This window comes from Pholcus phalangioides, unplaced genomic scaffold (assembly GCF_987345545.1).
Source record: "Pholcus phalangioides strain wild (caught in Gottingen) unplaced genomic scaffold, Ppha-v1.0 ptg000024l_1, whole genome shotgun sequence".
Classification (NCBI taxonomy): domain Eukaryota; kingdom Metazoa; phylum Arthropoda; class Arachnida; order Araneae; family Pholcidae; genus Pholcus; species Pholcus phalangioides.
Genome location: NW_028301616.1, coordinates 28,969,019 through 29,097,254, shown reverse-complemented (window position 1 = coordinate 29,097,254; position 128,236 = coordinate 28,969,019). Strand labels below are relative to the sequence as shown.

At 35.9% G+C, this 128,236-nt stretch overlaps 1 protein-coding gene across 4 annotated transcripts; it reads left to right on the top strand.

Moving 5' to 3' along the window:
- The first annotated feature begins 8,785 nt into the window (after positions 1-8,785).
- On the top strand, positions 8,786-117,723 carry Mctp (multiple C2 domain and transmembrane region protein). Of its 4 annotated transcripts, none has more exons than XM_089251265.1 (21): positions 8,786-8,901; positions 88,054-88,348; positions 89,304-89,646; positions 93,989-94,097; positions 95,310-95,532; positions 98,092-98,212; positions 99,639-99,836; positions 101,465-101,595; positions 102,224-102,410; positions 102,507-102,561; positions 102,672-102,813; positions 103,446-103,548; positions 105,414-105,515; positions 106,668-106,742; positions 107,336-107,455; positions 109,426-109,554; positions 110,908-110,958; positions 111,563-111,669; positions 111,875-111,984; positions 113,546-113,643; positions 116,764-116,967. In XM_089251265.1, exons 1-21 carry the CDS (start codon positions 8,886-8,888, stop codon positions 116,839-116,841), a joined length of 2,793 nt encoding a protein of 930 aa, XP_089107391.1. In that variant the 5' UTR covers positions 8,786-8,885; the 3' UTR covers positions 116,842-116,967. The 4 variants fall into 4 exon arrangements, with proteins under 4 accessions (XP_089107391.1, XP_089107389.1, XP_089107388.1 ...); XM_089251263.1 differs by lacking the exon at positions 8,786-8,901 and adding an exon at positions 27,878-27,953; XM_089251262.1 differs by lacking the exon at positions 8,786-8,901 and adding an exon at positions 29,881-29,961.
- Positions 117,724-128,236: the final 10,513 nt, after the last annotated feature.

The following is a 128,236-nucleotide window of genomic DNA, read 5'->3' as shown; positions in this document are numbered from 1 at the left end:
GAGAAGATAGAACAATAAATTTTTTACTCATCTGTAAATAAACCCACGAGTTAGTTTCTACTTATGATCGCCGGCCCTTGTATAACATTATCACTAAACTCTATATTACCTCTCTCCAGAGTTGGTTAAAGAGTTGGTTTACTGATGATAGGTGATTTTTTAGTTTTTTCTCAGCCTAATGTATGAAGGAAAGACATTTTTTGAATATCATGCCGAGGTGAACTATTTTAGAGAAAATTCGACTAGTTTTTCCGCTGGGAAACCCAATTTTCTTGTAAAGCGGCCAGTGCAACCTAAAGTGCTGCCACCTGTCTTCCGAATTTGGAGGTAAACAACTCGGCAGGTTATTCTTGCGTGCTGTGTCAACATCTGCAGCAGAAAATCTCCGCGCGGAGCTTTGACGTCACTGAAGTCGTTCACTTCACTTGTAACCATTGGATATAGCGATCGGACGTATGCGCAATCTTTTACCATTTCTTGCACCCGTTTGCATGTGCAATATTGCGGTAGCATTGGGAGTTCTAGCACCCGCTTGACAACCATTTTTCCTTCGTTAGGAAAGAAATGGAGAGCCGTCATTGGTGAAAATTCTTGAAGCGTGTTTTAAACTTTTTTTCTATCTCCCATGTAAACGGGGCTTTAGAGGCACAATGCAAGTCTCTTTGATGTGCCAACAGCGATTCGATCCACCCAAGTTGGACATTTGTTTAGCGCACGTTGCTAGCAATGAAATTTTTCGTGACATCCATCCATCCATACACATTGACTTGAAATATAAGCAAACCACAACGCATAGCACGCGGGCTTTTAATAAATGTGATAATCAAGTCTGATGGGACACTTACGCGAGAGCTTCGCAAATCTCAACCCAAGCACATGTAGATCTGCTAATACAGCTTCAGGCATGACGATTCAACGCTTAAGTGCAAGTCTTCTTACCAAGTCAGTGATCAAGATATCTTCCAGGAACGACTACACCAAACACAACTGTGGCCCTATCGCTTGCAATTTACTGCCATTAATGAGATAGAATGAAGGTGCCATCTATCGGTGGTAATCTCAAGCTCGTTAGGGGAAAATATCTATATCCTCCCTCGGGTTTGAACCTGGGACCGTGAGAGCATCTTACCACCACACCACTCGGGCGCGTCTTCCAGGAACTGGAATGGGACTGCTAGTATTCATATAAGATTATCAATTTTTTTATTCCGAACATCTTGGAGGAGAGGAGACACGAATTTCGATCTGTGGCTTACAACCAGTACCTATTCCAGAGCAGTGGTTACCAAACTGTACTCCGCTAGAGATTTTTTTGATGCACCATGAGATATTGGTGCTTGAACAGGAGAACTTTTCATTTAAACTTCAATATGTTCGAATGAAGCCCAGAGCAAATACAAAATAAATTTATTCCCGTAAAACACTTGTTTTCTTTTCTCCGAACACACAGACTACCTTTAATTTCTCCCCTTTTAATTTTTGTGTATGCCTTCAGAGAAATTCGACATTTTTTAAAAGTATTTCATTCTACAAGCATCAATGCTTTGCATTTATTCCCAACCACTTCCTGCAAGCATTTTGGAGTTCTTCAACTGAAATATACTGTTTGAAATGTCATTTAGCCCACGAGCCGCTGTTTTTTCGTCTCCAAATCCTGAACTGATGATTTAGATTTTGCAAAAAGAAAAATTTTTAGGGGATTATGAAGGCCTGCTTTTGACAAAAAAAACAACCTTACGAGTTTGAATGTCGTGGAATCAGTGCCCCAACTACGGGATATGGTCTAGTGTCCCGAGCGCTGGATTTTTGGAAGGCTAGATTGAATTTAAAGTTTTTATGTTTAAAACTACGAAGAGAGGAGTGCCAAAATGGACACTGCCCCCGGGCGACAGAGTAAATTTCCATTTGTTGTTGCAGCCCTGTACGGGATCGTCGTACGTCATTTGCTTTGCAACTTTTTGTTTTTTTTTGGCAGGAGATAGTTGATTTCCATGGACTCCTCTCACTCCGCAGAGAGCAGGCAGACCTGCAATATGATACTGCACTTACATAGCAACAACTACAAAACCCCAATGACTCGGAATAAACAGCAAAATACCGATTATTGATCGCGCCCTACTTTTTTCAATGTCTTCATATACATTATTCATAAACAAGTATGCTTGTGATTAAGTAAATGCGTTTCTTCAACCCATTTGTTGAAATTATTTTTGTCTATCTTGCTTAGATTTGAAGATAACGTAAAAAGTTCATAAATTTTTCACCAGGTGGCGTTCTAACCTTACCTATCATTTGACACTTACTCGTATTGATATACCACTATGTTACTTTCATGATTCTATCTGTCACATTCACACACATCACTGAGCTATTCAAGATTATGTGGAAATTTCCCATGTTCCTTATTTCTCTTGCACATTTATCCTTTTTTTGCTCCCGGGCATCCCGAAATGATTCTTAGGGGAAGAAAATGTCTGCGTACGAGATCTTCAAGTGGTCATAAGTTTTGAATGGATAAAGATAGAACGATGGAAAAAGTGTCTAGGTATACTAAATTGGACATGCGCTACACGATAATTACAACCAAAACGCCACCTGGTGGAAAATTCTTGAACTTTTTCATTTTATTTTGACAAGTCAACAGGCTTTGAACAAAATTACAACTCAAAATTGTGAAATTATATTTTCTACATGATAGTATATAGAGCTTACTTAGAACGTGTATACTGACTGCGGAAATTTTTAACGTTCAAAACCATCTACTAAAACTGTAACTGTACTTTCAACCATCGATGTCTTGTAAAATTTTCTTCAGATGTCACGGGGGAGAATTCCTTTCGGTATAAAATTGAGAGTTGCAAACTCAACCGATTTTCATCCTTTGATTGTAAATCGCATAAAATCTTTGATTTTCACTTTTCTTCAAATTTTAATTTTAAAAGGGAAATACTATTAGAACTGAATCAAAGCTGATAATTTTCCATATGTAAGTTCAACTCTGAAAGGAACCATTGAATTTTATTAATTTTGGCCATTCTTTTAACCTCTTCCCCTAAGAGCAAGGTGGCTCAGTCTATTGTAGATGGCAGAAATATATATTTTATCTCCCTTTCTGTTCTCTCTCTCATCGATCGAGACGCTTTATTACTAATTCTGTGTAAATGGGAATTTAATTTCTTTTCTTTACCTCATTCTTTTCTCCTTTGCTTCGGTTTGACGTGTTAAAAAAAAATCTATAGTACAGTCCAAGCTGGCTCAGTGGGATCACATCGGGATTCAGGATTTCTGATAACCATATCCAAAAAGTCCCGTTTGCAAGTATGGTGACCATACATCCCGTTTGGTGGAGTGGTAACAGTATCTGGGATGCATGGTAAACGGGGTTCGGTAAACGGGACAACTGTTTTTCTTTCCCAAAAATAATTGGTTGCAAAATGTTAAATCGTTCCATTTTTTCTTTTCAGAATTCTATCCTAAAATGGAGCTTTCTTCTCTTCTGAGCTTAAAGTCCTGCATTTTTGTTGTACAGCCATTGTGAGGCGTTAGAATGGATCTGTCTAATGTATGTCACGAATTACGATATTTTGTGCAAACGTTTCATAATCTCTTGAGAAAGTCTCTCGGGAAAAGAAATTTGAATCTCGTCAACTAAAGAAACTGATCAGGAACTGAAGAAAAGGACTTTTTTACCCCATCTCTACATTTACCTTCACTACTACATTAAGTACAGAAATGTTTGTCAACAAGTGGGGGGAGGGGGGGACAACTTCTAGCTTCCTGCATAGTTTCGCAACCTGACAATGATAACTTACTGGGAAAAAATAATTTTGGTTGAACCTTTAGTTTCAAAATACGATACGCAAAACAAATTTCAACGGAAAAAAAAATCGATAACATTATCCGAAGTCCCGATAACTGTAAACGAATTTTTTCCCATGTTATGATATCGGTCCGTGTTTTTTGAAAAAATTATAACAATACCCAAATGTATGTACCCAATACCATTATCCGTGCTTCTAATAAGTGGTGTCGACTGTATTACATATAATAGGAGAAGGATGGCTGGGGAAGACAATGGAAAAAAATCTGCACTTATTTTTTTTCCCACTTGATTTCCTAAATGTAAAATAAAAAGAAATTTATCACTGATACTCCAACTATATGACATTCAAATTTGTTACAAAAACCTTGCATGTGAATGGTTTTGACATATTCACAGACGCAGGTGAGTAGTACCACAAGGTATGCATTTTCTTGTGTATCTGTAATTCTGTGGCACTTTATCAAGATTGTTTAAATGTTCTCAAAATTAGTGCTCCTTGACGTAAAAAATTTTTGAACCGTTGTTTTACAGAATTTTCTCTAATTTCTATTCATACTGTAGTTACAATAATAACGAAAATTTAGAAAACTAAGAACAGTCTATTCTTTTCGAGTTTCACCGATTGGAATATTCATATTTTTAGTTAATTAATTTTCGTTTTGAGGTCGAGAGTCATTACTTGCGGCTGTTCGGGTTATGGATTGAGCATGTATCTTGTATAGCAAGTAGGGCGATCGGGTATCAATTGTTAATCGCAGTTAAAAATTTTAGTTGAGTTAAAATTCGATTACAATTTTTATTAAAAGTTTGTGAATTAACTTGATTTGTTTGAAAAAAAAAATCGATTAGATGCCTTATAAATCATGGTCTACATAGAACATTTTGGATAAGTGACCATATTAAAAAAATATTTGAATCGACATTTTTATCAAATTCGATTCAACGAAAACTGATGATTTCAATTTCAAATTGGAGTTTGATTGGAGTTTTAGAAGACAATACCAAAATTTATTATGTCCATTATGATCAGTTTTTCGTATTGTTGGAAGCATCAGCTCATCTCCTCATAAGTACCATTCAAGAGGAGTTTCTAAAAAAACAAGCTACAGTATAATAGAAAATAGTTTCGAAATTAGTGAATAATAACCAAAAATAATCGATTAGAAAAAATGACAAGATCCAAGTGAAGAAATTACAGGTTTTGGCAATTATGTTCAGCATATTAAATTTCTTGAAGCAGGCAGCCTTAATTTTTTAACCTATTCCTATATTCGTTTACATCTACCGAATAGGTAAACGAAATGAATAAATTATATTTTTAAAGCACCTACTAATGGTACTATATGGTCACAAAAAATATTCGATTAATCGATTAAGAATTCTTGATTAACCAGTTAAAAAGTTTAATCGATTTCCAGCCCTATTAGCAAGTATTTCTCCCGCTGGGACATAGCCAAGTACTGGGCTCTGTTCTGATATTATTTGGCCCGGGGGCCTCAAGAGAATGCGGGCCTCACAAAAATGAGAACCAGTTAAAATTTTCGAGAATTTGTCCGGTGGGATCTCAGAGAAATCACTTGGCCCGGGAGGCCCGCCCATGATGCTATAAAGACGGCCCTGGCTGAGAAACTAATTTCCTTTGGGCATTGCATACATTATTTTGGCAGTGCCCACAAATCTGATATTTAATTAAATAATCTTTCAGATTATTTTTTAGTTTAGATACTAAATGATCAGCGGGAATGGAAATCCTCCCTCGATGGGCCTCAACAAAACATTGAATCTCTAGAAATATTAAATGATCAGGCAGATAGATCTTTCTTTAGTTAGTTCGAACTCCCAAATAGAATCACAGGTTGATTTTTAGCTCCTGTTATTTCGTAAGATCTATTCAGAAGTTTATTCACAGAGAAAGGAAAAATAAACTATTTTATACTGTATGAGCATGAGAGTGTAAAAATGCTCAGAGCTATTGCGTGATTCAACCTTGGCGTCAAGAAGCTAATGGCGATCAGATGGCTCGAATGAACCCGTCTCTCCTTGATTTTTTTTTTCTTCTTCCTTCGATGTTTTATATTGTGAAATGGTATATGGTGGTAAATAATTGATAGTTTTGTGGCCTCCATTAATTTTGAGGATTGACGACCTCGAATGGAAGAAACTGTTCATAGAAAAGAAGAAAGCGTCGATACATAATTTTGTTTCAACAATCTTTAGCACTTCATATTTTTGTGTTTTATCTTTCAGTCTGTTTTAGAATTTTCATATTTTTCCGTTTTTCTTCTTTCAAATTTTCAGAATTTTTTGGTTTTTTTCCCACTTTTAGTTTTTCAGAATTTTTTGGTTTTTTTCCCACTTTTAGTTTTTCAGAATTTTGTTTTTCCAATTTTTCAGAATTTTTTTTTTTTTGTTAAAAAAAATTTTTTTTTTTGTTTTTCAGAATTTTTCTGCTTTTCAGCACTTTTCTTTTTCTTCTTCAATTTTTTGGAATTTCTTTTTCTTTCAATTTTACGGGATTTTTATCCCTTGAATTTTACGGAATTTTTTTCCTTTCAATAGAATTTTTCTGGTTTTTTTCCAATTTTTCAGTTTTTTTTTCTTTTAGTTGCTTCCATTTTGGTTCCAAGATGGTTTTTAAATTTTCAAATCTTATTTCATGTTTGCCCCTTCGCTTATTTTGGTTGTTTCAATTCTGTTTTAAATTAATTTAAACTCTAAAAAATATTTTCACTCATTTTTTATTTTTAGTTTCTATTTAATTTTTTCCCCCATCTGGAATTAAATTATTATTATAAAATTTTTTGAATTTTTAAATTTAAATTTAATTTTAAATGAGATTAAGCGAATGAAATTTCAATCTTTTGCTTCATTTCACGAACTGAACTGTTTTCTTTATTTTGAAATAATTTTTATTCAATTATATTGATTTCGTGCAATTTTATCATGTGCGCAAGCTATTTTTAAGGGGTTTTTTATGAAAATTTTCAAAATATTAAGTATTAGAGAAATGTGAAACTTTACACTGGCATAGAAGAGTGCATGCAATCGAAAATATTGTGTAAAATGTTTTAAAGAAATCAGTGGTTACGTAGTATTTTTAATGATATTTCTACTAGAGCATAGCTTTTTACGTGTTAAACGGTATGAGACTCCTTAAGTGATATCCAAAATTTAAATTTAAAAAAATCTAGTTTTAATATGATAATAGTATTTGGCTTTCGAGAGAAATCGGAATAATGGCATTTGATATCTCCTCATTGAGTTAGAATTGTTCCAATAGTTATGATTGTTCACTACGGAATGGACAGAAGGAAGTTGTCATACGTTATACTCACACAATCATGATCACATCCACAGATTTTTATGGCCTCTGATGTTCGGATGAACACATGGGGGCGAAGACACGTGGGGAAGGGGGTATTCTCAAAATCTATCTGCACTTATGGATAGATACTAATAATTTGGAAATACGGTCATGATCATTCATTGATAGAAGAAATCAGTGATCGTTGTTGTATGAAGAATGTTAATTTCATAACATCGAAGTTACGATGAACTGGATGATATGGTGATCTTCATCACCATATGCAGAGCATAAAAGATGGTGCTTCCCCATTAAGAGTGCCATGGAAAATAGAGCTCACAGTATTGGACATAATCAGGGTCAGACCTAGTCATTTAGTGGCCCGGGGCGAAAGCAGTTTTGCGGCCCTCTGTAATATTTGGGTGCGGTAGGGGTTAGGCCCAGAGGTTAACTCATTTTTGCTCGGGCTGTCACATATCCACTGAAATTCAATTTGAGATTGGAATTCATATCCGTCAAAAAAAAGAAACACCACCTTTCCCAGGAGGTTCCAAAAAGCAAAGCAAAGCCGTCTTAGTACATGGGCATACTGGGTAGTACAGGCGGTTAAGGAGCTTCGCGTTAACGAGACACGCAAAGCAAAATATATAATGTATAATAAATGAAATAAGATTTTGAATCGTGTCGACTGACACTCAAGTCTGATGGATGACGGGCAGAGAAAATCTCTTTTCACGGTGTTGTGGAGACTACTGTGCCCTCTTAAATTTTCTTGAAAAATCAATATAAGGAAACAACTATTAATTTCAGTCTGGGACTCTGTCAAAAATCAAAGCCTCCAATCATGAATATGAGGGGTCACGGATCCACTATCATATGTGTGCCTGTTACATCGACGCATTTTTCATTTATATAGGACAAGAGAATTTCATTTTCCGACTTTTCAAAGCGGTTATAGTAAAATAACATACTCAGTCAATGCAATAAAATCCAGTTTTACGGCCTGGTGCGGTTGCACCCTTCGCATCTTCTCAAGTCCGGCCCTGGACAAGATGATCAATACTAAACCGATGTTTGTTTGTTGACATGTAGAGGGGAAATGTCGAAGTTTACTTCTCAAATGATTCCTTAATTGTGCAATGATACCTCCCTAAGAGGGTGTGTGCGTAAATTATCGGTTAGTGCATCAAAACAGCAATAAACATCACCAGCAAATGATTTCTTTTCACACACATACTTAAACGGTACTAACCCCGAAAAACCGATTCCATCTTTTTCCCTACGGGGGGGAAAAAAAAAATGTCGAATCGACATCATTATCAATGAGATCGATTAGAATATAGTACGTACTATGTAATAAAAATGTTATCGAAGTGTGTAACGGTCATTTTTCTTCTTAATTTTTTAAATAATTGGTGGGGAGCCTCGTGCAACTTTCTGTAACCAATCCGATGGCGCCTTCCCGCAGTGACGTCATATTTCTTGCACTCGGAGCATGCGCCGTAATGACGTTCTTGAATCGATAGGCACACGGCGATCCAAAAAGAAGAAATCCTCCTCCCCCCCTAACCGATATAGTGTTTGTTAGCAGACGATATCCCGGACCGGACGACGGCACTACGTTTTTCGGGGTTTCTACGCCTAAGAAGGCTCTTCTGCCATCTCCTGTCTTCTGTGCCCGGTGTGTGTGTGTGTTTGTGTGCGTGCTCGTGTTTATATTGATAAATATTATATTTAGAGAACACTATTCATTCGCTCATGGATGCCGATGGAGGTGAGTCCACCGGAAAAATTTTCCTTTACATTCATTTTCATTTTATACAAATGGAAGCGGTCAAATACATATTTTTTACGTGCGTAGTATGATTTTATTTTTTTTTCAGTCGGTCACGCGATCTCTCTTTCTTCCAGGTTTTGTTCAGGAAATGAACAAAAGTGTGTTAGTGTTCTCTTTTTTTTTTATTCTCTCCCGTTAAATAGTGTTTTCTTTCACTGCAGCAGTAATTCGGGCGCCACATCTAACACCCGCAATGGTGGGTAACCATGGCAACGGCATTGTACTATAAACAACTTTTATTTATTAATTCTGTTTTCATCATGAATTCTGTAGTAACATTATCTCCGAAACATTTTCACATTCGTACTCTAAAAATGTTTACAACAATGACCTCTAGCGATGTGAGTCTTTTATGACTCCTCCCGACTCGGAAATTGTTATAGTGTTTTGAGGAATGTGGAATATATCGGAATGGAATTCGATGGGGGAATTTATTTTTTCATGTCTTTATAGGAATTTCTCCCCTTTATTTATCAGTTTTTTAACATAGTAAGAGATAGAGATGATGGTGATAATAACTTTCTTATTAAAAGAAGAATCTTTCTATCTTTTCTGTACAAGTTGAAGGAATTTTACTTTTCATTGTAATTGAATTTTCTCTAGGTATTTTCAATTTACGAACTGTTAATTTTTATTGAAAAACAGTTATTGAAATATTTTCTACTTCAGATGAAGTTACAAATTATTAATCGAACTCTCTCTAAAATTATTTTGGAACTAACGCACAAAAGAATTTAAAATCAAAAATAAATTTTAATTAAAAATTTTTTCTGAAAGATTGATATTCTAAATTGATATTAATAATAATAAATAAATTGAAAACGAAACCGAATTTCAACATTTCCTAAGTTGTTTTTTGAATTGCATAAAATTTGAAACGATCAAAAATATTAATTTACAATTTTTTTTAAAATTTCATTCAACAATTAAAACTTTTTTTTCGGGTAGAAGGAATTGAACAAATTGTACGTTTCTTTATGATTGAATTTTCTCTAGGTATTTCCAATTTACGAGTCAGAACTTTCAATTTCCATTGAAAGTTATTGAAATATTTTTATATTTTTCGTATACTAGTGTGTGTGTGTATGATTAAAAATTATTTTTGAAATATATGAGAAAAGAAAAGTTTAAAATTTTAAATCAATGAAACTGAGTTAGATGTAATTTTTTTGAAAAATTGATTTTCTTTAATTGATTTGATTAATTTTCTTGATTAATGATGAATAAATTGAAGACTAGAATATTTTTAAATCATATAAAATTCCTTCGGATAAACGCTCAAAAGTATTTAATTTGTAATTATTTGTCTCTATTTTCATTCAATAATTGAAAATTCCTTTTTTTCGTTAGAAGGAATTAAACGGATTTTATGTTTCTTTATAATTGCATTTTTTCTAGGTAGTTTCAGTTTACGAATTTTTAATTTTTATCGAAAATTATTGAACCTGCTACCTATAATACTCGGCTCTGCCCGGGCTCTCTCCATATGCTGGGAGCATAAGAGAAATGAAAAACAATTCCAAAGAGAATAAACATGTTTGAGATGCATTGTTAGGAAATCACGGTAATCAAACATTCCGAAAGTCATTGTAGAGCCCATTGTTGAACGATAGTTTTTCACCCAAGTGTTCGGGCATTTGCCCTGTTCTGATAAACTTTTAAAGTAGCCTATCGTTTAGTTCTGTTTCGTATAAATGCAAAATTTGGTGACGATCGGTGTAGATTTGTTAGAGAACATGCACAAACACAGACAGGAAGTAATTTTATATAGTTAAATAAATTGTTTAACAATTAACTAATTAACTAGCTCAATTAATTGAGATAAGTAATTGATTAATTGACCAATTAATTGCTTCAATAGTTCGGTAATTTTTGATGAAAATTCAAAATTTATTTTATACTTTGTGTTGTTTATATTGGGTTGCTGTATTTTGGTTATATATACATTTTTTTTTCCTTCCTCATGTCATCTTTTTTCAACCACCTCGTTGGACGATTCGCCTGTTGTGCTTGTATATGCTCAAAAGTAAAATCTCGAACCAAACAACAGAAGAATAGTTTTAAATCGATATAAATCAAGTTTCAGATTTCATTCAATTATTTTAAAAACCGAAGGAAACGAAACCAAATTTCAACAACATTGTTTGAGTATTTTTAAATTAGATAAAATTCAAAACACTAAAAAATGTTAATTTGTATATAACTGTATTTTAAAATTTCTAATTAAAAATTTTTTTTCGTTAAGAATCTTCAGTAAATTGAAAATTAAGTCAAATTTAATTAAATTCCTTGCGTATTTTTAAAGTATAAGAAATTTAAAGCCCTCAAACAATGTTAATTTATAATTGCTGTTATTTTAATTAGAAAATATTCTCGTCACAAAAAAAAGTGCATTTAATGACGAGTTCTTATTTGAAAAATAACGCTATTGTACGCGTGCGTTTCTTTAAAAACTCTATTGTTGAAAAGTGTTTTTTTTTTTGGGGAAAAACAAAAACGCAAAAGTGTTAGTCTTTTTTTCTCGTTCTTTCTCTTCTGTTAAAGTGTTTTTTTTTTCACTGCAACAAATATTCGGATGCCACAACTATCTAACAACCGCAATTCTGTGTCGATTCTGTTGACGGCACAACCATCTTTACAGCATCACGGGCTGGCTCCCTTGAGCCAACTAATTTACAGAAGCCCCCATAAATGTCTGATACAATTGATGTTAATTGCTGTGCCAGGTCATAAGAGCCCATTGTACCAAGAAGCTTCTGGTCAGCCTGCATATGAGTTAAGAATTGCGAATAATCGCTTAATAAAAAAGAACGCTATTGTAGATGGTCGAGAAAAATGCCTCTGTTGAAGTATTTTCTTAAAATAACGTAATTATTGATGGCTTTTCTTCCCTTGGGGGAAAGAAAGGCTGACGTGTTGACAAAATATTTGTGTGAAGAAATGTAGACCGCATTTAAAAATATGTGAATCAAAATAATTTGATCGAATTTTTCGGCAGGGCAAAGTACAAGTCTATCCAACGAAACTGACGATGAGTCAGTTCCAAATTCAGTTCGTCAGAAGTTTTAGAATACGAGACCAAAATTTATTGTTTCTACTGTGTGTGAATAATTTTTTTCATACACAGGGATCATCAGCCCTCCTCCTTCTCCAAGAAACCATTTTGGAGCAAAACCATTTCTTAGATAAGTTCTCAAGTTCTCAGTTTCTAAAAAAAAAAAAAAAAAAAAAAAAACACACACAACAACAGTATGGAGATCTAAAGTAGCTTCGAAATCAATGAACCGCCTGAAATAACTGATTTCTAAAAAAAACAGCAAAATCCAAGTAAAGAAATTCCAGTTGAGTCGGGGCAAGCAACTCAAATTTTTTCTATAGATATTAATACATCTGTTACTACATCCTACTCCAATAATGTAATGCTTAATTTTATTTTTTCGGAGAGAATAAATGCTCCCTTCGGGGAAACCCGTATGATGAATCATATTCGGCAGGTCGGAGAAAGTAACTCATACTTTTTCTATAGGGTCAATGAATATTGTATAGTTACCAATACTAGAGCTTGACAAATCGAAAAAAATATATAGATTCCAGCTCAATTTCATGGGAGCCAAGCATCGTATTTTGCTAAAAAAAACCGTTTTTTTAAAAAATGTTTTCTTTTCCCCATGTTAAAAGATGTAGCGCAATGAAATCACAAAACTATATATATATGTGTCACCTTTATACTACAATTCAGCAACTACATTTAGAAAATTTGAGGAGCCAATACCGATTTCCTAGTCAACATGGCGTCCTAGCGTCTGGGGTTTGTCCAGCTCTAACTAATACGACGTTTGTTATACATGGTTGGCACATTTGCAGATATCCGGTTAAAATTCCAGTAATCAGTCGATTAATCGATTAAAAAAAATTGATTAAACATTTAGATTCAGGGCTCCCATTTGTCCTATTTTCGTACTTTTTGGTAAAATGTCCTACTTTCTAGTTTTTTTTCCCTACTTTTTCTACTTTTATTTAAGTAGTCCTATCAATAAGATTTGTGTAACTGAACCATCGATATATTGCCAAATAATACAAATGGGCGTGTATATGAGCTATTTGGTTTATTAGTTTTTCTTTTGCTTAGTTAAAGGGTTCAAAAACTTATTTTGTATCAATGTTTTGGTTAGTCATCAAAAACTTCTGTCTGGATGGAAAAAAAATAATTTTCCATTTACTACTGCATGGTCTTGGACAGTAACTAACATTCATCATTAAAAATTATGGTGCACATTTTGTGTATAGGTGAAACAGCAGTTTGCATAATAAAGCAGTTGGATATATAGGCCTTTTCTAGGTTTGGTGATTCTGATGCTACCCAATAGCATTCAATTGTCATCTGTATTTTTAGGACATGCGGAGACATAAAAAATGTTTACAATGCTCAGAAAACAACTAGGAACGAAAGTTCTTCATTTGTCAAAAACGGTGACGATAGCGTCGAACGGTAAAATGTATACAAATCCCTTTAAGAAAAGGATGCACAACGCAGTAAAACCATCCTGCTCACTTTGACTTTACATTGGACCTTATAATTTACACATTTTGCACTGTGAAAGTGGTCTTGAAAGAATGTCATTCTTGAAAAACTTGCACGCCTTCATAATTTTACTGTGTGCATTATCGAAGAGAGTTGACAGATTGGACTGTGGAAGATACCAAAAAAGAATATAATTTATATTGTGAGAGAGACAGAAAAGAATTATCTGTGGTTGTTTGTACACTGTTTTGGTCAAAATAAGTTTTGTTACTAAATCATTTATGTTCCTTTACTTTCGCTCGAGTCAATCTTATAGGGTACTGATATAGTACTATGGAAAAAAAATAATAATTATCAAAATTTTCAAAAATAAAGAAAAATTTATTTTAAGGTATTTTTTAATTATGCTATCATTATGTTGTCTAAGGGGGGGTCACCCTTCACCACCCTACTTTTTCTAATCACTGATTAGTGATAAATGAAATCAGCATTCCACTATCTGAAACTGTGATCGTAATTCTAATTTTGAACACTATTTCTAATCGTGCGAACAGTTGGTATATCTATACAAAAATCAGATCTTGTGTGACCAGAATTCTTACTGACCAGTTCCAACTTTAAATCAATAAGGAAATAATATTTAAAAATTTTCTGAATTTCATCAGAAAATTTTTTATCAATAGTGGTGGAGGGGTTGGAATAAATTTTCCAGCTTTTTTAAAAAAAGAGAATCATTAATACATTATTATTTAAGAGTAGTTTCATTTTTTCGATATTTTTTCGATATTTTTTCTTACGTGGTTTTAATAATTATTTTAAAATTTATCTATGGGTAATTTTCGAATAAACTCGATTGGAAAATTTATGCACTCAGGATATGGTCAGATTTTAAATGCGTAATTACATAAATTATCGGATACTGCGTCTTCCCGTATTTTTTTAATATACAACTTTCCTCATTCAGTAAGTAAGTTTCCTAATTTCAGTTAGCGAAATATGACTCTTCTAAATCAAAAATCGCGAAAGACAACCCTACACATTTCTCTGTAGATTATTTGTTTTTCTAATGCCAGATGCAATCTCATCGGCACATCAATGTCGAAGCGTGGCTATAACTCTATTTAGGTCATTTGACGCTCGTCAAGGTCCAACTAACGATCTTCTCACCGTTTAGTTAGTCTTAAGAGAGGTCAAGGCCTCTTTGATTTAGGTTTCCCTCTCGTGTATCTTGACCATTACTTATATAGAACATTAAACAAAAAAGAGAGTCATGTTTACGTGTGGTCGGTAATTTACTTTCCCTTGCGCGCAAATCTTAATGAGACGGTCATGAAATTTCATGTTTATCCGATTCGAATGTTATGAAGGATATAATGAATTTCGCATTCTTCATGACCCTGAAGTTTTTCCACTGGATGAACATCATGAAATTTTTTTTTTTTTTTTTAAATCATATTGTTTTCGTTATGTTGGAACCTTGAGACACGTTATTTTGGAGTCCCTTTTTTTTCAAAGTGGAAGATTATAAAAGGAAAACTTTTATGAGATTAATAAGCTCATTTATAAAAAGTTCTCCTTGAAGCGTATGAATAACCTACAAGGACTATTAGTTGGTTATTTTTTTTGTTTGTGACTGTTAGGCATGCGAAAGTGTTGTGTTTCTTCGGAGCTCCTGGATGTACAATAATTGGGATATGGAAGATTGTTACGATTGTTACTGCACGGATTCGGGGAGAAAGGGGAGGGGGTATGATGGGGGCAGATCTTTCCTCTCAGAGTAAAATTAATATGGGGAAAATAATGGTTTTGCCCCGTACTTACGAATACTGTCGGTCCGTGAAACATTTCGCTGAATTCTTAAAGACATCAAATAATTTGGGAGCTGCATCACGGGATGAGAAGGGCGCTTTTGAAATTCCAATTTATGCGGAAAAATATTCTGCAGCCGCGTGTCAGTAATGAAAACCAAACAGAGATATCGAATGGAAGTGAATGCACCCAGGGCCGTCTTAAGAGCATCATGGGCCCACGGACCAAGTGATTTTTCTGAGGCCCTACCTGACAAATTCTAGACAATTTCAACCAGATTTCATTTTTGTGAGGCCTTTCTGCTCTTGAGGCCCCCGGGGCGTGCCCGGGTTGGTTCATGTGTTAAGATGGCACTGAATGCACCCGTTCATATCCCAGAAACAATTTCTTAGCCATGCATAATATTTTTGTAACAAAAAAATACTGAATGTCCAAAGTACTAAATAATTGTAATTCGGTATACCACCAAGTAATTTCTGGTAATTGCGGTGGATATAAAAACGTAGCAATCGGTATATTATGATGCATGAAATTTACTCCGGTGTGCAGCATAAAAATAAATACTTTTTGGTGTCATAATAATGTATCTATTTTTATGCTGCACACCGGTTTAAAACCAAAATTGTTTTATTTGATAGATGGCAGCATAGGTCCTAGCTGAACGTGGTTTTATTGCAGGTATAATAGCAGAGCATAAATTTTCGAACGATAAATATAATAGTTAAAATTCTACTGCGACTTAAACACATTTCAACCGGTAAAAAGTTATACCGGTGTGTAGCATTGAAACAAAAAAAATGTCTGATATCATACCATATGTTGTCCACTTTGACGCTGCCCGCCGATTTAAACCAAAACTCTTTTTAATCTCAGAATTATAATAGATAGTTCTGTTTTTGCTCGATAGGTGACAGCAGGTTTCTCTGTGCATGTTATTTTTCCTATTTGATGCCATTATTTTTCGCACGTATGATAGGGGAAAATGAATATGAAATATCAAAAAGTTAGAAAATTTTCCTCCACTGTGTGTGTGGTTTGCATATTATTTTTCAAATTAATGCCGGTCTGCGAAATCGTTCACCTAATTCAGGGGGGGTTCTTGACCTATGGGTCACGACCTGTAATTGATTCGCAGGGTCTTCTTAGATGAGTCGTACACTTACAGTCCTGTTATGAATGCACTTATTGTATTTACTGGTTCCACTAATTTCGAAGAACAAATAGTTTCATGGGGCGCAAAGCCGACCTTATTGTTGATTTTTAGTCGCGACTGAAAAAAAGCAGGTTAAGAACCCCTGATATAATTTCACCGGTCCGCAAAGCATTAAAACGCTGAAGAACACTGAGATGAAACATTCAAGAGGGGATATTAGGATTTCGGTTCCAACGATATCCAATTAAACAGGTTCGATTGTATTCAGTGATGGTCGAGTGTTTGTCTGTTCATACACATATAAATCTGAATATCCTTTCGATTATCATCATATTGTTATTAAATCTTCATATATTCGAATCTTCATGTATTCAAATCAATTATGATTTGAATTTTGGTTTGGAAACATGGAAAATATTCTTGTTTTTCGAGAAACGGCTCAACGAATAACTAATTCGGCGAAAGTAAAAAGAGTTAAATCAATTACTAACTCATCTTGTATTCAATTTAAACGGAGGCTTCGAGCTATCCTAATTAGGAACTGCAATGAAATTTAGTATGCAAATTTAGTATGTAAATGCGCAGATTCAGAAATTGTTATGCTTAAAAATCGATAAACGAGCTAATTACATGGAATCTGCTTCAACCATTGGGACTCAAACCCAAGAACAGCGAGAGAAAAACTCTCAGACGAAAAAAAAATTATATATATGTACACACACACATATATATAGATTTTTATGAATGCGAGTAGATACAGGGTGCTCACTGTTATCGTTATAGAGCTAGTAGCCAATTACTGAACCGTTGTTCTTAGAAGTACAATTTCAAATCTCTACAAATGTGACCGTTGTCACACGTCATCTTAGAACCAACAGTTGCAAAATTTAATTTCTTCAATGGTTCTGGGGTACCATAAATTATACTTTGTAAAAAAAAACTACATGAACTGGACATGTATGAAAAAACTTTATCTGAAACAACACCATTCCGGTTAAGCTTTAAGAAGTGGCCATTGCTAAGTAAATAATAAATTTATTACAATAAGTAAAATTAGAAAAAAAAAAGATAAATTTTCTTTAGTTTTCAATGAATAGCTTAACATAAGAATGTACAAGGTACCCTATCAATTCATAAATAGTTTGAAAATTCATAAAAATTGAAGGAATTAATGTATTTGAATTCGGTTTACGAAAAAATTATTCTTACGAAGGGGGATTTTCTTTCTTTAAAGAAAAAAAAATTCAAATTTTTTTCGATAGAGGTCGCTGCACAAAATTCCGACAAGAGTGATTGGATCCGAAACACTCTTCAACCTCTTTTGTGTCCGAAATATTTGTAAGGCATTAGCCACTGATTCATGGCTGAGGTAAAACAAGTTTGCCAATAGTGCTTTATCTACCAATGCCAACATCACAGTGAAAACCTTATACAAATACAAATACAACGCCACAACAGGCAAATTGCCCAACGAGGTGGCTGACTTAAGAACATCATGGATCCCCGAGCCATTTTTTGGAGGCCCTACCTACTACTGCTACACCACACATGCACCCCCCCCGCGGAACCCCCAACGAATCGGTACATGCGGGAATGTGCGTGGACGTGTAGTGCAACCTGACGTAAAGTTTGTTTCTGTGTAATGCTTGTTATGTGTAGTACTGTCATCTGCCCCCAGTTTTTCTAACTATGAGTGAAGTGTTATGGTTGAATGATTTACCGTTGTAGGACTGTTGCTCTCTGTGGCGAGACTTTTTAATGGGGAGATCGGCTCGCATTTGCGCCTTGAAGTTGGGAACCACAGAAAACCAACTTCAGCCGACCACCACTGTGGGGTTCGAACCCGGATCCTCGCATCACGAGTCCGGCACTATAACTTATGTAAGCACTAGTAACAGGAAAATTGAAAAAACTGGGCTGTTAATCGTACACCTTGCATTTTATAGATCTCCCCATTGCCCCCACATCCTGGAGCGGGGCCGCTAGGCTAGGATCTTTTGCGGGCCCCCGGTTAGACTTTTCAAGGGGCCCCTTCTGTGGTTAATTTATAGCTTGAAAAAGCAAAAAATGATGAGAACTGTCCCGGGCCCCAGGGCTAGAGCCCTGTCAGCCCCCTTTGTGGGGGGGGCCATGGATCTCCCCTTTAAAGTTTCGTCACAGAGAGCAACAAGCCTACAATCGTACAATTATTCAATTATTACACTTTACTCATAGTTAGAAAAATGTATGGCAAATAAATGGCAGCACTACACATAACAAGCATTACACAGAAATAAACTTCACGTTATAGGTTCACAACACGTACACGCGCATTCCGGTATGTACAATTCGTTAGAAATTACGTAGAGGAATGTGTACGAGTTAACTAGTTAGAAAGGGTGTATGTGACGTGATATGCCAGTATTGTGTTGAGTGTGTATGTCTGCTCTGTGCGGAGAGACTTTTTCAAATGGGAGATCAGCTCGCGCACTCTTGAAGTTGAAATAGCACAGAAAACCAACTTCAGTCGACCACCTCAGTGCGGATTTGGATCTGGTTCTTTGCGACCGCATTATTTTTTGATTCGAATACGAATCATTCCCCCTCCCCCCCGTTTTAATCATGGCCACCCCGTAAATCACGAAAACAAAGAACCATCAGTTAGTGGCGAAATTCACATATAAATACAAAATAGGTTAGACTTTTCACGGACAAAATGACCACAACGGACAAAATGTCCGAAAAAAAGATGCACATAAAAAATATGGATGTCGAATGTATTTCTCTAAACTATATCAAAATACAGCAATCCAATAAGTGCAATAAAAAACCAATAATTACGATAACACATAAATATACTGTCCATAAAAAATTGTGGTTGTCTCATCGAAGCTTCGTGATTTATCCCAATATGTTTATTTTATTTCTTCTTAAACGTGTTAGAATTCACAACCCCCCCGGAGGTAAGCTGTTGCATTTATCCACAACCCTATTAAAGGGAAAAACTGCCTGCGACACCGCAACCTAAAATTGTCCCTTACCAATCGATACTAGTGTTCCCTTGTAGAAGCAGTTGACCGACGATGTATTAATGGATGGGTCCATTTTATCCAAGGGCGTAGCGAGGAGGGGGGACTTGGGGGGTCTGGTCCCCCCCCCCCCCCCGAAATGTGAGAAAATGACTCAAAAAAGGGGAAAAAGATGGCCAAATCCATTGTTCTGTCACTTTGGTCCCCCCCCCCCCCGAAATGAAAGTGGTCCCCCCCCGAACGAAATTTCTGGCTACGCCCCTGATTTTATCTATCCAGTTGAAAATTTTAAACACTTCAATCATATCCTCCCGCCATCTGCGCTCTTCCAATGCAAGCATTTTCGGAAAATCAGGTCTCTCCCTTTATAGCTTAAGCCCCGTGTACCACCAAGAGCACGCGTGTCTCTTCTCTCTCCCCCCTCGACCAAGTCTATGTCTCTCTGTAGGCATGGTTTCCAAAGACCTTTCTGAGAATGAAACCAAGCATTCTATTCGGTTTTTTGACCAACGCTGAACAATGTTCAGGAAACCTAAGCCGCTCATAAGTAAGAATACCTAGATCGGTGATCCTAGTGAATATCCAGAATATAATAACACCATTCAACTCGTAAGTGAAACGTGGGTTGTTCGAACCAAAATAAGAGACAATGTACTTGTAGACGCTAAAAGACATCATGCTCCATTCATTTGCCTACGCTGTAGTCCTGATTAAGTTGGTCTGGAGCAACTCCCTATTGCTTTGATTCCCTACAACTATAGTTCCTAATTTGATTACTATAATTCTTAGAATTTCTTTAAAAAGCGCAAACTTTTAAAACTCTACAATATCTTTTCTCAAGTAATAAAGGACTTTAAATGAATCATTTGTTGCAACATCGATGGTAAGTCCTTTGAGAAAGATGAGAGAATTCCGCCTTTTTCTTTCGTTCTCACGGTTCCCGTTGTGTTATCGTCCGATATAAACAATAACCTAATTATCTCTAAGAAAAGCGACTAATTAAGGAAGTGTAATTATAATGAACGACGTCGAGGAGAGAAAAAAAAACGATTGTCGAATGAGAATTAGTCATTTGTTAAGTGATTTGTTTCAATGTTTCTTTTTTCATTTGTGGCATCACAAGTTTCGAATTTCTCCTTTTTGCGCATTAATTATGTATGTATATTTATTTATTTATTAAATAATTATCAGAATAACTATGATGATAACTGCATCAACTAGTATTTCGTGGAACCTCTACCGCCCATGGTACAGAGAGATACTTTCCCATTTTCCGTAGTATCAAAAGCATGGAATTTTTCATTGATATTGCAATTAGAATATCCATGCAGTGGCGTATTTGTAAGGGGACTTAGCGGGCTATAGCTCAGGGCAGCGAATTTTAGGAATGAGTGACCAAGAAAATTAATAGCATGGCAGAAAAGGGGGTGGTGCAAATTGAACATCCACCATACTCGCCAGATCTCAATCCTCCAGACTTCTTCCTATTCCCACGACTCAAACTCGCTTTAAAAGGAAAGAGATTTGACGATATTCCTGACATCCAACGAAACGTGACGACGCTTTTGAACTCCATCCCAAAAGAAGACTTCTTGCAAAGTTTCCAGGACATGTATAGGAGATCTCAGCGGTGCATAGTAATGGGAGGTGACTATTTCGAAGGACAGTAAGGTAACTTTCGTTAACATTTCCTCTACGTTAATGTTACAGGGCGGCAAAGTTTGTCAACCCTAAATAAATCTGCCTCTGCCGAGATAGTAAGGGACTAGGTCAATGAGAGACCTAGAGAGTTTGTGAGCACATGAGTGAGTAAAAGCGTTTCACCGGCAGGAATATTCACTGACAACAATTCACTGCCATGCAATTCACCGACAACAATTCACTGCCATGCAATTCACTGACAACAATTCACTGCCATGCAATTCACCGACAACAATTCACTGCCATGCAATTCACCGACCAACAATTCACCGAATGGAAAAATTCATCGCTGGGAAAATTCACCGAAAACAGTTCGACATGAGTGAATGACCGAGTGAACGAATGATCGAGTGAGTGAATGAATGAGCAAAATCGGCCTGTCATTAGAGTTAGCTTGCTCTCGCTCACTCACTCAGCAGGTCACTCAGTCAATCACTAGATAGCTCATTCTATCACTCACTCACTAGGTCCCTCCCTCTGTCACTCATTCTCCAGGTTGCACATTATGTCACTCATTCTCCAGGTTGTTCATTATGTCACTCCTCACCAGGTCACTCAGTCAATCACTAGATAGCTCATTCTATCACTCACTCACTTTCCACCAATTTTTGAATTGAATTTTCCGCCAATGAATTGTTGGTCGGCGAATTTTCGTAGCGATGAATTGCATGGTGGGAAATTGTTGGCGGTGAATTTTCCGTAAAGCGATAGACCAGGAAAGCGGGCAGTCAGTAAAAAGGCTGAAAGTTATGTTTTTTTATTTCTAAAATCTTCATTCCATAACAAAAACCGAGTTTCCTTTGCTTAAGCTAATCTCTTGAAAGAATCCAATTTGGTTTGAAGGCTCACAGTCGCATCGTAATATGTTTAGATTAATTGACCTACTTATGTATGTGTAAATAATCATCCACAACCTGTATCTATCGCCACTATCATTTCATACCCGAAAGAAAATGACGCACATTACCTTAACTCATGATCTGAAATATAATCAGTTGAATGCTTAAAAAACGAAGAATTTCTTTCCAGTAATCATATCCCAATGGGTTTAAAATACCGATGGAAATGGGATGTACGATCGCCATCGACTACACGATAGGTGGTGCCCGGACATCATGAGGTACACCGAGAATTACACGGAGGATAATGATAGAGGAGGAGGAGAGACATCAACTGGGCAGGTCCAGTCAGGATAGACCACGAAATGCGGCTTAAGTAAGGAGAGCCAAATCTGATGTACTTAAATTCGCATTTACATTGTTTCCTTTATTGAATTGACATACCATATTCGGATATTTATGTTGAACAACACAACTGGTGTTTCACGGAGAGTATCCGAGAGGAATAAAAAAAATTCTATGGTTGATTGTAAAATAGGAGGAAAAATATGAAAACAATATCAGCTGGAAGATGAGAATCGAGCTTTCACTTTGTCGTAATGATTTGTCGACAATGATGGGGAGAATGTATAAAAAAATTAATTTATATAGGCTATCCCTAAATGTTTGCACAGCAGATATCTCTGCGACTATTGACTTTATTAACATACTTTCAATTGTAAAAAGTTTTTGAATGACTCAAAAAATGTCTTAAATTTCCAAACGAGCGTCATATACATAAAACTGAAAATTTGACTTTTTATGTAGACCCTGTATGCTAAAACTTCCAGTTGGTAAAATATAAATGCAGCTTTAAGAAGTCATTTACAAAAAGTTGCGTATTTTTAAATGCAACATTAACGGAGATATTTGACTCTGAAGTTTTTGGAATTTATCGCCGATGATTGATGGTGTGGTTCACCAATTGCGAAACGTAAATTAAATTCAAAGTTGTGAAATTCCTTTTTTGTGATTGTCAAAAAATCTAATTTATAGTGAATAAATAAATAAAATAATTTTTTCCTGTTTGTGTAAGTCCCTAAAAATGACATCTTTAGAGCCAATGAGATCTTGCCAAAGCAGTAATACGAAGTGATTTTATACATTCAACATCTCGATAGATATTGCATTTAAAAATACGAAATTTTCTGTAAATGACTTTTCAGAGCGGGAACTATATTTTAATGATTGAGGTAAATCGGGGGGGGTGATTGGGGTAAATCGAGAAGCTATCCATACTTAGAATAAGACAACCATAAGTACTCTTTATGGGTATTGTATAATATTTATCATGTGTATATATTGTTTATAATTTTTGTTAATTGCATTTTTAATTGGGTTGCTGTTTTTTTGAAATATATGACATCCATATTTTTATGGGCGTCTTTTTCTCAGCCGCCTCGTTGGGCGTTTTGCTTGTTGTGGCGTTGTATTTGTATTTGAAAGTTTTAGCGCTCGTGGACTGCACAAAAAGTTAATTTCGTATTAAGAATGGAAGTAAAATGGTTGGAAGCAAAATATACGGGTGAGTAGCAAACAAGGGGTATGGCATTTTACTAACGAACCGTTGATCTTGGAGGTATACTTCTAATTAGGAAAAAGTTTCCAAATAACTGTTTCTCCTAATGCCAACAAAAAAAAAAAAAATTATGCGTTTCTATGTGCATCTTTTCCTTACTTTTCTCTGTTTTTTGGAATTCAAATATCTCAATGAATATTACACATATAAACGTAGAATTTTTTTTGTTGCCATTAGGAGAGACAGGACAACAACCTTTCAATTGGGTTTTGAGGCACACGGAGACTTTAAAAAAAGTGTTTTTTTTATTTAAATAACTATACAACCTCTTGCAGTATTAATGACATATCTGAGCTCTACACGTTATTTGGAAACTTTTTTTAATTGGAAGTATATCTCCAGGTTCAGCGGTTCGCCAGTAAAATGTCATACCGCCCTGTTTGCTATGCACCCTACTACTACTAAACCACACATGTACTTCGTCCATATTCCTCTGCGGAACTTCTAACGAATTGGTACATGTTGGAATGTGCGTGTCCGTGTTGTGAACCTAACTGGGAGCTTGTTTCTGTGTAATGCTTGTTATAGTGCTGTACCACATATTTTTTGAACTACGAGCGAAGTGTAATGTTTGAAGATTTTACCGTTTTAGGCGTGTTACTCTCTGCGGCGAGACTTATTAATGGAAAGAGATCGGCTTGCATTCGCGCCTCGAAGTTGGGAACCGCGGAAAACCAACTTCAGCCGACCACCACTGCAGCGACGGTGGGGTTCGAACCCGGGACCTCGCGATGCGAGTCCGTCACTATCACCACTCGACCACCACAGCGGCTGCGATGCGCCCTGTATGTTACTGCCAATGCCCGAAATTCCAAGTGGCCATTGATCTCTGGTCAAAGTCCGATAACAAAAGACTGGATTCGGGATCATCGTCCAGTTGGCGTATTTTTTCGTGGTTATTATGTCCACGTTAGTTATGGCAACCCATCATATCCAGTCAGTCACGATGCGGTAATCATTATTTTCCTTTAAAATTTGGCAGAAAAACTAATATATATATATATATATATATATATATATATGTTTATATAATTATTTTTATATATAGTTTTTTCTTTCAATTTCACTTTTTTCTCTCTCACCACAGGGAGCTAAAATTTAATACAGCTGCTGTATATAGACATGTATCATATGTTGGCGATACAAAAAAAAACTATATATTTGGCTTGCATCGTTACATCGTAGTTATTATATATAAATTAACTAATAACATAACTAATAATATAAATTAACTAAATAAATAGTTGAAGAGTAAAATAAACAATTTAACTACACTAGACAATTTGGACAATTTACTATATACACTAGACAATCTATAACACACTTGTGTCCACCAAACAAATGCTTCCCCATTACTACGGTCTGGAGGAGTTCATAAATTCAGTAGAGGTGGAGAAGGTAAATGTGTTTCTCTCTTTACACTTTAACGGGTTGTAAATCATTATTCTATGAGGCAACTAATTCAGTGTCCCCAAAGTGTGGGTCCACTGAAATAATGATCTCAGGGGGGTCGTGAGAGATTTTCCAAAAAATGAAAATGACCGTATAAGATATTTATTTTCCCAACGCGTAAGTAAAAATATATCAAACTAAAAAATGTCTCAATTCACAGCGCTGAGCAGCTACTTACAATACGTGTATCATATAATGTCGTTTTATCAGATTCCACAATAATGTACAATAATCAATCAAGTTAATACTTTCACTGGGTGATTCAGAAAGAATCTTCTGATTTCAAAAATATATATTTTTAAGAATTATAAACGCAGAATGTGATAAGTAAGGTTAGGATTTCTATGACTTTTGCATATTTTTTTATGCATTTTGCATATTTCGCTATTTTTACGTGATAAAGCGTGTTCATGATTTTCAGTAATCTTAAGGCATTTTTTCATTATTTTCAGTAACCTTAAGGCATTTTTTCAGGATTTTTAGTAATTCTGTGGCATTTTTCATGATCTTCAGAATTTGAGGCATATTTTCATATTTTGAAGCATTATTTTGCATATTTCAGTCTAACAATATAAAGAGGGATTCCCCCCCAAGCTCTCTCTTCTCTAGCTTCATTTCCCGCAATTGGCAATTTTTAGCAATAATTGGCAATTTTACTTACTTTTAACATTGTTGGCAATGATTGACAATTTTTTTCAGTAACATTAGCAACTATTGGCGATTTTATTTGTGTACCTTTGGCATCATTTTCGACAATGATTAGATATTTCCTGTAATTTCCTGCATTTTTCTAGACGAAAATGGTCAGCCTATTTTATAAAAGCATATTTTTATGTTTTTATGGCATATTTTTATGTTTTTATGGCATATTTTTATGTTTTTATGGCATATTTTTATGTTTTTATGGCATATTTTTATGTTTTTATGGCATATTTTTATGTTTTTATGGCATATTTTCAGTTTTGTTTATTGCATAAATGGATTTTTTATGGGGCATGTTCTATCGGTTTTTAGGTCACAAAGATCCTAACCCTAGTGATAAGTAATGTGCGAAAATAAAAGTAAAATAACTACGTTTAAGATTATGATCAATAAATTAATGAGGCTAATTTGTCGTTTATGACTCGCTTTTTTGGTGAACAAATGAAATGACGTCTAGTTAGTAGAAAGCTTTCTGCGTTCTTTCGTTTTCATGATGCAATGACCGTTCACAGTGTTCCTGTACCTCCACTGTCTAGCGTGTATTGAGTAAACAAATGTATTACAAGCTTAGTGAGAATGCAAATGAAATTCCGTCCACAAGATTCAAAACATTAGGGAAGTTTAAAAAATTTCATAGTAAAACAATTCTATCGACTAAATACTGAAAAATAATATGATTTCGTTTATGATTGATCATTTGAATAAAAATCCAGATGAACAGGCGTTTCGGAAAGTGCTTCCATGACAGCACATTCATTAGCTGATTATAAATGTAGGAAAATGTGTGTGCGCGCGTCCCTATGCCCCGTCCGGGACATATGGTCACCCTATGCAGACAGATCACCGATAAAATTCTTGTGATAAGAGGGCGCCGCTTCAAAAGTTTGGAAGCCACTGAACCAGTAAAACCATAGAATACAAATGAGTTTTACGCTTTAACTTGACTTGATCAATTATTTCACTCGAAATAACTAGCTGATCAATGAAATATGTATTTCACATACTTCAACGATAACATATCTATACTTAATAGTTTTTTTTTCAAAACAGATACAGACTTCTGGATCACCCTGTATTTTTATCCCGATTTCTCAGAAGAAAAAAAGAGCTGCAGATAATGCGTAGCTTTATATAACACACACACACACTGATGAAATTCCGATGTTTATTTATTCTTTTATTTTTTTCTTTTCAACATGCGAATTAACCGGAAAAAATTCGGTAATTCGTGTTGCCTTAACGAGGTTCGACTCTTATCTCCGACAAGGCAACGTCGGGAAAAGTGAGGAAAAACTCTCTCAGAGGACGGGAAAAGGGGTCACAGAACTCTTCCGAATATATTACGTGAAACAAAAGGAATCTCGTAAACGTTTCCGAACATTTGCAAAATGTTTAAGAAGGAGTTTGTTTATTGTGTTTTTACGGGACACACGGGAAAAAATAAAAGTGTTTTTTATTTTTTTTTTTTCTATGTTCCGCGGGCAAGAGGTGGCGCGATTTTCGGATGGTGTTCTTTACTTTAGTTTGTTGGTTTTTCTGCGACGGGCCAAGGTCACACTCACACACGGCGGACAGAGAGAGAGAGAGAAGAGATCAATCCCTAGAACGGTATCCGCAAAAACACGCACACACCGGCGCTAGCTGTCAGGGACGCAGTGGAAACGTGGCCCTTCGGATCTTCGGCATCCATCCATCCCCACTTTTTCCTACATCTTACGGTAGTTCGCACTACACCTTCAAGATGCCTCTTCTTCTTCTTCGGTGGTAGGTAGCAGTATAACATTTCCCACCACCACCACCAAGGCTACAAACGTCAAAAGTTTCTTTTTTTTTTTATTTGACGCACATGTTTCCTCTCGCTTTGTTTTTTTTTTTTTGCGCGACGTGTACTTTGTTCGACTGATATATGTCATGTCATTCATTCGCTGGGAAAAAAAGAAACAAGAGAAAGTAATCTGAATATATCAAGTCTCTTCTTGTGAGAGTTGTGTGTGTCTTTCGTTTTTATATTTATATCTGTATACATATAAATATATATATTCAAAGATCTCTCTCCCAACTTCTCGTCCCGTACGCGCTGGATGACGGCTTGCGGTGGATCCAAACTCGTCACGTTCTTACTGGATGGCTTCCAGAAACGTTCTTTCAGTTTTCAGGCGTAAGAAGGGTGCCAAAAAGAATGCTTGTAAGTGTTTTTTTTCCCACCCCCTCTATTTCTCTCTGTATACATCTTTATTATATAATTGTCAACTTTTCGGAAACTTTCACGAAGAAGTCTCACAGTTTCGTGGCGTAAGCGCTGCTTTGGGAGAAAAATATATTCAACTGCTTTTCAAGGATAAACTTTAACGTAGTTAGTATTTTTCCTTGTACACTAAAAACAAATATTTGCCAGAAAATATTCAAAGAATTCCGAATAATTAAAATAGAGTTTAATAAGAGTCAATAATACACGCGAGATAATGTTTATTTTCCCTTTCTTTGAGATATTTCTTTTTTTTGAGGTATCCGACTACCTTTATTGTCACTTTTCTATAAAATGGGACTTGAGGGAAATTTATTAACATTTTGAGATAGAGTGTGTCTCAAAATAGTAAAAAAAAGAATTTTGGACTACTTATGTGTGTTACCTGCTTATATCTCTTCGTTGAGACAGAGCTGCGGGCCATGCTCTGGTTAGGAGGAGAAGGACTACTTATGTCATTTTCCATGAAAAAAGTAATTTTTATGTCAAATTTTAAGCAAAATCCATGTAATGTTTGAAGCATGATTGAAAAAAGTTCTGTGAATGAAATGCTTTGTTATTTTCATAGTTCATTCAACTAGTGATAATGCAGGTTACGAACCAAAATTCAAAGGATTGTATAGTATGCTGATAAGTTACACCCAAATATGTGTTGATGACGTCTGAATTTTTGAAATTTCCATTTAAAATATCGTGTGCAAAACACTGTATTCGGACAAATGCATGTGATAGATCATAGATTTTGGTTTATTATCTTAACAATATATGACAAAATATCATATTAAAATTTTGTAATATGATGAAATCAATAGATCCCCCCCCCCCCACCTACATCTTACGGTTTGTACTACGGCATTAAGATGCTTCTTCGGTGGTAGGTAGCAGTATAGCATTTCTTACTACCATCGCTACAAACGCCAAAAGTTTCTTTTCTCATTTGATGCACATGTGTTTTCTCGCTTTGTTTTTTACGTGACGTGTACTTTGTTCAACGGATGTATCACATCAAACTGAGAATAAGAAGAAAGTAGGGCGAGAAAGTATTCTGAATATATCAAGTCTTTTCTGATGAGAGTTGTTTTTCGTTTTCATATTTATATCTGTACACATACAGGGTGTCCTATAAGTGCTAATGCGGCCTTTATATAATTATCTTATTAACGAGAGTCATAGAGGTGTAGTTTCAATTTAAAAAAACGCTCAGCAGGTGTTCAAAAATTACGCTGTACAAGTTTTGAGAGTGAAAATACAGTGTATAAAAAAAATAAAAAAAATCTAAATTTTATAAGGTTCCCGTGCCCTCTAACTTCCAATTAGAAAGTTGTTGCCTTGTCTCTCCTGATGCCAACCAAAACATTTCAATTTTTTAAGTGCATCATACATATTTCACTGAGATGATGTGTGGAATTTAAAGATCAGAGAAAAGTTGGGATAGGACAGCATCAGTGAGGGAAAGGAGCGTTGTCCGTTAGCTTTTGCTGTTCTTTCATAACTTTTCTCCGATTTCTGAATTCAAATGTATTAGCGAATATTGCACTTAGAAACATGAAATTTTTTTCCTGTTGGCTGAGGAGATACAGGGTAATAACGTTTTAACTGGAAGTTAGAGAACAAGGGGATCATATAAAAATTTAGATTTTTTATTTTGTGACACTGTATTTTCACTCTCAAAACTGGTACAGGGTAATTTCTGAAAGCCTTTTGAGCATTTTTTAAATTGAAACTATATCTCTACGAGCTGACGGTTGATGAGATAAAGGGGCAGCATTAGCAATTATAGGACAGCCTGCATGTAAATATATTTTCAAAGATCTCTCTCCCGACTTCTGACCCATAAGCGCTGGATGACGGTTTGCGGTGGATCCAAACTCGTCACGTTCTTACTGGATGGCTTCCAGAAACGTTTTTTCAGTTTTTAGGCGTAAGAAGGGTGCCAAAAAGAATGCTTGTAAGTGTGTGTGTGTGTTTCTCACCCCTCTCTTTCTCTCTGTATACATCTTTATTAAATAATTGTCAACTTTTCGAAAACTTTCTCACACAGTTTCTTAAGCACCGCATTGAGGAAGAAACAACAACAATAAAATTTTCAATGTAAGCACCGGCACTTTCAAGAATAAAGTTTAATGTAATTAGTTTGTTTTCTTTGTATTCTAAAAGAAAGTATTTGTCATAAAATATTGAAACCAATTCCGAATAATTGTAATGCAGTTCAGTAAGATTGAATGCTATACGATAAAACACATTGTTGAAAACAGATTTGGCTGAAAATGGTTGATTTGAAATTTATTATTGGAATCAATTTGTTTAGAGTGCATTATTGAAAATAATTGAAGACGTTGGGTGCAAGAACAAGATAGCTCCACTTTTCTAAGTTTTTCAGGATGGATAAAAAATACTTAAAGTTTTCCAAAATTTATCAATTTCGGGGTAAATTATTATTAATACCTTCCTCTATCACAGACCGGTTTTACTTTTCTACCATTTTGCCTGTTTTTTTTATTGAGAAAAATGGAATCGAGCTGTCTGGTTTTCTCCTCCCAAAACTGGAATTTTGTGGCCAGTAAAATCTTAGTAGATACCCAAAAACTTCTTATTAACACATTGAAACAAACTGTATGGTTACAATAAGTAACTTGTAATGAGTTTGGAGGGGAAAAAATCTAGAGAAAGATTTTAAAATAACCATGAAATTTCGACCATTTATTTAAAAGTACTTTACTCAAAATCACTTAAAAAACAACAGTTATTATTACACTGTTCATTGACTCACTCGAGCTGTCTTGTTTCTCACACCGTACGAGACACCAGTACAGTCCCTTTTCCTTTATATGCCTCTAGCTATTACTTGGATCTGTTTGTTTCTTGCACCCACGTCTTGAATTGCTGGTTTACAATTCACTGTTTGTAAAAGCTAGTTGGAAAGACACTATTTGCAGTTGAAAAAAATGTTATCTTAAAAAAAAAGTTGAAAAGAAGTCCTTGTATATGTTCGCACACATATAAGGAAACAATTATATTAAACAAGATTTGTATATACGTAAACTATTCTCACCATACAACGTTAAGAAAAACTGTTTCGAAAAAAAATATTAATAACAGAGAATACGGAAACACATTGTTAATAGAAGCTGTCTTAAAAGCTTCATTCCTAATATTTTTGTTGGAAACTTGTTTAAAAAGCACTGTTGTGTACAAATACAAAATCTAAAGAAACACCTGGAGAATTGCTCAACCATGTACTAGCTGAAAAAAAGATACAAAAATATATACGATATATACGATATATACGTATATACAGGGGGAGCCTATGTGTGTGAATAATAAGTATGGATCTTTGTGACTATATAAAAAAGAAGTAAAGAATCTTTGTGACGTGAACATTTTAATATAATTTGGAATTAGTGTAATTTTTTTTTGTTCAAAAAGAATGGTTTCGGGTGCTTTGTTTTTAAAGCACCGTTGAAGTGCTTAATTCAAAAGCATTGTTGAGATACTTGTTTAAGAAACCCTGTTGGGGATACTTTGTTTTAAATCCATGGGGGGTTTGGGGCACTTATTTAAAAAATCCCTGTTAAGGATACTTTGTTTGAAAAGCACTGTTGTGGATACGTTGTTTGAAAAGCACTGTTGGGGATACTTTGTTTGAAAAGCACTGTTGTGGATACTTTGTTCGAAAAGCACTGTTGTGGATACTATGTTTGAAAAGTACTGTTGTGTATACGTTGTTTGAAAAGCACTGTTGGGATACTTTGTTTCAAAAGCACTGTTGAGTATAGCCTGTTTAAAAAATGTTGAATGTAGCCTGTTTAAAAAGTGTTGAATGTAGTCCGTTCAAAAAAATGTTGAATGTAGTCAGTTCAACAGCCACTATTGAATATACGCCGTTCGAAAAGGCACTGTTGAATATACTCCATTCGAAAAGGCACTGTTGAATATAGACTGTTAGGAAAGCACTGTTGGAGAGTTTGTCTAAGAAAACTCTATAAACGCTTGTTTAAACGATGTTTTAAAACATTGTTGAAAATAGTTTGTTTAGAATGTTATCTTCGGAACACCCTTTTGGCACACCTTTCAGCTTGATTTTAACACAGTACTTATAAACGCTTTTTTTTATAGCAATTGCTAATGAAAACAACATTTTCAAAACATTGTTGATAAAAACTGTCTCAAAAAATTGTTGATAAAAACTGTCTCAAAAAATTGTTGATAAAAACTGTCTCAAAACATAATGAAAAAAAAAATTCTAAAAAAATTGTTAGCAAAAACTGTCTTGTCAACATTGCTTAAAATAATTTTATCGTTGAAAACAGATCGCTTCAAAAGTACCGTGGAAAATAGTCTGATTGAAAAGCACTGTTGAGTAAGATGATTGGCTGCAAAACCACGTATATACAAATCCAATTGAAAAAAATGAGAATATAGGGAGAAATGTATGTTTGATGTATTAAAATAAATGATACCTTGAAAAATAAACAGTGTAAATGAATAAAAGAAAGATATCTGTGATCTGAAGACTTGGAAATATATATTATTCACACCTTTACTCAAAATCAATATAGGATATTTAAAAAAAATATGTTGTAATCATTCACAAAATTAGAATAATCTGGATAGGCAAATAAAACTTTCAAAATATTAGAATATTTGTGAATATTTCATTTTGGTTGACGCTGAGGGTAAAATTAGCATAAACTTTTTTATTGCGCATGTGCTACTACTATAAATACCTGCTAGCAAGCAGGTTTTAGTTAGTTATACGTTGAAAATGGGCAGAAAGAAAGGCGTTCTGATTTCTACCAAACTTCTCTTAGTGAGGTTACGGGAAGAAGGCCTAGCTCAACAGGAAATTGCCCGAAAAGCAAGATGTTCTCAAGCAAGTGTAAGTAAAATTTTAAACAACAGTTGTTTTCAGAATAATCGTGGTAATAGTGCTCTTAAGTCAGCGACTACAAATTGTCAAGATAGACTGTTAAAGAAAATCGTGCAGAAAAACCACTTCAGAAGTTTGCGATTTTTTCACAGAAAGTGGAAAGAAATAGGAGTGACTGCATCATCCTCCACCGCACTCAGACGAATGCATAAATTTGACTTTAAATCGCGTGTGCCTAAGCAAAAGCCACTTCTCACTCCCAAGCGTAAACCTGCTAGAGTTCGATAGTTATAAAATAATGTTTATAAACACTTGTATAACATTGTTTATAAAAACTTGTACAACATTGTTTATAAAAGCTTGTCCTGACTCAGCCGAATATTTAACACACCATATATTTATTGAACATCGTGTTGGTGGTAGCAGGGAAACAAAGGAGCAAAATGGTCAAAATAATATGCACATATTTATGATATTACACACATGGTCACAATACACACGACCATTTTTCTACACGTCTGACGATATAAAAAAAAATGAAACAGATCGGAATAATAATAATTTCCAACAATCGAATGCATAGTAGTTGTTAGATTGTGGCCATAAGCGTAATTATCTAAAGCTAAATTGTTATAGCAACTAATTAACTTCGTGAACACGACATGCCAGCTTTACTATCGTGCTTATCAAGAATTTTGTATTCTGTAGCACGAGTCAGCTATTTGCGCGTTTATTTTTACATTCATACGGATAATGAATATTTATTAGCTCGGCAAAGAATCGCTCTTATTATTCAGGGAAACGACTTCCCTCGTTATTATAACATATTTTCGTTTGTTTGAATGAAATGTTTCGAATATGGCGTCGAGTTGTTTTCTTTTCTACTTTACATGATCCTGTTCCAAGAAACATTGAAATTCAAATGAAGGAACAAGTGAAGGTGGGTGTGGGTGTATTTTTCTTCGTTTTTTACAAATTCGTGTGGAAAATTTGGTCGTTTTTGCATATCGAAATCCGAACGGTATTTCTTTTTTTTAGGATTTTATCTTCTCTTTCGTATCTGAATAGGATTCTATCTTCTTTTTTTTCTTTCATTTCCGATAACAGAAGACAGGAAATAATTCTCTACAGTATCGATATCGATCCAATTCATAGTATATTGGTTCTTTCTGTATCGTTTTGGATTTCGTAAAAAGTTAGTTTTATTTCCGGCTTCTCTTATTTTTATGGTCAGAACTTGAAATTGAGGTAGGAGAAGAATAAAGTCATTTATTTTAAAGATCTCCATGCATATTTTTCTGTTACTTGATATTACTTTTCCGATACGAGAAATATTTTTTTACTTCATAGGAACGAAAAATTTGAATAATGTTCGATGGGATAACTTGACATATTTCGTTGTTGGTGTTTCTACCAATCTAAATGACATTACCAGGAAATATCACGGGAATTGACTGCTTCCTGTCGTGAGTCGGTGACTATGAAAATTGGGAAATGGGAGGATAAATTTTCATGATATTTTTATTGGGAGTACCAAGAACTACGGGTGCGTGTGTGTTTAAAGCCCTTAAAAACTTTAAAAATGATAAAAATGCAATTTCCTGATATAAATTGCCATCTTGTTTTTTTTTTCTTTGTTCATGATGCAGAAAAGCATAATTACAAAAATTGCATATTGGTTGCCCCCACCACTACCAACAAATACTCTCAAAGTACTCTGTAGAAATAATATTATTATAAAAGACTAAATGTGCTATAAATTCTCCAAATGAATGACTCATCTGAAACGTGTCCCATAAAATTGGGGAATTTGGATACTGTGTTTGCCAAGAAGTTAATCTTACGAAGGAGAAATGTTTTTGGTGCTGAAAAAAATTAGTTCACATTTTGTCGACAGAGGGTGCTGCATGATAGCAAATCGTAAAATTCCATTCCCTCAATCACTTCTGCATCCGAAACGCTCGTAAAGCTTCAGCCGGTGGTTCGTGGCCGAGGTAAAACAACTCACCAATAGTGCTTCATCCACCAACGTCAACATCGCAATGAAAACCTTATGTAAGCGCCAATGACAAGAAAATTCAGAAATGAACTGTGGATTGTACACTTGGCATTTTATAGGACTCTGATGTATGCTTATTTTTCCAGTGACTTGCTTTCATGCAGCACCCTCTGTTTCTATTTACGAAAATTGCAATTAATTTTTTCCCTTCACTAAAAAAATTCCCCTTGAGAATAACTTTTTCGCAAACGGCATTCAAAAATACCATTTCTTTCAATTTTTATGGATTTTTAAACTGTTGACTAATTTATGGGCCACTCTGTATGTGAATGATGTGGTTAATTAAACGAAGTCTTATTTTCCAAAGAAAATTTTGTTGCTGAAACTGTTTTAAAGAAATAACAGATTAGCATCGGAAGTCTTACGAGAATTCAATTCATTGGAAATCTCTAAACCTGTGCAGGTTTGCTAAAGATCGTGACGTGATTTCAATAAGCACCGATGTTTTAACACAGTCCCGTGCTAGGACAATACCTTCTAGATAGCTTCCTACATGCAATAGGACAGGAGGTTCTTGATCTTTTCTTAGCCGCGATCTAAAATAAATAACATGATCCACTTGGCGACCCACATGGGTTTTTTAAATTTAAAAATACTTATTAAATATTCCTAAATAATAAAATTCGACATCGATCCCATTGTTGCACCTTTGTTGAAGCTGTTTTACAGAAACAACCAGTTAGCATTATTAACAGATCCACCAAAATTCGATGCATTAGAAATCTTGAAGCACGAAAAAAGTTTCTCCACAGGTTATTGCATAGTTCCCAAACTTTCCATTCCATCGTGCAATCCTTCAGAAATTTTTTCATCTCATCGCCCCCCCCCCTCCCAACTCAAGTGAACCCATAGGATCCTATGTTAAATCCTTAATTTCTATTGCTTCCCCCCCCCCCCCGGACCATTCCATCGCCCACCGGGGGGGGGGGCGATATTTCCAACTTTGGGAAACACTAGGTTATTGGCTACAACTGGATATTTTCCGCATTTTCTCGTATTTGGGATCCTAATTTCCCCGTATTTTTCTCGCGGAAAAAAATATAGTCTGTCCAGTTTTTTTTTAAACACGAGGAGCTGCAATGCAATCTCACATGAACAGTTTCTTACTGTAATCGAAATATTCATACTTTATCTTTTAAACTAGTTGACACCCATCACTTATAAAAATCACGGATAATGTTATCATATGGCTATTGTTATCACTTTTCCGAAAAACGGCCAAATGTCATAATGGAAAAATTCGTAGTTATCGGGTCATCGAAAAATGGTTTTGCAATTTCTTTTTTTTAACCAAACTTGATTTTGTTCACTGTAAGTTACCGTTGTCAGGCGGCAAGACTATATAGGAGACTAGAAAGTGTTTTCTTCTCCCTCCATTACTGACAAACATTTCTGTACTTAATGTCGTAATCTGTCCGTAGTGTTCACTCTGACCCATGTACGTGTGGAGATGTTTTTGTAATGACCTTATAGTGAAGGCAAATGCATGACAGAAAAAAAAGTTGACCAGATTCAAATTTCTTTTTCCGAGAGACTTATTGGAAAAAGTCTCTTGGGGATCAAGGGAATCTATGTCTCAAGGGATCTATGAAACATATTGTACATAAAAAACATCACGATTCGTAGTATACATTAGACAGTTTTATTCTAACACCTCACGATAGCTGAATAACACAAATGCAGGATTTCAGCTTACTGGGGGTGGGGGGGGGGAAGTAGTTCCGTTTTAGTATAAAAAAAAAAAGAAGTATATTGAACATTTTGCAACCAAGTTATGTAGGAAAAAAAACCAATTGTCTAGTTTTACCAACATTCATTTACCATACGTTCCATTCGACCAAACGGGATCTACGGTAATCGTACTTGCAAACGGGATTTATTTCTGGTATAGTTATCATTTGGCTATTGTTATCGAAAACCCCGAGTCCCAGTGTGATCACATTAAGCGGCGTGTATTTTTAGAGATACCTCGCTGCGAGTTTTGCCTATGGTGGCTTCGTGGTATTTTTTGTCACATGTGAATGAAAATATGTGCATATTGAGTTGGGAATCCCGATTTCGAGTCCATAGAATTCGGAAGCGAAAATATTATAGGAAGAACCTGGTTATATTTTATATACGATTTGTGATCTCACATCAACGGATTACCTTAGGATTACCTTAGGGATGAATTATAAGCCAATGTGTGCCGATAAACTGGAGCTGAAAATCCGGTGATCGGATCAGTATGCGTAGCAGTTTTCTCCTAACGTGATTTTTTTTTATGCTATGTTCCCAGATGCATCTTTATTTACTCTGCGGGTGAATAATTTCCATAGAAATTGTCCGAAAACATTTGCTGGTGACGTGAAGATTTATACGGAAAGCTTTGAATTTTCTTATTTGAATTGCAAAGTTTCTCATATCTTATTCGACAACATGTACAGGGTTGGGGAAAAGTAAGTAAACACAAAACACGTTGATGTTGAAATGTAAATGGGCTAGAGAGCGTGCATAAGAATAATACCATGTCTAAACATCAACTGATGAATTTCATTAGTTTCCAAATTTTTTTCTGAAATGCAATAAACAAATAAAAATACTAAATAAATAAATACAAGTACAAATACAATGCTGCAACAGGCAAAATGCTAAACGAGGTGGCTGAGAAAAAGATGCCCATAATAAATATGGATGTCTTATATTTTTTAAAAATACAGCAACCCAATTAAAAATGCAATTGCAAACAATATATATACATGATGAAATATTATACTATGATAAAAATTATACAATGCCCATAAATAATACTTATGGTTGTCTTATTCTAAGTATGGATAGCTTCTCGATTTACCCCAACATGTTTACCGTATTTCTTTTTGAACGTGTCAATTGTGTTATAATTTACTACTTCCGGGGGTAAGCTATTCCATTTATTAACAACCCTATTAGAGAAAATTCCCCGCGACACCATAACCTCGCATTGTCCCTTACCAATCGATACTGGTGTCCCCTTGTAAAAGCAGTCGATTGACGGTGTACTAAAAGTTCATGGTCCATCCTAACCAACCCTCTGAAAATTTTGAGCACTTCGATCATGTCTCTCCAATACCTGCGTTCATCCAATGTAAACATATTCAAAAAATGAAGTCTCTCTTCATAACTCAAGCTCCATATGCCAATACGGACACGCGTAGCTCTTCTCTGCACCCCTTCAACGAAGTCAATGTCTCTCTGTGGGTATGGTCTCCAAAATCTCACAGCATACTCCAGCTAGGACGAACTAAGCGGAAGAATGACTCTAGGAGAACGCGAAAAGACCTTTTTAAAAATGAGACCGAAGCATTCTATTCGATTTTTTGCTCACCGCTGAGCAATGTTTAGAAAACCTAAGCCGCTCGTCCATGAGAATTCCCAAATCGGTGGACCTAGTTGCATCCAGGATAGTGACACCATTCAACTCGTAAGAGAACCGTGGGTTGTTTGAACCAAAATGAGCGACCATGCACTTGTCAACGATAAACGTCATGCTCAGCCACAAATTTGAACGTCAGTCAGTAATTTTACTTCATGATTTAAAGATTCACTAAGAAGGAGTTTTTCAAAATTCGACCCCTAAGGGGGGGGGGGGTTATAGGGCGTTCAAAGATTTTATAGAGAAACCATGCCGCGCCGAAACAGCTGAAGCTATAAATGTGAAATTCGGTCAGTATTATATTTTATAATATAGAGACTCGCTGAGACGGGATTCCTCAAAACTCATCCATCAAGGTTCGTTATGAGGGGTTCGACTGTTATATGGGGGAATCATCGCCAAGCAATTTTCAGATTACTAAATCCACGAGGGCTGGATATCACCGATTTGGGAATTCTCATGGACGAGGGGCTTAGGTTTTCTAAACATAGTTCAGCGGTGGCCGAAAAAACGAATAGAGTGTTAGGTCTCATTTTCAAAAAGGTCTCTTCGCGTTCTCCTAAAGTCATTCTTCCGCTTTTCCGAGGTTAGTTCGTCTTGGACTGGAATATGCTGTGAGGTTTTGGAGACCATACCTATAGAGGGACATAGACTTGGTTGAAGGGGTGCAGAGAAGAGCTACGCGTGTCCTTATTGGCACAAGGTTATGGCTTGAGTTACGAAGAGAGACTTCATTTTTTGAATATGTTTACATTGGGTGAACGCAGGTGTCGGGGAGACATGATCGAAGTGTTCAAAATTTTCAGAGGGTTGGATAGGATGTACCATGAATTATTAGTACACCGTCAGCCACGGATAACAGCTACATAAATGAAAATAAAATAAATAAATTTAAAAAAATTGAAAAATTTCTAGAAATTCTGAAAACCTATGACTTGTTGGAGCTTTTAATGCAATTCGCCATTTTTTGGCTTAACATAATAAAATAATTACTAAGGTGAAACTCTGTCTTAACGACATCGAATATTCCACGAAATTTTGACGTTATAACCAAAGTTGATGTTTTCAAGACCTTTTTTTGAACGAAAAATCAGAGGCAAGCAAATACTTTGCGCAAAGTTTTTATTTCTTTATGATTAGGGGTGACCAATTTGAACGAGAAAAATACTGGAAATACGGATTATTGACATGGGACATCACTGGTTCTCGCCCAAACATGTTACCAAATGTCGACGAAATTACTAAATACAGTATTGTTTATAAATTATCCTTGGCGAGAAAAAAATGCTACAGTAAGTCTGCTAAAATGTATTTCACGCAAAAGAAACTTGACAAATATGTAAGATTAATATTTTCAGTCATATTAGTTGACACAATTATCATGTAATTTGTAATTATAAATTTTCGTTCCTCATTTTAGTAAAGATCGGGAATTAAAAGAAGATTCATCAAAAAAACTGGTCATCTTTTTAATAAAAAAAATAGTGGGGAAGGGCAAAATATATGGAATGTTCCATATAGTAATCTTGTCAATGAGCAAATCGTAACATTAAACATGGAACAAATCTTTTTTTAGATATCAGTTTATCGAGATCAGCTATACATTTTCGGAATTTCTTCGTTGAAACGGAAACAAAAGTGACAAAAAATTTGTCTTCATATCCAAGGTGGTTGCTTTTCATCAACATTATAAGCAAGGTTCATTAAGATTATTCTCTGTGGGAATCAGTCCGGGCCGCCACTTATTTAAGTTACAGCAGAGGTGTCGTTACAACTGAGTTTGACTGGATTTTCTGTGCAAATACAACAAGAAATTTAAAAAAAAAATCAAATTGCCTTGCGGTGTGCACTAAAATTCCTATCATGAATATACAAGAGAATTGGACTAAAATTCCATTTACATATTAAAAATGAATGAAAACTCAACCAATCAACATCAAAAGTGCGTTTTGCACTTATGTCGTAGAGCTCTTATTTTGATAAATTAACTGAATAGTTTTATAAATCTCATTCACAGATGGTGCTATATCAGGAAAAACTCGACATAACGCATAAAATATGATGGAAATAGTCTAGATGGTGCAACAGATCAATCAGGTAATTCCTGGTCGATGTATTTGTACGAGATGGACCCCTGTTATGGCTATCTCGGTCTCCAGATTAACCCCCTCTCCCCCGTGATATATTCTTATGGGATATGTCAAAAACAAGGTTTGTTACACCCGATGTGTAACGAACATCAAGGAACTGAAGACAAGAATCACTGAAGTGATCGAGACTCTTCCGTGATCGATGATAGCAGATACGTGGGTAGAAATTGAGTATCGATGTACCTGAAGATTCAATGGGTGCTCCTATTGAAATGTGATAGTTTTATGTGACGTAAATTCGAGACAAACGTTAACCCATTTATGTGCCAAAACGCTATTATTTAACTTAAAAAAAAACAATTGCATAAAAATGATAACATGAGTAAAATATGGAAGAAAAAATTATTTTGGAAAATTTTTTATTAAATTATTAATTATTAGTTAATTGGTCACTATTTATTAAAATTTTAAGGTATTTTTATTGAGTTTTTTGGAATATTTTATAGCAGTCTGTTCAAAATTTAAGTACAACAATTGAAACCGAAAATTCTACTGCTTAATTAGAAATCAAAACAAGCGTCTCAATAGTAACATGGGACAATTATAAATTATGGTATAATTATGTGTCGTATTTTATGTGTTATGGATAGTTTTTGCGTGATACAGTGACACCTGCGAGTGAAATTTTGAATTTTTAAAAAAAAAATTTATCAACGAAAGCTTCTTACCATGATACGTACAGGGTGTCCCATCAATTCGTAAATAGTAAATTTCATAAAAATAGAAGGAATTGCTGTATTCGAATGCGTTTTGCGGAAATGTTATTCTCACGAAGTGGACTTATTTTTGGTGCAGGAAGCAAACAAAACAAAAAAAAAAAAAAAGATTAGTTCAAATTTTTGTTGATAGAGGGAGGGGGAAACTAGTCCGCGGCAGGAGTAATTCGTTCGAATTTTTTTTCAGTGTCCTAAACGTTCACAAATCTTCAGCCAACGATTTTTGGCTGAGAGTTCACCAATGTCAATATCACAATAAACACCTTATGGTAGCGCCAACAACAGGAAAATTCACAAATTATCTGTTAATCGTACACCCTGCATTTTATAGGACTCAGATTTCTATATTTCCAGTGATTTACTTCTGCGTAGCATGCTCTATCGACAAAAAATTTTAACTAATTTCTTTACCGTACGAGGAGAAAAAAAAATCCCACTTCGTGAAAACAACTTCGCAAATTCGTATTCAAATATACCAACTCCTTCAATTTTTATGAATTTTTGTACCATTTACAAATTTCAGTTCAAACCGAAATTATAAAAAAATTATAAAAATTAATAAAAAAAATCATCCAGTTGACATTTTGCCACATCATATGGTCAATTGGATGATTATTTTATTAATTTTTAAATTGCGTCATGAACTTTTCACCTATCCCGTGTGCATATATTTTTGTATTTACATATCACTCCGATATTTCAACAGAACTTCAATATAAAAAAAAACAACAACCAGGAGTCAGCAGTAAGAAATTTCATTACAATCCAGAAACCAGACATTCGAAGTAATTTGAACTTATATACCAGACATTTTAAATAACATTTGAGCGGGGAAAAATCCGATTCATAATGGGTAATTGCAAAATTAATCGAAAAACCGATTTCCCGATAGCAGTTACTCAGGAGAAATAATTCCCAACCGTAACTCACCTATTGAGATATCGTAAATGGTAACAAATTGTAAGAAAGACGACAGTTAAATGAAATCGATTTCCGTCTGTGAAAACAAGGAAAAAAAAAAAAAGATTGGTGGACACATATTTCGGTTCCGCTGCCAATAACGGTACCAGAAGAACCCGTTCTTAGCCTTAATAGTTTTTGTAACAATATAATTGAAGCTATTTCTTTCTTTTCGGAAAAAATGAGGTTTCAGAATACGATTTTTAGTTTCGTGACTAAAGACTTTCTTCCAATCAAGTCTGTAAATGTGGTTTCACTGCACGCTTATCTTCCTTGTCGTGAAGCAAACTTCACGTCATCTGTCACGAAATTTGTCGAAGATGTTTGTGATGCCGTGTTCCCTCAAAACTTCTTTCAGCCATGCAAATTTTTTCCTTGGGAAAATGTAGGATACGGAACAGTTATATTCACAGTTTACAATCAGTATATCTTTTTTTTTTTTTTTCAAAAATTTTGAAGGGGAAAAAACTGGAGAAGGCTGTGTCATAAACACGGCCGCAAGTTCTGACGTAAATACTTTTTTTTTTGTGTCTTGAATCTCATTTTAGGCATTACCATCGGCTTTGTCTTTGGAATAACTAACAAACGACACCAATGTCATCTATTTTCGTTGTGAACCGCTCAAGATATAGTTTTGTTACGAATCATAAAAATTTGTAACGAAACCGACCAGCGGGTCTGGTACCCAGACGGGAAGAGATGATACCATCTTTTTGACGTGCGTTTCGTATTTTTTGAGATATAGTGGAAAACAATTTTTTACGAATCAAGGCCGTGTGCCTGGTGACCAGACGGGAAGAGATATTGATACTGGAGTAATATCATAGGGTGCACCTTTGCTATGTGAATTCTGACGATACCATTGCTTTTGACTTGCGTTGCGTACTTTTTGAGATAAAAGCGTTTAAAGAATTTCGTCACGCAAGTTTTTGCAAATGCATATATAGAGAGACATATTCTCTCTCGTCAAAAAAAAAAAAAATCCGGAAAATGTCTCGTGAACCAGTATCAGAAACACTTCTCTTATGCAATGTTAATAAAAACTGTCAAAAAACATTGTTGAATTTGTCTGAAAGAGAGCTGGTGATAGATGGTTGTTTCAAAAGCACCAAATAACATGAACATATACTTGAAAATAGTCTGTTCAAAAAGAAATGTTTAAAATAGTCATAATCAGTATAAACAACACTACTGAAAATAGTCTGTTTAAAAAAAAACTGTTGAAAATAGTTCGTTTGCAAAAACGCTATTGATAATTGTCTGTTTGAAAAACACTTGAAAATTCAACAAACTGATAGTCCCAAATCACTTCGTTGAGTTGCCTGCGACCTATTTTCAAACCAACGAAGTGGCCTGTACTCTTCTAAAGGTTGAGCACCCTTGCCGTATACAGTCCTAATCGTGTTGAGAATAATTACTTGAAACGCTAACAGGAGGTCCTCGATTGTTTCTAGTATTATCAGCGGGATTTGATTACTCGAATTATCATTAATCCGTAAACGGTCGGTTCGAACGTGACGTTGGCCAACGCCGCAGAGATTACATCATTATGAATGGTTTACGCGGATAAATGGGATGTTTGCCAAACGAACTTTCACTAATTTCCACAAAACAAGTCGTGGGAAAGTCGATTTGTTACTTCCCGATGCGATGTGCTTTTCATCCTCTCTTCTCATTGTTAAAGAGAAGTCGATTTCTTTTTTATCCTGAAAAATCCCATTCATCAAAACCTTGGGCAAAATACCGCATGAGCACATGCCTCATTCTATCTCTTCTTAATCAGAAAAGTTTGAAATACTGATGGAAAGGTTTTGAAATATTTTCCTCGTGGAATGTCTCGGGCGAAAATTCCTTCGCATTAGTCAATAGTTCTAACCAAGTGTGGGAAAATAGTCTTTTAAATGAGTTTTCGCTCTGAAATATCGGAGAGTTTCATAAAACGTTTTTAATTACTTGAAGCTGTGCAAAAAGTCCTCGCTTTTATGCGAAAGGGAATTGCGTAAAAAATATCTGGTCTTAGAGGGAATGATGACGTTTTAAAAGCAAGGGTGGTGTTCAACCTTTAGGTGAGGGCTGGCCTCTTAATTAAAGCGCCGCGTATTATTTGAGTGATACGAAAATGTACCGAAGGTCACTTGAATGATCTAGAACTGTGGTGCTTAATTGATCTGTAAATGCGCCACGTGTTGCTTAAGTGCTCTGGAACTGTACTGCGGTGATCTGAAAATATGCTGCGGGTCACTAAAGTGGCATGTTATTGTGCCACGGGATACTTAAGGGGACTTGATACCTTCAACATGGTGAAACACTATGCCCAAGCTATATTTAATGTATTTTTTGGAAAATTTGCAAAAAATATAGGTACATAAGATATGTAAAACTTTTTACCAGCATAGGATAGTACATACAATCAAGAACATGCGTAAAAAATTTGATATAAATCAATAGTTTAATACTATTTTTAACGATATTTCTATTAGAGCATGGTGTGTTTCACCATGTTAAAGGTATCAAGTCCCCTTAAGTAATCTGAAACTGTGCCGCGATCCACTTAAGTGCTCTGGAACTCTACCACAGGTCACTTAAGTGCTCTGGAACTCTACCACAGGTCACTTAAGTGCTCTGGAACTCTACCACAGGTCACTTAAGTGCTCTGGAACTCTACCACAGGTCACTTAAGTGCTCTGGAACTCTACCACAGGTCACTTAAGTGCTCTGGAACTCTACCACAGGTCACTTAAGTGCTCTGGAACTCTACCACAGGTCACTTAAGTGCTCTGGAACTCTACCACAGGTCATTCAAGTGACAATGTCATTCTGACAATGAGCAGCGAGCCATTTAGGCCACCCCTCACCTTGAAGCGGGTATGTAGTAAAAATCAGCTTTTATATCATCAAACGTTCTTCGTATATAGAGGTATGTGTCTAATTTAAAAACATGCTCAAAATATGTTCAAATCACTATGCACCAGTTCCAAGAGTGAAAATACAGGGTGCCAAAAAATAAAAATAAAAACTAAATTTTTTTTATAAGGTCCCTTTGTTGTCCAACTTCCAATTAGAAAGTTATTGCCCTTGAGGCCAACAAAAAAATTTCCATGTCTCTAAGTGCAATATTCACTGAGATATGTTTTGGAATCAAAATCGGAGAAATGTTTGAAAAGAACAGCTCAAATGAGGAAAAGAAGCGTTGTCCGTTAGTGTATGCTGTTCTTTCCCAAATTTACTCCAGTTTTTTAGTTGAAATATCTCAGCAGATATCGCATTTAGAAACGTGGAATTTTTTTTTTATGTTCTCAGAAAAGACTGAGCAACAACTTCCTATTTGGAAGTTAGGGGACAGAAGGTCCGTATAAAAATCTGAAGTTTTAATTTTGTGGCACTATATTTTTACCTTCAAAACTGGTACTGCAGGGAGATTTCTGAACATATTGTTCCAGGTAATGTCCCTCACAGGCATTCGAGATGACAAAGCATGAAGCGATTAGAAGACAACACAGATTTATTTCACAGAACAGCTATTTATACGTGTTCGCAAGCAGAGATTTTGACGTAACACTCTCTAAAAACAGAGAGCGACTTCTCTAACCTAAAGGAGATCTCTCTTGACAAAACTCAACAAAGCTTGTCCTAGTTCTCTTCTGGGAAAAAAGAAATCTTCCACGATTCTCGCGATATCGTTACACTTCTCTTGGCGCTATGACATTGCCAAATCATCGGAGCTGTCACCAGTTTGTTGCCAACTTGGCGATATTTACAGAGAAATGCCTAATTTTCATTTTTACATAAGATAATGACTATTTACAGATGAGAATGACATAATAAATGATAAATAAGGCCTATTTACATAATTTTCGTCATAATATATTGCGCATTTTTTTAAATCAGCATCAGTTTATGTCTCTGGACTTCTTTCTGTGAAATAAAACTTCAAAAATGTTATTTTTTCCCTGCTTTTAAATATCTAAAAAATTAGAAACATGTTAATATTGAACTCATTAATGTTATCGAGATCGATATCAATTTCTAATTAGCATAAACATTTTTCTCGCTTGGATAGATCTCTCTGTCGCTCGCTCTTCCGCAACATTTGACATGATTGAAATCTTTTCCGCTTCCCGGTTGATCGATTTTTCCCATTTCTTTCTCCTATAAATTATTAACTAGAGAGATGTCCAATTTTTCTTCTGTAACAAGTTTATATATTTAGTGTCTTTATACACTTTTGATGTTTTTGTTATATCACGAAATATTTCTCGGAGAGATAAAAAGATCTACCGTGTGTTGGACTTGCTTTAATTAATCAGAATATCAGATCACACTAGGAGCGATTCTTGAAGTTGAGAAACCACGGAACACTAACGGCAGTTTTAGTTTCCATCTCCTTTGAAAGCAAAATAAAAATGATTTTTAGTGATGGTTTAAAGATTGTTTCCTCAATGACTCTGAAGTCATTGAGGAAATAATCACAATTAGTGTAGATACACTAAAAGAACAGCTACGTACGGTTGTAAACAAGTCCTGTTTTTCCAATGCTAATAAACCTTCTTGAAATGTGACACTATTTCCTTCATTTCAATATAAGTAGTGTTCGCAAAGTTTGTTTTATCGCTTTCTGCATTGAAAATCACAATTATTTCCGAACTTGAGGTATCCGACTACGTTTAAAACATTTTTTAAATTGAAAATATATTTTTTTTAAATTTTCATTTTTTATGAAATCCCCATTTTTTGTGATTCCTAAACAGGCCTTGTTATGTTTATATGCTACTTAAAACCAAAGTTATGCAAACTGTAGTGTTGAGTTTTTGTATCAAGTAATATTTGAATAAAAACTTTAAACACGTTTTACAAAGAATGTTACTTTTGACATTTTACTGAGTTTAAAACATTTCTAAAAATTTGTCGATAATATCATTAAAGAATTTTAGCATAATATTTGCGCCATATTGTTAAGGTTATGATAAAAATCTGATAAAGTCTAGCACATGTATTTTTCTAATTATACTTTTTTATAAACGATATGCTAAAGGAAATTAAAAAAAAGAAAGAAAAAGAATCAGACGCACATCAACAAATTTAGGTGTAACTTATGAGCTTACCATACAATACTATATATATATAGTCTAAAATTTATTATCACTTTCGTTATTTTTGAGACACTTTCTATCAAAAAATGTTGTTAAAGTTCACTCCAGCACCATTTTATAGAAAAGTGTTAAGGAAGAAAGTCCGTTGCCCCTTAAGAGTACGCACCTAGTGAATTTTCGATTACAAAAACGAAACCCGAAGAGAAAAAAAAAATTCCCAGAAATTCTACAAAACGCAGTTTGTTAAATCAAATCAGAAATAATTGGCGTATATTCGAAAAATAATTCAGAGTACAAGAAATGAAAGCAAACACACACAGTAGCTTTCAAAACAAAAATGAGTTATAATTTTTTACAAAAAAAATGGCAAATGCGTAATATTTGTTATATATTACACAATGCGTTATATAACACATTGTGTGATGCAAAGAGTACGACGCACCTAGAGATTTAATTCATAGTATTGTAGTCCCAAACAAATGCACCTCGTACCTTCTTAACTAGACCGTCCCTCATGCCACCATTCCTTATTATATATTCCACACTCTTCGTCGTAGGATTGTTCACAGGCTGGGCAGATGAACCTCTTATACACTATATAGTCAAATTTGTTGAAAGAATTGGTTTTTTAATCGAGTTCCGAAAGCTTTTCCCAGTGATTTCAAGTTTTTTTAAATGCAATTACCCTTTTGCTGCCTTTTATGGGTTTGATCCTCCTTGGCTTTCCTCACTTCTAGATTTCACTCCTTTTTAAGAGAGAAAACTAGCTCCACAGTTATGTATTGTTTTTTTAAATCACTCATAGATAGCAACGCGCCCTAATATAGAGTTGAAATCTAACGTCACCATATTGTCCGGCAGAGACTGTTCTTCATAATAACTTAAACCTTAAAAGCTTTTTCATCTCAATCCTTTATCTACAAAAATAATTAAGATTTCTTCTCAAAAAAATTACATACTATTATGACTGGAGCCCAGAAGTTGAGGCACTAAAAACGGTTAAAATAGACAGGCTAAAAGGCACTAAAAATGCCTAAAATAGGCATTTTTAATTATTTAAAAAAAAAAAAGCAAAAATATAAACGCTGCAATATTAAGGGTCCGAAAACTTGCTAAAAATTGGCCGCACTCACTGAATATGTTTCAATAATAGCACACTTTTTAATTGTTATGGCACATTAAGGCAGAAGAAACATCGTATTAACCGATATCTCACCGTATCCGACTTTTTATAAGTCGGCACAACTAGCCGAAATAATCACACATTGAGAAGAAATTATAAGCTACTATATACAAATATATTTTATCACATATATATATATCTATATATATATAAAATTGATTTTCTGTGTGTCTGTGTGTGTGTGTATGTTCTCTATACAAATCTACAATTTTAGATCGATCATCGCCAAATTTTGCATATATACCAAATGGGACCCGACTTGAACGATAGGCTACTTTAAAATTTCGTCAGACCAGGGCAAATGCCCCAAATGGGCAAAAAACTGTCCGGCAACAATGGTTTTTGGGCCTCAACAATCACTTTCCGAACGTTTACTTTGGTTACCGTGGTTCCCTAGCGATGAGTTTCAGACGTGTTTATGTCTTTACAATGGTTTGTCACTTCTTTAATGCCGCCAGTTATGTATAATAGTTTATGCCTTTATAATGGTTTGCCACATTTTCAATACTCTCAGTAATGAGGCTTTTTGAATAGACGTCATAATCATCACCATCATCGCTTTGAGGGTCAGGAAAAGGGTGATCCTCATAGAAATCACTATTAAAATTGCCGATTTAACTGCATAAATACGGAAATTTAGTGGGGGGGGGGGGGTTCCCTGCCACATCAATAATTTTAAAAATTAAATTGAATTCTCGATTTTTGAAATATGGAATTCACTTGGAGATACGAAGCCCAGAAAATTAAAAATATGAATAATTTGCCGGATCTACTTTTGAGTTTGATATCCATGTAATAACATTGATTTCAACTTTTTATTTATATCTTCTCAAGCATGAAAATTAAGTTCTCCGTATTGTCTTTTGATATTTATTTGCATAAATTCATATAGTTTAGGATGTTTTTAAAATTAATTATGGGCCCCGTAAAGTGCATCGAAAAAATTCCACAGCTTTAATTAAGCATTTTTGGAAGCTCAAACAGACAGAAATAGATAACATGAAGTTCAGGGGGAGGGAATCGAAATACCTAACACCCATAAAAAAAAGGGGGGGGGACTATTCATTTCTACGTTTCTTTAAATTTAGATTTATTTCTTTCATGAGTCGCGCAGGACATCGCCATATTGGTTAACTTAGACACGGTTTGCATGTCCCTCAAAGAAAGAGGGAGATATCGCATGATCCAAAAAGCCTCATTGAAGAAAACCCGGGCAGCGCCGGGTATTGTAGCTAGTAATCTATATATATAAATACAAGATATACAGAAGACTGGATGTTGTGAAGATATTTATTATTTGAGATGTTAATTTTTTAAGGAAGGAAAAAACTCATCTCTGCCTCTACCGGGAGTCGAACCCGGGTCCCTCGATTGCCGGACGAGTGGATTTCGATTTTTGAAATATTCAGTTCGCTTAGAGATATACGAAGCCCAGGAGATTAAATATGAAGTAATTAGCCAAACCTATACTTTTGAGTTGGATATTCGAGCAATATCATTGATTTCATTTATATCTTCTCAAGTATGAAAATTAATGTCTCCATATTGTCTCTTTTGATATTTATTTGCATAAATTCATGTGGGTTAGGATATTTTAAAATTAGTTATGAGCCCGTGAAAAGTGCATCGAAAAAATTCCACAGCTTTAACTAAGGATTTTTGGAAGCTGGAACAGACAGATGGATAACTTGAAGTTCAGGGGGGGGGGGGGGAGGCGGGGATCGAAATACCTAGCGCCCCTTAAAAAAAGAAAAAAAAATCATTTCTACGTAAATCTAGATTTGTTTATTTCATGAATCGCGCAGGTCGCCATATTGGTTAACTTGGACACGGTTTGTATGTCCCTCAAGAAAAAGAGAGGGAGATATCACGTGATCCAAAAAAAGCCTCATTGAAGAAAACTCGGCAGCGCCGGGTATTATAGCTAGTATTATATATAATTAAATATAAGCTCTATTTTTCCTCTAAGAAAATGATCAGTTATTTTGTAAACCATTAAGAAATTGATTTTCCGGATAAAAAAACATTCGAAAATGAAAAAAATATGACTAAAATTTAGGTGTAAAATTAGAAAATAATATTTCAAATCAAAGATAGATGACGCTAAGAAACAAAACTGATTTATTTTGACAGATAGAAAATCGAACTATTTTGAATCGAAATCAAAATCGAAACTTTTTTGAAAAATAACATTTGTCCGCCACAACAAAATAAGATGAAAATAAGCTAACCGATACTTGACAGAATAAAATTTCGCTATGATTAAAATTTTCTTAAATAAATTTCATCAATATATATAATAATTTACAGCATAAGTTTTCCTAAAAAGTTAGATATAAATATTCCTATAATATGTATCAATTCAAAAATTTGTGCTTTAAGTCATCAACAGAGGGCGTTAGTAAAAACATTACTTCTCGTTCACGCATCCATCACATCGATCGCTCTTCCCGATTTCCTAGACACAAATTACGCATAATTTTTACATATGAGTAGTTTCGAATTCCCCTAATCACCTACAATGATGAAAATAAGACAGTAATCGCAATCGGCCTGTCGGCGGGAACACGAAAATTCAAATCCTTCCAGTTTGATGGCAACCGACCGAGCATCCCTCAATTAATTCGTCATAAGAGTTGAAGATGTTATACATAAAAGTTCTTTTGAAGTTCTCAATATATATACTAAAAATATCTAAATTCTACAGAATAAGACCTCTTAAAAAATCCAGGAATAAACATGAAACAATATCGAAATAGACATTTACGGCAGGAGAAATTCAGAAAAAAGTTTGAAAAAATAGGGAAAAAGTGCATTTATGACATTTTGCCTGAACTTCCGTGCTCTAATTATGACAAAATCCCATTTTACATAATAAATTGAGAAAATTAATGCTGTTGTAAGTAATGGTAGTTTCTTTAGACGGTTCAGAACACACCTGTTAACTGGGTCATAGTCACTTTTACTTACCCTGTGGCCAAAAGAGAAGAAAAAAAAAGTTCATGCTTATTCTCACTCCCACCTGTTAGTGCCCCTTAACTATTTTCATGAGCATATCAATATTAATTAATTTCAATTTTTCGGAGGTGATTAAACTTTCCCCCTCAAAGAAATTGGAGTAAATGAAAACATTGGCTGAGTACGAGATTAGGTTATTAAGATTACAGATTTGTGTAAAAGTCGTATTTTAATTTATAGTAGGATATCAAGAGAATATCATTTGACCATTTTTGTCGCACCACGGTCATTTTCTGCACACGAGGACTAATTAGACCAGGACCAACAATTTATTGCCGATTCCGAACGGAAACCGCATTTTTTTAATACTCATCGAGAGGTTGGTGCACTAACCCCTCGGTGTGGGATTCCCTGTGGTAGCAATATTTTTCTGCGGTTATGTCGCCGTTTCTGATGTACCCTTGCGTCAGGAAAATTTCTTACAAAGGACGAACCGGGTATCGAACTCGCAACACCACTACACATCCTTTGGTACTTAAGGCGAGTATCTTATCAACCTAGGCTACCACTCTCTATCACGAGAATAGGTCGATTTTTTAGTAGTGGCAACCAATCATTTTCTAGCATTGTTGCATCATTATTATTATAGCATTGTTGCCACTAAAAAAAAATCAACCCATGCATTTGGTGTTGACACATAATTTAACTTAGTTATGGATGCTAACTGACGATGGCTGGCTCTATGTCCAATTTTTGTCTCTTGCATGTGCCATACTGCAATCTGAAATTATTGTCTTGGTGAATTCAAATCTACTTTTTGTATTCCCTTTTATGATATTTGGCAGCAGTTTTCTTCATGTCTGATTAGCCGAATTGATGCAATTAATAAAAAAACCATTAAGTGTAATGATTCTAGTTCGTGCCCACAGTTTGCGTTCTAACCCCCCTCTATTGTTAGTATAGGGTCATAAGTATCCTTGGACTGTAATGTTAAAGAAGAATACACATTTGTTCGTTTTTATGGTTCCCTTCTGAAAGAAACCACCAAAAAGAATTATTTTTCTATTTCGGCGTCAGAAATCTTTTCTTTTTTTGGCTTTTTGACAAGATCGCCATCATCAACGGAGGTCAGTGGTTTCATTGATGTGCTGCCACCATCTGCGAAAGAAGCTGTTGTGAAAGGGAAAATCTCTGGCACGCGCATCCGATCCAATACTACACTTCCTCTTCCGTTTCTACTGAATTGGAGCCAAATCGGTGAATCCAATGCTTGCTTTTTTTCTTTATTTTTGGCTCAAACACGATGAATGGCAATGAAAAAAACTTGGAATCATTTTCTTTTTTTTTGTACGATTCAATTTCATTAGAAGGGATAAAAATCGGAGCTGCAGTCACTTTGTCACGTTACATTTGAACATGCCGCGAAGTCTTATTTTTCCTCTTTTATCTTTTCATAGGGATGTACAGTGTGTCTAATATACAGTGTCCCATAAATGCGTAAAAACTTTAAAAAAAATCATGGAAGTTAAAGGAATTGGTTGTTCGAATGAGGTTTGCGAAAAATTTATTCTCATGAAGGGGGATTTTTTGGTACAGAAAAAAATTGAGCTCAAATTTTTGACGATAGAGAGAGCGAGAAAACAGTCCAGGAAGAATGATTGGATCTGAAACTTTCATCAATATTTTCTGTGTCCCAAATTTTCGTAAAGCTTCAAACGGCAATTCGTGACTGAGGTAAAACAACTTCACCAATAATACATCATCCACAAATGTCAATATCACAATGAAAACCGTATGAAAGCGCCAATAATCGAATACCCCCTCCGCACTTTATAGGATTCTGATTTGCAAATATTTACAGTGATTTGCTTCCGTGCAGCGAGCTCTATAGACAAAAATTAGAACGAAATGTCCATGTATCCAAAAAACACACACACACATAAACAAACAAACCCTGTGAGAATAACCTTTTTTCGCAAACCGCATTCAAATATACCGATTTCTTCAATTTTTGTGAATTTTAAGACCATTTACAATTTTGTGGTAAATCTCACAAAAACAAGCATTTCTTGTTAGGGAATGCATGCGGGTAACTTAGGCACAGAGGTTCGGGAGGGCAGGGGGGGGTCTTGATTGTGGCACTGACTGGGAGTAAGTTGGCTACCACTGCCTCAATGTTTTCCTTACTGACGGCAGGGCCGTAACTAGGATTTTTGCTGACATTAGTTTGCCCTCCCCCCCCCCCCCGAACTTTAAAATTCGATAATTCTATAATGGTGTTCTTTGTTCCCACCTAAAATTGCCACCCCCTAAATTTTTCCACTCGGCCCCGACTGACGGTTACTTCAAAGTACCACTTACTTTTTACCCCCCCCCCCCAAACCACGTAATATTCCTTACATACGTTGATGGGTGTTGGCATTTTGAAGGGAGTGTTATCCGAAGGAAGTGTTATGTCCGAATAGCACTGGGCGCCCCCCCCCCCCTTTTTCAGCTGTTACCGACTGTTGATAGATAACTGTACGCATCATTTTTTTCCTTCACGCTTTATACCAGGTTCAGGAGGCCAAAGAGGTTAGAAAACTACATTATTACATTAAATTAACTACATTAAAACTGCAGAGGGGACTATAATCTCCTTGGTTATAACGGGAAATGAAGCACTATTGAAAATCACATGGGCAAAATTATGCGAAAATACGGGACTTATATTCACCCTAAGTACATACTATTTCCAATAGCATCTACTATAAGATAAGGGTCAGTGAAAATTGTCTATCATCCCCTTCCCCGTGCAACTAATCCATCTGATATTGGTGGGGGGGGGGGGGTTCCAGTGCAATTGACCTTTGGATTTGATTGACAGGTTTTGCGTGCAGTGCAACAGACCCTCGTCCTTTTTGAAGTATAAAGTTTGTACAATTACTTTTCACGATTACAAGATGACATCACAAGTGTGGGACAACTATTTTTATAAATATGTTAATTAATATAAATTTAGTTTAATGTTTCGCCTCAGTAAAAGTGTTTTACAACATTACACTTTCGTGTCATGCATTAAAAAACACCGCTTTTTAATAAAATGTTCCGCACCAAATGTATAAAACAAACTGGTCTTCTTTGCTGGTAAAATAAACTGTATAATTCATGCAACTGTATAATTCAACGTATTTAATTTGGTATTTTTTATTTCCATTGCAATCGTATAGTGCTGGCGAAATTTTCAAGTAATAAAAATAATAATAACAAAAATGGAAAAAAAAACACCAATATATACACGAAAACAAATCGCTTGCTTAAAACGGAACTGAAGTACCTCATCCATCCACCACTCTGCTGCCAACGGGGCTCGATCCTGGGCCCGCACGCCTGCACAGCGGCTAAGTAAGTTTGAGTCTGCTACTGAAATCAGCATTAAGTGTAATAGAAACGTAATTTCTTCAGCTAGTATATACACCTATGCACACAGTACTTTCTGTGCTACTTTTCAATTTTATGGAAACCGCTTTTTTTTAAGGAGTGAGCTCTTAAAAAATTCACATTTAATCTCGTTGTCAAAATGAATCAAGAACAAAATGAAAAAAAAAAATCCATTTACCGAGAGTTGAACTTCAGCCAAGCACCATCAGTAAATGGTCTTATGTTATAAAACGCGTACTTAAGAATTTATGACGGTAATCATCCAACTTGAAATTTAATTAGCTCTTCTAGAGAGCGCGGATCTTTCATTTTTTTTTTTTTTAACATAAAGGTAGACTTTTGATTGAATAAGTGGATTACACTTTACTTTGCTTCATGCCATCGCGTTTGTTTATATGTGTATGAGATGCGAAATGACTGGACGAGTAGCGTGAAGAAAGGCATGTATGTAGAAATACAGTGGAAAACCTCGTTTATACGACGTACAAGAGACCGGGTGTGTAAACGTCGTACAAATACATCACACAACTGAGACTTCTTTGAAAAATCTCCCCCCCCCCCGCCAACAGACATACAATATATTATACAGGGTGCATAGCAAACAGGGGTTTGGCATTTTACTGGCGAACCATTGATGCTTCCAATTATAAAAAGTTTCCAAATAACGTGTAGTATTTAGATCTATCATTCACATGTTTCCAGGGGGTTGTATAGTTATTAAAATTAAAAAAACTAACTTTTTATATATACTCCCGGAGGCCCCAAAACCCAATTAGAAAGTTGTTGCCCTGTCTTTCCTGGTGCCAAAAAAAAAAAATTTCCTTGTTTCTAAATGCAATATTCGAAAATATCTCAAAATTCACTGAGATATTCGAAGGAGATCTGGGGGAAAAACAGCGTTAAATTGTCGAATAACAGACGAAATTTGGAAAAAAACAGCGCTAAATGCGGGTAAAACTTTTTTTTGCGATTTTAGAGCTGTTTTCTCTTAACTTTTCTCCGTTTTTCGAATACAAATATCTTAGTGAACATTTGCCGTTGGAAACAAGGATTTTTTTTTTCTCTTTTCAACACGAAAGACAGGGCAACAACTTTCTAATTGGGTTTTGGGGCATCCGGGACTGTATAAAAAGTAAATTTTTTAATTTCAATAACTATACCATTCCCTTGAAACATGAATGAGAGATTTGAGTACTACACATTGTTTGGAAACTTTTTATAATTGGAAGTATATCTCTAGGATCAACGGTTCACCAGTAAAATGCCATACCCCTCTGTTTGCTATGAATCCTGTCTTAGTTTCTTGAGACAGTTCACAACACACCTGTTCACTTGGTCATAGTCAATTTTACTTTTACTTACCCTGTTGCCAAAAGAGAAAAAAAGAAAGTTCACGCTTATTCTTACTCTCACCTGTTAATGACCGTTACCTATTCTCATGAGCATATCAATATCAATTAATTGAAATTTTTCGGAGGTGATTAAACTTTTCCCCCTCAAAGAAATTGGAGCCCATGAAAACATTGGCTGATTACGAGATTACGTTGTTGAGAAGATTAATTATTCATTGTGTTTATTTTGCATCTCTAATTCCGTAATAAAAAAAATCATTTCAATTATACTTGGGGGGAAAATATTGAATTTTAAAATCGCATTTTTTTCAAATCATTAAAAGAAATAAAATTGGCAGCACATTATCTTTGCTTATGTCTCGATTATTCATATAGTATTTCTTTCCGGGTAAAAAAAAAACTAAAAACATTAGTTTAAATTTTTTGTTGACGCAACTAAGCAACAACCAAAGCAAAAGAAAATTCCACTTTAAATGATCTAAAGAACTGATACTGTGTGCGTACCGTGTATGTGCGGCTCTTATTTTGACAGACCGTTACATTCCAAATACTTGTATGGACTTTTCCAGCCTCTGAGGATAACGCTGAAAACATTAGAAGAAGAAAAGAATTCTGAAAGGACATATGATCGTTTTTGAAACAATTAAAACCCGTTTTTTAGGAGCTCACTGCGCCTGCGCATTCTCAGAAACGAGCAACAAACAAGTCACTTACCCTTTCGGACACTGGTGCCACAAATGTTTGAGCTGCTTTTTTTGTCACTGTAGATTTTTTTCATTTTGATCTCAAGGAAATAAGCGCTGATTTAAAGGATTGTGTAAGTTTTAGAAATACTGTGAATATGAACTTTGGGAGGTTTCATCAGAGGGCAGCACTTAAAGTTGAACTTTGAGGGTTTTTTTAAAATTGGCTTCCTGAAAAAGTGATTTATTACATAAAATTTAGCAATAAAATTTTGAAAAATTTTTTACATGAAGATGAATATATACCCTGCATCATCTTGTCAGAAAAAGTTTGAGCGAAGTGAATTATTTCTTCACAAAAAAAATATTGGAAAAAATTTAGAATGATTTGTTGCATGTAAAAAAAATAAAGATTTAATGCATTTTTGAGCATCAAAAAATCAAAAGCATTGTGGAAATTCCAAAAATAAAATAAATAAATGCTCGAGTCTGAAAGTGTTAAGTGTTCAGTTTGCATGGTAATCAGCGAGCTCCATCCGTGGCTATTTTTGCACATCTCAACAATCACCCTAAAATTATGGTTTTTGCAGTGACAATATGCAAGAAGTGTTTCAGTGTGTAACGCGTTTTCACTGCATACAAAAATTGTGCGCATTTGATGGATGTAAAATTACTTCTTTTTAAAAGATTTGGAGTTCGAGTCGAAATGAAAACGTCGGATAAGTGAGGTTTTGCTGCGTTGAATGAATGAATTATACTTTCACATTAAAAGCTATAGGAACCAATTGTGACAGAAGACGAACGGCGTCGTGTAAACGTGAAAGTCGTATCACTGAGCGACGTATAAACGAGGTTCCACTATATATTGGGATAGAAGAAAAATCTCGGTTACGGGGGAATATCAAAAATTCTTTCTTTCTTATCTTCACCATGTACAACAACATCTGAAGAAAAAGCGGGGGGGGGGATGTTGCTATACGCACCGCCACAACAACCAATGATGATGATGAGTGGGTAATTGGATGTCGACGAAGAGAGTCGCCCATCCTCTCGAATTTCCTGGGAGACATTAAGGAGCTTTTGAATGGATGAATAGCGTCATCGTGTGCATGATGGAAAAGCTCCCGAGATTAGTCTCGTCTTCGGGATTTGTTTTTGCGTCTGGAGATAATTGTAATTTCCTCTTGATGGATCACTAGTTCGTAAAAGTTCACTTTCTTTTAGAGTCTCATACAGTCCTCCAATTCATTTCTTACCACATCTTTCTATACTCATTTGAAGTACTCTGTGAATAAATTTGTTTTTCCTGATAAAGCAAATGCTCGCACTTACCCTAATGTATTGGAATGTTCAGAAAGTTCATGCTGAATTTTGAGAAAGGGATTTGGGTAACAAAGCTTTGAACATAAAAACACTTTTTTATGTTCACTGGTTGATTTGTTTTGATTGATTGCTTGATTTTTAGCCCCTTTATGATCACGGGCGAAATATTTCGTTCAAACGCCAGTGGAATAAATTCAATATCCAGTTTTCTCTGTGCTTTATTTCCTCACCATGGCGAAGCTTTATTGCAACCCTATGAACCAAATTTGTTGTTTTTTGACTCCTCGTTTTTTCTATACTCTTGTTAGTGACCCCCCGTTTCAGACCCTGGCGCCACAAATGTGTGGGTTGCTTTTTTCTCACTATAGAATTTTTGTTTTGACCACAGGGAGTTAAACCAGCACCTCCTAGAGATAGAAGGCCGCCTTGTGACTTCAGTAAGTAGTCCATTCTCCCTCGGAATATAGAGGGAAAAAAATTCCCTGCTCGTGCCAGTATCATCGTTGTGAGGAAAAGAAATGATCGGGCTCAGAATTGGCGATTTCTATGCCCCACATCCAATGACTATGCTGTATCTGTGAGCCAATCAGGAAGATTCTACGCCAAAATAAGAAGAAACGGAATAAGATGCTGTGTTTCAAAATGTGGCAAACTTGCTAGGTAGTCTGAATGACGTTTATGGAAAACAGTGCAGAGGCCTTCTATGTCTAGGTGGTGCTGGTTAAACCCCGACTTGAAGGATTGTGTAAGTTTCGAAATAGAAATGTGGCTAACATGAACTTTGGGGGGGGGGGCTTTCATCAGAGGGCAGCACTTGAAGTTGAACTTTCGGGGTGAAGGTTAAGATGTCTTCAAGGAGAAAATGTCTCCGGGAAAAGTATGATTTAGCAATAAAATTCTGGAAAAAAAATTTCATTTGAAGAAGAATATACCCTGCATCATCTTGGCTGAAAACATTTGAACAAAGTAACTTATTTTTTTCACATAAATATTGAAAAATTGAAAAAAAATAAAGATGCGCTGGCATTTTATGTTTTAACGCTTTTTTTTTGAGCATCAAAAATGCAAAAACATTTTGAAAATTCCAAAAAATGAATGCTCGTGTCAGAATGGAATGATGTAGACTCTCCCTCTCTCTCATTCATCTACTTATCTGTTGTACTTTCCCCCCCCCCCTTTTCCGTTTATTTTTTTTCTTCCTTTTCTTGTATATTGTTTTCTTTACCTTTCTTATTCGTTTTTCTAAAGTGTGGTTAGGTTAGGACAAACATAGGATCATAGCCAAAAATGTTCTTCTGGGGGGAGAGGGGGGGGGGGTGACAGAGCCTACACATATGTTTCAGTTCCTATCACTATCATTATCTATAGAGCCGCAACTGGGGGTAACAGGTGGGCCTGGTCAACACCGGCGTTAGTAGTTACCTTCTACTAAAGCTGGTACCAGAGACGTCGACATGAAGAGAACAATGGGGGAAGGGCTGGAAGTTGCTGGTCGTCCGGTATATACTGAACTCATAAACATACGCAGGACATAGAGAGGAGTGCATTGCATTGTTTTCCCACAAATTATTTGGGGGCTCGTTCGTTTCTCTTACAAAATTTACTGGGGGCGTTCTCAAATAGCCTCAACCCTATTTTTTATTGCCTATGGCTGATTTCGGCCCGGTTCCTCCGGATGTAGGACCAGAGGGAACCGAATCCACCCTTTAACACCAAAACGTCTGCTTGCTTCTGCTGAAGACGTATCTTGTTACGATCCTGTATATAAGTTATTTTTTCACATTGTGTGGGTGTGGTTAACCTCCCCCTACGATTTCGAATATACGAAGAAAGGGAAAATCAATATTATACACTTGCACAGTAAAACTTCCCACATCCCGAACAACCAAAATAAAATTTCTATTTACACTTATTAAAGATAGTGTGGGCTGAGAGTGTTTACGTACGGTTCGTCGCCAAAGAAATGGCACAAATAATAATTTGTGAGCTAATCAAATTAGATTTATGTGCAAAATAGTATAGATAAAGCATTAAAACTCCTATAATGCTTAGCTCCTTAATAGAATTTAAAGTCCTTTATTTTAGGCATTTTTCCAGCCGTACGGATATATTTTCCTCGCATCTGAAGTTTCCTTAATTATTTCTCGTATATTCAGTCTTTAAGTAATCTTTACGAGTGGAGCTATTTTTAGAAAACAACAATATTAGCACTTTAAGAAGAACCGTCCATTATCTATTCCAATTTCGTCGAAGAGCTAATTATAATCCATTTTTCCGAGAATATTTTAATTCTCGCTTCTCACGTTACTCATTTTCCGACTTATTATGGGGGGGGGGGTTTAAACATATTTTTGTCCTTGGAAATATTCTCTTCGAGATCTTTCCTAGAAAATAATTAGCAATAATAACATAATTTCGCACAAAATAACAATGATTTCTATCTAGAAATTATATCCGGAATACATAGGGGGTGTAAAATAAGTCCGTAAATAATTTAAAAATGAATAAAAACCGGAAAAGTAACCGAAATAAAAAACGGTTTGCAGGGTTAGCATCTCTAGGTCACGGGAATGATTCCTTGTCTGCCCCCCCCCCCCGAAGTTCCGGTTCTGTCTCTCACACTAAAGCTGGACCAAGCATGTGTTGATATGGTCGTATTTCAGCTACCAATCGCTGATCCAGGGATACATGTCGGGGGAGGAGTATGTAATGGGGGAGCAGAGGGTATACTGTTAATATGCTTCCAGTATTTTACGAGACATAACCATCAACCATGACTGGACCTAATCATTGTACAGGGCTCTCACTTTTCCTACTTTTGGTGAAATGTCCTACTCTTTCTAATTTTTGTCAAACTTTTCCCTACTTTTTTTTATCAAATTCTATCAACCAAATTCATGTAATTGATTATTATTTAGGAGGAAATCATCGATGTATTGCCAAATAGATAGATAGATAGATAGAACCGCTCACAACCCCAGACTGATGATATTGTCAAATAATACAAATGTAGTAGATTGTAAAAAAAAAGTAATTTCGTATTCACTACTTCATAGTCTTGAACTATTCATTGTACAGTTACTAATATCGGCATTCAAAATCATGGTGCACATTTTGTGTATAGGTGAAACTACAGTTTGCATAACAAAGCAGCTGGATACATAGGCCTGTTCCAGGTTTTATGGTTCTGATGCTACCCCAATTACATTCAGTTGTCTTCTGTATTTTTAGGGCATGCAAAGGCATAAACAATATTTACAATGCTCAGCAAAGAGGTGGGAATGAAAATGCTTGATTTGTCAAAAACGATTACACTGGCATTGAACAGTAAAATGTAAAAAATGTAAGAAAATCCCTTTAAAAATGGACCTACCTTGGGATTTACACATTTTGCACCGTGCTTTTGCAAGTGGTCTCGAAAGAGCATCATTCTTGAAAAACTTAACATGCCTTCATAATTTGCTGTGCATTGCTGAAGGGAGCTGACAGACTCTGCACTTTGGAAGACTCCTCGAAAAAAAGAATGTAATGTATTTTCAGGAGAGACACACACACACACCCACACAGAGAAGAATTATCCGTGGTTGCTAGTACAGTGTGTTTCCGCCAAAAACTGTTTTTGTTTTACCAAGTCATTTTTATTTTTCTGCTTTGTCTCGAGTCAATCGTATAGGATAATGAAATAGTGCAAGGATGTGACGTCACTCTCCGCTACCATACAAAGGTTTTTAACAACTGGCTGTTGCGAAGACATATTTTGGAAAGAGAGAAAATTCAACTGCCCCTGCGGGGAATCGAACCCACGTCCTTTCACTTTCAGGGTGAACGCACTAGACTACAGAGGCACCGAATCTCTCAATATTTCCTTGGAGCTCGTGTACAGACGTAGGTTCGATTCCCCGCAGGGGCAGTTGAATTTTCTCTCTTTCCAAAATATATCTTCGCCAGTTGTTAAAAACCTTCGTACTCAAGTAGTGCTATGAATTTTTTAATTTTGAATTTGAAAAAAAAAATATTCGAGGGATTTTTTAATGTTATGATTATGCTGTCTGGGGGGGGGGGGGGATCCCCCGTCCTACTTTTTCTAAATTTTTGAGTGGGAACCCTGATATGTCCTGATTTGTCCAATTTCTAGCTCTTTGGGGGAAAGGCGATCCTGTTCACTCGGTATAGTCTATAACGATAGAAATATTATATCGCATTTGATCTCAGACACCCATCGTCTATGTAGCTGTACCTACCATATGTTACGTTGATATCGCAGAAGGTGCAAGCTCATCATCATCATCACTACTATAACCGAATTTACTCTCTTCCGAGTAACGTCCACAGTAATTCACCCGCAAGCGTTTATCACAACAGAATATCCATGAGAAAAATGTAATGAAAGTATTTTCACACAAATGGGAGGAAAAAAATAGAACAAATTTGATGGTCGGAGAAGAAGAAACCGAGAGAAAATCACCCCGGAAATGTTCTCTTTCTTATTTTTGTTTCCCAGAGAAAACTACCATTTCTTTCGTCTTCTAGAATATTCTACGTAATATCTTATTATTGCTCTCTTTTCTAGTGTTTATTTTTTTTTTCTTCTTCTGAGGAAGTTATTCTTAGAGAAGAACGTTCTTTGAATCGATTCTGAGCATTATTTTCTTATTACAAGAATAAAAGATCCCTTAAAGGAAGGACAAAAATTCAAGGATTGTAATGGCTTCTCGGGAATCCGAACGATTCGTACACACCACTTGAATACTTGATACCAAATTATTCGGCCGTTTTTGTTTTTTAACAATAAAAAACTTTCGAACTGTTCTTCCCGAAATTTCTTATAATTGCCATCTTTTGTTATTGAATAAATATTCTTTTATCTCATTATCTCTACTTAAATACAGTGGAACTCCGATTAACCAGCATATTTCGTTCCGTGAACGTGCTCGTTATCCGAATCACTCGTATATCGAATCAAACTTCTCCCATACACGTAGGAAATAATGGAAATTTGGATGAGATTCGTTCCACAATTATTCATTCATGTTAGAATGACAGAAAAAAAACTACATTCAACCAAAATATTATGTATAGCAAAATAATAATATAATAAATAATACAATAATCTCTTATAATAAATAATACAATATCTCATAATTAATAATACAATAAATAATCTTATAACAAACAGTACGATAATCTTGTAATAAATAATAAAATACAGTCATCTTATGTGAATATGATATAATACAATAATCTATACAAATAAAACAACTGCCCGACTGATTGACTGACTGACTGATTCATCGTCGTCGAGCCGAAACCGCTGAAGCTATAAACACGAAATTTAGTCAGTAGTTTTATTTTATAAAATAGGGACTCACTAAGAAAATGGATTTTTCATAATCCAACTCCTTAGTGAGTCCATTAGCAACTCCTTAGTCTTAAGGGGGGGATTTTAAGATTACCGAATGCAATCCACGAGAGCGAATCCGCAGGTAACAATCATTCCTATAATAAAATAATAAAATGTAGCACCAAAAACATATGACACAATAATGTTTACAAATTTAGTTACTTTTAACGATGAGAGAAAGGAGAACTATTGTTTAGGACGATTTACGGACTCACTGCTGTCCGTAAACTTATCCTTTTTTGCGTGACTTTGAAAAAAAGAACCGGTTCAATGATACTTGCTTTTACCTCCTTCTTAGGATTTCTCGAAAAATGGGAAATTGCACTGTTGTTGGGCAGATTGAGAGTTTTTTTACTTGATTGGTTCTTTTCTACAAAATTTTGCACAAATTCCCACAATCTTCGCATCTTTATATTCCCATTTGAGGAAGTGAGGGATTCCTCCTCATTTCTCTTTCCTCTTTCTCAGACGCGATCTTGTCCATAAGCTCTTGCTGTTGCACGCAATGGAGATCCATAAGTTCGCCTGCGATCAATTCTAGCCATGTTCCTTCAGTACTTCTTGAATGTCGTTCTCATTTGCCTTCAGTCTTTCCCAAGAACACATTCTTTTCCGCAACTAGTGACTCTTGTTCATGAGCTACTACCCCCTCCCCCCCCCCCCCAAAGTCATATTTAATAATGCAACATGACCACAGGTTTCTCAAAGGGGAATTAAGGATTCTCTTGGTGACCCCCTTCCCAGGCTATACTGATGATTTTAAGGCAGTGCACGATGTTACTCTCGTTGTTTCATTTGCTGTATTTAGGCCTTATATTTCTCCTTTAATATTGTACAAATCGTGAATGTAGACATAGAATCTAGCGATGTCGCTTAATCCTATACCTTGCTCGCGCTTTTCGATTGTTACTTTCTCAAGCTCCAGGGTAATCACCTTCCTACGGCTTCTCTTCTCGACCTTCTTCGTCATGGAGGCCATTGTTGCAGCACAGGCACTAAAACAACAGAGTCACTACACGCGGTCAAGAACAAAAAAATCGCACATAAGTATGTTCACGATGCTCTACCTACATCTAGTCTAGTTTTGTATAGTAAACATTCACGCTCGCATGTGTATTCATTTTTCGAGGGATGTACGCTGACCGGAGACTGTAGGAGAGTATATTACCCAATTCCACAGTACGTGTTTGGGTGATGACGACAAACCATTTCAGCTCAGTTGTGATAACGTGAAACTGAATAAACAAAGTGCGAAATTTTCGCTCGTAATGCGAATCATCGTTCGTAAATCGAATTAAAATTTGTTCCAAATGTTTGCTTGGCAACCAAATCACTCGTTAAGTCCCACTGTATATTCTATAAATGCATTTTTTGTCGATTAAATACTTAAGCGTGATTTAATACATAAAATAATGATATATAATTAGTTTCTAAACAATAATTTTTCCGGAAAAATTGAATTTTTTGTGTTTATTTGATTATTATTATTATAGTTTAATAGTTTTTAAATGAATAATAAAACTTGTATCGAAAAGCTCTTTTGCATGTTTTTGTTTTTGAATCTGAATTGGCAGCCGTCCAACTTCAATGGCGTGAGGATGTACTTGGAAAAAACCAAAGTATAAAAGGTAATTAGTTTTTGAAAACTAGAAGTTTTATATTGGATGTGCAACTTTTTACGAAATGTTTCTAGAACTAACTGGAACATTCTATGAGATATACTGGCTCAGAGAGAGAACACAATACATTAAGACTGAGATTAGTTTTGTAACGTTAGTTTTATAAATAGGGGCCGTTCAAGTATTACGTCAGCAAATTTTTAGCCATTTTTGAGCCGCCCCCCACGTCAGCAAAATTTCGTCATCAGCTCTGCCCCCTGCTTCGTAACACATATTAGTGGGATCAGAGACGTACGCGGGGGGAGGGGGGGGTGGACATGGATGCTCGTGCCTCCCCACCCCGGCAATAAAAAATTGATTATTTTAATGCAAAAAATATATGTAAAAAAAATTAAAATTTCGGAAGAAAATGCCTTTATATATATATTATTATAATCAATTTCTGTTGATTTCAATGGTATTTGAAGAAATCAAAATTTCTTTTTAAGAAATTCATTGCGACCCATCCTCTATAAGCCATATGTGATAAACCCTTGGCCCGCGGACCAAATGTGACCGTGGGAATTATCTGATGTGGCCTGTCCCCTCAATCCTAATTTTGTGAAAATGAACTAAGCGGCATATTTACAGATTGCTGAAGCGTTCTGTGGCACAATGCCAGAGCATTTAAGCGGCCCGTGGCACATTTTCAGGTCACTCAAGTAGGGCCGTGGCACATTCACAGATCACATAAGTGATCCGTGGCACAGTTTCAGAACAGTCAAGTGATGCATGGCACATTTAGAGATACCTTGAGTGGCATAGTTTTAGAGCACTTAAGCGGCACCCAGTGCGGTTCTATAAACGCAAGTTACCCACGGCCTATTCCCCAGATTACTTAAGTGATCTGCATTATAATGACGGATCACTTGAGTGATGCTTGGCACAGTTCCAGATCACTTAAGCGGCCCGGACACATTTCCAGAGCACTTGGATCCGCGAAACGTTTAGATATCACTAAAGTGGCTCTGTAGGAGATAGGGAGAATGTAATAATGAATGATGTAATAATGAATGATGTAATAATGAATGATAGGGAGAATGTAATGAATGTAGTTCAGGAATTTAGGAGAAGAAACATTTTTTTTGTGATCAGTTTTCATGTATGGTGAAGTTCTTGCATGCACACACCCACGCAACTTTCGATCGCAGGTTGTTACTGTTTTATGGGGTTGATCGGACCGCGGGCATAAAAAAAAATGTGTTATAGGAATTAGAGACAGCTTGGAACACCCTTAATAGATAATGCTTAGCTCCTTAATAGAATTTAAAGCCCCTCTTATTTTAGGTTTTTTACCGCCCTACGGGTATATTTTACTCACGGATGAGATTTCCTTAATTATTTCTCCGTATATTCAATCTTTAAGGAATCTTTACGAGTGGAGCTATTTTTAGAACAACAAAGCAATATTAGCACTTTAAGAGGAAACTTACATTATCCATTCAAATTTCGTCGAAGAGCTAATTATAATCCCTTTTTCCGAGAATATTTTAATCCTTGCTTCTCACGTTACGCATTTACCAAATTATTATCGGGAAGTAAACATGTTTTTGTTCCTGGAAATGAAAATATTCTCTTAGATCTTTCCTAGAAAATAATTAAGAATAATAAGATAATTTTGCAAAAAAAAAAAATAATAAATAAATAACAATGGCATTTACAAAAATTATATCCGGAATATACAGGGTGCATAGCAAAGAGGGCGTACAGTCCTGTCTAGATTACTTTTGTAAATAAGAATTTAAGAGAAGAAACATTTTTTTTGTATGATCAATTTTTATGAAAGATTAAGTTCTTGCACACCTACGTAACTTTCTATCGAAGATTGTTACTGCTTCATGGAGGTTGATCGGACCGCGTGCATAGAAGAATGCGTTATAGTCTTCAAAAACCCAATTAGAAAGTTGTTGCCCTGTCTCTTCTGGTGCCAAAACAAATACACTTTTCTAACAAGGTAAGGGTCCCGACGTAACGTCTTCAAAACGTTTCGAATAAAATTACCAGTGATTCTACACATTTAAGTACAGTGGCACCATCTGTTGTGGAAATTGGGAAAAGTGACGTTATCCAGGGTACACGTGCAAGCGTCCCATAGGTGGAGATAGACTTGGAAGTCTGGGGGGGGGGCACGATGATGATGATGTCAATTCATATATACATTAGAACAGTCGACTCCACCGTGCCCCCGTATCTCCACCCATGAAGTTTTTGAATCTGGTAACCCTACCTTAACGTATCTATGTTGTGTTTCATACTCTTGCAGGTCCCACCACCACTACTACTACTACTACTTAACCGTACATGCACCACGTACACATTCCTCTACGGAATTTCTAACGAACTGGTACATGCCGGAATGTGCATGTACGTGTTGTGAACCTAACTTGAAGTTTTGCTTATGTGGAATGCTTGTCATGTGTAGTGCTGCCATCTGCCACCAATTTTTCTCAACTATGAGTGAAGTGTAATGACTGAATAATTGTACCGTCGTAGGCCTGTTACTCTCTGTGGCGAGAGTGTGTTGCTCTTGCCATCTGTCTCCCATATTTTGAAGCTGAGATGATAACTATTCCATATAGCCTAGCTCAAATACAGATAACCTTTTAACGTTGCAAATGTCAAATGGATGCTAGTATAATATTTGTTTCCACTGGAACTCTCTAATTTGGCTCCGAATTAAAAAAAGTCGGAGCCAAATTAGGGAGTTTAAGTAAGGATTACTATTAGGATATTACTTACTAAGGGGGCCATTCAAGTATTACGTAAGCAGACTTTCAGCCATTTTTGACCCCTTCCTCCCCGTCAGCAGCTTAGAATTAGGGATGGTAATGACGTAAGAAACCTTCAAACCCCCCCTTGTCATTAAAAGTCAGCAAATCCGAACCCCCCCCCCCGATGCTGACGTAATACTTGAATGACCCCCTTACTAAGGATTGTTATCAGGAATGAATTAAAAGTCGAGAAGAAAACTTTTGCTTAAAGTGTTTTCTTCTCGATACATTTGTTTTCTTCGCTATTAGAGAGACGTCACTTTTAATGGGAGGATCAAAAGAAAGAAAGGGGGAAAAACAATATTTTTCAAAAAAAAAAGGAAGAAAGAAAGAGAGAAATTGTGTTGTTAGAGGGATGACATGATAGTCTTGTCATGGCAGAATTTACAGTCGGGCTTCCGAGTGGCTGGCATTCGTCTTGAGCTTCCGTCTGTGTGGAGACGACCTGTGATCTTATTACTTCTATTATTATATTCTTTTATGTCGTCCTCGCAATGTCACAAAGAATCTCCTCCTACGACAGGAATCCAGACAATCCTCGAGAGGACAACAAACAATTCTTTTTTTGTTTTGTTCTTTATTTTTTCTTTCTCTTTCCTTTCTTTTCTATTTTTTTTTCCCCATCTTGATACCGCCCTTTCGAATGAATTACGAGAGGCAGCCTTTGTCTATCCGAATTCAGAATTCCGACTACAGAAATAAAAGGGTTTTTTTTTAACCATTTTTTTAACCAGTTGTTTTAAGGATTTTTCATCCTTTTTGTTTTATTATATCGTATTACATTCAGTACTCTTTTATTTTTTTGTGAGTAGCTTTTCTTCCAAATTCTATCGTGTACATTGAGGTGAACGTGTTTATGAATTTGTGAACTCGAACTCTCGAACACAACCTACGCTGAAACCTTAGAATAGTGTTTCCCAAAGTGGGTAATATCGACCCCTGGTGGGCGATGGAATGGTCCAGGGGGGCGATAGAAGCTATGTATTCAACACGGAATCCTATGGGTTCACTTGAGTTGAGAGGCGATGAGAGAAAAAAATTTCCAATGAAGGGGGCGATGGAAGAAAAAGTTTGGAAAACTATACCTTAGAACATAGTTCCCGAATTTTTTCATTCCACATCGCCCCCTTCTTTAGAAATTTTTTTCTCTCATCGCCCCCCAACTCATGTGAACCCACAGGATCCTATGTTAAATCCGTAGCTTCTATCGCCCCCCCCCCCCGAACCATTCCATCGCCCACCAGGGGGCGATATTGCCCACTTCGGGAAACACTGCCTTAGAACAATAATTTTACTACCGTTTTATCCGAGTAGTGTTGGATTTTTTTTCTTTTTTTTACAAAGATACTAGTAGGTTCTTTTTGCGAATGTTCTCAAGGTTTCGTTTTAAACCCCGAGACTTTCTTTAGTTTTAACCTTTCATTGGGTGGTCGAATTCACCGTACATGACCGTTTTTGCAATACCAGCTTTAGTTAGTCCAACAACCGATAAAAATAATTTCTCTAAACAGCGAGCAATCACCACCTGCCGATTTGTCACTTTCGAATAAGGAAGGCAGATGGCAGCACTTCGAACTCATAACACGCAAACCTCAAATAATCATGTTAACGTCAGAGAATAAATATACCACTGTCGGATGCACATCTCCCGTCATACGTCGTCAATTCGTTATGAATCACTAAGAAGGATATTTTAGAGCTGCACGTGTGGTTTAGCTGTTGTAATAATTCAATGCGGGCTTTTATAGTGAATATACAGTCGAATCCCGTTATAACGAGCTCCAAGAGACCGGAGAAATCACTTCGTTATAACGAAATTTCGTTATAAAGGAATTCCAGGTTTTTCGCATTGTTCTTATGTGAACTTATTTGGGGGATTAGAAAAGTGTCCGTTAAAACGAGATTTTTGCTACAACGGTATTCGTTAGAACGGGATCCGACTGTATTTTTATTTTAGTGGGTATTTTCTCTTTTTGCTAAATATAACGTTGCCGCAATACTCGGGAAATAACAGTAAAGGCCAGTAAAATATTTCGACACAACCATCCCTTCGTAAGTAAAATGGTGATCAATATGTAGTGCTGACTAATTCCAGTACAGAAGGGAATTTCTTTTGCCATCCAAAAAACTATACTAGTGGACAAACATATATAATACATGGGGAGAGCCAACACCCCCTATAGATAAGAGTTATCTATAGGGGGTGTTGGCTGTCTTAACGCGATGGGTACAACCAGGCACGTCTTGGGGGGGGGGGAACCCTTGAGTCACAAGAGACCTTCACCCCGTGATACAATCTAATTGCAATCAATATTAATCGTGCAAGTTTGTAGGAGTTATCAGTGACCCGTGATTTCCAAGATCTTCCTGTGCACGTGTGTAGGGAGGGAGAGTCTTGTCACTCATTTTACTTTTGAGTTGTTCTGAATAATGGGCTTTCGGTTATCGAAAGTTTATGCTTTATTGTGAGAGAAATTTAGAAATTTAGAATTTCCAGCCTGGTACTGATACTACCGTAATCCAACGCCCCCCCCCCCCCCACAAGTATTTTAAAGTAAGTAGTTTTTACCAGCGCGAATTTGTTTCTTTTCTTTTTTTAACTTGGTGGTATGATAATATAACGAATTCTGCGTACAATACGCATTACGGTAGTAGTGAAATTTCACTGTGTGGTAAAAATTCTGCGCACGCGGTAAAATTTTCGATTCTGCTCTGTTGCGCAGAGGAGGCAGCCTGGAGGGAACAGTGATTATACTCAAAAAGATTCATGGAATATAGATATTGACATTTATTTCTGCAAAAACGTGACTGGCCATTCCATTCCTTAAGAATCCTTTATTGATGAATAAAATTTGCGTGTGCTTTTTCCTCAAAGTAGTGAAAATTTTTGCAAAAATTTGCACACACCTGGGGGATTCTATAAGTATATGTCATCGCGGATCATACGTAGTAGACTTTTTCTATTTTTTTATTCCCCTGCAAGCCCGAATATCAAAATACACAATATTTTCTTTTTTATAGGAGAAACCATGAATATGAATTTATTGATTCCATTATGAAGATTTCAACTCACAAAGATGAATAGGGCTTTACGCTTACGGCACAAATAAGAAAAAAAAAACGTTTCAAATTTGTTCGAACAATTTATTTTGCATTCAATATGCGTTTAAAGTGAAAAGAAAAATGTATTACAATATCTTTTTTACTCTGAAAGGGGGAGGGAAATCATCAAAAATTTTCCGATGATTCATGTAGAAGGCAAAAAGTATCGCGTGTTTAAGTTCATTTACACGATACATATCGTGCGATGTGGGAGGGTTGGAAAAAAATCATGTTAATCTGTGGCTTTCATACAGATTTTAGACTTCCACACACTCCCTCTCATCTCAAAACTTGAACTACTACACACAGAGTTAACACAAAACGCTTTTACGCTCAATGTGCTTTCACACACACACTGGTAAAAAACAGCGGGAAACCCCCTTCTAACGTTACAACGTTTTCAATCGTATATAATACAATACTGTACAAATACTGTTGTGATGGCTTTTTGCACCACACCAGTTCGCGTTTTCGTTTCACTTTGTGCGCACTGACGCATGCGTAAATTATTACTAAGGGGGATTCACTGTTTGAATAAGTGATGAGAAGTTGCTTTTTCTTGCATAACTTATGTTCTTTTTTTTTTTTCCTCTCTCGAATGAATAATGATTCTTTCATTTTGGTGGCAAGAGAGAATTGTATATTTTATGGAGTCCAAAGTCGCGTGATGTATGCTGGACCACGCTGAGACCGGAACAACCGTTTTCAGTACGCTTCTTCCTCTTAAGCCAGGAAAATAATTCAAGTGGACATCCCGCTATAACGTCAAAAATACAATACGAATAGCGTATAATTCCTTGATGAAAGAAGAAATGAGTGCTATAATGGCTCTTGCCTACGTTTCGTCAACGGATATAGTGTATGATAAACATACACTCCCGACACCCGGCATTTGGGAAACCATTAAAAGATTATAATTAATTTATTGCTGTTGCGTACGTATTTATTACACAGGGTGTCACTTAAATTCCTAAATAGTTTAAATAATCTTAAAAATTGAAGAAGTTGGCATAATTGAATGTGGTTTGCGAAACAGTTATTCTCGCGAAGGGGACGGGGGGACGGGGGTATTTTTGGTAAAGGAAGAAAAGAAGTTAAATTTTTTTTGTCGATAGAAGGAGCTGCACAAAAGTAAGGTTTGGCGTGATTGGAATCTTGAACCTTTCTCCAATCTCTTCTGTGTCTGGAACGTTCGTCAAGATTCTGTCGGTGATTCGTGGCCGAGATATAATAACTTCACCAATAGTGCGCTATCCACCAATGTCAACATCACAATGGAAACGGGGCTTGGTAGCCTAGGTCGATGTAATTATGATATTCGAATAAATTACAAAAGGATGTTTAGAGTTGTTACGAATTCTATATCAGGTTCGTCTTACGAATTTATGGGAGACCTTGTACATACGTGTACCGAGAAACTACTAATTATGAAAAAATATGATGTGTACTGCCCATAATAAACAACCAATTCTCTCAATTGTTATAAATTATTAAATTATTTCCGAATTTATGGGACATCCTGTACATACGTGAACAAGAAGCAGTATATCCGTCCACGTATGTGTATGCAGTATTGTATATGAATTTAGAAATGATTTTCCCACTAAATTCTGTGTCATATTAGCATATCCAAACATCCTTTGAATAAAGCTGTTACTGTTCATAATTCAGTGAATAACAATGGGGGGGGGGGGTATATCGAACAATGCTTTGCATAATAGGCTATAGTTTTTAAAAAAAATTATATTATCTCGTTGTTTTCCGAACAATACTCTAAACGGCATATTTTTTCTAACAATGCTGAAAAAGATGTTCTAACCAGCAATAGGATCTCAAATAATAATTTGATGTAACATCGAACTCTCAACAACGCTCTGAATTGTAGTTTCCCCTTCAATCTTTTGGGTAACAATGAATTTTAAAGCGATGCTCTGAGAGAGTGAAAGAGAGTACGCTATGTTTGACTGAGATTTAAAACATGGCTATGCGTAACTGGGGTTTCGAACAATGCTCTGCTTAACAGAGATATCAAACAATACTCTGGGTGTACTGCGTTTCCAAACAATGATCTGAGTAACAGGTTTCAAAAAACAATCCAAGTGATGACAACTGAACGCGTAACTGGGGTTTCGAACAAATGAGTAACAAAGCTCTATGAGTAACAAATTTGAAAAATGCTCTACGTAGCAAAGATCTCAAACAATGCTTTACGCAACCGATGTCTCAGGCAACGCACTGTGTAACGGAGGTTTCAAACAGTGTTGTGTGTCCTGAAGTCTTGCGAAATGCTCTGCGTTGAAGAGATTCCGAACAATGTCTTGAGTAACTGATGTTTTAAACAATCCCTTGAGTAACTGATGTTTTAAACAATCCCTTGAGTAACTGATGTTTTAAACAATCCCTTGAGTAACTGATGTTTTAAACAATCCCTTGAGTAACTGATGTTTTAAACAATCCCTTGAGTAACTAAGGTTCGAAACAATGCTCCCCGAACAATTTTAAACAATGCTCTACGTAACTGAGGTTTTAACTTTTTTTTTTTGAGGAACGGAAGCTATAGGCAATGCTTTTTCATAAAGATTTAAAACAATACTCTGTGTAATTGAGATTTCAAACAATACTCTGTGTAATTGAGATTTCAAACAATACTCTGTGCAATTGAGATTTCAAACAATACTCTGTGTAATTGAGATTTCAAACAATACTCTGTGTAATTGAGATTTCAAACAATACTCTGTGTAATTGAGATTTCAAACAATACTGTGAATAACTATGGTTTGAAACTACACTCTGAGTGACGGGAATTTCACGCAATGATTTGCTTGACTTTTGTTTCAAACAACGGGAGGAACAACAAACAACTTGAATTGGTTAAAAAACCGGAAATTCAGGTTTTTAATCAATCAGCAACGTCGCCGATTCCGAAAATCGGAAAAAAAAGTGTGCACTATGTTCGTACCATTGGGTTTGAAACCACTCTCTGTGTAACGAGGATTTCAATCAATGATCTACTTGTCTTTGGGTTTCAAACGACGTTTCGAGTAATCGAGTTCACGAACAATGCTTCCATTAACTGAAGAATACTGTAATTCTCCGCGTAACGAGGTTTCAAAGACAGCGTTCTCAATAATAATTTTTTTCTTATTAATGCTGTATACAAATACAAAGGCCACAACAGACAAATTGCCCAACGAGGTAGTTGAAAAAATTATTAGTATATCAAAAGATTATTAGCATCTTATATAGCAATTGCCCATAATGATTTCAAAAAATAGACCGCAGTTTCAAGAAAGGAAACATTTCTGTTTTTATTTTTCCATGACGTCCAAAAGGTGTAAAATCGGAAAAAATATATTTTTCTCGTTTCTTTTTTCCATAACCAACATCTACAGCAGTTGCTTCAACAGCTAATTTTCTAAACCTATATAACACCTGTTTCTCTAGTTCGCTTTTATTCTAGTGGATAAACCACATGTTACCGACGACAAAATGTCTCTCTCTGCGCTAGTCGATTATGGCTTCTCTCTCCACTACATTCATATTCCCCGCACATTCTAGAGTAATCTAATTAGGATGAATCATTGTTAGAGTTGAATTAATATTGCATGACACACACATACTATGGTACTTGAACTTGGGAATTACGGAGCGTGCCAGTGTCCATTTAATAGGAAACATATACGAAATGTCTTTCAAGGGGGAACCGGGCGGAATCGCCGTGACTGATATGAAACATCTCTCTCTCTCTCTCTCAATTATTTTTGAGCTCGACCAATTCGCGTGCGTTGCTGTGGATACTTGACATGGAAATCATTCTACTTGTGGTTGAACAGCTTTACGGCGCCTGATGTATTTCGGCGGCTGAAAGTCTTTTCTCCTATGTGAAATAGAAGGGAATTCATTCGGAGAAACAGACGTCTTCTTTCGCTCTCTGACATGATAATAACGTGCCACACTCTCTCTCACACACAAAAAGAACGGACGTTTGATTAGCCTGCCTTAGGGCGTCGTCATCCACTCGTCACTTTTCTCATCTACGTTTGGTGGTTCTTAATTACGTATTGAAGAGACTGACATGCTAGTAAGTATTTTACCAAAATACCAATACATGTAATTGTGTGACATGAGAAATTGAATTTTTATCGTCTCGATAATCTAATAACATCGGGAAAATTAGTATGATCATTTTATAATATTTAGCAATACAGTATCTTGCACATGATGGAATGAAATACTGAATTATAGTATTATAGTATAATATGACTAGAAGTGATACTGAATAATAGTATATCTTTTTGGAACAACCCTCTAAATTAGTGATGGGAAAACTTCGTCCCACCGGGCCAGATGCGACCCGCTTAGAGATACTATGCAGCTCGCCACAGATCTCAAAATGATAGTATAAAAAATTTCCGATTTCAGTGTTTAAAAAAATTTCTTCAAGAAGTTCTTTCAAACAATGCTATGCGTATTTGTGTAGTTTCAAACAATAATGTATCGGTGTAGTTTCAAACAATAATGTATCGGTGTAGTTTCAAACAATAATGTATCGGTGTAGTTTCAAACAATGCTGTGTGTATCTGTGTAGTTTTAAGCAATGCTTCTCACTGAGATTTCAAACAACGCTTTGCTCAACAAGGTTCCAAACAACGTTCTGAGTGACGGACTTTAAACAATGACCCATATACGTGCAATAGTTGCAAACTTCACGCGTTTGAGGTTTTTAGAACAACGATCTGAGTAACTGAGGTTGGAAACAATATTCGGAGTTACCAAAAATGCTTCACATTAATCAGGTATCAAAGCAATGCCCCCTAATAATTGAGGTTTCAGAAAATGCTCTGTGCAATTGATTTCAAACAATGTTCCATCTATCTGTGTAGTTTCAAACAATGCTCTGAGCATCTGTTAGCTTCAAACAATGCTCTGCGCACCTGTTAGCTTCACAAAATGCTCTGTGCGTATCTGTTAACTTTAAAATAATGCTCGGATTTTTCAACAATGCTTCGAGCCGAGGTTTCAAACAACGTCCGCAATGACGTTTTCACATTGTTATAAAGGAAGTGATATTTTAAGATATATAAATTCTATCGTATTCCAAGAAGACGAAAAACAACTAAAGATGGGACAAACATGGCAAATTTTATTATAATTAAAGAAACAGAGAATTGTTTAGGTTTTTTTTTTTTTTTTTTTTTTTTTTTGCGTTGAAAGAGCATTTGCTCATCCTTCGTTCTTGTTGTTGGACATTATAATCGAGTTTTGTGTCCTATCGTCTTATCGTCTCAAGAAACTCTTATCGTTACTGCGGGAACCTTGTGAGTTAAGGGGAAGGAGCAGGAATAAAAATAAGAAGTATGTCCCCGCGAGGGACGCGGCATTGATGTATGTATACTTAAGTCGCAGCTCTCGAGGATCTAGAATTTCTTGGAAATTTCTCATCAGGTACAATCTTTCAAGCCTCGAGACACGATAAACATTTTCTTTTGGTACGCTATGCAAATTAGTTTGCCCGGGAGTTCGGAAAAGCTGTTTTCACGTGAGTAGAAGAGAACGTGTTTTTGGGCTGCACGATGCTAGTCTTTTTTTTTTTTCCTTTAGTGGATTTTGAAGGGAACTAAGGAATAAAATTTTCATATGATGTATAAGTATTTTTTTTAATGATGGTTAGCGTTAATTTTGAAATATTCACATCTCTGAGAGACGTCGTAGCTTGTGTCTGTCAAATGTAAATTGAAAAAAATGATGAAGCAAAAGTTTTATTGTACAGTAGTAGAGATAATGTTAGGTTAAACGTAAATAAAAAGGGTAATCTTAAATATTTTCCAAATGCTAGGAGTGACATTGAAAAAGAGAAAGGATCCACGGCTGCCTCACGTTCAAACGTTAATACGCCTTTCGTATCTAATTAGAGTGTAACGAGGGCGGTCTGTTACCCAAAACTGAACACACATTTAATAAATGAGATCGATCCCTAGACACAACCGTCTTAAGAGCCCACGCGGACAATTCCTGGAGGCTTCATGATAATGGGATCTAGTGCTTTGATCAGTGCCATAACTAGGCAGGTGCAAGAGGTGCACCCACACAAGGCCCACTTGGAAGTGGGGGGGGGGCCTAAATGGGCCATTCTGGGCCCAAGAATGGGCCAGAAGGTGCTTAAATGCAAATTCTTGCACAGGGCACAGGAATGGCTAGTTACGGCACTGGCTCTGATTATCGAAAGTAAGGGCGAAAATTTGAAAAACACGCCCACACACACAAGAACAAAAAAATTTCAGCGAGGTAGAAAAAAGGGTGGGGGCATAAGTATAGATGGACTTGAACATCTGAGAAGGAAGGGGGGGGGGCATGATGATGATGACGTTAATACATATACAGGGGGGTCATAAAATCACTTTGCCGTAAACGAACCCACAATCGCTGCGCAAAAATAAACGAATGCAAATGAAATTTGCGACATGAGTGTTTCAAAGTATGCGCTCAAGAATGAAGAGAAAAACAATACCCAGCTCTCCAAATACGGTCAAAGCAAAAAATTTTCGAAAAATTCAAATGACAATATTCATTTTTTTGCATTGTTAAGGGATTGGCACAGTGAAAAACATAAATGACGTTAGGACGGTGCCTCGGGTCCTAAAATTAATATTAAAATAGGTCCCTGGCATTCGTCTTATTGGCACAAAGGGTCGGTGAATTACAAAAGGTTAAGAATCCCTGGGGATCTATTGGCAATAGCGGAACATTGCCTATAGATAGGAGTTGCGCGATTTTGTCTGTGAGGGTGAACATTATAAGAAGGCATAAAACATATATTTTTTATATGGCATACCTATAAAATGATACAATTTCCATCTAATGGCTTTGTTAAGAACTTAAAGTTAAAATGCAATAATATCGGTTATCTGGTGGAGCGTCGGTGGCACCCTCATATGTTCCGGGATTCGCTAGTAGAGAGTCACGGCCATCCCATCACCTTCGATATAATTTCATCTTCAAAATATTTCACGGAATACCATTTGTGGATCTCTGATCTGATAATTTACGTTTCAAACTAGTGAAAAACATTGCAACTCATATCCAGCTTTAAATAATTTATTTTTTCGGAAAAGGAAGCTCGTATCCCCCCAAACAAGGAGCTTCTTTTGGGCAACTTCCAAAAAATTTCCATTTCTTGATAAAATTTTTTGAGCGAAATCTGTTTCCCGTCCATTCACACCTCGAGCAAAATCCCGTTGGAAACGCTTACACGTAGCAAAGTAACCCTTTTTTTTTGTGCCAAGACGAAGTAGACGTAAAGCCCTGCTACTGACACGTATTTTTTCTTAATACTTTTCCTCCAATCACTTCTCTCTATTCCCATCCAAAACACCTGACAACGTTCAGAAGTAAGAAATAATATCAACATGGACGGGGCCTTCTCCATCACTCATAACATTGATCCGGAGAGGAGAGTGAGAGACCCTTTTTCCTCTCTCTATAAGTGAAGGGCGTCTATCGAAAAAATCCAGAAAAAGAAGCTGGCTTTAGGGCTACTCGAATTGATGAAAAATGACATTCAGCAGCCTCTCCCCATTCCTCTCTCGTACATTGTTTTTCCTAGGATATTTTCGTGTATCCTTCGTGCAATAAATCACGCTTCTCCGAATCATTTTAATGTGAATAACTCTCATAAATATTTATTTTTTATGTAATGCATTTTTTTTCTTTAAATGCATTATATGGGGGGGGGGGGTTGATCTCAAAAAATGACTTTTCAACTCTGATTTTGAGGAATGAATTTCCACATCCGTTGCAACTTTCGCTGATAGATGGCGCTGTAATATGTGTATATAAATCAAATTATGCAATACTTTACTTCTTTCTTTTTGCTGCAGAAACGTGGCCGTGGTCAGAGAAATACAAATAGCAATTTTGGAGTGGAGTCTTAACCCCCCCCCCCTTCCCCCCGCTACGGCTTTGCGTATAATCCGCGGATTATTAACCCCTTCACGTGCAGGCTTTTAAAACGAATTTGGATGATCTCTGTTTGACGTAATCGGCGATAAAATTGGTAACCTTTTCCGAATGTTTTTCAAAAAAAGTAAGAAGGAGAAAAAAAATAAAGAAGGAAAATAAAAGGAAGGAAGAAATAGAAGAGGAAAAACAGTACAGTAGATAAGAGAGACAGGGATTATATACAGAGTAGATTTCTCTTTCACTCTCTCATCCGACGAGTATTCTCTTTCGCTCTTACATGCATATAGTAAAAAGTTATACTAAGTGGGGGGGGGGGGAATCATTAACAGGAATATAGAAAGAATGGAGAGGAAAAAACACAACTTTGGTTCACAGGGTTGCAATACAGCATCGCGATGATAAACAGAGAGGAAAGAAAACAGGAAACTGGATTGAATTTCTCCCACTGGCGTTTGAGGGTAAAAGGGTTAAAAGACATCGAAATTTCTTAGCACGTATTATGCCACTGTTTATTATAGTTGTGTTTTCCATCCTAAATATTGGGTTACCAGATTTGGAAATTCCAAAATAAGAACCCACTTTTGATTCGCGTTACGACTCACTTATGATTGAGCCGCTGTGGTGGTCGAGTGGTTATAGTGACGGACTCGCGATGCGAGGATCCGGGTTCGAACCCCACAGTGGCGGTCGGCTGAAGTTGGTTTTCTGTGGTTCCCAACTTCAAGGCGCAAATGCGAGCCGATCTCCCCGTTAAAAAGTCTCGCCACAGAGAGCAACAGTCCTACAACGATAAATCATTCAATCATAACACTTCACTCATAGTTAGAAAAACTGATGGCAGATGGCAGCACTACACATAACAAGCATTACACAGAAACAAAAAAACCTTTACGTCACGTTGCACTACACGTACACGCACATTCCCGCATGTACCGATTCATTGGGGGTTCCGGTGGGGGGGGAAATGGCTCGGGGATCTATGAGGGTCTTAAGTCAGCCACCTCGTTGGGCAATTTGCCTGTTGTGGCGTTGTACTTGTACTTGTACTGCTATACAGTTTACAACAGATGGCGCCACTATTTATACCCAAAAAAAAACCTTTAATAGTTTTCTAGTTGAAACAGAACCGCTATAACTATTTCTTTCCGGCCTTTGACCTTGGAATACCAGGTTCCTGGAACTTAGAAATGAGAACACGTGCACGCTCACTATTTTTCAATGCGACTGACATATTTTCCCAACAGATGACGATCTTCGATCCGGAGGTTGTGCACATCCTAGTTTACAGAAAAAGTCCTCAAACGGCGTATCAGCATGAACAGTTCATCTGTAAGCAAGAATATGCATCTATTGCAGTAAAGATATTGCAGGAAGGTGGCTTTAAACTCCACTCTTCATTTCTGTCTATTGTCATTGCTTGACGAGTTGACCATTTGGAACCCATCGCAATGTGATTTCACCCCCATTTCCGAAGGACAACAATGGAATTAATTTCATAAACTTTCTTGTTTAAAATTTAATACCTAATCAAACGTACCACCAGTTTCATCTTCCCATCTATCACCGTTTCCAAGTTACGTCATTTTAAGGAGTGGTTTATGAAACACCCTGTAAGTAGGATGACAGTTTTCCCCCTCTACGTAGTGAAATTTGCATCTGTGGCAGGAAATTAAATAGTATTCATCTCCAAAAAGAAGGGGGTTCTTAACCTGTTCTTATTTCACGGACCCCTTTATTGCCATAATAAAGGGGAAATGTTGGAGTGTTAAAAATGACAAGGAGACATTTACGCTGGGATTCCTAAACTGTTTACATTCGAGTCCTAGGAGGTTTTGTCTTCGCTTCCGTTAAGAAGCGGAAATTTGTCGGAGTTCCCAAAGGTGCAACAAATATTTAAAAAGAAAAGAATTTAGGAATCCTCTTTGCGTCGAAAGTATTCTTTCATGCATGTATTTATTGATGTATATTCAAGAAAAGTTGAAGATAGTTCTCGTGTGCAATGGGTGTCTGTTTTTGAAGATCATTTGCATAATTCTGGGTCTTTAAACGTCTCTCAAACTAAAATTGGTCTATAAAGGGGTGACGAGGCGCCCTCGACTTATTTACGACCCATTTGCATCGTCGAAATAGCTTTGTGACGCACGAACTGAGAAGACTCTCGCCCATCTGCTGTGGGATGATTGGCGTTTCACTCGTGTCGGCACTTAAATCGTTATAATCCACAATAATCGGTGCTATCGATCGATGGCTGTTCCGAATTGATAGTTTTATCATACGCGAGGTTTAACCAATTTAAGTCCGTTCTATAGGGAAGATTTAAGATTCACGATTCCCCCCTCCCACGTCATAGCACCATAATTTATTTGTGTAAGATTGTGTTGAGTGTACACCGATCACCCATAACGTTATGACTGCTACTACTTAGCCTGTGATGCACCTATGTGGAATTTATAACGAATCGGTACATGCCGGCCGGAATGTGTGTGAGTGTATGCGTGGCCCTTATGTCGTTAGAGCTGTGTTTGTTTCGAGTTCTTGCTGATGCTGCCGTCTGCTTTCCATATTTTGAAATAAAGATGGTAAATGCTTGAATTTTTCATGTTTTTTAAGTGTCATGCTGAAGGACTGCCTGCTAGTAAGGTTCATAAAGTTCTATTCAACTACTCAACCGTACAGGGTGTATGCAGGGTTGAAAGTGACCACCCCCTCCCCCCCCCCCATTCTTTTGGGGTTGTTAGGCACACACCGGGTTTGGAAAGGGGGGACACAAAATTTCCCTTCGAAAGAAAAAAAAATTTCGCTTTACTCACCCTTCAAAAAAACATTTTAAATTAACAGAGATTGATTAAGGTATTTACTTTCGATATTTTTTGGTTTTCGATTGTATTGGGGGTGGGGCACAGACCCCCATAACCCCCCTGCTTACAAATCCGCCTTGGATCCACGCCCAGACAAAGATATTCCCAGGAACAATGGCTTCCACAAATGATGATGAAAAATCATACATATATTTAAAAACTTTTTTTTCTTCAATTCTAGAAAAAAAAACAAAAAAACAAAATCCTCTCAACATTAGATTGAAAGTGATCACCACCAGAGGCCGGCTTGTCAAGACGCAGCGGATCCTACAGATCCTTAAAGCAAATGGAATAGATTCGCAAAGAGAAAGAGGCCAAACAAAAAAGCTGAGTGTAAATTCTAATTTACTTGATGGATTTCTTCTTATAAGAGTAAAACCGATGGCGAAAATTGTACCATTCGGTTTCTTTCACAGACGTTTCCACTCTTTCTGTAGAAGGAGCCAAAATACATAAAGTGATAGACACTTACTCTTCCTTTTCTCTTTAGGAATAGCTCATGAATGTCCAGTAATCATAAAGATTTGGAACTTTCTCACGTTCTTATTTAATTTGGGAATTCAGAGTTGCTTTTTCTTGTTGGTGTGATGTTGCCCAGTTTCTCGAAATTCCCTTTAACGGTAAAAAGCTTCCCCCATTCCCTTCTCTGTGGGAAAGCGATAAAAACACTTACGATAGATTAAAAAGCCGGAAAAAGAAATCAGTATTGCATGTTATCTGTCTAAAATATACAGTGTTTCTGACGTAGTACTGAATGAGCAAAATGGTTGTTGTTCTTTTTTTAATGTTTTTAATGATTGAGATATGGAAATTGTGTGTGTGTGTGAAAGTGGCGGGATGGGGGGGGGGGGCGGCTTACCAGAGGATGGATCGATTAAGGATATGTTAGCTGCTTCAGAAATAAAAATACGGGACCCGTATTCGTCAGGGGGATGTTTTTCTTGAAATATAGATGGCACCAACTAACCTGTATATCAGGGGTCTTCAACCTGTCAGACACTGCAGGTGACATTGGAACTTCCCGCGTGGGCAACCGACTCATGTAATTTAATGACATCTCAATGTAATTTAATGACAGTTAAACAGCGACAAAAATATAACTGAAGACTTTCATTTATTCTGAAATTATTTTTTTAATAATTATCAATTTTGATTAGTTCTGAAATAGTTTTTTTACGAATTCTGAAAAAAGTTTTTGATTAATTACTGATTAAATTAATTAATTATGAGGTTAATTTCAAGATGAAATCATTTTAAATTATTCTTTAATTATTAATATTCAAGTATTCTGAAATCATTTGTTTCAAAAATTCCAAAATTGTTTCTTTCAGTAATTTTGAATTTTGAATTAATTCCGGAATTATTTCTTGCATTTGTTCTAGAATTATTTCTTTGATTAATTCTAGAATTAATCGTTCTTCAAAGTTTTCAACCATTTTCTGAAATGATCGGCGGCCACGGCAAAAAGCTTCGAGGCCTAAATGTGGCCCGCGGGACGTGCGTTGAAGACCCCTGCTGCATATGATAGAAAGAAATGCTGCAGTCGATTTTTAAATTGACTGTATTAAGAACTCCTTCATGCAAGAAAAAGAATCCAAACGCTTCCAGCCATTAAAGTTTCGATTAATGCGAATTCCAAAAAAAAAAAGTAGAGAGAAATTGTTAGCGCTATCTGCTGTTGACTTTTTCTAACACTAATTTTTTTGAATTGATGCATGATTTAGCAATATGTATGTCTCTCTTTTTTGGAGTATTTTTTGTTGTTAGTTATTATTTTTTTTATACAATTTATTATAGATGAGTTCAATTACATTGAAATTTGACGCCAAATATCAGTTGAAATTTTGTTTATTTATTTAATTATAATTAAAAGATCTACTTCTAAATAAATCGATTTGGATAATTACGTATCGCAATAAATTCGCATCTATTGCATCAAAGGCATCTATTGTCAACTATAGATAATATTTATTTTATATTTTCACTTATGAAAAACATTTTTTTTTCGAATATCTATACAGGGTGTTTCAAAAAGAATTACCCGATTTGAAATGCGTATATTACGGAAAATATTGAGCACATAGTCACTTAAGATTAATTTTATATTACACTAGCTATAATATACGGCGCTGCCCGGGTTTTCTTCAATGAGGCTTTTTTTGGATCACGTGATATCTCCCTCTTTTTTTCTTGAGGGACATACAAACCGTGTCCAAGTTAACCAATATACCGACTTCCTGCGCGATTCATGAAATAAACAAATCTAGATTTACAGAAACGTAGAAATGAATATATATTTTTCCTTTTTTAAGGGGCGTTAGGTATTTCGATAAACCTCCACCCCCTGAACTTCAAGTTACCCATCTGCCTGTTTCAGCTTTCAAAAAATGCTTAATTGAAGCTTTGGAATTTTTTCGATAGACTTTTTACGGGCTCATAACTAATTTTAAAATATCCTAACCCACATGAATTTATGCAAATAAATATCAAAAGACAATACGGAGACATTAATTTTCATGCTTGAGAAGATATAAATAAAAAGTTGAAATCAATGTTATTGCATGGATATCAAACTCAAAAGTAGGTCCGGCTAATTACTGCATATTTAATCTCCTGGGCTTCGTATATCTCTAAGCGAACTGAATATTTCAAAAATCGAGAATTCAATACAATTTTTAAAATTATTGATGGGGCGGAAAACCTCACCAAATTTCCGCATTTCTACAGTATCAAATCGGCAATTTCAACACTGATTTCTATGGAAATCATCCTTCGCCTGACCCTTAAACTGATGCTGATGATGATTATGACGTCTATTCGAAAAGCCTCATTACTGGGAGGATTAAAAAAGTGGCAAACCATTATAAAGGCATAAACTATTATACATATACTAACAGGATTAAAGAAGTGACAAACCGTTGTAAAGGCATACACACGTCTGAAACGCATAGAATTTACGGAATACTTGATCATTTTGATAAGTTGTGCCCTATATTATAAAATAATCGGATACAATCAAATATATCGGTTAATATGATGTTTCCTCTGCCTTCATGAGCCTGAACCATTGAAATAACGTTAAAAACTTGACGCCAGTTGCTATGCATTTCGTAGTGGTTATTTGATTGTAGGAGCCAGGGCTGGACAGATCTATATCCCGACATAAAAATTTTGATCGGGCATTTTTTTATATGCCTGTACGTTTCAGGATCGGAAAATTTCGGAATGACGAGAAGCCCTTATTTCTACTTTGATAATATAATTTTTTCTCAATAAGACTTACTTTCACTTTTCTTTTAGCGTGGTTTTATATTATTTGGTCATGAGTTGATTCCGCTTTTGGAAATTTGGTTGTACCATTTCCATCGGTGTGGACATTTTTATTTGTACATCCCTCTTCTAATCATTCTAATGCATTCGTTCGTTTTGCGATATTAATAAAATTTATAATTAAAAATAATTGAAAAAGTTATACCCACTTATAAAGCTGTTGTGAATTATATGCGAGAAATTACATTAACATGAAATAAAATACCGTATTTGGCTGGGAAAAAAAAAATTATTCTTTAAAAATCAGTCTGGAAAACAGGAAGGTGGGGATGTCCTTTATTTTTATTCTGGTACCAAGTGTCTGTCTGTGATAACCCTGTACATACTGCACTGGATCGGAAGAAATACCCGCGACTTAAAAAGTTTGATATTACCCACCGGGCACAAATCTCCTAGAAGCGGATATAACTTTCACTCTCACCAATAAAAGTAAAGTTTTTGTTTGGTACCATGTCCTTCGTTATATGATACTGCGATACGAAACTGATTGAAGTTTTATTGGCTTTCAATCGAAATGCCGGGTTTGAATGTTTTCTGAATCTTTGCAAGAAAAGGAAATAAAAAAACCACATTGATTAAACGTGAACTAAGTTGTTGGTAGGGAAGGCATTCGGGTGGGTGAGCGATCGAAAGAGAGCTGCTTTTTCAATAATTACATCTTCAGCATCAGAGGAGCTGAAATTGAATTAACACCGGACTGTGGGAAAAGAACGTGATCGCGAAGTCTAATTTGTACCTCAATAAACGCTGCGGCACATTAGGAATTCCCGTAGTAAATAATGACCTGTTCGCGAGATAGAGTTAACGTCTAATATATTCTCCCCCAACCCCCGAAACTTAAGGAGCTCGCAAGTGAATGAAGTTTTTAATGTTGAAGCGGATGTTTTTCCATTGTCAAAAAATCACTAATAAGGAGGGATTCAAAAAATACACTGTGACCATATGAGCCGTATTTTCTGGAACGTTCCCGTATCGAAATTTTTGTAACGATGTGCCTTTTTTTTCAGCGTTTTCTACAAAACCAACTTGAACTTATTCTTTAACGAAGTGAAGAATTAACGCCTTAACGATCAGGGATGAAATATCTCGTCCAAACGGAAATGGAAGAAATTTATATATATATTCCAGCTCTCTGTTTCTTTTCACTTTTTTTTCCCTCATCATCCCGAAACTTCATTGTAATCCAATGAGGGAAAGTTCCTCCCTCCCATATAATTAAGTGTATTTTTTTACTATATATTTATAAGAAAGAGGGAAAGAGAACAAAAAAAGAGAAGAACATGTGAGAAAGAGAAATCTCAAGGTGAGAAAGGTCAGAAAGAGAAATATACTCACACTTATCTTCCCCCCACCCCTCCGTTCTATTTTTTTTAGTCAGTTTTACTGCGATTTGCAGTAGCTCTCCAGCGCCTGCCATTAGCGATTTTTCACTGATTTAGTTATGATTGGCGACTTCTCTTACATGATTTTTGGCAACAATTGGCGATTTCTCTTATTTTATCCGAAGCAAATGCACATCCAATGCATATATAATTCGTGTGTCCGTATGTCCATGGGCGGGAATACGGGGGTTGGGCGTGGGGGGGGGGAGTGTCCCCCTCCTCAGCGTCAAAGGTAAAGCCGACTGATCTAATGTATTTGCGTATATATGAATTGACGTGATCATCATCATCCCCCCAGCAATCATCGTGCCCTCCTAGACTTTCAAGTCTATCTCTGCCCATGCGTGTGTCCCGGGACATTCCCATGTTTTCCTCTAATTTTGGCCATTCCCGACAATTTTTTATGAAACTGTCCCGTTATTTGCGATATTTTCAACGAAGCTTACTTGAATTTTTATTCTTTACTGAAATCAGCATAAGAATTATTTTTCTAACTTATTAATTAAATCAAATGATCGTGCCCCCCCCCACATCCTGCAGCAGGGCCCTAGACTAGGATCTTCGGTTCCCCCCCCCCCCTCATCGCTACAACCAAGGTCGACGTTTTCAAGAGTTTTTAAGTATGAAAAATATAAGATGCAATCAAGTAGTGCGTACATGAAGTTGTTTTATTGTATTCAGGGGTGACCATATTTGATCAGGAAAAATATGGGAAATTGAGATCATTAAATACGAAACATTGCCAATTGTCGCTAAAATGTGGCTAATTGTCAGACAAATCGCCAATTCCTTAAAAATAACCATTGGAGAGGAAAAAATGTTGAACATGGCTACGGCCGTCTTAAGAGCATTATGGTCCCACGAGCCAAGTGATTTTTCTGAGACCCTACCTGGCAAATTCCCGAAAAATTCACCTTCTCTCTTTTCTGTAAGGCCCCTCCTTCTCTTGAGCTCCCCATCCGGGCTAAATTTTCATAGTGAATTTATACTGAAAAAAAAATTATTAGAATCATCTCGGCCCCCCCCCCCAGGGCTTCATCCCACCCTTTTGGGGGGGGGCATAATCATGATAATTATAACTATAAAATAAGTAACCTGTGGGTATTTGTCTTGTCAGCCTTTTTTTTCGTAGAATTCATTTTAACCTAGTGCGATTTGCTATGGTGCTTCATTTCCCGCTATATTGACGGGGTTTTTTTTCGGCAATTTTTTAACGGGAAGTGGCAACTTCGCTTATTTTTGGCATCTTTTTCTGTTGCGAGAACTGGTGAAATCCCGTATTTTTCTCTAGGAAATATGGTCATCCCATGTGTTAACATGTTTAACCCCAAAAAATTACTGTTTTGTTTTGTTTGTGTGTAAGTATGGTAGTGTATGTTATTTTGTAGCTTTTTAGTTTTCTCGTTTGTTTTTTCGGGCAGGGGCTGATTCCGAGGGTTCGAAAAGCAGCGGGACGCCCGAAAACCGCCGTCGAAGGAAGAAGTTCCTTCGACCGAAAGCCAGAAGCCAGTCGGATGTCTCAAGACCAGAAGTGTCCGAGGAGGATTCTCCATCGCCATCCCCGACTCTTCAGGCATCCACAGCGCCTTCGTCCCCGTACAAGAAAATTCTCAGCCTGAAATCTTCCAAAAAACTACAGAACGTCCTCAGCACTCTCAAAAAGTTTGCTCCTCACAGGCTGAAGCACCACAGGGCCAAGGATTTCACGGGAAACAGGTGAAGCATTACATTTCAATTGCCTATACCGGGGTTTCTTAACCTATGGGTCGCGACTCGAACATGATTCGCAGGGGCTTCCGAGATGGGTCGCTGAAATACATTTACAGCCAGGGATTTTTGAGCTACCGGACACGACTCAAACTTGATTCGCAGGGGCGTGCGAGATGTCTTTCAAATCCACTTATAGCCAGGGATTCTGAAACTGTGGGTCATTATGGGTGCCGACCCAAACTTGATGCACGGTGCTTCCGAAATGGGGCCGTACAAATCCGCCTACAGCTAGGTATGCCTGAGCTGTCGGTCACGAGAAAAACTCGATTCACAGCAATGTGCGACATGGGTCGTTCAAATCCTCTTACAGCCAAGAGTTTTTGAGCTATAGGTCCCGACCCAAACTTGATTCGCTGGGGGCTTCGGAGGTGGGCCATACAAATTCACTTACAACCAGAATTCTTGAGCTATGGGTCGTGACCCAAACTTCATTCGCCGGGGCTTCCTAAGCAGGGTCAGCTTAAGAACGTCATGGGCTTCCGGGTTGCCTTTAGAGCGTTATGGGCTCCCGGGCCAAGTGATTTTTCTGAGGCCCTACCTGGTAAATTCTAGAAAATTTCAACCAGATCGCATTTTTGGGTTTTGGGGGGGGGGGTTCTTTTATTAAGCTCCTGGGCCCTGTCCGGGTGGACCCATGCGTTAAGACTGCACTGTTCCTAAGTGAGTCGTACGAATCTACATACAGTACTGTTATAAATTCAACTTACTGCATCACTGGTTTCACTAATTTCGAAAAGCAAACAAGGCCCCCATGTGTTGCAAAGCACATCTTGTTGATTTTGGCTCGCGGTTGGAAAAGGTTAAGAACGTCTCGCCTATACTGTATGTCACAATATGACAACTTTCTACGAGTGTCTCTTTGTTTGTCTTCAGTCTTAAATTTGGCTTTTGATTTTTGCAGGAAGAACAATCTCCAGCACAATCGGCTGTGCTCCAGCCATCCAAATGTTTCCAGCAATGACTTGGCCGCTGCCGCCAGGGGAGCCACAGACAGGATCCGAGACGACTCGGCCGTTGGTGCCTACGCCGCTGCCGCTGGCGTGTCCCTTTCAGACAGTGTCAGCTACAGCGACCCGACCATACATCGAAATCCTTCCGAGGACCTCTTAGACGTTGCTGGTTCGACGAGAGTTGAGAATCTTCTCTCGGAACCGCGGGCTGGTCACCGGCCCACAATCAACAATACATCCGATGGTGCACTGGGGCACGGAAGCGGTGCGATCGACGAAGTTCCCACGCTGAACGTAAGTTTACCCATATTTTACGGGACATTTCAGCTACCCCCCCCCCTTTTTTCGGCCGTTCCGAAATTTTTTCAGAGAGTCATACTTGGAACTGTGATCTTTTTACTTAAACCTATATACAGGGTGGTCATAAAATAACTTTGCCGATATACGAGCCGCCACCCCCCCCCCCCAGTGGCCGCAAAAACTTTTATGCAAAAATGATCCGCTTAGCAAAAAACCATAAATGGCGTTGAAAAGGTGCCTGTAGGCAGCGCCGCAACTGGGGGGGGGGAGCAGACGGGGCTGGTACCTTGGGCACTCGACTAGAGGGGAGCACCGAATTCAACTTTCACAGATCACTCTGATAATTTGCTCTCTAGGACACTCTTTTGGTCACTCACATGAAGAACTATATCAAAGATCACAACTGTTGGGATATAGCCACTGGATATCCTTTTTCCAGTCGCCTTAGGTTGACCTAGTGTAGCGCTATGGACGTTCTAAGGCACCGCGAGACGCTTGGGGATGCTCACATGCTCATATATTTACATCATATTCGTTGTATACGAAAATTTGATTTATAAATAAACGCTAGATGCGCCCATCCCTTGGAAACGCCTTGAAATCTGAAAAGCTATAAGGTGGGACGCATCTGGTCTTATCGGTCACTCACATGCATGCAAACTTTTTAGGTCACTCTTTTGGCTGATCACTGAGCTGGTCTTGTTATCCAGATCACTATTTTGTTCACTCACGTGCTTGCAAACTCTCTAGGTCACTCACTGACCCAGTCTCTCCCTCTTTAGGTAGAGGCTGATTTACCCATGCGGGCTATACAAATTTTGCAGCCCTTCTCCCATCATACTAATTTTCCTGATCACTCATTTTTCAAATTTTGCGTCCCTCCAAACTTGCCGCTCTGGGCCAAGGAACCCCCCCCCCCCCCAGTAAATACACTTCTGGTGAACACTCATCCTTTGCGAAAGCCGGATTTTACGGGGGGGGGGGTAAGTCTTTCCTGTAAAATACAGGACGAACGTACATAATTAGCCGCCCCTCCCGATACATCGCCCTGAACCGCGCCTGGTGGTGACAACACTCAATGGAAATATTAACCTGAAGGAGGAGGAGAGGACCTAGATCGGGAATTTCGAGATTCAGGCGAATCCATTTAAGAGACATTGACCTCATCCTTCTGGCAACTTGCCCTCTTCTGTTCAGCGTTTTTGGTGGGGCGGTTATATTTTCTACATTTTAGTACTTTTTTTGTTTGCTATGGGACATTAATCACACCATTAATTCCGATTAATCGTGGGAAGCTCTTATGGTTCTTGTTTTTCTATCTCCCCGTTTTTTTTGTTTCACTGTGGTGACGAGAGCGTAAATGTCTCGATGCCACTTGCAAACGTATCTTTATTGAAGCGAGAGTGATTTCTTGTTGTCACCTGAAACGGATTTATGACTTTGACGCCTGTGGGTGACACAAATTTCGCGGCCTTTCTCCCATTTTAAAGCCTACTTTAACTACTACTATTTTCTTGACCACTCACTCTTCAAATTTGCCGCCCTGGGCTATAGCCCCCGCCTCTGTCTACAACTCAATCCTTTGGTCATTCAGCTGCTTGAACATTTTCTTGGTAATTTTTTGGTCGTTCTTTAAGTCGTTCACTCTGACCTGGTTCTTCGCTCTCTATATCATTCCGATCAGTCTAGATCACTCTTTTGATCTCTCCCATACTCTCACACTCTACAGGTCAGTCTTTTGATTGCTCACTAATCTGGTCGTACTCCAAGCCACTCTTTTGATTATTCACATGCTTCCACATTTTTTTGGTCACTAACATACTCGCACACGCTCTAGGTCACTCTTACGGTCATTCACATGTTTGTACACTGTTTTGGTGTACATCTTATTGTTGGCCATGCCCGGGTGGGCCCAAGCGTTTAGACGGCATTAACCACAACATGAGAAAAAAATTGAGTTATCTGGACTTTCGGTTTATGTTTTTTTTTTCTTTGAGAGGTTTTTTTTGCGCATTTTGAAGCTAATCAAGGCCGTAGCCGGGAAGAGGGGGGGGGGCAGACCCCCCCCCCCAAGTCCTGCCCCCCCCCCCCCCCGAAATGTGAGAAAATGAAAGTGGTCCCCCTCAATACGAATTTATGGGACACCCTGTATTTCTCACTGATAAAAAAAAATACCTTAGGCTGGGATTATACTGTAAAAGTGTTACGAAAGTTCTTCTATATAAAACTTGAAAAATACAACCGATACGTTTATTGGTTACATTCGAGCAAATTGTTGGTTGCATTTTCAAGTTTTATAAAAGTTTCTAAACGAAATATTATAAAAGTTTTATTGTGTAAGGTCGGTGTTACACTGTAAAAGTTTTATAAAAGTGCTTTGATAAAACTTGTATAGTGTAATACCGGCCTAATCTCGATTTTAGGTTTTAGACGGGGATTACACTGTATAAAAGTGTCATAAAGTTCTTTTATAAAACTTCAAGATGCAACCAATGCACTTATTGGTTGCATTTTTCAAGTTGGATAAAAGATCTTTTATCAAACTTTTATAGTGTAATCCGGAAACTGGTCCAGCCCTAACCTTGCCGGATGCAACCAATCCGGATCGACTAACATAAATACGCCCAATTAATTGCCATCACGCGCAAACTTCACGTTTTCGTTTCCCATCATGAAATCTATCAAGGTCATATACAATATACATTCGTGTGTATTTTTCTTTTTCCTTCAATCCTTGCGTGTTTATTCTTTTGTTGCCGCCCGTTGCATGATGGGCAAACAAAACAAAACAAACGAAACCGCTACTTCGATACGAACGTAATTCATCAAAGTGCATTTTTAACAGCTACCTGTTCGTCGTACGTAGTTGTTGCAGAATGAAGAAATCTATTTGACAAACGCTGACAATCGCATTTTTCACTTTAACCCGTTCTTTAATGAAAGCAAAATTTATGGTAGAGGGGCTCGGATGACACCTAAAAAAGAAGCATCCAAGGTAATAATAATAATAATTGCGCGTGATAATATATTATTCATTTATTTATCACGATGATGAAATAAACACAACATCAGAGTCTAACACGTACGCTGTAGGTGTGAAGAAACACGAAAAACTGTCAATTTTTCCCATAATAGAAATGTATACGTTCAGATTCATTCTTTTGATTACCATGATAGAGAGAATGTTTTATTATTATAAATTGTATAATTTTTATGGAGAAATAAACTTGTGAGAAAAAGAAAAAGGAATATATATATATAAAGGAAGATATATATAAAGGAAGATATATATAAAGGAATATTTATATTCTTTAATATTTATATTATAGGAATATTTATATATATATATACATATAAATAAATAAATAAAATGTGGGGGTTTTCCCTTGAGAACGACCTCCTCATTGATCCGTATTTTTCCTTTTTCAATTTTTCAATAACTTATCTTTCGCCTTCAAAATTAATTACAATTATATTCAAAATTAATTGAAATTGTGATAAAATTAATTGAAATTGTGATAAAATTAATTGAAATTGTGCTGAAATTTAATTACAAAAAATTGAATGTTAATTACAATTATATTGAAAATTAATTGAAGTTATGCTGAAATTTTAATTGAAATTACATTGCAAAAATTGATTGAAATTATGATGAAAATTGATTGAAATTATGATGAAAATTGATTGAAATTATGATGAAAATTGATTGAAATTATGATGAAAATTGATTGAAATTATGATGAAAATTGATTGAAATTATGATGAAAATTGATTGAAATTATGATGAAAATTGATTGAAATTATGATGAAAATGACATTATTTTCCATTTTTTGTTTTAATTTTTTTTCCTATGCATTCAGTGAATATGAAAAAATAATAATTTATACAATTGTGCATTTCATGATTATCCCTATTAGTTACATCTTTTTTTTTCTTTATGCTTCATTATTGACACAATTATTTCCTATTTTTAAATAGATTTTTAGGTAAATTAAATGTTACACAGAATGAAGAGAAATAAGAAAAAGTTGAAAGTTCGGACACATAATATAATTACATAACACAGTGGATCCTGTTTATAATGTTTACAAAAAAAATTGTCATGAAAAACCTTGTAAGCGAGAAAACGCTTTAAACAGGAAATCTTAATGAGAATTTGTTAGAGTTAGGACCACGAAAATAAGTTGTACTAAGTGGGAAAACATTGTAAGTGGAAATGTTATAAACGGGACCGACTGTATATAATGTTTCCATAAAAAATCCAATTATTATCAAAATATTTTTATTGTCATTTTAATGATTGTAACACAGTAAAATTTTTTTCTTATTTATTAGGAGAATGGTTTAGTTCGGCAGAGGCGAAGTACACTTCGGCAACACGCATTCTATCAATTAGAAGTTCACCTGAGGTTCGGAAAAGATCTCCAGATAAGAGATGCCTGTGGTAAATAGTTCACTTTATTTAAGATAATATCTTAGTTTATACTGTATATTTAAATGGAATTTTAATCTCGATAAGTCGAATGCTCCAGTGGTTGCCAAAAACTTTACTTGTTAGCTCAATTTATCAAACTAACTTCATCTCACTACCCTATTATATTGAATAAGGTTCTGAAGCCACGTGAAAACTTCCACTTAACTCTTACAGCAGCAATCCCAAGGTACCTTGTCTAACCTGATCCGCTTTATATTGGCAATTTCAAAATATCTTGGGTTCTTAAAACCTTCTCATTTCAGCATTGAAGAGCTCAGATACCATTGTAAAGTTTTCTTTCCCTGATAATATATCCCCCTCCCCACCCGAGGAGAGAGGAATAATCTTTTCCCTTTCCCCCCCTTCGAGGTAGTATAGTATTATTACATATATATACAGCATGAATAACAGAAAAAAACTAGTTTTATTTCTCTTCCTTGTTATTATTACTATTATTATTTTGTGTTTTGGGGGGGGGGCATTTATCAGCTCACACAATTGAAAAAATATCCTTCTTAAAAATAGGTGGCAATTTCTAGAAGTTTTAGCAATTTCCACTAAGGCCATTATAATGTAGATCAGGAAAATTTTAAAAATCACTTAAAGGGTTGTTAAACAGATATTGGGCTCGGTGAGAATTAAGTGTATTTATTTTTTTTTATTGACAAATTACGTCTATGTTTTGCTCAGTATGAAAGAAAACTTTTGTATTTGAACTTTCTCGTCTCGCTGCTTTTCAACAAACTTGTTACAGTCTGAATCATAACGAGCACTGCTTTTACAAATTTTCACATATGTAATGGAATATGGAAGTTTTTTCATTTCCTGTGAGTTTTGTATTGCTTATCTCTGCTTATCAAGCCTGTACAGATAATGTACAGATAAGTTCTCGTATAACAAAATATTTTAAGCAGTTTTTTCTGATTTTGCTATAAGCGAATCTGATGCGATTGTCAGAAGAAGAAAAAAAAACATTTCTTCTTTAAATAAATATATATATATAATAAAATAAAGCTTGCCTGTGATGCATCTTCATATTTTACATTTTCTATGTGACAACCTTTGTAGTTTGAATCATTTTACCATGAAATGAGTAAACTGGTATTTTTCTTAATTTTCAGTTTACAATATCTTACAACAATTTGTATATCTTCCAGTAACATTATATAAATGTTGTTTTAGGTACAAGTGATCCATATGTCAAGTTCAAAATGTCTGGGAAGCAGTTGTACAAAAGTAGAACCGTGCCAAGGACCCTCGAGCCTTATTGGGATGAGTTCTTTACGATACCTGTTGAGGATGTATTCGAACCATTATATTTGAAAGTATACGATTATGACTTCGCTCTTCAAGATGACTACATGGGAGCTGCTCAAGTTGATTTGACTAACCTAGAATTGAATAGGTCTGTTTCATTTTATTCAGTTTTTAAATTTCTTTAATTTGTGAATTTAATTATCGTGCAGCCTTGATGAGTTGATATACTATGCAGCGGTTTAAACTCTTTTCACATAAAAAAACAAATTAGTACAAAACTCAATTTATTCCATTACAATAAACCATCTTGGGACTTCACCTTTTTTAGAGTTGCATTTGATTTTATCTTCAATGTCGGACAGTCCTGTAGCCAGAAATTTCGTTCGGGGAAGGGGGGGGGATCAAAGTGATAGAACAATAGATTTTTCCATCTTTTTCCCTTTTTTCTGTCATTTTCACACATTTTGGGGGGGGGGGCGACCAGACTCCCAAGTGTCCCCCCCCCCCCGTGCTTTGGCTTTGATGTTATACTGACTCTTGACAGAAGTGCATTTATGGTTTTACCGCCAACGGGCTACACAAATGTTTTCCGCCCTTCTCATATTCTAGTCTTATTTTCTTTGGTCATGGTGACGGACTTGCATCGCGAGAACATAGGTGAAGTTTTTTTCTGTGGTTCCCAACTTTGAGGCACAAATGTTAGTCGATCTCCCCATTAAAAAGTCTCGCCCCAGAAAGCAACAGGCCTAGAACGGTACAATTATTCAATCATTACACTTCATGCATAGTTGGAAAAATTGATGGCAGATGGCAGAACTATACACAACAAACATTACACAGAAACAAACTTCATGGAAGGTTCACTACACTCACACATGTACCAATTTGTTAGAAGTTCCGCAGAGGAATAAGGATTAGGTGCACGTCTGGTTTAGTAGTAGTAGTAGTCTAATTTACTTGACTACACTTTCCTCTCGCATTTGCCACCCTGTGCTATAACCTGCTTGGCATCACAACCCCCCCCCCCCGCAAGTATGCTTGTGTCTCTAAGTCACTCTATGCTTAAAAAACTCTCCAAGTCACTCTTTTGGTCACTCTATACTCACAAACTCTCTAAGTCTCTCTTTTGGTCACTCTATACTCACAAACTCTCTAAGTCACTCTTTTAGTCATTCACATGATTGCACAGTGTTTCAGTCACTCATGTGTCTGCACAATTATTGTTTCCTTGCTTTATAGTTCACTCTTTTGGTTGTTTACACATGCTCTACGTCAATCTTTTGGTCATTCACAAGTTTGCATACTCTCTAGATCACTCTTTTTGTCATTCTTGCACACACTCCAGGTCACTCACTGATCTGATCCTCACTCTGTAGGCCATTCTTTTGGTCATTCACATGCTTGCTCTTGCTCTCTAAGTACTCTTTTGCTCACTCATGTGCTTGTAAACTCACCAGGTTGCTCTTTTGGTCACTCATTAAGCCTTGCTGTCTGGGCAGAGGCAAATTTATTGAAGTTTATACAAATTTAGCCACCTTCTCCCACTCTACTAACTTTCTTAGCCTCTCATTCCCCAAATTTGTTCCCCTTCTGAACTTGCTGCCCTGGGCTCTAGCCTACTAAGGCCCCCTGTAAATATGCCACTGACTCAATACGGTAACTCAGATTGGTATAATTGACCTTATATACTCGTGTGTAAGCCTACTTCAAGACCACTAAGATGGTTTATCTCCTCATAACCAAAACTGACCTATATATAGAAAAAAAAAATTTGAACAAAAGAAACTTTTCTTATACACGAGTGTTTACGGTGCGTTCTTGGATGCAATTTGAATGTATAGTTTAACTGTGGCGTTGATCAAAACCTTCTGAACATGAAGTTTAGGATAAGCATCGTGCTGCTTTGCAATCGTATGAGCACTGGAAGGATCCAGATTTGAACTTTTTTGGTGACACAATGACGATTGGATGGAATTGATGGTTTTCTGCAGTTTTTCAACTTTGAGACGCAAATGCAAGCTGGTTCCTATTTAAAAAAAGTCTCACCACTGAGAGAAGGCAGACCAACAAAATTCTCCTTCACAATAGAAAGAAAAATTCAAGGCATTTTCATTTCAAATACGGAAGACAGATGGCAGCACCGAGAGGACATATAACAAATGTAACTCTGGCAACATAAATGCGGTAGAGCTGCACAAACATTTAGAACACAGGTTCTGGCAGGAACCGATTCATTAGAAGTTCCTCAGAGGAATATTTGTGAAGTGCATGTTTCGTATGTGCATGCATATCAATCGCTCTTAAGTGAGAACCAGGTGCAAGTCTTTGGTTATGCATTTACTTGATGGATCACCTCTGCTAGAGGAGTTGCAAGACAAAGCCTCAGACACAACAGTAGATATTGTTGCAGTTGCTAACTGGGAGATCGGAGTGGGAACCTTCTATACATCGCCATCCCTTCTCATAGCATATTATTGTAGGCAGATGCAGGGTGACCAGGATGTATTGTGAAATAAATTTTTTGCTAAATAAGACTTCAATCAAATTCTAATGCCACCATTCACTTTCAGCCATACCATTTTTGTTCCACAGTTTCATTATTATACAACCAGTTTTTGTGTATTTCATTATCTTTTCATGGAGAAAGTGGGATGCGATGCAAATCGTTTCATTAAATATTCTCTATTTTTCTCTCTCTCAAACTCAGGCCTACAGATATTGTAATTACACTCACGGAGTCGGGGAAACCTGATGCAAACACTCCTTCTTGGGGCCAAATATTTCTCACCTTGACATTGATTCCAAAGACACAGGAAGAAAAAGAGCAGGTATTTGTTTGTTTTTCCTAATGCGATTTTCACATTCCTGTTTTTTTTCCACAATGCTGGTTTATAAATCAGAATCATCTTCTAAAATGGCAGAAAATCTTGAGACGTCTTTTGAAATTAGAATCATTTAAAATTCTTGCATTTTATGAATCACAAAATTTATTGATTTTTGAGAGTACAAAAGACCTTGAAATAAAATCAAAATAGTGAAGCCCATACCTTTTATATACAGGGTGCTTCAAAAAACCGGTAAAATGAAAGGGGGATTCAGACAGACGATAACAATCCAAAATCACATAGAAACAGAGGTGCGCAAACAACATATGAAAGCAGCAGATATCATTTAAAATAATACATAATACAGTACAAGAACAAAGAAGAATCCTACAATAATTTATTTAGGAACAATACCACTACACAGTAGATAGGGCCGTCTTAAGAGCATCATGGGCCTCCGGGCCCATGGTGATTTTTCTGAGGTCCTATCAAGCAAATTCACAAAAAATTCAACTACTCGTTTTTTTGAGGCCCCGGGGCCATACTCGGGTGGGCCCATGCGTTAAGATGGCACTGACAGTAGATGCTCAAAGTTTTTGCCCTATGCACTAACACACACATTATATCAACGCTGCATGGACTGCCACAACTTCTCAAAAATACCAGTTGTATGATTCAACCAGGGGTATCTACAAGTGAGTGATGCAATAAATACCAGTAGCGGCTCTGGATACCATTTGCACAGTTATGTTCCTATGTGATTTTGGACTATTATTGTATGCCTGAATTGCCCATTCAGTGATGTTTTTTGAAATACCGTGCATTTAAGTGTGTATATTCCGATTAAGTTTTCTTTCTCTTAATGAAGTTCTGTTTGATGTGGCTCGTATGAAATTACATTTTTTATGGATTATGATAACCTGTTTATGCCTATTTTAAAAATAGTTGAATTTTATACTTTATTTCCATTTAAGTGTATAAGTTGATAATTTTTGTCGCACCATGGTCATTTTCTGCACACGAGGGATAATTAGACAGAGATCTACAATTTATTGCCGATTCCGAATGGCAGGCTTGTTTTTATACTCATCGAGAGGTTGGTGCGCTAACCCCTCGATGGGAACTACCTGTGGTAGCAATTTTTTCTGCAGTAATGTCGCCATTTCTGTTGTACCCCTATATCAGAAAAGTTTTCTGACAAGGACGAACCGGGTATCAAACTCGCAACACCTCTAAACATCCTTTGGTTCTTTAGACGAGTATCTTATCGACCTGGGCTACTTCCCCCTTAAGTGTATAGGTTCATTGGGCTTCCTCTCATTCAATGAAGTTTCATTCAAAGTGGTTCACATAAAATTAATTTTCTTTTTTGAGTTAAGATGTCTTTGCCTATTGCATTGACATACTCATATGCATGTCATTTTAAAAGTTTTTCAGCCGCGGGGTGCTACGAATGGTTGTCAGCAATGAATCGGGTCATCTAATAAAGAAACAAAAGACACAGGTCTGGGATAGTGTGGTGACCATTGTTCTGGTAGAAGGGAAAAATCTTTTGCCGATGGATGAGACTGGAACAAGTGACCCGTACATCAAGTTTCAACTTGGAAATGAAAAATACAAATCGAAGGTATAGAGTTTTATCACATTTTATAAATTGATTACAATAGTTTATCCATTAACCATTAACAAGGTTTTGTTATTTCAGTAAAAATCTGTTGCATGATATTAGTATAAGAAGTTAAATTATTGCAAATACCAAAATCTGTGTGCTAAGCCAGGAACCCAGGCCGGTGATTCTGAACATAGGGCTCATGCTCCGAAGGTGGGGGGGGGGGATTTGAAAATGAGTTTTTCTACTAAGGCTTGCGGAAATTTTTATGACTCTCACCATTTTTAAATCGGTTCAAATTTATGTTTTTTAAACAATTTTTTGATTTCTTCTTTCAGTTATCATATTTTAAATATATTTGACATCCGTATTTGTTATGGGCATTTTTTTTTTCAGCCATCTTGTTAGGCATTTTGCCTGTTGCGGTTTTTTTATCATATGTATTTCATTTTTCTCTTTTAGTGTTGTCTTTAACCAGGGTTTCCTCAATGTTTTGTGTTACACAGGCAATTTGTGCCATAAGATGAAGTAAGTGAAGCCTAGTAAGTGATTTGGGTGAGAAATATGGATGGAGCCTTCATTTCCCACCCAACTCCACTAGTTGGAAATTGCCTTATGGCGATATATGACCGGAGTTGTTGTGTGGTAAAGTAGTAGTAAGATGAAGTCCATGAACCCCCTTGTTCCAATAGAAGGATGGACACATAGACCCCTTTAAAAATTATATTCTGTGTATAGCAGTGTAAAAACAGACCCCAGAAGCCTTTCAAGGACACTTGGTTAAGAACAGCTGCGCTTTTGACTAAGTAACTTACCTTTTTAGTCTCGTCAACAGGATTAGGAGATAATCTTAGGAGATTTCTTGAATAACAAGAACTCTAAGTAAAACGGAGAAAAAAAAACAGAACTGGGGGGGGGGGAAAGCCCCCAAATTGCAAAAATTTATGGATGCAAAAAAAAAAAGTTTTTACAAAACCAAAAAATTAAAAAAAACATTTTTTTTATGGAACTATAAAGTTTCTCGCCGGAAGGAGTACCTTTCCTGACGAAAAAGTTCTAGTTATGGGGGGGGGGTGGCATTAGAATTGGATTTCAGAGATGCTTTGGTGGGGCATGGGCTAAAAGAAGTTGGGAACCACTGACCTAAGCACTTTCTGGGGAAACGCTGAAGAGCCTGTCCTCATCTTTGAAAGAAAATATCATCATTAGATCCACAAAAATTTTATCCTCTGTACAAAGGCACTGAAATCTGGTGGCTCATGATATTTAATTATGCACTACTATCATCTTTGCACTACTGGGGTACACAAACCTTGTAAACATTCCTCTGAGGAATTTCTAACTAATTAGTGAATGTTGCAAAGTTTTGTGTCTGCATATGCTTGGCTCTATCAAATTAATGATGTCAGAGTCACACGTGCTTCATGTTCAAGAAGTGCTGTCATGTGTCTTCCACATTGGGAGTGAAATTTGTAAATTCCTAATTCTCATGTTTTTGTAAGCATAGTGTTGAAGATCTGCCTGCTCTCTGGGAAGAAACTTTTTTAAATAGAAGACTGGCTTGGGTTATTACTTCTCATTTAGAGTATTTAAACTTTAAATTAAAAATAAAATTTCATCATGAAAATCCTCCTGTTTCATTTCAGGTGATGCTGAAAACACTCAATCCGCAATGGATGGAGCAATTCAACCTTCATATGTATTACGATCAACCTAAAATCCTAGAGATCACTGCATATGATAAGGATTTCCATGGCAAAGATGATTTCATGGGCAGGTAGTAAAACTTTTCTTTTCATAATTAGTTTATTAAACTGAAGTTAATGGTGGTATACTGAAAGCAAATTAAAAATTAACGAAAAATATAAATTATTTTAAATATATCAGCAACATTCCACAAATATTACCTACACTACATGATTCAAATAAGATATGAATAAAAAAACATTGTTTGCAATGCAGGGCTATAACATGCCTTCTTGGGATACATTTTTTCTTGGGACCTTCCTTGAAAGAGTTACATCCAGAAAAATTCTACCCCCTCTCCCGCTCTCATTTTTTCAATGATTTGTTTTGGAATTTAAAAATTAATTATGGAAGTAAGTCTCTCTTGCAAATTATTTCAAACAAGAAACTGCCAAAATTTCTAAGAAATATGAAGAATAAGTGTAAATTGTTCTTGGAGCTTCCCATTCAGTTCAGGATCCCAGGATGTTACTCCGGTTGCCCTAGCCTAGTTAAGGACCTGTTTCAATGCTTGATTCATTGCACAGTTACATGTTTCTTGCCAGCTCTCACTTTTCCTCTTCCTTTTGTTTTCCACAGCGGTTGTTTCTTCTCCTTTTCTTTCACATAGCTTATTTAATTAACCTCCAGCTAAAATATATTCAATATCTTTTTGCCAGGTGCACAATTGATTTGAGTGGTTATGAAGAAGAGAAGACTCATTCTGTATGGAAAGATCTGGAAGACGGTGCTGGCTCTCTTTTCTTGCTGATCACCATCTCTGGTACTATGGGGAGCGAGACAATATCAGACCTGTCGTCTTATAACTTTGATCAAAGTGCTCAACAAGAGATAATCAGCAAATATGTAAGTTTTTTTTTGGTTGTGGCAGTTCTTATTTTAATTTCATGTTAAATGACCTTATGTAATAATTAATATTTCTGTTTTTTAATTTTCTTTTAGAACCTTGCACAAACTTTCAAAAACACTTCCGATATTGGACACTTAATAGTCAAAGGTAACTTTACTAAACTACTTCTTTTATACCCGATTTTATTAATCATTGATATTATGTTTCAGGACAAATTCTTATGTGTACAATTGTCCTTGATATATTTATTTTTATAGTATATAAAGCACAAGGGTTAGCAGCAGCAGATTTATGTGGAAAAAGTGACCCGTTCTGTGTCGTGGAACTTGTAAATGCCAGGCTACAAACGCACACTGAGTATAAAACCTTGACTCCTGAGTGGAACAAGATTTTTACATTGTAAGATTTCAATCTCAACATTTCTGATGAATGAAGCCATGCTTTTTTGGAACTTGTTTTATGTTACTGTGAGCCTTATGTGGGCCTGTTAATGAACTACTAATAAAATAAAGCTGAATCCAGAGTTAGCGCCACCATTTATTAAGCAGAATTCTGGTGCTATAACAAGTTGGGCTTTATATCAAATCTTGATACAACTTTTTTTAACCCGGCTCAACTGTAGCTATAGGCATATATGTTTATGGTAAAATCATGAGAGAACTTCCTATATCCAGAATAATTACTTTTTTACACATGAGTATTCAAAGATATGCTCATGCTGGAAGAGTGCAAGCTGTGTCAGTGACCAAAGAAAATAATTTATGAGCTAATTTTTTTATATTCATGTACAATTATGTAAATAAAACAAGCAAATTTCTTCAATATTTAGCCCTCTATTAGCTTCAAAGTCTTTTATTTTAGTTCATGACAGAAATAAATCTGAATGATTCTTGATGATTATCTAATGATATTTTGAATAATACACAACTTTGGAACAATAAATCAAGGTTATTATCACTTCTGGTGTACCTAAATGTAACCATGCATATTTTTCCAGAGTTCAAATGAACATTTATTTGTTTGTTTTCTAGCCAGGTCAAAGACATTCACACAGTTTTAGAACTGACTGTATACGATGAAGACCGAGATAAAAGATGTGAATTCCTTGGAAAAGTTGCCATCCCATTATTAAAAGTAAGAAAAATTCTTAAAGCATGAGAATTTATCAGCAAAATAGATACAAAAAAAAATAAATAAATAAATGAAAATTAAAGTGCCGTTTCAAGCGCATTTGAATTTCAATATCTGGAAACAAGGTGATAATTAAAATTTTTGTCAGAAAAAGCTAACTTAATTTTAAATAGCTTTATTTATAAATTTTGTCACTTAGGGCTTCTTTTGCCTCATCTGTTTCCACTCTGTCTTGAAGTGCTTCTGAAAGTTGATATTATTTCAAATGATCAAAATCAGAGTTATGGAAATTCAACTGCATTCATTACTTTTGATTTAAGTTAACGAGTATATTTGTTGGAGGATGTGAATCCTTTTTTTTTCGAGTTTTAAGATGAAATTTTGCATGCTGCTATAAATTTGATAATTGCTATGTATCAGTAGCATTCAAAAGTTAAGAGAACGAATTTGGTAAGCAAGAGAGCCATATTTTACCAGGCATATAATATGTAGATTTTCAGTTAAAAAAACATCTGAATTCCTTAATGCTGATTACATATCAGCATTGAGAAATTGGTGAATATGACAGATTGCCTTGCAACATATAGAAACATCAGGTCAGTGCAGATAAAAATAAGAGAAAAATTTGAAGGGACGTTGCCGCGCTTCATATCATCTGAAGCTTTTTTTGACAGATGTAGGAATTCTATAAAATTAATTTTTAAAAAGTTGTTTTTAAATGTGGCATATAAATGTGAGTAAAAAAAATCAAAAATTTTCTCATTAAAACATGACCAGCAATACCTTGCATTCTTTGAGATTTAATTATTTTAAATTTCTTTTGAGATTTATTCTTTATAAACTTAGTTCTTGATGAATGAAGTCTGCATATGCAGATCATATACAAGAAAATATGGTATGTATGAAGTCCTAATAAATTTAGAAGAAACAAAAAACAAAACAAAAAAAGAAACAAATGGAAAATTGACTACTTGAATCATAAATACATGAAGCGTTAATTTTTACATCTGTTTAGAATATAATAAATATACAGGGTATTTTATTAAGTTATTTTATTAAGTGCTAATGTGGCCTTTATCTCATCAACATTCTGTCATATAGAGGTACGATTCCAATATAAAAATGCTCAAAAGAGGTTCTCAAAAATTACCCTGAACCAGTTTTGAGAGTGAAAATACAGTGTGTAACAAAATGAAAAATCTAAATTTTTATACGGTCCTCCCCCCTCCCCCCTCTAACTTACAGCTAAAAAGTTGTTGCCCTATCTTTCCTGAAGACAACAGGAAATATCTTATGTTTTGAAGTTCAACGCTCGATGAGATATTTGAGTTCAAAAACCTTGGAGAAAAGTTGAAAAAGGACAGCATAAATAAGGGAATGGAGCATTGCCAGTTAGTTTTTGTTCTTCTTTCATAACTTTTCTCCAATTTTTGAATTTGAATATCTCATCTAATGTTTCTCTTAGAAATTTTAATTTTTTGGCCCCAGGAAAGAGAGGGCAACAACTTTCTAGATGATAAGGAAAACCGTATAAAAATATGATTTTTTTATCCTGCTACAAACTGTATTTTCACTCCCAAAACTTGTACAGGGTAATTTTTGAACTCCTTTTGAGCTTTTTTTAAATTGAAACTATACCTCTACGACACTTGGTGAATGAGGTAATGGCCGCATTAGCACTTACAGGACACTTTGTATAACAAATCCAGTTAGAATGACACCATCATGTGGTTTGCAATGCACCTTCGACAAGCTAATGTTGAGGAAGGATACTTATTGCTTATATAATATCGAACAGTTATAGTTTAAATTTCTCAGAATGTTAAAGGCTCTTGTTGTATAACAAACTTTTAATTAATATCTTTTAGGTGAAAAATGGGGAAAAGAAGTGGTATGCTCTCAAGGACAAGAAATTGAAACTTCGAGCCAAAGGACAAATTCTTGTGGAGGCGCACGTATTCTATAACCCAGTAAGCCAAATCAATTGGAAGTTGCAATAATGCAACATTACATCGTAAAAATGAATCAACATCTGTTTAAGAAAAAATGTTTTTCAATATTAATTTCTGTAATGGCATCTTAAAATTTTCATAATATTTTTAATTTTTTTTCTTTTCACAGAATCTTATCACAATAATTTCATTTTTTATTATTCTCAAGCATTCATTGTTGTGACTGAACTGTAGTTGAATTTTAACCCTTTAAGCGGTTTTTAAAATTTTCCTGATCTGCATTGTAACTACCACAGTGGAAATCACTAAGCCTTTTAGAAATCGCCACCTATTTACAAGGATATTTTTTCGATTGCGGGAGCTGATAAATGCTTCCCCCCAACACAAAATAGCGATAAAAAAACAAGGAAGAAAAAAAACATTGTTTTCTGTTATTTATGCTGTAAGCATGATCGTATATTATTTCAAAGGGAAAGGAAAAAACCCATCCTTTCTCTTGCCCTTCTGTTTTTGACTTTGAAGAAAAGCTGACTATGCTGACTGGCAGTTGATTGACAGGATGGGGGAGTCATGAGGCGTATACAACCCATCCTTAGAGACACACGCTGGGTTCGAAAGGTCCGACAATTGCAACATCTATCCAGCCCAGAACAAGAGGCTAGGCGAAGATGCTGCTTACATCTTTAGGTTATTGGTTTAAAAGCCACAGTACAAACTCTGTAATAGAAGTGGCATTGATCATCATATTACCATCCAGCCTGAGTCCTCTCATCCTCTTGACTTCTATTGAATTGAAGTTTTAAGAGGAAGGAAAAAAATGCTATCAGGCAAAGCTGTCCGTACAGAGTTGAGCTCATGATTATTGAACTGAGAGGGTTTTAAGAAGATAAGATATCTCTCAGGATTGCTGTTGTAAGGGCTAAATAACTGATAAAGGCATTTTGAATTAATTATTTATTGTTTTCAATTACTTTTACCTACTTATTATTATTACTTATTTAGCAGTCTACGTCATTGACATTTTGATCTTATATCATAAAAATTGAGTCTTTTTCCTGTCTTCTCATGTTTCAATTTGTTACCATGTGCCTCCTCTTCCTATAAGAAATAGCACCCCAACCACTGCTATGACCTATTTACTGAATCCATGTATTACTGTTTTAAATGTAGATCAGAGCTGGTATTCTGACGGTTAATCCAAAAGAACAGAAGTATGTCCAACAGGAACAACGATTCAAAAGAGCTGTGAGTATTTCTTAAAAATTACGCATCCTTAGTTAAAGCATTTAATTTTTTTTAAATATTAATTCAAGATTCCCAGCAACCTGTAGAGTCAGGGAAAATGTAAAATATTTGGCAAAAGTCAGGGAAATATTTAAATATTTGAGAAAAGTCAGGGGAAACATTCAGTGACGGAGAAAAAAACAAACTCTAAAAAAGTTCGGAAGGTCAAGATTCAAAATTACACTGTCTTTGTTCAGAGTTTTGGTCAGGGAAATGATCAAGCAGATTTTGCCGGGAACCATGTAAATTAAACAAGAATTTAATTTTTCACATTGTTTCGTAATGAACCTGTTTCATTCCATGAAAACAATTATTTTACTCGGGTAATAATTTTACTATAGAGTAAAAAAATGTTAGCATTCTTGTAAAAACTTCATCACATAGTTATTATTGAACTGTTTACATACAAATTTGTTACAGAGACTCTACTGTGTATAAAATATGTGTAAAAAAATTTTAATCTCCAATCAGGCTCATTGATATACTGTATATAAAAACATTTAATAAGATTCTATGAGTGTGAAGAAAAATATTTTTTGTTTTTATGTTTTTAGATATTTGTGAGAAACCTTAACAGGGTTCGTTCTCTTCTTGTCGGCATTTTTGAGGTTGCAAAATTCTTGAATAGTTGTTTTCTTTGGGAATCTACATTTCGAAGTATAACTGCATTTATAGTGAGTTTTTATTGATATAATGGATTTTCATGTATTTTTTGTTTTCTGATAGTTGAAAAATATTTTTATGAAATCAGTGTTTTTTTACGAAAAAAGGAAATTTTTTCTATTTTCATATACAAATACAAATACAAATACAAATACAACGCCACAACAGGCAAAATGCCCAACGAGGTGGCTGATAAAAAGATGCCCATAAAAATATGGTTGTCATATGTTTCAAAAATACAGCAACCCAATTAAAAATGCAATTAACACAAATTACAAACAATATATACACATGATAAAATATTATACGATGCCCATAAAGATTACTTATGGTTGTCTTATTCTAAGAATGGATAGCTTCTCGATTTACCCCAACATGTTTATCGTATTTCTTTTTAAACGTGTCAATTGTGTTACAATTTACTACCTCCGGGGGTAAGCTATTCCATTTATTAACAACCCTATTGGAGAAAAATTCCCTGCGACACCATAACCTTGCATTGTCCCTCACCAATCGATACTGGTGTCCCCTTGTAAAAGCAGTCGATTGGCGGTGTACTAAAAGTTCATGGTCCATCCTATCCATTCCATTGAAAATTTTGAACACTTCGATCATATCTCCTCGACACCTGCGTTCATCCAATGTAAACATATTCAAAAAATGAAGTCTTTCTTCATAACTCAAGCCCTGTGTGCCAATAAGGACACGTGTAGCTCTTCTCTGCACCCCTTCAACCAAGTCTATGTCCCTCTGTAGGTATGGTCTCCAAAACCTTACAGCATACTCCAGTCCAGGACGAACTAAGCCTCGAAAAAGAGGAAGAATGACTTTAGGAGAACGCGAAGAGACCTTTTTGAAAATGAGGCCAAGCATTCTATTCGATTTTTTGACAACCGCTGAACAATGTTCAGAAAACTTAAGTCGCTCGTCAATGAGAATTCCCAAATCGGTGACTCTAGTTGCATCCGGGATAGTGACACCATTCAACTCGTAAGAGAACCGTTGGTTGTTCGAACCAAAATGAGCGACCATGCACTTATCTACGCTAAACGTCATGCTCCATTCATTTGCCCATGCTGCAATCTTGTTTAAGTTGGTCTGGAGCAACTCCCTATCGCTTTCATTCCCGATTACCCCCATTAGCTTCACATCATCTGCGAATTTGCTAGTAATTCCATCGATACCCTGATCGAGTTTATCGATAAAAAGTGAAAAAAGTATGGGGCCAAGGACACTTCCCTGAGGAACTCCACTTGTGACGTCTGTCCAACCAGAGAATTCCCCGTTCACCATAACTCGTTGCGACCTATCTCTTAACCACGATTCTATCCAATTCAGCAAGTTGCCCCCTATTCCAATCTCGTGTAAACGCTTCAAGAGTTTGCCATGTTGGACCCGATCGAATGCCTTCTGGAAATCAAGGTAAACAACGTCGACATTTTTGCTCTTACCCAAAGCCTTAGTCACGTAATCATAGAAGCAAAGGAGGTTAGTTACACATGACTTCCCCTTCCTGAACCCATGCTGATTATCCGACAATACATTATTCTCGTCTATCCACTTCACAAACTGCCTTTTGATGATAATTTCCAAAATTTTCGAGAGGGAGCTCGTCAAACTCACTGGACGATAATTAGACACCACTTCTCTACTACCCTTCTTAAATATCGGAACAACGTTAGCCAGTTTCCAATCTCTCGGGACGATACCCTCAGCAACACTACTCCTGTATATCTGTGCGACTGGCCCCAACAATTCATTGTTGCAATGAATTTGTTGCATTGTTGCATATGCAAAACATTTTTTTCAAGAATAGAAAAGAAAATTATTAAGGTGTAAAATTTCAAATCTATAAGAAAAATTACCTCTGGGGAAAATAATATCATCTTGCTCATGAATGAAAATTAATTTAACCTTTGATTTTTCACCAGCACATATATATTTTTATAATCTTTATCCATTTTTCATTTGTTTTCTACAGGTATTTCTGATTATCACGTATACTTTTGAGGTTTACATGTTGCCAATTGTATTTCTTATAATATATGCCAAGAACTATGTTATTGAAACAGTAACTGGTCGCCAATTTGGTTATCGAGAAGAAGAGGAAGTGAGTTCTAGAGTATTTTATCTTGTTTCAATGTTATGCTTTTGCAGAATATGACACAAAGGAACAAAAGGTTGGAATATTAATGGCAGTATTCCCTATGACAAAACAAAACATTTTGAATTCCAAGCAGCAGAATTCGATTTTAGCGGATTCTAAGCTGTGGCCTGTAACAATTTTTTTACTCTGCTTTTTAATGTCCCAATTCTTTTTAATTCTTACCTAGTGTTTATTATCCAACCGAGACAAAAACAAGGGCAGAAGAAAACTATGACAACAGGTATAACCGCCTTTAACCTATTTCCAAACAGGGGTGAGATATCTTGGCCCAAAGTAAATGGGAGATATACATTCAAGCTCTATCAGCTCCCCCACCCGCCTTCTTTGGAGACTTTTTATTGGTAACCCTATGAACAGGAACTGGCATTTCTCTTTTGCTTCAGCATTATTATTTTCCTTTTCTCCCTCTATGGTCTGATAAGCAAAAAAAAAGTGGTATAACAAAAAAGAAGGGGTGGCTGGGAGAAAGGGGAAAGAATCGAAGACCCCCTCCCCCCATTTCACTTTCTTTTGCCCCTCTTTACTTCCTTAATCTTTCCAAAGATATCACTTTCTTAGATGCATTACTGGTATTTCAACCATGTATCGTCCAAATTTGTTGCAAAAAGCTTGTACATAAATTGGGTTTGGGTTAACACACTCCTAATCATGCTAAATTATAATGTTTTGACTCTTTATCTGCATCTTTGACAGCCACTATGAGTAAGAAAGATTTGCTCTAAGGATTCCGAAGCACAGTATTTACTCAACTATACTTTTTCACTCTGAATTCAACCTGCTTATATACTATTTATATATGTTAACATATACGTTTACAAGCGTTTTTCGGAATTTTACCAGCTCGACTTGGTAAAACCTAGGATTTACCCCTCTTCTGGCTTTTACCGTAACATATACATTAGACTTTTTAACATCATGTATATTTAGAAACATCCATTTTCACAGCTGAGGTATAAAGTACTTGTTAGATTAAAAAAAAGAGATTCTGGTCATTTTTTAGAGCAGCTCTCTCACATATCTTTCTAACATAAGATGCATTAATAATCAGCATATAATAACGCTAATTGTGGTGTATATAATAACTGCAGCATTTTCTATGTGAATGTATGAGTATTGTGAAGGAACTTTGCTAGCTTGCAAATTGCATTATAATTTGGTTATTTGCTGTGTCCTATTTTTGTTTGATTGAGCTGACTAATCATTATTGAAATTGTTTGTGTTTTTCTTCAATTTTTTTCCCTATACAATAATACAAAAATTCACAATTTCATTAATTTTTTTTCTTCTTCTTTGAAGTCAGAAGAAGTCGACGATGAAGATGACGATGATGATAAAGATGGTAAAAATGTAAGTAGTTTCTGAATTATTTAATTTTTTTATAGAACTCTATTTAATTTAGGATTTGGTGAGTTAATTAGAAATTAAATAAAGATCATTATATAATCATGGCAAAATTTTTCCCTACGCAATGAATCTTTCAAGATATTGCAAAGGAAAAACTCTAATTTCTGAAACACCAAATATTGAACTATAAACAAGATGAAACTCCAAACAGCTGTTCCGGGGTTTGATGTGTAGCTCCTTTCTTAAGTGGAACAAAGAAAGTAGGTGGAAGAAAATATTGTACCATTTCCTTTTTTCTTTGTTCGACTAAAGAGGCCACTCAAAACTCCACAGCTATTCGGAGGTTTTATTTCATTTTAATTTTGATTCAAGATGCTGGAGTTTCTCATTAATAAATTGCTCACGAGGTATTTGTCATAATATTTCAAATTATTATTTTACAATGCCAAGATAACGTTAAAAAACTAAGAGGACTTCATTAAATTTTCAGAACCACCTGACAAGATGATCAAATTTTTTGTTTGCTGATAACGATTCTATTTAAAATTACCTTTGTTTAGTTTCCATAAATTTTATTTATCGTGTGTATGACTCTATCATTTTGAAGGAAGAGAAAAAGACACTGAAAGAGAAGTTACAGGCTGTCCAAGATGCTACAGCTTTGGTTCAGAACGTTTTAGGTGAAGTAGCATCTCTTGGTGAAAGATTTAAGAAGTAAGAGTCATTTGCCATTATTGATTTATTTGATCAAAATTGGCATCAATTTGGATGAGTAGATTCTCTAATTTCAATAATATAAAATTCTAAAAGATATGACTACTTCAGTCAATGTAAAAGTCCCTTGTTCATTTCTGCTGTTGTGAATTTCATGCCTATAAAATTTGTGATCATATATTGTCTTCCCTATATTTATTTTCAGTACATTCAATTTCACAGTGCCATACCTGTCGTGGTTAGCAGTTTTAGTTCTTATGGTTGCTACTTTTATTCTTTACTTCATTCCAGTCCGTTACCTCATTATGGCATGGGGTGAGTAAGATTATTAAAATGTCATAATGATAATTACAAAGTTAAAACACAGTTGTGTTTACTATAAAGGGGCTTCAGAGCACTAGAACCAAGCCTCCAAGGGGGCCATTGGTATTCCACATGTATTGCACTCAGCTATTTGGCAAAAAAGCCTTGAAAAAAGGATAGATGTCTGAGATTAGTTTGAGGTCAAAATAGAGTATTGTGGCCTCATGTTTGATTGCGCTTTTCTATAATATGCATTCAGATATTTTATAGATATTTTATGCCTTTAATTATAACCCCATTATTTAAAAAATAACTAATTAACAGAACTTAGATAAAGTCATTGGTAATATCAGGGTTCTCCTAAAGTCATTCTTTCGCTTTTCCAAGGCTTAGTTCGTCTTGGCCTGGAGTATGCTGTAAAGTTTTGGTGACCATACCGACATAGACTTAGTTGAGGAAGAGGAGGTGCAGAGAAGAGCTATGCAAAGCTATTGTTGGCACTCAAAACTTGAGCTATTGAGCTATGAAGAAAGACATGATTTCTTTAAGAATGCAGGTGTCGGCAGGGCCGTCTTTAGAGCATCATGGGCTCCCGGGCCAAGTGATTTTTCTGAGGCCCTACTAGGCAAATTCTCGAAAATTTCAACCAGATCTCATTTTTGTGATGCCCCTCTTCTCTTGAGGCCCCCGGGCCATGCCTTAAGACGGCACTGGGTGTCGGGGGTGGATATAATCAAAGTGTTCACAATTTTTAACTGGATGGATAGGATAGACTACGAGTTATTAATACACCATCAATCAACTGCTTTGACAAGGGTACATTAGTATTGTTTAGTAAGGGACAATTCCAGGTTGTGGCGAGTTTTTCTTCTATGGAGGTTGTTAATAAATATGGAATAGTTTAATTCCAGGGGTCATGAATTCTAGCAAAATTGATTTTTTTAAAAAGTATGATAAACATAGCGGAATAAATGGAGAAGCTATCCGTACTTAGATAAGACAAACTATAATCTTGTTTATGGGCAGTGTATTGTATATAATATCCCATTATAACGAATTCCGAGACCGGAGAAATCCCTTTGTAACAATCAAATTTTGTTATAAAGGAATGCTAGATTTTTATATTGTTCCTATGTAAACTTATCTGGGGGATTAGAAAAGTTTTCATTATAAAAAATGAGATTTTTTCGACATAACAGTATTCGTTAAAACGGGAATCAACTGTATTATTGATTATTAGTTTCTTTTATGATAGGCTATATGCTTCTATATTGAGTTTCTGTATTTTAGTTATATAAGGCATCCATATTTTTTTATGGGCACCTTTTTTTTCAGCCACTTCGTTGAGCAATTTGCTTGTTGTGGTCTTTTATTTGTATCTGATATGCAGAGGTGTTCCGAAACAGTGAATACAAACATTCACAACCTCTTACATATACTTAAAAATACCTCTTACCTCTTAAGTTACCTCTTAATACCTCTTAAAATACCTCTTACAATAAAAAAATTGCAAATACATAGAGTATAATTTGAACAATATTAAGTTAGTAATAAAACGTATCTATATTTTCAGGTATAAACAAATTTACGAAGAAGCTGAGGAATCCCCATGCTGTGCCTAACAACGAACTTTTAGATTTTCTCTCCAGAGTTCCTGACGATGATGAAAAGGTGAGACATATTGAAGCAATATAATATTTCTATACTCATTTCGTCTCTCTCTAGTTTTTTGATTTCCACCTTGTCATATACATATTCTTCAAATACATAACCCTCGGAAAAATTTCACTAGGGGTCATTCAAGTATTACGTCAGCATTGAGGGGGGAGGAGTTTCGGATTTGCTGACTTTTGATGACAGGGGGGGGGGGAATCAAAAATGGCTAAAAATCTGCTTACGTAATACTTGAATGGCCCCCTATCTCTCATGGAGCTGGGAAATAGGATACGTTTCATTATTCTCTGTCTTCAGCTGGTCAAAATTTTCTCGAACTTCACTCAAATCATTTCATACACAGAAGTGCTGATTAGACCAGAACCTATTTTGAATGCCTTTTATTCTCTGAAGTAGAGGCTGGTAACTCTTGTGTGTGGTAACTAATAACCACTTATGTTGTGCAGTTTTAGTGGTTGTGATATGCTTGTGTGGTCATCTTGGCACCTATTTGGTAATGAAAGATTCTCAAGACTTAGCCATTTTAATTTTTTGAACTCTTTCAGTTCAATTGAGAAAGGCTGTTATGAAGGTCCATATTAGACAATGTTCAATCAAAATATAAACATGGTTGCAGGGCTATCTCAAGAACATCATGAGCCCTTGGGGGAAAAATTATGTTCCAAGAGGCCCCCTCCCCTGCTTGGTTGGAAGTACCAGCCTGCAAATTTACACTGTTATTCAAAAAAAAATCTTAGTAGATAACATTATCAGACATTAACGTTAGATAAAGTTATGAGTTTACATGCTTACTCTAGAAAATTGTAGTACCAAATCTAATTATTGCACGAAGCCTCCCATGCACTAATAAACCACACACACACCCATGGCCAACCCATAAGGGTGGGGCTGATAGAGCTCCAACCTGGGATACATGGACGATTCTTGTCAATTTTGGTTTTTCCACATTGTAAATTCATTATATAAAGGCCTGTAAAAAATCTGGCCTGGAAAAGAAGGGAGCTTACCAAAGCTCCATGTTGTGAGGTCATGCATACACCTCATGAACATTGGGTCATGCTTGGGGCATAGAGAAATTTTCTCGACATTTTATTCACAATTGTGATGGGCATCTTCAGCGATACAGTTGAGTATGGATCATCGAGAGATAACAAAGTTCTCTCTCGCTACAGAGACCCATATACAGACTGTCCCTATTTGTTTGCGCATCTTATTATCTCTGTAGCTGTTGAATTCGGAAAAAACATACTTTTAATTTAAAAAGTTTTTAAATGCTGTGCAGTTGCTTAAAATCTGCAAATTTGTTCGAAGGGTTGTATACATAAATAAATAAATAAAATTTTTATACAGACTCTGCATGCAGTTATTGAAATTTAAATGCCACTCTAAAAAGTCATTTGCAAAAAATTTCATATTTTTAAATGCATTATTTATCGAGATATTAAATATATCGTACCAGATAATGCCTCTCTCTCTCACACACGAGTCTTTGAAATACGTAAAGGACAAAACAAAATTTAGGAGTCAGATTTTTTTTTATTCAGAACAGCTATTTATACATATTCGTAAGCAAAGATGTGCCTATACATGCTAAAACAGAGAGCTTCTTAAAGCTGGCTTCTCACTAATGCAAGAATTACACTCAACTACTAAGTTTCGTTTCGACAGGTGCTTTTATACAGGCAAAGAAATTATAAGAAGTTTCCTCCCAGCATTCTCGCAAGATCAAATTCTTTCCCTCTCTTTCTAGAAATTTCTCTTTGTGCCCTGACATCATCAAATCATTGAAGCTGTGGCCGAACTTGCTACGTTTGTCTCCAATTTACAAATACAACACCACAACAGGGAAAATGCCCAATGAGGTGGCTGAGAAAAAGATGACCATAAAGCAAGATTTACAGAGAAATGCATTAATTTTCAATCTTACATAAGATAATGACTATTCACACTATTTACAGGCAAAAAATGACAAATGATAAATAAGGACTATTTACATAATTTTTGTAACAATATAAAATCACCATGTTTTGGCAACTTATCTCTGCATTGGCAAGTTTTCATTGGCTCAAAAATTGCCATTTTTGCACTAATAGAATGAACTCAACAATTTTATTTTTTTAATTCACAATAAATTACAATTAAATTTTTTTGACAGTTGCAGAATTTTACTTTAAATTTAATCTACGTTTTGCAATTTGTGAACCGCAACCCTCAATCATTGGCGATAAATGCTGAAAACTTCAAAGTCAAACATCTCCATTAATATTGTATTTAAAAATATGCAGTTTTTTGTAAATAACTTCTCGGAGCAGCATTTACATTGTACTAATTGGAAGTTTTAGCACATAGGGTGTACATAAAAAGTGAATTTATCTATGTATACGACCCCTTAAAAATTTCAAGACATTTTGAGTAATTGCACGCTGTTTGGAAACGTTTTGTAATTTGAAGTATATTTCCGAAGTCAATGGTTGGGGAGATATCTGCTGTATAAACAATTTGGGATGCGTCCCAAATTATGCATAAAGCCGCACCTCTGAAAAATGACACTTCCACAGATGTGGGTGCAATGTGGGGAAGTGAATTTTGCAAACTATGGGGCCCACGTTAGTCTGGAAGCTGTATATAGTTTGTCTAATGTAGGAGTCTTGAATCCATGGCCTGCAGACCAAATGTGACCCTCAGAGCTTTTTGCTGTTTTACATAGAAAAACAATCGAATTATTCAGAGCAATTTTCGCAATTTTTAAAAGTAATAATTCATGAAAAAATATCAAGAATTTTTTAAAGAAATAATTTCATAATTGAAGAAAATTTTTTAAATTGATGGGAAAATAATTTCAGAATTATCGGGAAAACTTCGGATTTAATAAAAGAAGTAATCAATTAAAAGGAATAAATCAATGAAAGGAAGTTATTAGAAAAATAAATAAAAATTACAAATACAGCGACATGACGGTGGCCCGTGCGCTTCTTGGAAACTTTTATTTGGCCCATAATGTCTAAAAGGTTGAAGACTCTCCCTGGTCTAATGCCAAGCCTGAGGCAATATTTAAGCTTGTTACGTCACTTTGTGATTATTAAAATAATTTTTTACTTTTGTGTCCATGAAATACAGGTGATGTATCGAGAACTGAAGCCAGTATTCGCAGCTCCGGCAGAAGGCGAAAAGAAGAAGAAAAAGAAGAAAAGCTAGTGATTGATAAGCGCATCAAAATGAATGGAATGAATCGCCCAGTGAAATTAAGGAAGAAATTAGTAAATTATTTTAACTTTTCGAAAAGTCAACAATTATAATCTTTAGGACGTTGTTGTCTAAATATAACTGTGATTTTATTGAATGCTTGACGACATAACATTCAGCCTTTTTTATATATATATATACATAAATTATCATAATTTTCACGTTTCATCTAATTATCGTTGCCATGTATATATTATACATATAACAAGTTTTCTTCAACAAAAAAAAGTATCGAAAGTTATTTAAAAAAATGTTGACATTCTATAGGATTGTAATTTTATCTATTTCATTATTCTCTTCATGTTAATGTACATTTGAAGGATCATTTCTAGTCATTTTAACATCACGACCACTAGTCGAGCAGGGCGTAGGATTTACGTCGTGGTGAAATTATTTTTGTAACAATTTATGGCCAATTAAGACTTAAAAAACCATCAGATTAAGTATCTACGAGTTGCCTTCTGTAGCTGTAGATTATATTAACAATATTAACGATTTTATTGTATCTTCGTCAGTTTTTTTTTTTTGTTTCTTTGTTGTATTTTTCATATTCGAAAAATTTTGAGGCGATAGCAAGTCAGTGTACATAAAAGCATGTATCGGAGGATTATCCTATGATAATCACATTCACTCTGCCATGATTATATTAAATTACACTGGTCCATCAGAAATGAAGATTAACAAATTAACAATCTCTTCAAGTTACCATTTTTATAGTGTAGAAAATGTTCTCTTCGATTTATATTGAGCTTAATTGTGAGTCAAAAATTTGCATTTAATGTCTTCGATTTTTTCTTTTCTATAATTTAAGCCATTAAATATATTTTTTACTTACATTGTCTTATTTCCTGATTCTGGATCTTTTTCGTTTAACGATGGTGATAATGTAATTATCAGTGTGTGAGCATTGTTTCTTAATTACAGTCGGACCCCGATTCAATGAACTGTGATTCAACAAATTTCTTCTGAGAGAAATTCTAGTGAAAATAGAGGCTAAACCCATGGCCCCCACAAGAGGTAGGCTGACAAGGGGCCCGGGACAATTTTCACAATTTTTTTGCTTTTTCACGCTATAAATTCATCATAAAGGGGCCCGTGGAAGTCTGGTCGGAGGGCCTGCAAAATAACCCAGCCTAGGGCCCTGCTTCAGGATGTGGGGCATGGCTAAACCCAGTGGTGTATTAGGGGGTGTGTGGATTAGCGGGCTATATATAGCCCAGGGAGGCAAATTTGAATAATGAGTGGCCAAGAAAGTTAGTAGAGTGGGAGAAGGGTGACAAAATTTGTACAAATCTGAATAAATCCGCCTCTGCCCAGACATTAAGGGTTCTAGGTTAGTGAGTGAGCAAAAGAGTGCCCTAGAGAGTTTGCAAGCACGTCAGTGAACTAAAGAGCAGGGCCGTCTTAAGAGCATCATGGGCATCACTTGCCCCCCGGCGTCAAAGATGGAGTCGTCTGATCTAATCTATATGTCTATATATGAATTGGCATCATCATCATGCCCCCCCCCCGCAATAATGACCATGTCCCCAGACGTTCAAGTCTATCTCCGCCTGTGATCATGGGCCTCCAGACCAAGTGATTTTTCTGAGCCCCTACCTGGTGAATTCCCAAAAATTTGAACCAGTTCACTTTTGTGAGACCCTGGTGGGCCCATGCCTTAAGATGGCACTGCAAAAGAGTCACATACAGAGCAATGGACCAGGTAAGTGAGTGGCCTGGAGCATGTCAATGGCTAAAATAATGAACTAGAGCAGTGTGTGTAAACCTGTAAATTATCAAAAGAGTGACCTATAAAGCAAGGAACCATGTCAGTGAGCCACCAAAAGAGCCACGGAAGAAAAAGACCATGGGAAAGTATGTAAGTGATCAAAATAGTGAGTTAGCATGTGAGTGACCAAAACAGTGTCAAGCATTTGAGTGACCAAAATAATATGCAAGCATGCGAGTGACTAAGAGCTCATGTGGCTGAGGTAAAACAACTTCTTTAATAGTGGTTCATCCATCAATCTCCACATCACAATGAAAACCTTATGTAAGCGCCAGTAATATGAAAAATCAGATATGGGCAACCTGCATTTTATAGGACTCTGATTTGCATATTTCTAGGGATTTGATTCTTAGTAGTGCCCTCTACTGACAAAAATATGAACTAAATTTTTTGACAAAAAATAAATGACATAAAATTTTCAACTTCTTGCAATCCGTTAAATTGGGGGTTCGACTATATTTTGCTTTCATGGCAGCTGACAGATTTTTCTTTCAGTATTGCCAAAAATGTAATGCGAGTTCCTTTTTTGAATATTGTCCATGAATGTTTGAAATGTAGTAAAGCCTGTCTTCAACAGAATGGGGGGGGGGGACCAAGATTTTTTTTCCGTTGAACACAGGTTTCCCCTTAATGGAGTTTAAATTGAGTCTTCCAGTTGCAAAACTCATTAAGCATCAACCAAATATTTCTACAGAAAGTGAAAAAGAAACCTTTGTAGAGTGTATTTTTTTTAGGTGACTCTTAAAATGTTAATGTTATTAACATTTAAAATTTTAAAAATTTTAAAAATTTTAAATTTCAAGCAGTCAGGTAGAAAAATACACTCTACAAAAGCTTCTTTTTCACTTTATGTAAAAAAATTTGGTTGGCGTTCAACAAGTTTTGCAACTGGACGACTCAATTGACATAATGTGTAAAATTATGCAACGAACTCGTAATTGAAGTATATTATAATAAAAATAAATCACTTGAAAATAAACTAATTTAAATGTACGTAAAATAATGCACATTAAATACTCTATAATTACTAAATACTTAGGTTTTCACAGCATCTGTATGAAAACTTCACCCCAGACTATTCTTCATCTGAAATGACTACACACACATTTACATTCTTTTTTACATTCCCTGAAATTTTCAATGAGGGGTGTCAATATCTGTCGTGCCAAGTTCAGTTTGTACATTGTCTCAGCACCTGAGCCATAACTTAACTAGGATTTTTGTGTGTGTATGTGGGGGGGGGGGGGGGGGGAAACATGATTTCGCTGCCTAACCGCGGTAAAATTTGCAGCCACCTAATTTTTGCTGTCCGAGCAATTGCCCCCCCCTTGCCCCTCTCTCTAATTCTGGCCCTGCACTCAGCACTTGCGATCACGGAAAGCGGTTTGCATACAATTTTGTACGTAATTGTATATCATTTAGAAATCTAACCATTGCCTGCTAAAAGTCTGCTTTGCCGAAAAATTTTGTTACTATTTCAGAAAGCAACTGTGTTTCACTACATGTGGCTTTTCAAAAACCACAGTATCAAGTACGGTAACGGTTTCTACAAATCTAATGGTGGTGAAGTAGAACTTGTATTGGCAAACAGTCATTGCATTAAAAATTTCGATAGAAGAACTAACATTTCATATATGATCTTTTGATCAATTGGTTGTGAAACAGTCGAAGTGTCTGTATCAAAGTTTCCGTTAAAGTGTAAAATTTTCCTTTCCGTTTCCCCGTTAGACAGGTTCTGTTTAATCCAGGGTTTTTAATGTCTATTTTGGCACTGAAATCACAGGACCACGACTTTTTTCCAATTAAAGACAGGTTTCTGCTTAATGCAGGTTCCGTTGAAGACAGGTTTTACTGTACCATATAAAAGGTGTTTGTAAATTGTTGATAAAAATTGAAAAGGGGTGATAGTATTCCTCCCATTAAGATGAACAATGCTTACAATGGAACCTATGGTCACGATCCAATTAGGGTGTCAGAAAAGCAAAACACATTGAAAAAGCACAAGTCCTCACTTCTGATATCATTTCCCCTCTGCTGGAGAAGCAGCACTTCTCTAAAATATAACCGTCAATCATTCGCAGTGTGCAAATTTTGTCGCAAGAATCCTTGTTGCAGCAGACAAGATCAATAGGACATCAGGAGTTTACGATAGGGTGCACCAGTCTTTCATTCGCCAATGTAAACTGTGCAACAACACCCTTGGATGCCACGTTGAGTATCACCTTGGAGTCTTTTGCTGATTTGCATATGATTGTACAAAATGATTGTATTTATACAACCTACGATTTTGTTGTCTCTCTTTTTTCACTGTTCAAACTTCAAGGTGGAGACTTTACTTTATGCTTTTCTGACACTCTGAGTGGATTGGGATTATGGGTTCCATCATAAATATTGTTCATCTTGATTAATATTGACCATCCAATTTTTTTCTAAACAATTTACGAGCACTCTTTATACTCTTGTACAAGCCAAGTAATTTTTTTTTGAGGGGGTGTCTGTTATATACAGGTAAATTTTTTAGGGAAAAATTTAACTAGAGTTTAACCAATAACCTCATAGGAGGGACACAAAATTCCTGCCTGTGGGCAAATGCAACCTGAAAAGTGGGTTCCATCTGGCCAGCAAAATCAAGGCCATCGTGAGCCTTTGTAGCCTCGCTTCCCCCATAGACAGAAATTTCTTTTGGTGGGGGCTGTCCAGTTCCCTCCTGAAATATGAGAAAATGTATAATGTACATAAAATAATATGCTAAGAAAAATCACCAACAAATAAGGTAAATATACGAAAAATATGAAAACCCCTAATGCATTTCCACACACACTGTGGTTGTAGTCTTCAAAGGAAAAATATATAACCACTAATCACATACTGACTGAGGACCCCGCTTGGGTTGGACACCAAATCTTAACTCTTGGTTGCTCAGTGGGAAAAATTATGTCTGTTCACTTCAAACGTGGTCAGAATAATGTTAAAAGCCTGCGTGTAAGTTTTAATCATCCATGGATGGCGATTAAGACTTCTATAAAGATTCAGGTCTTCAACCTGGCTGAACCAGGTAACCAGGGTGCTGCATTAGCCTTACACGCAGGATCTCAGCTTCATTCTGACCATGACGGTTGAAGAGTACATACTTTTTCCTATTGAGAGCAACCGAGAGTTAAGATTTAGACCATGACGGTTGAAGAGTACATACTTTTTCCTATTGAGAGCAACCGAGAGTTAAGATTTCCTATCCAACCCAAGTGGGATCCCCATTCAGCCTGATTAGTGTTTATATATTTTTCCTCTGAAGACTACACCCACTGTGTGCATGTGTGTCGAAATGCATTAGTAGTTTTTGTGTTTTCCGTATATTTACCTTATTCGTTGGTAATTTAGTATTCTTGGGCAAAAAAAAAAAACCACGACATACGCACTCAGACTGTTAGGTACACACACAGCTACACTTCCGGTACAACTCACTAGATAGTAAATCGCCCATAGATGGTGATAGACCTGAGTTGCGCTCTGTTTGAAAGTATTCTTGTGCAAAGCTTTCTACTCCCTTTCATAGAAATAACATGATTGAATCTATTGTTCTTTCCCTCTGAAAGAAATTTCTGGTTACTGACCTGGATTACAGCATCACAGTACAGAATTTGAGGCTTGTTTACATGTGTGCATGTTAAGTGATTAAGCAATTGACTAAATTTTAAAAAAATTGTGTCCAAATGAAATCAATCAAGTAGTGAATGCCCACTGGAAAACATGCAGATACGCTTACTTAACCCAAAAAATCAAATTACTCCTATTCTACTTAATCACTTACCGACTATACCCATGTAAACAGCCTTTAACGTTCGCATACATTCTAAAGAGCTTGACGACTTGAAATTTACATTCAAGTTAATTAACTATAAGTAAGAGTTAATTTTTTATCACTTAACGCATATACATGGGTTTTTAGTTGCATTATTATAATTTTGTATAAACTTGAGAAAGTTTTTCAGATAACAGGAACTGAACTCACAAAAAGCCTAATAACCACAAATAACTTTATTGTGCAGAGAAACGTGAGCTACTACATCAAAGCATTTTCAAACACAGATTCTCACTTGCTACAAACGCGCACACATGCAAAAGAACACTCGATTATTAAATGCTAGAAACACTCAACTGCAATGATTAAAATCCAGAAGAGAGTTGTTTCTTTACAACCTTTATATATATATATTCTCACGAAAACTAAATAGCATAATACTACTCGGAAAAATAGTCATCCTTTCATTTACGTGAACTTTTTTCTCATCAACATCACGTTCAATTTTCCATACAACAAACAATATTAATAAAACTATTCTAACAGCGTTAGCCTATCGATTCGACACACAACGAAAAGCTGTAATTTTCACAAAATGATCTATATAAGTGATAGCTTCACCTCTAATAAACCAATTGCAACATACAGTGAAACCTCATTAACGTGAAACTTAAAATTCTACTGAAATGTTTCACGTTAGCCGATAAGCAGTAACAGAAAAATAATTTCCATTTGTGTTACTCTGAAGCTTAATGCAGTGTAAATTTATACAAATATAATACACAGTTAATCATCTAGTTCTCTTTTAAAACGCTATTTTTTTCCCAAAAATTTTTTAAAACAAAATTTGCATGATTTTAACAATTACAAAAAAAATCTGGTTTTTTTATTTAAACCAGATTTTTTTGAATAAAATTAACCGAGACTGCTTATTAATTAAAACAAATCTTGTTGATTATTAACAATGCATATTTTTATAACAACTAATTGCTTTTTTCTCCTAATCGCTCATATTTAATTAAGCATTAATGAATAAAATACAAACAAACTATAAGCAAAAAATACCAACACCAAAAATCTGTATTTATGGAACATGGAAGGTCTTTTGAGTCCAAATTAATTTCATGGATTAATTTTTTTTAAATAGAGAAAAGTGCTTTCATTCATGAGTGCCCCCCACTCCACAATTAAAGTGAATGAGTGGTGGCAACTTAGTATCACACATACAGTGAGAAATCTCAATTCACTGGATGTACAACCAAAGGGCCATTCAGCATCAACTAAATAAAAAACAAATTCTATCGGCAGGATTGTTTCTTGCACAATGAATAGGCGTGTTTCCGACTTGCATGATGTTTCTTAGTAGTTTACAAATTTTTATTCTTTCACATTCAATGGTTTTTGGTAAAAAAAAAATTTTAATACGAAAAGTAAAAGTGGAATGATACCTATGTTGGTACAACATCTATTATAATTTTGAATCAGCAATTAGGGCAAGGCTTTATACAGAAAATTATTCCTGTTTTTAATCATGGGAACCTTAGTGTCACATTGCAATGCATTGAAAATAGTGCAGTTTAGCTTCTTATATTTTCCTGCAATGTTTTCCATGCAGAAAATCTAGAAATAGAGCAGCTTTCTTTCTGCAATTTCATCTAGGGATTAAGTTCGAGTCTATATTTACCCCAAAGATCGCCTATACTTCTTTAAAACACAAACTTTACCACATATCAGTAACATGCAAACCATATCAGGTTTTACATTTACTTCAATATCATTGAATTTATGTAAAGAAAAAATAAAATTTAAATTTCGTGATTTAAATCAATGTACCCTGATTAACAGCAGCATTCAATCATTTTTTGAAAAAGTCTATGATAGCCCACTCCATTTTCTTTCTAGTACATAGTTGCAGAAACTTTTCAATTTGATCCAAATGGTTCAGAGTGGGGGAAACATTCTCTTGGTCCATTGAAAAGTTCCTAGGTGTTTTCAGAGCTTCTGAAGCTTGGTTTTCCGTGTCAAAAGTTGGCTTCTCTTTCATCACCTGATTCTGCCACAGTGCCATCTATGATCTTAAATCGTTACAACAGGTTTTGAAAGCAAGACAACGAGTTGACTTAGAGATAACAGTGTAGGCGTACCACTTCTGCATCCCCTCTTTACACACACTCAGGGGCAATACAACCCTCTTTCAAATGACAACCAAGGTCGTGCCCCTGTTGTGTAGCACATTACTGGCGCATTCACCATACCCTTGCCTTCTGGGAATTTTGCTACAAAGCATATTTTTTTATTCAGGTTGACAAATCTTTTCATGTTAATCGATCTTTCATTTCAAAGATTCATGTTAAGCATATTTTTTAACATTACAATTACATCGCCACAGAGAATGACGGAACCAAGAATTATTATGTTAAGCGGGTTCACGTTAACGAGGTTGCGGCATAATTTTTTTTTCAATACTGGCTGACATTCTGATGATATATTTAGCATCAACAGATACAGGGCTGGATTAAAACGTTTGAAGGCCCTAAGCACTTGAATGGTTTTGGTGCCCCTCCCCATCCCTAAAAGTATATACAGGGTGGGCAAAAAGTCTGTAGAAACTTTAAACATTCATAAAAACCGGAAAAATAACCGAAATAAAAATGGTTTGCAAGGTTAGCATTTTTAGGTCAATGGGAATTTATTTTTAAGACGGGGGGGGGGGGGGGGGAAGGAAAAAAAACCTCAAAAAACAGCCGATAGGTGACGATGATGTACACAAGTCAAAGAAAAGATATGTAAATAACGAACAGAATGCCTCCAAAACGTTTACTACAGCAGTATGTGTTCCACATGACCACCACCACAGGAGATAACACATTGCAGGTGAGTCACAATCCAGCAATGACAGAGTGCAGCAGGTCCACATACATGGTTTACAACAGTGAACTGCTTGTGGATTAGGAGCGCAAGTTCTTATAACCGTCTCATTTGCATATTTCCACAGAAGTCGCTCATACCAGCACCATCTATCAGCTGTTTTTTTAGCTTTTTCCGTGTCTTAAAAAATTCTAGTGACCTCTGCAAATCGTTTTTTATTTCGGTTATTTTTCCGGTTTTTATTCATTTTTAAAAATTTTACGGACTTTTTGCCCACCCTTTATTACTCTATATCGAATCTATAAAGGAAAAAAAAACAACAATATTAAACGAAATTTTATGTTCAGAAGTAACTAATCTAAGGCAGAATTATGATTTGAATATTTTTAAGCACGGACATAGAAAGAAAAAAATGGGAGGAGAGACTTTCGACTTGCAAATCATCGATAATATTCCTTGGATCATTTTTGTTTATTTTTGGGTCATCTTTGAAAGTTTCTGGAACTTTTCTTTCATGTTTCCCAAAAAGACGAACCTTAAATTTTTTAAAACTATTTAACAAAAATATTTTAAAAATTGACTGATCAAACAAAATATTTAAAAAACATTTAAAGATATTTTCCCCTATCGACTGCTTGTTAGGATTTCACAAAGTGGCTTCAAACGCAACCACTGAATGTTGGCATGGCCAATATTACATTATTTTCGGTGAACCATAATCATTGGGTAGGCTAATGATTCAGATGTTCTTTCAGATGCAATCTGCTGACATTTCTTTTACTTCTACAGTAGATCAAACTAAAGTATCTTTATACCTATATTCTAGAAGTTCTAGATCGAACCACATAAAGGGTGGCTCTAGTCTGTGTAGCCTATGCAGAACCAAAAAAAATAAAAATGTTTTTATGCAAAATTTCAAACAATGAGGGTACTACTGAATGAATCGCAGAGAAACCTGTGATTTTTTTTAAATTTTAAACATGATCCTCACACACTCCCAAAAGATCCGTAAGATATGCCTAGGAAATTTGTTAGTGTTAGTAGACATCGAAGAACCGGGACTCGAACCCAGACTTGCACAATCAGAGGCTAGCTCCCTAACCACTGGACTGACTGGTGACAATTTTTGACGATTTTAATCTGTTTGGAAGCACAGCTGCGAGTTTTCGGGGTTATTTTACTGGTTTGACTTATATGTTAGAGAGGAACTGAAACTGTCTCCCACGAGTAATAATAATTAACTATAAAATAAAATCCCCGAAACCATGCAGATGATCCATTAATGACTCAGATTTGAGCATTTTTAAGTTCACATCCTTATTCTGTAGAACTTGGCTAACTCTTAAATTTGTCATTTTTGTATTGATTTAGTATTTATCATATTGGTTGGGAATGGTAATTTGTTTTATTAATGCGAGGGTCTCACCCGTACACAGCCCGAGGACAAGTAGATCTTGTAGATCTGTTTATAATTCGCGAGTTAGTATGTATATTGGTAGGCAGGAATTTTTAGGTGGTAGAGAGGGGTCCCTCAGAAATATCAGTTTGTCAAAGAGCCTCCATCTGAAGCTCTGAAAATGGCTCAAGCTAATTTTATAGAAATTGCACGTAAATCTTATTCCAAAAACTCAGCATTAACGTGATCTCTACTTTGCAATATTATCAGTTTTTCTATATTTGTGTCATTCTTTTGATGATTATCTTCAACTATACAATCAATTGAAAATTTTAGGATTTTCTGCCGGACTCTTTTTGCCCCCTTGAAAAATTTTACATAAAAAAACCATTTCGGCAACTTCTCTTGATACCGTATAAGCATGTGCTTATTTTGCTTAATACTTAATCCAGCCCTGAACAGATACTAAAAGAAATTTCATTCCCTCAAAATATTTTCTCGAATCATTCTAGTCCTCGACACAGATAACAAAGTATATTTAACATCCAAATACTTATGAAGGGTACATGTATAACAATTTGAATATTTTAATTGAAACTGGTACAGGGTAATTTTTGAACGCCTTTCGAGCATTTTTCAAATCGAAACTATATCTCAACAATGGATGGTTGATGAGATAAAAGCCGCATTAACACTCACAGGACACCCTGTATATCTACAACACGTTCTTGAATAACGATTAAAAAAAAATGTATGACTAGATTACTAACTAAAAGAAGCACATATAATTACAAGGAAACATGTACATCCCATATTTTCAAGTAAAACATGTTTCATACTTTTGTTTTCTTGTACAACAAATAATACCTCTCTCTCTTCGTAATATACAGTCGAATCCCATTATAACGAACTCCAAGAGAGACCTGAGAAATCACTTCCTAATAACGAAATTTCATTACAAAGGAATCCCGGATTTTTACATATACGGTAATTATGTAATCTTATCTAGAAGATTAGAATAGTTTTCGTTAAAATGTGATTTTTGCTATAACAGTATTCATTAAAACAGGAATTGACGTATAACGAACACAAGAGAGGAGTAAATCATTGGTAACAATACCTTGTCCAGCTCACAGGATCGCCAAAGGTCAAACTAATGTGCTGCCAAAAAAATAACAGCGTATATTTTTTATCGCCACAAAATTTTGAAAATTACATTTTCTTAGGCATTCTGGGGGATGGTGGGAGGACGAAAAACTGCCGCTCTAGGGTAATAACACATAGCGGGAATATGGCAGGAAATACATAGAAGTTTTTGATGTAACAGTGAAACCTCACTACAATGATACTCAATTTAACGATAAATCAGTGTGCAACGATATTTTCTCAAGTCTTATTTGGAAATGTCTACACTCTATTGACTTCATCTTCAACCTGTTGCTCCCCAAATCACAAATAGTGTTCTATGCCCGTGTCCGATTTCGTGCTCGCGAGCACAAACATCCTGATTAAA

Excerpts from the sequence above, each read along its gene's own strand:
- Mctp (XM_089251263.1), top strand. The coding sequence starts at position 27,893 with ATGGCTTCCAGAAACGTTCTTTCAGTTTTCAGGCGTAAGAAGGGTGCC. Across the intron at positions 94,098-95,309 it reads CCAGATAAGAGATGCCTGTG|GTACAAGTGATCCATATGTC; the intron begins GTAAATAGTTCA and ends ATGTTGTTTTAG. Across the intron at positions 102,814-103,445 it reads TGGAACAAGATTTTTACATT|CCAGGTCAAAGACATTCACA; the intron begins GTAAGATTTCAA and ends TTTGTTTTCTAG.